General features: G+C 41.4%; 3 protein-coding genes across 3 annotated transcripts; 2 read left to right on the top strand and 1 right to left on the bottom strand.

Moving 5' to 3' along the window:
- The first annotated feature begins 32,577 nt into the window (after positions 1-32,577).
- On the top strand, positions 32,578-49,704 carry NME8 (NME/NM23 family member 8). The gene is made up of 15 exons (XM_063323929.1): positions 32,578-32,610; positions 32,703-32,760; positions 34,320-34,426; positions 35,480-35,551; positions 36,582-36,698; positions 37,310-37,376; positions 39,193-39,272; positions 40,481-40,573; positions 43,022-43,179; positions 44,460-44,638; positions 45,619-45,763; positions 46,469-46,576; positions 47,581-47,732; positions 48,743-48,887; positions 49,482-49,704. Exons 1-15 carry the CDS (start codon positions 32,578-32,580, stop codon positions 49,702-49,704), a joined length of 1,737 nt encoding a protein of 578 aa, XP_063179999.1.
- Positions 49,705-56,445: 6,741 nt separating this feature from the next.
- SFRP4 (secreted frizzled related protein 4) lies at positions 56,446-66,842 on the bottom strand. Its single transcript, XM_063325492.1, has 6 exons — positions 66,162-66,842; positions 65,899-65,979; positions 65,742-65,807; positions 62,878-63,076; positions 60,253-60,316; positions 56,446-57,730 (listed from the first exon to the last, which is right to left on the bottom strand). Exons 1-6 carry the CDS (start codon positions 66,601-66,603, stop codon positions 57,542-57,544), a joined length of 1,041 nt encoding a protein of 346 aa, XP_063181562.1. The 5' UTR covers positions 66,604-66,842; the 3' UTR covers positions 56,446-57,541.
- A 1,527-nt stretch (positions 66,843-68,369) lies between these two features.
- On the top strand, positions 68,370-101,605 carry EPDR1 (ependymin related 1). Its single transcript, XM_063325493.1, has 3 exons — positions 68,370-68,672; positions 96,175-96,383; positions 99,216-101,605. Exons 1-3 carry the CDS (start codon positions 68,404-68,406, stop codon positions 99,404-99,406), a joined length of 669 nt encoding a protein of 222 aa, XP_063181563.1. The 5' UTR covers positions 68,370-68,403; the 3' UTR covers positions 99,407-101,605.
- Positions 101,606-102,057: the final 452 nt, after the last annotated feature.

Genomic DNA, 102,057 nt, shown 5'->3' with positions numbered 1-102,057 from the left:
GTGGGGAAAAAGAAAGGACAATCAAGTAATGCTATTTGCCTCAGACGGCTCAAGCTGCCCAACCCGTCCATAGCAGGAAGCTCATTCCAATTTACAATCCCCATTCTCCTGTCTGCAATACCTGAAGGTCATTTCCTTTGCAGTTACAGAAGTATGAACTTAAGAAAGCGATCTGTAAGAGGTGATGGGGAGAATGGTGTGGGGATGGCACGCTTGCAGAGTGTGTGTGGCACACAGACAGACCAACTTTGTCTCCATGAATAATGAAATTGTTCACTTCACTTTGTCCAGAATTCAGGGTTAAAGTTGTAAAGCGTCCCGTATTTTCACTGTTCGAGCCTGAATCCGTTGTCCTGGCTACCCACACACCCTGAGTTTCAGGCTGGCTCTTTGCTATGACGCGGTCAGTCCCCAAGCCTAAGATTCATGTGTGTCAGGGTGTCCTTGTTCTGAACAGAGGTTTTCACAACTGTCTCTTTATTTTTTTCCATTGCAATCCTAACCATAAAAACACACTACAGTTCCTGCCTTTTATCATACACACTCCAGTTTGGGGTTTTGAGTGCCACCATGAGCCACTCAGCAGCTATCTGGCACACAGAGCAGAACCACATGCGGGAAAAATTATGAAAGGAGTTTTGCGTTGAAAATTACTTTATCTGTGAGCACATGGATGAAAACACTGCAGAAAAGCTGCAGGAGGGCGGCATTTATAGCAATGATTGTTTGTCGTGGTTTAACCCTAACCAGTAACCAGGACCACGCAGCTGCTCACTCGCTCTCCCCCCTGGTGGGATGAGGGAGAGAATCAGAAGAGTAAAAGTGAGAAAACTCATGGTCTGAGATAAAGACAGTTTAATAAGTAAATCAAGGGCCACGCACACAAGCAAAGCAAAACAAGGAATTCATTCCCTACTCCCCGTCGGCAGGCAGGTGTTCGTCCACCTCCAAGAAAGCAGGGCTCCAATATGCGTAATGGTTACTTGGGAAGACAAAGGCCATCACTCCAAACATCACAGGCACACACACCTTCCTTCTTCTTCCCCCAGCTTTATATGATGAGCATGACATCATACGGTACGGAATATTCCTTTGGTCAGTTGGGGACAGCTGTCCTGGCTGTGTCTGCTCACAACCTTTTGTGCACCCCCGACCTGCTCACTGGTGGGGCAGTGCGAGGAGCAGAAAACACCTTGACTGCTTAACAACAACCAAAAACATTAGTGAGCTATCAGCACCATTCTCATCCCAAATTCCAAACATAGCACTACACCAGCTGCTAGTAAGAAAGTCAACTCTATCCCAGCTGAAACCATGACATTGCTAAACAAACAATAAATATTAGACACAACTAAACCCACAGAAAAGTGAAAAAAGAATTAAAAAAAAAAAAATCAAAGCTACAAATGTCCAGCAAAACCCACAATTTATTCATTCCTTCTTTATTACGCTGTTTTCAGCTGTTGGTGATGAGCCACACACTAAATCCATGGTAAATCATGACCATCTTTTGTCATGCAAAGGGTGTGACATAAACATAAATTGTACAGAGATATTTTGTTCATCAGCTGACAATTTTGTCAAGGAAAGTTTGTTTGGTGGCTCTCAGTGCTCTGCCTGAGTGCTAACAAAAAAGTAGTTGCCTGCTTTCAGGTCCTGGCAAGAAAGGAGGGAGACGGTGAATGTTTCAGAGGAAAGAAGGCTGCAGGAGACAGACTAGAAGACTTCTATGCCAATTCCTTCATTCATGATTTTTCTTGAATACTTGGGAAAGATGATTTGTGTTACCCAAGACATGCTATAGTTGCATGAAATACAGTGTAAATTCTTATATTCTATGGCAATAAACACTATGATAAGTTAGAGCCTTTATATGATATTAAACAATAGAATAAAAATATATACTGCTTTCACTTCATACTCTGCTTGGCAAAAGTATCGTACGCTAAGTAAATCCAGTGACACATTTTCTGTCAGTATGCCACTAAAGTTTACTGAAAGATGTGATAAACAATCCTTCAGCCATATTTTTTAATAAAAACTCTTATGATAGCAATTCTTCCTCTTTCATCTTCATATCCTCCCTCTGTGGAAACCCCCTCTAAAATTTTGCAATATGAAAACCAGCAGATTCATGTGAAAAGGCTACTCACTGGAAAAAAACAACGTCCTCTCCCCAAAATCATAAAAACAATGGGAAATAAAGGCAATCTTCACAAGCTCCACGCTTTATTTTCTCCCTGGCTTTGTTATATCAGATTCCTTTCCCTAAGCTTAACCTAACCAAGTGACTGCTGGTGTCTCGTGGATGGAGTAAATGAAGAAACAAATTCAGGAAGAGGCTTTTCTGCAATGAGGAACACCAAGATGACTCATCTGCTGCTCTTGGTGTCTGTCTCACTGTCCTCTGGCTCTGCTGTGAAAGCACAAATTGTCAGTGCACAGACTGGTGGAGCCTGTCACCTAAACAGGCTGTGCAACATAAGTCAACAGGCATTCTCCTGCTTTAGCTCTACTGCTACCCTCTACAGTTACCCTAAAAATGTTTCTATCTGTAAAAAGGCACTTTTCCTCTTTACTAATAATCTTTCCTCAATGCTTCAAAGGAGAAATATATTTTCAGACAAATAGCTCTTGAAAACTGCCAGTCTTTTTTATCTCAACCTTCCCCTTTCCCTTGAGATTTTACCTTCTAACTCTCCCTGAGAACAGTAACATCAGCAGAAGCTACTACTGGATTAGTTATAACTTTCTAAAATTTTAGGTAACGCATAAGCTGATGAACAAAATATCTCTGTACAATTTATGCTACACCTTTTGCGTGATAACAGATGATCACAATCTACGACTTACCATGGATTTAGTGCATTGCTCCTGAGCAATAGCTGAATATCTGAAGAACTCTTCATAAGTAGCTCTAACTTCCCTTTAAGGAAGGAGCAGTTTGATATCATATGGCATGTGTTTCATCTCCTCATTGTCTTCAGGGATCTGCTTGGTAGAGTACCATCGGATAAAGCCCTGGAGGGAAGAGGGGGCCAAGAAAGCTGGCTAATATTCAAGGATCACCTCCTCCAAGCTCAGGAGCAATGCATCCCAACAAAGAGGAAATTGGGCAAAAACACCAGGAGGCCTCCATGGATGAACAAGGAGCTCCTGGGGAAACTCAGACTCAAAAAGGAAGCCTACAGAGGGTGGAAGCAAGGACAGATAGCCTGGGAGGAATACAGAGAAATTGCACGAGCAGCTAGGGATCAGGTTAGGAAAGCTAAAGCCCAGATAGAGTTAAATCTGGCCAGAGATGTCAAAGGCCACAAGAAAAGCTTCTACTGGTACATCAATGATAAAAGGAAAACTAGGGAAAATGTGAGCCCCCTCTGGAAGGAAGCAGGAGATCTAGTTACCCAGGATATGGAAAAGCTTGAGGTACTAAATAACTTTTTTGCCTCAGTCTTCAGCAGCAAGGGCTCTAGCCACACCACCCAAGTAGCAGAAGGCAAAGGCAGAGACTGGGAGAATGAAGAACCGCCCGTTGTAAGAGAAGACTAGGTTCAAGTTTGTCTGAAGGTGCACAAGTCTATGGGACCGGATGAGATTCATCTGCCGGTCCTGAGGGAAATGGCTGATGAAGGTGCTAAGTCATTATCCATCATATTTGAGAAGTTGTGGCAGTCTGGTGAAGCTCACACTGACTGGAAAAGGGAAAACATAATACCCATTTTTAAAAAGGGGAAAAAGGAAGATCCAGGGAACTACAACCAGTCAGTCTCACCTCTAATTGAGTTACATTTTTGTGGCCATAATGAATACAATAGCCAAGCAGTTGGAGCATGATTTGGCTGCTGTAAGAGTGTGTTTTGGTTCAGGGTGGTGAGGCACTGGAACAGGTTGCCCAGAGATGTTGTGGATGCCCCATCCCTGGAGGTGTTTATGGCCAGGCTGGATGGGGCTTTGAGTAACCTGGTCTAGTGGAAGGTGTCCCTGCCAATGGCAGGGGTTTAGAACTAGATGATCTTGAAGGTCCCTTCCAACCCAAATCATTCTATGATTCTATGATTCTATGATTCTAGTCTGTTATTGATGACTGTGAGCTGACGCAGGCAGGATGCAGGAACAACCACAAACCACATATGGAAAGCAAAGAACAAATTTATTCTCGATACCTCACAGACCGGGGAATCTCTGGAGCAATACCCGGGCAGAGGCACGCAAGCAGGGACTGCAGGCACTGCGGTGCGAGAGAGAGTTCTTGTTAGCAAGAGTCCTTGGCAGCGAGAGAGTCCTTGTTAGCAAGAGCATATGCGGACTCCCTGTGCTTGATGGTATTTAAAGGGTTCAAACAGGCATAGTTTTCCCACTGTGCTTTGATCTTCAACAACAGGCCAGGATTCTCAAGCAGCTAGATAAGGTGTCTCTGAGTCCATCACAGACTTATGTTATCTAAGTACAAGTGTTTTTCTTGCAAGCACCTGAGACTGAATAACAATTAGTGCGATACACGTGTTTTCCAGTACCCCAGGTGCAAGTCACTTGAGCGTATTTACAATCCTCCTTGCGATCTTCCATTGCTTTCCCACAATGACCCTAATGCTTGACTTATTCGGCTTGTTGCCAGCCAAGTTCTGGCACAAGGAGGCTAGAGAGTATAAGGTTTGAGAACCACTGACTTAAACCAAAGTTATGCTGTGATTACAGTCACTTTCCAGTAGCTTTAAATAGCTTTAAAGATCATTTAGGTAACAAAAACTCTTACAAAGCCTGGCATCTGCCCACAGATGGGGTGTCTGCAATTTAAGATGGTTCCCACCATGCAACCACCACACCTTGATAGCCTTGTTCTAAGACCCATATCATATATATAGAATGGACGCAGCCCTCTGATTCATGGGGCAATCTTCGTGCCAAAGCAGGGGCTTTTTGTTGAGATATCTGAGCAGTGTTGATGGTAGCTTCCTCTGACAGCACACTCTGTATAAATATAAGAATAATTTACAAAATAATCTCACAACAGCAGTATCTGCCTGTGAAGCATTAGAGCAAGATTAGAACCACATAAAGGAAATGAAGGAACTCTTAAGAAGTCTGCAAAACTGACACAACAGCAAAATCTTAGGTTTTATAAAATTGAGAGAGCTCAATTGCTAAACTCAGGCCATTTTAAGTCAAGACAGAACAATGCAAGGGAGAAGAAGGAAATGTGTAACTCATAATGATTTGATTATTTATTATTTAAAATGCTCAACAGAGAAACAGATAAAAAGACAAGTGGTGACAAGTGATAGGACGAGGGGAAACGGGTTCAAGTTATGTCAGGGGAGGTTTAGATTTGATATTAGGAAACATTTTTTCACTGAAAGGGTTATTAAACATTGGAATAGGCTGCCCAGGGAGGTGGTGGATTCACCATCCCTGGAGGTGTTTAAAAAAAGGGTAGATGGGGCACTTAGGGACATGGTTTAGAAGTGGCTCTTGTCAGGGTAGGCTAAAGGTTGGACTCGATGATCTTAAAGGTCCCTTCCAACCTCAACAATTCTATGATTCTATTCTATGATTCTACAAAGAAGCAAAAGAGGCAGCTCAATAAGATGTCTCTAAAGCAAGCGAACAAAATTTGATGGGTCAAAGAAAAACAACCGTTGCTGGTTGATAAACAGAGGTGGATGAAATAAGCAGAAAGACAGAGCAATGGTGAAGATTAAATGCTAGGGAAAAATTAAAGGCATTTTTAGGAGAGTCTTAGTACGCCAAAACCACGGATTGCACTTGCAGAAGTTGAATTGCTCTCTGAAGTCACCCCAAATCAGAGTATCTCTATTATTAAGTATAACAATATCGAATTCCATTAATTTTCTTCTAGAATCCTTTTATTACTGCTCACAGAGCTTGAAAAGTAATTCAGTTAAAAAGAAATGCTCTTCTGTTATTATCAGATGGAATAAAGTCTGTTTAATCAGATCAATCAGATCCTGTCTGATCAGACAGAATAATAATCTAAGAAGAAAGCAATACATCCTCTACCCCTATTTCTGCAGTGGCTAGCTCCTCAAGAAATAGCTCCTGGTAAAAAGCTCTCAGCTCACCTCTATTCCTGCACGGCCACACTGCATGAGCCAGTGGGAGTCTGATCAAAGCATCCCGCCTTTTCTGCCAGCAGGTAATAGGCTGTCAGCCACCGGACTGTCTCCTCATGCTGACGTTTCCCTGAGCTTGCTGCCATCAGAGAAGGCTACAGCTGAAGTGTCATGGAGGCTTTTCCACCTCAGCAGTGTCACTTTGTTATCCAGCCACAGAGCGCAGTGCCTGGGATACCTCTGCCTGGGGGATCACGGTACAGAAACAACGCGAGGAGGCAGGGAGAGGTAAGGGCCTTGGATGTCATCTGACCAAAGCAAAAGTCATCTAATACATGCAGGTTCTGTCAGTCACCAGGTTGTAAAGCCACAATCCCTGGACTTTAGAAACACTCTTCTAGCACATAGCCAAGTAAGCTAGAATTTGGTGTTTTCTGGTGAGTTTATAAGTTAGAAGAGAGACTACTGGGCTTCTCACCTCTAAAATCTACAAAAAACTGCAACCCAGCAATTTTGGATCATCAACTCTTCCTTCTCCTTCAAAACCCATTCCTTGCTGCTAAGGGTAAACCCCAGCCTTTGTTTTCTGGTGAGTAAGGTCCTTGCAGTAGGAGCATTTCATGAGGTGCTGCCAGCTGGCCAGTGGAACACAGCTGGACACTTTTTCCTGGGAAGAAGAGCAATGGGAATATAAGTTTATAAGCAGCTAGCAGAACCAAGAAAATACACTTTGAGAGAGTTAAATGAGATGGATGCTAGCCAATCAAAAAAAATAATTATGTGAATGCATATTAAAAAAATATGGTAAGACTTCAAGCAGTCAAATTATGTCATTAATCCATCTGGTAACCTGAGAAACACTTTCTACACAGATTTAGAAGAGGCACTGGTGGAATATCTCAAATAGACCTTGACAATGATGCAAGGACCCAGTTTTGCAGTCATTAAACAACTGTGTTAGCTGCTCTGAGATACGCCCCTTCAAACCTGTGTGAGCTTTCAGAAGGAAGAACTCATTAACCTCTGAAATGATGTGTAATTGTGCCACACCACAATACCATGAGAACGTTCTGTCACTTTGTGATTCACTACTCTTAAATGGAGCACGCTACTACATGTCCTCGGATAAACCAGTGGGCATCATGGAAACACACATAAAAAACAATCTTCAGGACACTCAGTGGAATTTACGGTGCTGACTTCTTTACAGGATTAACATCACTTGTCCCCATCCATCAGACCTGTAGAGAACTTCCCCTCTTCTCTTGCAAAACTCTTTTGCGTTGTGTATCAGCATTATGGTAGTAGTTTGATTCTAAATGATATTAAGGAAAACTAATATTATTAGGTATGGATATTACTGACATAGGTGCAGTACCAGTATCACACTGTTCTGCCTTGCATAGCTCGGCACTGCCTCAGTATGAACCAAAGCCTGAGCAGTTCTATCTGCATGATCGTTCTGTTCCAGCAATGGGAAGAAGGGAGCAGTAATGATCCATGTCCTATTCTAATGATCTTAATTTTTCCCCTCTAAGAGGGCAGCTTAGAGCTCCTCTTACTGTCCATCAAAATGCCAGGACCCAGCAGAGATCCTCTACATGTGAAATTGGTGGGTCTCAGAAAGGATACGTATGTCATGAAAGAAGTAAGGCAGAATATGCCAGTAAGTTACTTTGCTAGTACCAGTTCTGAGGTGGAGAAGTTTACTCTTGGTGATTCAATGCATGTACTGCTCCCCACTGATTGTTCAGAGAAGGTAGACATATTGTAAGACTGTTTCACTATGTCTAAAACACAGGTGCAAGCTGGGTGGTCTGGATCTCATGCCCTCTGCATCATGAAGGAAGTGCTCAGCAGGTCTACCTGGTAGGTGTGCTGGTGTCAGCAATGGCACAAAGTATTAAGAGTGCTTATCTCACTGACTGCCAAGACACTGCTATACTTTATTGGCAAGAACAAAATCCCAGTTTTCGTTGTGGAGAAAGAATGATTTCAGAACTTTCTGAGAGTTACAGAGAAATCAGGTACCTACGGCAAGTTCTCACTGGGAATCGAAACCTTGGAGTTTCACACAGCAACGCTATCCGTCTTTGGCTTTAGTTTCTTGTCATGTTTTCACATATAGTGGCCAGCAGACTGTGGACCTACCCATGGCAGTGACTGTTGATTACCTACTTGCTACAGGGAAAGAAGTGATGCTGTTCAGGATGTGTAGAACTGCTGCGCATCCCACACAGCATTCTTGAACACCCTGAACTGGTATAGATCACATGAGCAGACCACATCAACAACCACCTCCAAAAGCACATACAAGGTGTTTGTTTTAGAAGGGTTTTGGGGCCATCTGTAGGTGAACCTCTTGCTTTCGACTGATAGTGTTTCATATTGTGATGTCTTCATGTGCCAATCAAAACAGGACTTACATCAGCCACGGGTGACTGGGTATTGCACCAAAAGGCAGTGGCAACTGCAAGGCATGTTGAGACTATCAAGGCTGTTGGTTAATATTGACCCACTAACACTGGAAAAAGCAAGATGTCCTCACAGTTCTGTCAGACATGGCTGGTGGCAGTAGCAGACAGAACATCGTGAGGCCTTCTGTGCTGTGGGATCTGTGCTGTGGAAGATACTGACTGTACTACGAGCTTCTCAGATGTGTGCTCACATTGTACAATAAATTAAACTCACTGTTGCAAGGGTCAAACTCAATCAGAAACAGAAGGCTGCACTAGGTCTCTAACAGCAACACAGCTTGTCAATTGGCAGCTCTAAAACTGATGGTACATCAGAATCTGACTTTGAATCTCCTTTGAAGCAAGTTCAGACAACTAAAGAAAAAGCCCAGCCAACCAACTTTTGCTGAAGATTGGCTGAATCAACCAGCTACTGAAACTATGATGTTGGAATGTTTCAGGTTGGAAGGGACCTTAAAAGATCATCTAGTTCCACCCCCCCTGCCATGGGCAGGGACACCTCCCACTAGACCAGGTTGCTCAAAGCCTCATCCAGCCTGGTCTTGAACACTTCCAGGATGGGGCATCCACAACTTCCCTGGGCAACCCGTTCCAGTGTCTCACCACCCTCACAGTAAAGAACTTCTTCCTAATACCTAATCTAAACCTATCCTCTCCCAGTTTGAAGCCGTTACCCCTTGTCCTATCACAACACTTCCCGATAAAGGGTCCCTCCCCACCCTTTCTGTAGGCCCCCTTTAGGTACTAGAAGGCTGCTATAAGGTGTCCCCAGAGCCTTCTCTTCTCCAGGCTGAACAACTCCAACTCTCTCAGCCTGTCCTCATAGAATAGGTGCTCCAGCCCTCTGATCATCTTCGTGGCCCTCCTCTGGACCCGTTCCAGCAGGTCCATGTCCTTCTTGTGTTGAGGACTCCAGAGCTGGATGCAGTACTCTGGGTGGGGTCTCACGAGAGCAGAGTAGAGGGGCAGAATCACCTCCCTTGACCTGCTGGCCATGCTTCTTTGGATGCAGCCCAGGATGTGGTTGACTTTCTGGGCTGTGAGCTCATTGCCTACTCATATTGAGCTTCTTGTCCACCAGCACCCCCGAGTCCTTCTCCTCAGGGCTGCTCTCTACCCATTCTCCGCCCAATCTGTATTTGTGCTTGGGATTGCCATGACCCAGGTGCAGGACTTTGCACTTGGCCTGGTTGAACATCATGAAGCTTGCATAGACCCACCTCTCAAGCCTATCCAGGTCCCTCTGGATAGCATCCCTTCCCTCCAGCATGTTGACCATGCCACACAGCTTGGTGTCGTTGACAAAATTCCTGAGCGTGCACTGAATCTCACTGTCCATGTTGCCAACAAAGATGTTAAACAGCACTGGTCCCAGTACTGACCCCTGAGGAATGCCACTCGTCACTGTTTTCGATGTGGACATTGAGCTGTTGACTGCAACCCTTTGAGTGTGGCCACCTAGCCAGTTCCTTATCCTAAGTTTGTCTAAGGAAAATATGGGCAGTTTGGTAATATTCTGGGAAATTAGAAGCTCACAGATATGTTTTAAAACATTTAATATCTGTCAATATGAACTCAGCTGGAAGTGATGCAGAAGTGGTGCAAGCATGACTTCATTCACTGATGAGGAGGAAAACTAGCAACAAATTCTCCCCCACCACAAAGATTTCAGTGGTGAAGAACTATCTGCTGCCCTGCAGCAAATCTCCAGCAGTTAGTGTGTAACATTTCTGGATTTATCTGTAGTCCAGCACGCAGCTGTCTTTCTCGCAAGCACGTGATGACACCTGTTCTGTCGTTAAAAAGGTGGCTAGGTTGAGCACAACCACTGTAGCAACTGGAAACCCAGCCACATAAGCACCTCTATTTTTTGACTTGACTTCTGTTTTATCAAGTAGCTTTTCCTGTAATGTCATGAGAAAAAAAATCTTCATCTTTATCACTCTAAGTGTCACACTAGTTTTATTGTGCAGAATGTTGTATGTGCATAGGCAATAGCTGTGACAGCATGAGGAGCACCACATTATGAAGCTTTCATAACAATGCAATTATTAACTCAAGTCATTCAGACACATTTTCCAATAACCGCTTTGTATGTTTGATACCATAATCATTCATGTTAGATGACTCAAAATGTACCACCATTAGAAGCCTTTTTGACATAATTCTTTTCAAATCTGTTTAACAGAACTGTGGTACTTGGTGGTATCGTGACATTTTTTGTTGGTATTGGTGCCATGAAAAACTCAAGTGGGATTACTCATCGGTACTGCCTTCCCTTCCTTCTTCACCATGCTCAGATGTGTCTGCTCACTTGTCACCTTCTCAGAAAACCTCTTAAATGCTTTCATATGTGTTTCCTGCTCGGCAGTAGCCTAGGCACCAAGTGACATTCTTCAGCTTGTCTGGATGGTTTCTACGCTTCCTACATTTTAGTCCCTCTTAAGGAGCACCCGGGTCTGTCAGGCTCCTCACCATGAGCTGAACCGGCCTTTGAACAGATTGCCTCTCACTACCCCTCACAGACACCTGTGCGTTCCCTCAGACAAACACACCACTAAAAACCATCTGGAACTGAGAATAACTCTTACCAGTGGAGTTACTGTAAACCAATTGTGTCAGGTAATCTACTATTTGAAAAGCACACACTGAAAAAGAGTAGCAGTGCGTAACATTAAACAGAGTGCTTCTTAAAAAGATTAGGGAAGGTTACAAAATTTTTTTCCATTTGACTGTAATGAATCACTCTGCGGTTGGTGTTTTCTCTCCTTGTCTTTCCACTGTTTAAACTTCCCGTTCATCACAAAGTCACTCACTGCTGCTGTGGCCACCCAAAAGATATCTGTATAGTTTAAGCCATTCATCTTGAAGAGATGGGTACTTTCATCAGGCAGCCCATTCCTTTCAAAAATAAGTGTTTAAGATAAATAGGAAAATTAACATCTGAACTCAACAATTTATCTTCATGACTACCCAGAGTCCCGATATCTACCTTATTCTGTCTAACTTCTGGAACACAGTATGAGGAAAATACATGTAGCGCCGGCAATACAAAGAAAATATTTTGCTCACCTGATCTCCATCCATACTTGGCTCTAATAACCAGACTCATAGGTCACCCCCCCAACACTCCCAGATCAAACACCCCAGCTTTCTGCACTTCCCATTATACATGTTATTGTAGAGTGCCTAACTGATCTAATTTCCAGTGCTTTGCAATTTAGTTTTCATGGCCTCATTAGACCTTTTTATATTCTTCAGGAAATATTTACAGTAAGTGAACCACATTGGGCAGTACAATGATGATAAATTTGCGGGGAATGATCTGAATCACTCAAGCTCTTTGAAAAGAGCAATGCAGAATTCATAACTGGTATTAATCATGTAACAGTGAAGCTGGTGGAGAGATGTAATTCAGTTTCAGGTTCTCCAATATTAATCGGCAATCACAACACACAGCAAGTTGCATAGCAGGTAGAGGCGGGGTGTGCTTGAAACTGGTCTGCTACTGACATCACTATACTTAAAAATAAAAGCAAACACCAAACCCAAGGAGATGAGAATCTGAGGTGAGTTGTAATTGCGCTGCTTCATGTTTCAGAGGTGAGTTGTAATTGAGCTGCTTCAAGAACTTATTTCTTCCCTGCTCCATCTCCCCTTCAAAATGATAAGTTAATCAGCTAGAAAAGTACACAGCGAATTCTCATGTCTGCATCAGTCTTTCTGTCCTTCCTTACAGACAGGTAGTCTTCTATTCATAATTTTAGATTAGTAAGTGATGTGTTTAGAGCAGTAATCTCCACTTTGTGTAATCCTCTCCTTTATATACTTTTGCTTTAGATTGGGAGCAAATGCTGAGCTGATCATGCATAAGGTACATACATAAATGTCAAATAACTCAGCTGGGTTTTTTTCCTCCACTTTTCAGTATTGCTGCAATAGATGATGTTTAAGTGCATCAGTGCTGACACTTATCCTATTAAAGCTCTGAGAATGCACATCAGTGCTACTGCAATGTTATCATTCTTTACATTTTTCCCTTCTGGCTGAACAGACAATATGATTGATGACAGAAAGTAGTTACTAGTAAAAGAAGCATTGCAGTGAGTCATGAGTAAAGATTTAAATGAAAACCAGAACTTATAGTTAAAAACAGGCTATAGATCAATTTATTTTTTTAAAAAAGCAAAGCCTGATTTCAGTTATAACTTATTCTTTGACTTGAAAGAAACCTTCAGAAGACAAAAAGTATGCATACAGGAACTACAACTACCCAGCTTGAAATACAGTGAGACGGCATGGTTTCTAGAACCTGAAGTATATGAAAGAATCATAAAAATACGAACAAACTCAAAAGAGAAAGAGAATCAAGAAGCGAGCAGAGCAAAATTTAACATGCATACACACACTGAAAAAAAAAAGAAAAGGCAGAAAGGGAGAAGAAATGTTTCCCCTACAAAAACAAATGACTCTGCCACTCTGCGGCATCTTTTTAAACAATATTTAAAAATAGGTTTCTTCTGTGACAGAAAAAGGATGTGTGAGAATGTAGGGGTTTAGACGGTAGCCACACTTCTTTATTTTATTTTGGTTTTATAGTTATCCTTGAAATTACTGTGTTACCATCTGAAAGATACAGATTCCTCCAGCATACAGGAAAAAAAAAATTATTATGAATTTCCCCAAGTCTTACTATTAAGACTATTACTTTTTGACCTCAGGTGTCTTTTGTTTAAAGGGCGACGGCAGCCTTGCTGTAGGAGGCAGTGACATCTACGAAGTATGTATGAAGCCGCGGTTGCATTACCTATCCCCCACGACCTGTGGGTTTCGGAGAGCCACCCATCGCCCATTCCTGGCGCCTGCCGGGACAGCCTCTCCCAATGCAGCTAATGCCATCTGCTGGCTTTCTGCTGCCGGTACAGGTTTCCATACCCCGCTCAGCTCCGGGGAACCGGCTCGGCTCTCAGGACGTCCCACCCGCTTCAATAAATTCGGGAGTTAAGACCAGGGTGAAACCGAAGCTTCAAAGAAACATTACTTTAATATTACATTTACCCATTCTGGCAACAGACAGTCTGGCGGTAAAGATCGACACCACGGTGTAGCGGCAACTTGCAGGCAGGCTGGTTTTGCATTAAACCACTCTAACCAGTTGAACGAGTGTCGTCTTAAATGTGCTAGTAGAGAATTCCTATTCTTGTAGGAAAATATGATCATGACAGAAGGAAGCACCACAGAACACAAAAATACAAGAGAAAGTCCCATTAAGGAGCTTATTCCAAAGCTGATGTTAATTATATACCATTTTTTTAACAAAATGCCTGAGGTGGAAACTGGAAAACCAAACCGGTTTATTCCTTCCTTTTTCCAGTTGGTTCTTATTTTAAGGTCAAAACATCTCTAAAGAAAGAACCTGAGTGACTGCAGGAAGGGAGGAGAGTGATAACTGCACTGCTGCTCGGCTGTTTATATGGTATCACATGTCTATCACTTCAGAACAGTAGGAGAAAGTAAGTGTGAAGTTTTAGTACAAACTCGTTACTGTTCTGTCAGCTGTCACCGTTTCCTTACTCCACTCCTCCACCATTCATCTTTCTCTTCAGGATCCAATTCTGCTGAGGTACCAACACAATTTACAAGCAGCTCGGGATAGACTACATCAATTTTTTAAGACTTCTGAAATGATTCATAACCACAAGACTTTGGTATTAACCACATCACGTAACTCCCTGGTCTTACTGTTTCCTAGTTTAAAAACAATAACAACAAGAAGAGCACAAACACTGAGCAGAGCAGGATAAAATTAGGCAGCAATAGGCAAAACATTTTGTTTTATCTTATGATTTTTAAAAAATGTATTATAGTTTTGTTTAGAATTTTTCAACATTCTGGATGATGTACAGAGAAGAAATCTATTCACCTTCCTCTGCATGGAAGGAGAACCCACAAAGCCAGGGTGCCTGTTGCTGGAGAAGAACTCACCAGCCTGTAAATCACCATTTTAATGAGAGGGTGGTGGAAAGTTCACAGGTGACTTGCTGTCCCTGTCAAGGATTTGCGTTGAGATGTTCATGGGAGCTCTACATTAATTCATTTTCACAAGTCAATTTTTTCCAAACCAAAAATCAAATCAAGTGAGAAGCTTCATTCAATGAACATCACACAAGTAGGTTTGAATAGCAGGGAGAGAAGCAAGCAAGAGGAACAGCAACTGGTTTATTTCTCCTTTGCCAGACCCAGGCTTGTGTCTCCACTACCATGTAATTTTGTGGTGCACCATCCACATTCCACTCATGGGTACTGGTTTAAAGGACCAGGAACTCCCTCAAGACCACTGCTTTAGCATGCAAAATCATCTCAGGATCTGACAGAACTCGTCTGACTGCGCTCCCATGAGTGGCAAAAATCAGCAATTACCTCAGTTTTGGCACAAGAGGGGCTTTTTAACATAATATAGTATTTAAAACCACACCACATCGTGTCTTATCAGGTAAACTTTCCTGCTTGTATAGTGGGACCTTTTGAGTCTACAACTTATTATTAAATCTTGGAGTTTAAAGCATGAGAACATGTATGCACAGTATGAGTGTAAAGATGAAGCCTCCCAGCATGATACAGGGATGATCACACAGAACTAAGAGAAGCAATTAGTAGTTGAAAACTCAAAGATACTGAAACGTCTGAAGTCAGCCAAGTGTCAGTCCATGTAAAACAGACTTGGTAAAGCACTCTCATTCTTGCTTTGCAGCAAGTGAAGGAACTGATGGAAGGATTTTTTAACCAGTAAATCAACAGAAGTTAATTTGCCTTCCTGCCCTTCTATAATTTTATGCTTTATTTCTTTCTGAAAATATATTCTTGTCTTCCTATTTGTTCTCCATGGTGGAAAACTCTTACCTTCCATGCCAATGCCACAAGGAGGCCAACACTGGACACACAGGAAGATCATGGAAGCTGATCATCCTTTGCAGGATCTTCAAGAGATCCCTAACTCAAAGGTCATCACTGTCTTACCCCACATTCTGGATGACAAATCAGTCTTACTGCTGTTGAACTCGTACAGCGCCCTTACAAAAATCACGGTGAGAAGCAGGGTTTGGCACAGTGATGGAGTCTGCTTCAGCGCTGTACTCCGTACAGCTGAGAACTAATTCCCAGAGCTGCAAGAGCACCTTGAAACAGCACTCACATAGTGAATAAAATCTCAGATAGGCTTAAAACTATTTTGAGGTGCTCAGGCAGGTCTAAATATATACCAGAGACAGAAATTTACCATTTAGTGGATAAGAACATCAAGCAACGTATCTAAATCTTTTTACCTCTTCCCATCTCTAACGTAACTCTTTCCTTAGCCCATCAACTGCTTAATGAATCTGACGCTTGTGTAACACTTCTAGGATTTCTAGATGACATTTCTGCACCGAGGAAAAGAGATGTTTTCAAAGCTTGCCTTTATGGGGTTTTAATGATGATGCAGCTGAACTTTGTGATGAACTTGGGGTGCTAATAAAGCACCATCCCCATAAAGCTGCCCTCAAAAGACGCCTTTACACCTTGGAAATGGACCTACGATTCACACATCGCCCAGCTGAATTGCTGCATGGTGCTCCACGCGTCTGCAGCAATTCTGGCAGCTGTTGTGGCAGCAGATAATCAAAACATATCTACCTTCATGCTAAGATATAACAGGCTCGTTTAATCTGTTTAATTACTTTATCTGTTGAAAATGACATTGATGAAAATCACAATTATCAAAAAATGATTGATAGATTCAATACAGAGAAAGCTTGCAAGTGGCACTGAACATAATGAGCCTAATGGATTGCAAATGATTCTATTTCACTTATATAATAGGTTCTTCAAGGTAATTATTTTTGACATAGGATATGCATATAGTTTGAAATGTGAACACATGTTTTCCAGAATGTTTGTTCTTAAAAGTATATGCATATTGGCCCTATATTATGAAATTACAAATTATTTCTTTTCAGGATTTGTTAGCATTTATTGGCAAGTTTACCCTTTTTGTTTGCAAGACACAATGATGTAGCAGCTATTTTAAGTCTCTAAATCATTTCAAAGAACACAGTTGTGAAATCTGCAGGATAAATGATTTAACTACAGCAATACTTTGTACTTCAACTCTAGCAAAGGACAAGGTGGGGGGAATGAAAGCTAGCAATCAGCAACAGAAAGGAAGTTCAGGAATGTGACAAAACTGAAAAAATGTAGAAAATTCAAGGCTGATTTTCTGAATTAATTTCAACTGTTGAAAAATAATTTGGCTTCCTTCCCATAGGTTTACATCCGACCCTACACCTATACGCAAATTTAATTTACAACCTTCCTCTATTAATATTGGGAACACTACATTTCTATTATGATGCACCTATCACAATATATCTTCACTCATTTTTAATCACAGATACGCTGCTTGACAGTGAAATAAATTAATCTGCCTTTTTTTTAATGTGTAATACAGGGTTAACTTCATTACTACACCATATGAGAGTCAAGTGTTGGGTGTTTCCAGATCCCCCTAAATTCAGCTGTGGTAGTACCTGTTGTCAATGTTAATCAAAAGCAGGTCAAAAAAGCTGATAGTATAGCTGTCTATGCCACAAAAATTTATATTCCCTGTGTATGCCGAGTAAGATAAAAAAGAAGGGACGTGAAAAAGTGGTGAATAACCACTCCTCTAGTAAATCTTTAAATGTCATACACAAAACAGTTTAGTAAAAGTATGAAACTTTCGATGAAAAAAAAACAGAATTTTCCTCTTTTGTATGAAATCAAAGTGCCCAGCATTCACTGGGCACTAGTGAGCATTTAGTCACCTTTCTTAACTCTTCTTAATTTCATCTGTTGAGGTTCTTGGATTTGTCCAGCTTTTAACACAAATGTTCATAGAAAAAGAAGGACAGATTTGTGAATAGGCCCAGTGCTGAGTGTTATTCATGTTAAAGAGGATTATGTGTATAGCTTTCATTTGTGCAAGAATAAGATCCACATTAGACAGGCAGTACCCCATATTCTCATGAATTTTGGTCATAGTTAAATTGGCCTTCTTGTTTTGCAGTGAGAACTTTATGTCAAATAAATCAGTAAGTACTTTTCAAGGTCTCATTTGAGATTCACTTCCTTTCCCCAGCAGCTATGTACGGATTGAAAATATGTATTGTTATATATTGCCATATTTTTTGTATAGCAATTCTAGAGTCCAAAAAAACTCACCAAGAAGAAAGCACAGGAAAATAGTTACTACAGATCATAGAATCATAGGGTTAGAAGGGACCTCTGGTCTGGAGATCATCTAGTCCAACCCCCTGCCAGAGCAGGGTCACCTACAGCAGGTTACACAGGAACGCGTCCAGGCGGGTTTTGAATGTCTCCGGAGACAGAGACTCCACCACCTCTCTGGGCAGCCTGTTCCAGTGCTCTGCCACCCTCAAAGGAAAGAAGTTCCTCCTCATGTTTAGGTGGAACTTCCTATGCTCAAGTTTGTGTCCATTACCTCTTGTCCTGTCCCCGGGCACCACTGAAAAGAGCCTGGCCTCATCCTCCCGACACCCACCCTTTAAGTATTTATAAGTGTTGATAAGATCCCCCCTCAGCCGTCTTTTTTCCAGACTGAAAAGACCCAAATCCCTCAGCCTTTCTTCATAAGAGAGGTGTTCCAGTCCCCTAATCATCATGGTAGCCCTTTGCTGTACCCTCTCCAGCAGTTCCCTGTCCTTCTTGAACCGGGGAGCCCAGAACTGGACTCCAGATGCGGCCTCACCAGGGCAGAGTAGAGGGGGAGGATGACCTCCCTCGACCTGCTGGCCACACTCTTCTTGATGCACCCCAGGATGCCATTGGCCTTCTTGGCCACGAGGGCACATTGCTGGCTCATGGTCATCCTGTTGTCCACCAGGACTCCCAGATCCTTCCTCCCAAAATAAATAGAGTAAAGATAACTTTCTTAATTCACCAAACTGGGGTTTTCAATATTTGAAATATTCAATTCTACATATTTTTAGAAGAGAACCCATTATTCATAAGGAACTTTAAAACCAAAAGCACACAGCAAGTTTACCTCTGCAATGTCTCAAAAGACCGTTTAACAATTGCAACAATTAGCGATACATCCTTTTTTCCACAGCTTGCTCTCAGCTTTTACCTTAATTTCTATATTTGCAAACTCAACAAAAACGTCTCCATTTGGAAAGAAAGAAAATCCACAATGTTTTTTTTTTTTAAGAAGTAAGAAAATTAATGAAACAGAAGCATACTTTAACGTGATTTTGAAAAACAAATACCTAAGCCAAGACATGCAGTAAATCACAAACTAAAAATATAATGTAACCTTGAGTTACTTGAGTTTATAAACCATGTACATTTTTAAAATTCATCAAAACAAGCAAACAAACCATTTATAACAAATTGTCCTAATCCATTTAAGATGACGGAAAGCAGACCTCAAGAAAAGAAATGAGTACTTCCGTTGTAATCTGTCCTCTGTCTACTCATTCTTTTGTGGTCAAGAAGAGGAACAAATGACGTCCTTTGGATTGTTTTGAACAGCCAGATGAATCATCAGATTCTTTTTCAAGACATTTAGTTGATGCAGTAAGTAAGCCTCCACTCGGCATGAAGAAAGTTAGTGCCTAAAGCAACCTGAAACCCATCAGTGACTTCTACAGATGGTGGCCCCGAATTGTGACTGTCAAGATTTTTATACAATACTGAAAAAAACTGCTCGAAGCCCTTATTTTTTGTTAGGAAAATTACACAATTAGCTAATTAATAATAAATTGCTAATTAACCACTGAGAATTGCAAAACCAATCAACAACGGGTTAGAAGGAATTAATATTTTCATGATGTGCAAAGGAAGTCAGATTTCCTAGATGCTGTTTCAAATTTCTACAGAAATGGTGGGGGGTTTTTTGTGCCTGCTGATTAGATAAGCTGCTCTGCTGCAGTTGCTTAGGTCTCTATGGAATGACAGCACTGTTAAGATACGCTTCTTGCATACTGGTGAATCAGACAGTGAGTGACTGATTTGGAGTTACCTCCTGCTTCTGGTCACGGATGGAAGCAAAAGACTGACATTACCCCAAGCTCTACGTTTACTTTGTGCATTCAGCCTTACCTACCTTTCAGAAGCCAACCTTTTGGGATTCAGGGGAAACATAAAACTTTCTGATATCATGTCAAAATCCAACTGACTGGCAGAAAAAAAGATGAAATTGTTGGTTACCAGATGAATAAGAGACCCAGAAAAGTGAGGGGAGAGGAGGTAAGAGGCAAAAACTTTTAGGCAAGCAATAGCGTTCCAGGAATGGTTTTCCTTTCAGTAACGAAAATTATTTCATGCCTAAATCTAGGTGCTTAACAGACTTCCTGGCCTTTTGAAACCGAATGCAGGTGAGGATGACTTGTGCGGTGAGATCTCTGACTGTTCCAGCAGCTAGGAGGGGAGAAAACGATCTCGCTTGATCCATGGTAGGTGACTCATTTTTCTCATGGCAGATGCAGTTTCCAGTATCTTGCAGATCATTCTGTTATGTGCTTTTCTGCCATGTGGTAATGTATTTGTTGAGTAAATTTTCAATTTAATGGCTTTGGGTTTTTTTAACTACTAAAATAAATCATTTTGGTTTTGGATTGACAAAAGTGATCTCTACCTAAAATGCAAACTTAGCTGCTCCTGCCAGTAATTCCATATTGACCTCCACAAGTGGGGTCAGCTTTGGTGCCCTGCGCAAATATTTGGCACCAGTAACTGCATGCCAAAGCACCACCTTCTGGGAGCCCTTCCTGGTGGAAAACAGCATTGTGATAACTTGATGGGCTTTTGCCACCCCTGGCTCTTTTTGGTCAGTGTGCAACCTGTTAGTGGACAATTCCCCCAGACCACAGCACAGCGGAGGGTAGCACACAAGACCACGCTGTCAAGGCTGACCAGTCTTTTGCTCATTGTAGCCTCTCCAACTGTGCAGGGTAATTCCTGTTTCCTTTTGGTGCTCTCTGCAAGGAGTCTGTCAAATGTTAACTGCAAGCCTCAGGGGCCATCAGGGAAGATTCATGGATACCCTCAGCAGCTATACTGCTGCTGCCAGAGTAAAACACTCTCCAAAGGCTGAAATAGCATCCTCCTCTCACCCACAGACATCTGTTTGCGAGACGTCTAAGAGCCACTTTATAGCAGATGCTGCTTACCCACTACAATTCTGTGCCACATGGTCATTTGGCAGAAAGCACAGACCATGTGCTACTTCGGATCACAGTAAGCAGACATCCAGGGTCTCAGAGGAATACACACTTGGGCAAATAACTCGTATGACTGAATATATCATTTAGGGAATCGGAGAATTCTGTAGTACGAATGCTTAGGAGATTGATAAATGGGACCTGTTTTAGACTTTGCTCTTATTCCAAGCTCAGACTGCATGTCATAACATAGGACATTTGGTACCTTATTCTGGTTCACACAGCAAATTTTCATAACGCTTTGACAAAAAATCTAACAGACCAGGACTGGAGCCTTGTGCAGTTAGCATAAGGCACGCTCACCTGCTTATAGTGATTGCAGTAGGCTTTTTTTACTGGCCCACTGGGTACAGAAATGCTTATATATTATTACCAATTATGTTATACTACTTTGCCTATATTTGAGTTCAAAACAATCTATTGTTAATTAAATCCTGCTTCATGTGATTCTGCATTTATGGGTGCAGCAGGCCACTGCTTTGGCTACACAACAGTGAAGTGAAAGCTCTGAGGCACAGGTTGGACAACACATTGTGTACTATTACCACCCTTCGAGCAAAATGACAGTGGAGAACCTGTGACCTCCAACACCTGGATATCCATCCCAGCCCCGTTGGCCTCTAAAGACCAAATGACAGCAAAGTAAATGAGGCTATCATCTTGTGCATTTGGTTCAGGGCTAGGGCTAGTTCAACACAGCACCCGAATAAATCCCTGCACTAAACCATCAAAGACTAGCAGCCATGCTGCTCACACTTTTGAAAATGTTTAGATTTGTCTTTCACCCTTGGCAGACCTTGTACATACAGCCTTTCTCAATGTGTAGACCTTTACCTGCACCTCGTCTACCTGTGAACCATTCTTAAGCGCCTCACATGGCAGATGGGCATTCCCTAGGCAACCAGGCTTGTCTCTACGAGTGAAGCCAGGCGGTATTCCTTACTTAGTTATGTCTTGGTCTGTTTATGCCTCTTTCTCTGTGTCACCAAGGATGTGGTCTCTGGTGGGTGCCAGAGTGTGTCAGAGCCCTGGAAGCCCCACGTGCAAAAGAAGAAGGGACAGAAAGTTACTGCCTCTGGGGTAGCATGTACCCACGCACAGTCTATGTGCCTGCCAAAGTCAATCTCAGCTGGCAGCTATAACCACTTAATCGTGTCTGCCACCCTGGTGCCGAGCATGATAGGAAGTGGAGGTCCCAGTGGGGACCCTGTCTGGTTGCCAGCAGGCAAGCTCTGGCTGATGTTATTTTATCGACCGCCGTTGCCATAGGAGACTCTCAGTTGAGGAGGAGCTGCTGACTTTCCCCGCTTCCACCCTCCCGTCTGCTACAGCACATTCCCTGCCTCTGCATGTATTGGCTTACGTCTACAGGCATCTGTCTCTAAACCTCCACAGTATTCAGCCTCTCTCTCTCCCATGAGAAAAATTAAGGCATAAACCTCATTTTTCCTACTTCAGAGGAAACCTCAGGCCAGGTCCTATTGCTGAGTGTAATGGTCTGAGCGGGATATCAGCATGTGAGAGAAGATCTCCTCACCTGGGTTGCTCTTGGAGGTTGGCATGATGCTTCTGGAAAACGGCACACAACCAAAAAGGGAGCTGGAGACTGCATACCTGGGATCCCCTCCTCCTAACCCAGGCCTTTGACTTGAAGACCGACTGCAGACCAACACTGTGACTTTACATATGCCAAGCTGCAGTTGACAGGTATCAGCCCTGGGCTCTCCTGAACATCCACATTGTCTTCTTCACTGTCTTGAGAAAACAGGACATGGTACTCAGAATATCCACTCTTGTGGTCGTCGAGGCATCCTAACTGCAGCTGCAGTCCTCCCACTCTTGTCTCAGACCCGCTTTGGCTAGAAGAAAGGCAGCCATCCTCCCAGCCCCACGTCCTTCTTCAGCTTGAGGTCAAAAAAGAAAGGAATGGGTGCTTTATAGCATGTCATTATTATGTTCAGTACAACCTAGAGCGTGGACTGAGGTTTGCTGAGACATGTCAAAGCAAGCACGGCCACGTCCATAGTAGTAAAGAGAAGTGGTTCCTAGCACCCCCCGACTTTCACACCACGTGCAGGAGATGTTTAGGGAAAGTGCTGGCTGTCAGGGATAAATACTTTCCTGAGACGAGTCATCAAATTTACAGATGATTCTAAGAGTTTACAGGTTTACTAAGAAAGCCCAATGCCAGCGAATAATCATGCATGTGGTTCAATTTAGTAGTAAAAATGCAACCAAAGTGTGATGATATAGAACTACTGCTGGACAGACATTACAAGGAAAACAAGAAAACCTGAGATCTTTCCCTTGGCTTCAGCTGACATCTCTGTGTGTTTTCATTCAGTATGACTGTAACTTGCTGCTATGGCTGTGTTTTACTGCCAGGTTTCCTATACACACACAGACAAAACGTTTTAAAACTTGTATGGAACATTTCAGTTTAGCTACATGGCCGAGTCACTGGGAAGCCTTCAACAAAGAAAAATTTCTATAATTCAGATTCTTCTTCAGGCAGCTGTTTTTAATATCAAATATTCTCTTTTGAGCAACCTTCCAACATTAAGCTGTGTTGAACTCATCAGGTCACTGACATCACTCCTGTCTGGTGTGGATCATATAAGTGCAGCCAACCAAGTGAAGCTGAGTGATGTGATAGAGCACTAGGTCTGAAGATGAAGTTAGATATCGTACTGTTTTGGAATACAGCATTTGTATTTTAGCCTGGAAATTATAAATGAGTTTGAGACACAGAGGAAAAAAATGTTCTGGCTCCAGAAAGTGTGTTACTTAAAATTCTAGGTATGTTGATGACTCTATTGTGCTGTATACCCCACCTGACTTGCATTAAACAGAAAAAGCTATCAGAATTTTTATACAAGAGACAAATATACTTCTGCCATCTGTAACTAAAGTACCTCTCTGCTTCTTTGTGTGCTCCCGATACTGAAACTTTGGGCAAAGTGGTGAAAGTGAAATTAGCAGTAGACTCATATGGAAAAGTTTTGAAGTTTTGAGCTTGAGTTAATGAAAACTTATAAAGTAGTTATGAGATACATTAGCTGGGTAGTTGGACAGAATTTAGAACACTGAAAAAATTTAGGTGAAAAATGTGTGCAATCAGATTTTAAAACTAGTTTTATCTTTGTATGTGCTCAAAGTTGAATGTAAAACTGTATTTATAGCTACTCGTATAAAACAAATAAACCTGGTCTGTTTAACATGTAGTTATAAAATACTGAATTTAGGCATACATGTACAGTATAACACTACCATACTGTTTTACAGAGCAAAAAGCTGAAACTAATATGTCATCTTGGGAAAAACTGGAAGATCATTTACTTATTCTTAACAGGCTTGCCATTTTTATAGCCTGTTTCATCATTTAAATAAATCTAGAACCTCTCTCATTTAAGGATCAAACAGCTGCCTGCAGCGTGACAGAGATTTTGTACCCATAGAAGAGGAGACGGAATAATTTAAAAGAAATTAACAGCAAAACTCTCCCAGTTAGGTATGATGACCATATCACTGCCTTTAGATCAGCATATCAGTATATATTTATATACTGTGTTATCAGTAACACAGAGCTCGATAACTAAAACATGCATTGAAAGAGGGAAGTTTATAAACTTTCATTGGGCTTCATATTGAAATTCTTCAGCTCTGGTCTTGAAGTCCATCAAATTTGATCAGTGAGGATAACTCACCAGGATCAACAGCTGACTTTGTTTAAAAAAAGGAAAAGAGTACTAGTGAACAGAAACTACAACGTTAAAAAAACCCCAGGAAGTAGTTTAAATAAGCGTTCCTCAGTACATCTGAAATACAAATCCCTGATTCCCTAATGGATCTCCAGTTACTTTATTTCACTGTTGGACCATCTTCCACCAGGAAATTTTATTTCAGGAAAAAACCGTTAGGACATGGCACCATCTGTACTAGGAACAGCATACGGGATAGCATTGCTGTTAGCGATCTGTGAACAAGGAATTACTGTGGACATTTTCACATGCTGAGTTTGCAGCATATATATATGAATGCATATATACACGCTTCCTACCTGCCTTTGCGTTCAAGACCAGTGCTGGGGAAACAAGTTTGTTACCCCTCCAACCTCTGCATTGAGCCCATGGGACTGGCAGGGTGTCTGGCCCTCGAGCTGTGCGCAATAGCCATCCTTACTACTGGGAGCACCGCCTATGGATGTGAAGGGTACGCATGCACTGTGTGCAGCTGGAGCACAGGAAGGAAGCCACTGCAGCAGAGGCAAACCTGGTTTTGAGATGACTCAGAGGTGATTTTTGATCCTCTAGCACAGGTTTGTGCTGGTTGAGGCTACACTGTAAACCCTGGGGGAAACCCTGGGAGAAACTCAAGCTGCAGCTCACAGATAGGATGAGTCACCCAGCCGCAGGCTCGCTCCATACCATCCTTTTCCAAGAAGGAAAATCCTTCCCAAGGTCCATTTGTCCCAAGAAGCAGGACCCTTCATCTATAGATAAAAGTATATCACCAGCCACATAAAAACTTTCTGCTGGCAAGTGACTATGACTCTCCCTTCCAATGACCACCCTGTTTGATGTATGATCAGTCGCTACATGATCAAAATGCAGATTTCCTTTTCCCATCCAGAGGAATATATGACAGAAATGATCAGTTGTAGCTTATCTCATGCTTCTGCCATATACTGGAGAGGCACATAGAATACATCCCTCAAAGTCCTTAGTAAAAAAAGCGTGGCCTATGCCAGGTGAAAGCTTGGCTACTGGCCTGTGCAGTATTTCTATATGCAGATACGTGCTGCGTACAAGCCAGGACTTGGCATCCATGAAACAAGTTGAACCAGCATAAAGCCTTGAATGTTAAAGTGACAAGTGAAACAGGATCTAACATTTAAAAGGTTTCTGAATGTGACACCGGCATTTACCATTTCTAACCAGCAATCTTCTAAGGACAGGGGTATATTTTTGAAAGCTGCAGTTGGCTAAATGTTGTGATGACTGCAGACATTGTATCAAGACCTCTTCTCTGTTCCTAATGTTTTTATTATCTTAGAGCAGATATACAACAAATTGTGTAGAAATATATAGTCTTTTTTACTTGCATGAATTGGATCAGAGTCTGAAAGGGTCAAGAAAGCGAATAACTGAGCGTAACTTTTTCCAACATAGGCTTAAATGAGCACAGCTTGAAAAAGTTTCAACTCCTTTGGCACATTCTTTAGACTCAGAACAAGTTAACAAAGTTTTGTTTAGACTTAGCCTTCTCCATGTGATCTGTTCAACTGTCTCTGCCTTGTGTGTTCTTCCTGTTTATAAACTAACCACTATCTTACTTTTTCTTTTCAATGACCACATAGTGCCAATTAGTAGGGAATTTAAATACAAAACCAAAACAAACTCCTACAGCAGCCAAATCGTGCTCCAACTGCTTGACTATTTTATTCGTTATGGCCACAAAAACATAACTCAATTAGTCTCTGGCAAAGTTTTTAGTGGCTATTTTACTGTGCTGTTTAATTTCCGCTCCTACCTTAGCAAGGAACAGTACTTCATATACTATAAAATTTTCTACCCAATACAGCTGTGCAGATACTAGCCTGTCCCACGACTGGAATGCAACAGCATATTCTACTTGGACTACAATACAATTCAAGTATTCATGTAATTTTCCATCACATTTTCAGGTCTGGTATTCTCTAAAAACCTAAATCTTTCCTTAAGCCTATTTTGGTGCTCACCTTAATGTATCAAGATGATACAATTGTCTGATCCTGTATTTTTTCATAAGACTCACAGAATGATTAGAGTTGGAAGGGACCTTAAAGATCATCCAGTTCCAAGACCCCTGCCATGGGCAGGGACACCTCCCACTAGACCAGGTTGCTCAAAGCCCCATCCAGCCTGGCCTTGAACACTTCCAGGGATGGGGCATACACAACTTCCCTCGTCAACCTGTTCCAGTGTCTCACCACCCTCAGACTGAAAAATTTCATCCTGATATCTAGTCTAAATCTCCCCTCTTTCAGTTTAAAACCGTTACCCCTCATCCTATCACTACACTCCCTCATAAAGAGTCCCTCCCCATCTTTCCAGTAGGCCCCCTTTATGTACTGGAAGGCTGCTATAAGGTGTCCCCCGAGCCTTCTCTTCTCCAGGCTGAGCAACCCCAACTCTCTCTGCCTGTCTTCGTAGGAGAGGTGCTCCAGCCCTCTGGTCATTTTCGTGACCCTCCTCTGGACTTGCCCTGCTGGGATTTACTGCCATCAATATGCTAAAGCTTTTCACATATACCTATTCAGATTGTCTCTGCAGATAAAGATCTCCCAGTCAAAACAGTAAGACTTTAACAAAGGCAGAAATTAAAGAAATATATTGTCATGTGTACTACATCCACAGCTATTAACCATGCTGTCATTCACATCATTTTGAGATTCCAGAGTAAGGTAGACTACAAGATTTCTAATTTTTCTTGCTCTAGGGCACCAAGTTCCAGAAGTGATAGCTACATTACTTGGAAGGATTAATGCCCATATTTATCAAGACTTCTAAAACACTAAATTCTCTCAGTTCCTTTTCATCTACACATTTTCTATATATGTAGCTTCCATGCTAGCATTCATGAACCTCTCTTTTGTGGTACAATGTATGCAAAAGTTCATGTATTAGTAACATCCTTTACGGTTATCATTCGTGTCTTCAGGGCAAATTAGGGGGATGTGCCTACCACTGACAGTGCCAAGTCATTCTCTGAAAGCAAGCTGTCAATCCCATTATGTTAGTTACAATTTATGGGCAGAACTAATATTAATTACTCCTCAAAGCTCCACAACTGTAACTTGTATCAGTCTTGGACTGCCACCTAGAAGTTAACTGCTTGGTTTTGGAGTCATCTGGTCTCTCACCTTGAAAGCACACATGTTGGTGTGTCACAGTAAGTCCTTATGGAAAATTTCTTAGATTGCTAATTTATTTTATGCTGTTTCTTTGTTTATCAATATAGTTCTACCACACTATAGCAGCAACAGTCTGTGCAATGGAGATATGCACTTGCAGCAGCAAGCATCACGTTCTTCAGTTTTACAACTATCTGAACCATAACAGCTATTTTTGTTTTCAAGAAACGAAAATGCCCATCATTTCACATACTTTCTTTCTGTTTTCTACAACAATACAAGAAATCAGAAAGCTCTTCCACTGCTGTCAGACCCATTGTCTACTTATGGATGATGCAGAAAAAGCCAGTGCCCACATAAAAAGAGCTTTCAGGTTACAGACTGGTACGCTGCCAGGCTAAGAACAGTTCTGCAGAAGAGCTGGGAAGGTTGGCCGTTCTCTCATCATAAGCAATTCCAGAATGAATCCAGGCAGAGAGGCAGGAGGAACACCGGGACACATTCGGGAAATCTAGCAAGCAAAAGGCACAAATTGAATAAACTACAGCACCAGCATGCATGTGGACTATACAGCTACAGAAGAGATCACAAGAGATTATAAATTAAGGTGGTTAAGGTCTCCAGTGTGTTTACTGCAGGCAGTCATCATACCTACATAGAGAGAGCACTGGCATCTGAGCATGTATTAGGGCACACAAAAAGACTGACTTGCAGAGAAAACCCATCTCTAGTTTTTTTTTTCCGAGGGTTACAAGTCTCAGCAATGCCTGCAACTGGTTTTCATTACTTTGTAAAAGAATGTTGGTCATTTGAAACTAAGTCACTCTGGGCATTAACCACTCATGACAAAGGGCAGACCTGATATCAAGTGGTATGCACAAAATGGAGTGAAATAGTTTTAAAGTTACTCAGAAAAAATATGTAGTCATTCATCATGAATTCACTTTGGTTTATCCATAGCGTATTTTCAGTAGTCACCACTATTTGGCTTTCAAGACCTTCCTTTGGTCACAGTGACTTCCACAAAAAAAATTCCTCTTTTATTCCACATTTTCTCACAATTTGCAAGTGACACAGAGTGAAGGCGGAATGCTAATTCGTCCCCAAGGCTAATTTTCTCCCATTTTAAAGGCTAAGGTTGGATTCTGCCTAGGAGGGAGAGAAACAGAGAAGAAATGGTGCAGGAAATGTTGCCACTGCCTCCGACCCCTGCTCCCCCCAGCTCCCCCCCAGCTCCACGCAGCTCAGCTCCCCATGGAAAAAGAGGGTGATGGGGCGTTATGGTTTGAAGAACCCACAACTATTTATTGTCCTTTAGACAATTATTCTATCACCTGATGATCCCTCCCCACCCAGGAAGGGGAACTGGAAAAAAATAAGGAAACCCAAGGGTTGAAAGATAAACAAATTCAATAGAATAAGACTAAATAATTAGCATTAATAGCACTAAGGAACCAATGTTGATCCCGACATCAGTATAAAATATAGCAGGATTATACTCAGCCCATTCTATCAGCAGGAGCTGTGCACTCCCAGCCGTGGACAGCAAATGTCGGACACTGCGAGCGTTATGGCTTCAGGATGAAGGGACGGGCTCAGGGGTCCGGCACCGGGGCAAGAAGTTCTCAGGATCACAGCCATCAAGGCAGAGAGAGAACTCCTCAGCACACTTTTTAATTTATATTGAATGTGACGTTCATGGTATGAAATAATCCTGTTGGCCAGCTTGGGTTGAGTGGCCAGGTCTCGCTCCTCCTCATCCCTGCACCTGGTTAGGCTCAAAAACACTGAGACCTTGAAACCTGCATACCATAGCTGGCTATGAAGTAAATATTTTCACAAATTCAGACACTAGAGTCTTCTGAAAATGCAGTTTTCCCAAGTATTACAAGAGACTTTACTGAAAATTAAAATTGCTGAAATTAGTCCTGTGTCGCTCAAACCAGGACACGGGGGGGAAAACGACCTTCGGAGACTGAGCAGCGAGAGGGGGCTGAGGGGGGGATAACGGCCTGGGGAGGCAGTTAGAGCCGTTGGGGGGTGGCAGTTGGGCGGCCGCAGGGCATCCCCAGGCAAGCGGCTGGTCGGGGCAGCGGGGGGCAAGGTGTGCATGCTGGCGTGGGGCTGGGGGTGCTGGGGGGGGTCTCCATCTCAGGGGTGAGCAGGCTGTTATGAGGTGGCATGCTTGTGGTGGAGGGGCTGTGCCGAAGCACTGGGCACACGAGCACCTGAGTCTCCTTGTTATGGGGACCTGCTGCCCCTGAGCCGGTGCGTGTCCACACATTTCTTCACTTATCCGTGTTTGTGTATTCAGAAAGGGGACTTTATGCACAGGAGTGCGTGCGCGCACACCCAGGCGTGCTCGTGCAGGGGGCCTGTGCCGAGGAGTGCCCGCCTCTATAAAGGAGGTGGGTGCTTGCATGCATGGGGGCCGGCAGAAGGATGTGAATCTTGGCACGTGCTTGTGGAAGCATGCAGGTGTGCATGGGCGTGCAAGCTGACGTGTAGTGTACCTCAGTGAGTGTTTTCCATCCATGATTTTTCGTATTTTATCCAGTTTCATAGAATATGAATATCCCAAGGGTAGGGAGGAGCTGGCCCATCGGAGTGCTGCCTAGGAGCATGTCCTACCCTAGCATTTATGCACTGGGAACTATGTATGTGTCTGTACGTATCTATTTATACACAGGGGCATGCCAAAATCTCACAAGCACTTGAATATTTTCATGTCTATACGTATACGAAGGTTTGTGTGAAGATATTGAACATCCGTCTGCAAAGAATGTGAATATATGACTGTCAGTTTGACGGTGTATCTAAGTGTGCACCCAGGTCTATTTTTACACTTGAATAGTCTGCGGAAGTAATTTTGGCTGTAAAGCATGTGATAAGTGGTGTAGTGTTTGCACATCCTTGATGAAGTGTGGATAGCAAAATGCCTTGTATCAAGGTTAGAGAAGCACCTTGCCTGTATCGTAGATAACAGAGAAAATGTGCTTGTCTGCTTGTGTTTTATCAGTCTAATACTGGCTGCGTTACTGAGAGAATGTGTTATGCAAAAATTTTATTAAAAAGTATAGATGTCACATGTATCTTCACACGTCTGTCTCATATATCTGCTATGCCAAATTAACGTGTATATTTGTATTTCTGCATACAGCAGCATGTGTCTGTTCTGCAGTGCTTTTGTTTGCCATCTGAGAATATATGACTGCGCATTTTTAATTGGGGAGCATGTGTAGGCTCTTTGGGAAGTATAGCGCATTGTCATGCACGTGGTATATTTTTTGTAGTTCTACTCTTGCAATGCATTGATTGTTAGTGCGCAGTGACAGTAGGTAACAATGACAGACATGCTGTTTTGCTGAAGATTTCCTACTCATATGGCATATTTTCATCTGTCAGTTTCCTGTAGTTTCAATAGTTACCATCATCTCCTCAGAGTCTTTAAAGGACTGAAATTAATGCCATGCTAATGACTCTGTCTTTCTATCTGCTTTAAATGATTTGGAGAAAGCCTACATTTTTTTTTTTAATAATATTTGTAGACAAAATGTGAAACAAGCATCAGGGCAAGAGTTCTCACATTGGCCACTTTGCCTCAATCTGTGATCTGAAGGGAGCAGCTCCAGTGGGAAGCCAGGATAGTTCAAACTCTGGATGTATTTGCTGGTTGACTTGTCAGATATCAGTACCAGTGGAGGTCACATTCATGGTGGCACTTTAATTTTCCCCAAGACAGACTACCCATCTTAATCGACAACTTTAGAAACCTCCGTTCAATCTGCTGATGCAGTGATAACATTTATTGTTCAGTCAAGTTCCATTTGGTAGCTGAAGTCAAACTTCATCCACATTATGTGACTTATACAGTTTTCCTGCCTGGTTCATAGTTGATTATCTATTAAAAAAAAAGAAAAAAAAAAAGAAGAAATGAAGAAGGAAAGGGAAGGAGGAAGGGAAGGGAAGGGAAGGAAGGGAAGGGAAGGGAAGGGAAGGGAAGGGAAGGGAAGGGAAGGAAGGAAGGGAAGGGAAGGGAAGGGAAGGGAAGGGAAGGGAAGGGAAGGGAAGGGAAGGGAAAGGAAAGGAAAGGAAAGGAAGGAAAGGAAAAGGAAAGGAAAGGAAAGGAAAGGAAAGGAAAGGAAAGGAAAGGAAAGGAAAGGAAAGGAAAGGAAAGGAAAGGAAAGGAAAGGAAAGGAAAGGAAAGGAAAGGAAAGGAAAGGAAAGGAAAGGAAAGGAAAGGAAAGGAAAGGAAAGGAAAGGAAAGGAAAGGAAAGGAAAGGAAAGGAAAGGAAAGGAAAGGAAAAGGAAAGGAAAGGAAAGGAAAGGAAAGGGAAAAAGAAAAATATGAAAGACGTTTTTTTATTAATGACAGAATGATCAATGCATCAGTATTCAGTTTGGGAGTTTAGTTATGGGACACAGGTTATTCATTGCTTTTCATGCATCCCAGGAGGTAGGAAGCCTGATTTGATGTCATTAGAGTTGAAGCTCTCTAATCAGTATTTTTTTTAAAATAGTCCACTGGCTGTTGTCCCACACAAGGTCCCTGTGGCCATTCTGAACTGAGTAATTATAAGCTTGAAAAATTGCTGAGGCCAAAAAATTTTGAAGACCCTAACAGAATAAGCAACTAAATTTGATTCTGTTTCCTGTGCTATGTGGTTTTTCAAGTAAGTTGTATATTGCTCTGCAGAATTCTGACGTGGGGTGTTAACTGCCATTGTTGTAGGGGCTTCAGTAGTTAAATTTTAAGGGAATCAGAAGGCAGTGCTATGTTGAAAACCATATAAATCAGTTCTGCCTGTCACACGTTCTTTTAAAAAACTGTTAAACGTACTTCATATTTCGATGTTTCCTATAATCACAGGGAAATGGCAGGCAAGAAGAAAGAAACCCAGCTCCAGGTATAAATACTGATTACTTGAACAATTCTAGAGATGACTAGATCTTTTTCTGCCTTTTTAAGATGTTAAAATGTCGTTTCATTTTATTTCAGGCCATAATAAACAATCAAAACCAGTGGGATGAAATGTTGCTGACAAAAGGTGTAGTAGGTACTAGCTGTTTCTATTTTCTGTTTAATGTCTCATGAAGACATTTACAGTTTTTCATACGTATGTCACATCATCTTTAATAGATACCTGTCGTAAATCTAGAAGACTAGTGCCATATTATCTTTTAAAGAAAGGTTATATTAATGTATTTATAAATGTATATAGTGATTATGAATATATACTGTCTTCTCTGATAAATAAATACCTGTCACAAATCATATTATCCATTATTTTATGCACTGCCATAGACCGATGTTTAGAAAATATACCTTTCCAATATGGTATTCTGTATGGTAGGAGGTAGGACACTTCTGTAGAAGTTTTTTCCCTAAAATCTTGTACAGACTAAATTAATACTGTACAGTTGTACTTAGCAGTTAATCCCTCAGCATTCTTGAGAGTGTGTGTTCTACGAGATGTATTATCCCCAGTTTTGAATTCGCTCAGTCAAATAACAGTATCTCCTAGGTCTCCTAGTGTCCTGGTTTGGGGTGGAGCAGAGCCAACTTTCTGTTCAGTGAGAGGCTCTTGCTCACCCTTGTTGCTGTGGCAGCCAGGGTCCCTGACTGGGCTGTTTACCCCATGGAGGGGCTGCACCTGTGGGGAGGAGTGGGCAGGTCAGGGGACCCCAACTGACCGATCGGGGGTTCCATCCCAACCGCCATGCTCAGTGTAACAGCTGAGGGAGCAAAGGGGCAGGCTGGCCCTTTGTCTTTGCCTGTTCTCTGTTGGATCTTCTTCTTTGGCTCCTCTCCGGTGGCACTTCTTCAATGGCTTGCTTTCTTCAGTGACTGGTATCTGAGGAGGACCCCGTCAGCTCATCTGCCTTTTGATCCTGGTCAGTGTGTTCCAGTTCCCATTTGTCACCGAGTCCAGTCTGGAACTTTCCCAGTACCTGCCAGTGACATCTTCCTGGGAACTTGATCTGTTTTTTATATATTTGTATACTGTATCTTTTCCATTATTATTTTTAAAATTATTTTATTATTAATATTTCATTAGTTTAGTTTTTTCTAAACTCATAACTCTCTTTATCTCTCTTCTTCCTCTCCTTGGAGCGAGAGGTGGGGGAGAGCATCTGTCGTCTTCTTATCGGCCAACCCAGCCCAAACCATGACACCTAGGAGTTATATTTGGGTAGAAGGAACAAATCTGTAATGAGATCATATCTATGTAGGAGTAGTAATGTGAAAAATTATCAGCATGGGCCCATGGAGGTAAAAATTCTGTAGTTTCAGATAAGAATGAAAACCAACAGTGTGAAAAGAAAAAGAACAATTAAAACGAAAAGGAGTATAACAGAAATGTAGCTGTTTGGATTATCACCTCAAATAGTATCGTGAAGTAGCTTGTTGACGTCAAAAGGAGTTAAAATAAGAGGTAACTGCATTGTATCCACAGAATACATTGATGTATTCATAATGCGTTCATTGACTAGGAGAGGACTGAAAAATGTATATGAATGCCTTCCCAGTACTGTTCCAATACACACATAAATATGTCTCACTTTATAAGTACCACAAGTCAGCTGTTTGTAATTCCAAACTATTACATTTTAGTAATAGATGTGTATCAAGCTTGGTGTGGTCCTTGCAAAGCTGTGTTGAGTTTATTCAGAAAACTGAAGAATGATTTTGGTGAAGATGATGTGTTGCATTTTGCTGTGGTAAGTATGTAAATTCTATATGGAATTTTACTTACACTTTACATTTTATTTTAAATATATCTTTTTATATATCTGCGTATACAGAGCTTTCATTTTACTGTCCTTATACCGAGTGGCCCTAATTTTGGCCTGATTGCTTCTTCTTACGCATATCTCCTCATAAGTCTTTGTTTAGAGGTAGATTAGAAATGGTAGGAAATATGGAAGGAGCTATAACAGAAAGGGAGCTGATATCCCAAACCTTTTGTTTTCCTTGATGAGATTGCAGAGCCATTCAAAACCTGGACTACATGATTTTTAGTTTCAAGCCTTTCCACTATTGATTATTACATTTAAAATCCTTACATCCCTGAAAAATGTTGTTACACCTTTTTCCCAAATATTCCCTTGTATTTCACTTTTAACAGAACAAAAAGGGGTAACTGAAAAATAAATTATCACAAAACTATAATAATAAAAATATTTTCCTATACTAGGAGTATAAAATAGGTGGTATATATCACATTTAAAGTAGATAAATTTGTTTCACAGATTCACTTCCTCCCAGATGCTGACGAAACTCATCCATTTTCACGTTACTGAAAACTTTTAATTACCTGAGCAAAGCATTTTTGCAGAAAATACATGTATTGTTTATCCATAAAAAAGTAGGCAGTTATGTTCAGAGATTATCTCAAGTGCTTTCAAAGAGTTGACCAGATGTCACAAAGAACTTAATACAATGGACAATATTTTCCATCAAGACTTCATGGACTACTTCCTCATTTATGTATGTTGTTATAACCTACATGGGAGAACAGCATTAGGATAAGTATTTTTCCGTAATTAGCTGTTGTAATATGAAGGGAGGCCAATCCCATGTTACCAAACTAGTTCTTTCTTCATCACCAGCAAGTGCCATAAGGACTGCTCTTGTATTTAAGGCTGCAGTTTGTGTAACACCAAAGTATATAAGACTGTAGTTTTCTTGCAGGCAAAAAGAGTTTTATATATATATATATATATATGCATACGTATACACGTGAGTAAATAATATTTTTAATCTGACTTCAGGCAGAGGCTGACAGCATTCCGACTCTGAAACCATTTAGGAATAAATGTGAACCCGTGTTTCTTTTTTGTGTTGTAAGTACATCGCATCTGTTTCTTTTAACGTGATGACTACTTTTGCCTTAGTTTTTCTGTAAAAAGAAATGTGAAGCTGTATAACTCATATCTTTACATTTTTCAGTATGTAAGATCATATAATCAGATATTGTTTACTTGAGGCTGTTTTCCATGCCTAAATCTGTGGTTCTCGAGCACATTTTGGTTGTGGCTGCTGCACATACAGCCACAGAAGATTTGTGGTAGCCACGGTTTTGGTAGTTAGTGAGAAATCCATGTAAATTCTCCAGGGTTGCCTCACATAAAATGCCTGCTTGTGGCTACACTGAAATGATTATTTTATGCACACTTTCCCTCAAGGAAAAAGACTTTATATTTCCTGCCACTTCAAGGTTTTTCAGATAAACAAATAAAATTGCATTTTTCAGACCTGAGCAATTGTAACAATCAATCACACATTTATTATCTCTCACTGATGGATACAGAAAGACTGTTCTCCTGGGGCTCCACTGTGGAACACTGCTCACTTATGAGGCAGGGAGTTTTTTGACTTGAGGGTGCTAGGATTTGAATTCACGCAACTAGGGGAAAAACAATGATACTTTTAGGGCACTTTCAGATTTAAATCTGCTGCCAAGTGAAGTTAGCAGTATCTTTGATCGACAGTAATTAGCTTCACTGTGGTGCTCCTGAATGTGGTAGAGCATGCACTGAAACATAACACAAATAAAAAAGATAGAAAACTCCATGTTATCGAAATTAAGAGCTAGTAAATTCCATATTTACATTTACTTCTGACTGTAGTATTAATGGTGAGCCTAGAAATAAACATGGAAAATTAGGTAGAGAAGGAAGGGAGGAAGTAAAAGCAAGAAAGGCTCATTCTGAACTAGTAGAGGCAGTAGTAGATTTGTTACTCGCTCCAGTGGGCATGGGAAGTTGTCCTGTTGCTGGAAAAAATAGCAAGATACAGCATGTTCCAAAACTCTAGTTGATATGTAAACTGAGTGACAAAAACTCACTGAGAGTGTTATTTTCTCTTTTACAGAATGGCAAAATTACTGCAATAGTGAGAGGTGTAAATGCTCCTCTTATAAGTAAGAAAATAACAGAGCTAGTGCAAGAAGAGAGGGATATTGCAGCTGGGCAGAAGAAACGCGCTGAGGTACTCACAAAACAGATACTTAAATATAAATTAGGGTTTTTGTTACACTTACGTGGCTTCTCTCAATGCCTGTGATAATGTTTTCTGTAATATAATGTTTAGGTTTTTGTATTTTTTTCTTGACAATATAGTGCCATATGTGAGGGTTGGTTTTTTTCCAAAATTGCCATTAAACGGTACTTTATAAAAACTTAAGAAATTTACAGATTAGGCTATTAATGCAAGAAATGGAGAGATGGATGAAATGTCACTAGCACATAAAGGGTTTAGTCATCTTTTTTCTTTCAGGACTGAGTATTTGTCATATATAAGAGTAAGAATGCATTGTAAGAATGCATAATACAATACCAATACAGACTTGGGAAATAGTGCTGTCTCATTGCTTGTTTGGAGTGAAAATGGAGATCAAAGAACTCCGCTTACAGTAAAAGGAAACTTTTAACAAACTATAGCTCAGATAGGGGAAAATCAGGGCAGCCCAGAGCCTAGAACTGCTCACTTTCCTGGGTAGCAAATATGTTATTTACATTAAGATAAAAGTGTTGTAAAGTTCTGACAGCTATGTTTGGTGACTTTAGCTTCACACTGGTGATGTACTGGATTTATCTTAGGTAGATGAACTTGTTTTCCTAGAAGAGAAATCATCAGAAGAGACCGTTGAGGAGAATGCACCTGAGGGTAAATATATATGATTTATTTTAGAAATATTAACATAAAGAAAAAGAACCAGTGTATTTTTAGTATTTTGATTTAAGAATTGTATATGTCCACCACCAGTAGACCTTCCTTTGAGTCAATAACATGAGAGGTTATACTTGAGGATGTGAAACTGAGGGGAAGCTTTATTCTGTAAGGAATTAAGATATTGAACTGTCATCATTAGTGTTTTCACCCCGCTTTGGAAAGCTTTAAAATTCAGGTCCCTGGCACATAGCAGAAGCTCTGCACGCCAGGAACTTTCCTGTGTAAAACTAGTGCCTGAATGTCATGTCTACACAGTCCCTGTGTTAGCTATGTACTTTTGTTGAGATGGTGCTTGTTAACCCTTGGGTGTTCTACAGAAACACCAAGATGGGGGCAGCCTGTGAAGACTGGAAGAGTTAAGGAGTGGCATGACTTGTATTTCGGATTATTTTTAATTAAATCTTTCACCAGATTAGATTTAAGCACTGAAGAACAGACTTACATAAGAGCGTAAATCCACAATAGTAGGATAAGGTTCCAAAAAGATTGAAAAATACGGACCATCCTGCTTGTGAGTCTCATGTCTATGATTTATTTTAGGCTTGTCATGAGCTGGGACCTACATCTTTCCTATTCTTATTGTTATCTGTGACTATTGAAGCTTCCTACTGCTTCATATATGCACAGAATGTCATTTGGCAATGTTCAGGTGGAATAAACTCCTCCATCCTCTCCCTTTTTCATTATCTTGGCTTTTTTTCCTGTGATAAGGCATTCAGTCACTGTCACATATTAAGCTATGTCCATTCTCCTTCCTCTTCATGTCTTCTTTATTGTATGGTTCAAGTGACATGCTCTTGACCTCAGTTTTAAACCCTCTGAGACCTAGTAGTACAGTATTGTAAATCCTTTAGCAATTATATAAAGACTTTGCTCTAATCCACAGAACCTAGATGTGCGACAAAATCAGGGAGCAGAGTTTGCAGCTTCAGGTTAGGGGATCCCTCAGAGGCAATAACTGACTAACACTTTGATGTATTTCCCTTACCGTGTGCAGGTGCCTATGAGTGTTTGCTAGTACTGGAAACAAGTAGTAGTCTGGTGTTTCCATTAGAGCTATCAAGTTCTTCTACAGTGTGCTAACACTTAACTGTAAACCTCAGATTCTGCAAAGAAAGATGTAGTTTATATTCTCTTGTGACCTCTTTCTGTCATTTCGCAAGGATCTGTATGCTATGGATGTTGTGACTGTATGTCTACACCCAGGAGCACCTCTTGTTTTAAACATTAGGTTGTGTTAGCAGGCATGTGTTACTTCAACAATTATTGTAAATGACTACGGCTTCCACAATGCTAAGGAAACAAACATCTACTATGACAATAAATGTATATTTTTACTGGAAAACTCCAATATTCATACATATTTTCACTTAGTGAATTTTCTCTACTAATACTCATTCCTTTCACATTTCTAGCCTTGTGCACACAGAGCTCCCTAAATAAACTGTAATCCTGAATTGCAGTTTATCCACCACACCTAGCTCCACGTGAACCATTTTTCCACCATATTACCCATAGCACCAGTGGTTCATCAGGAATGTGGATTCCAGGGATGGCCAAGGATGGTCCCACACTCCAAGACGTAATTTATGTGCTGGAGTCACTTATTTTTTGGAACCACTGTTTGGCCATCTCAATATTAAAATGGAGAAGTATTTAGATAAACCCACCTGTAAGTAATGGAAAATTTAGTTGAGTATTTATTTTGACAAATGTATTCATTGACACCTGTTTTTTTTCCCTTTCTCAGAAGAAGTAGTCAGATATTCTGTTGGAATTATAAAACCTGATGATGTCTTAGAGGGACGCGTAGAAGAAATTAAACAAAAGGTAGACCAAATTTGAAGATTCATTCATCCTATTTAGCTGAGGCATAGTACCAAGATGTAAGACTGAGTAGATCCTAATTTATGCTCAGGCTTTAGAGCAAGACCTGTTAATGCTTCTCTGATAAGGATGATAAATGCAAGGTAATTTTGACCTGAAATAATATTGTATTCAGGGTGACAATATTGCTTTAATATTTTATGTCACTAGGTGAGGTATGACATTGATTCATACTGTGATGATCAGCGATATGTGACATCTACAAACAGAAAAGTGCCTTTTTTTACCTCATATTGCAATAGAAACAAGAGCTAGAAACCGTGGTGGGGAAGTTAATCCTTCAACACAGCATATTTAAGAACTGTAGGCACACATAAATCAACTAAAAATTCTTTGTGGAAGAGTGTGTGTGTGTGCAGATGCATATGACACTATATGTGTGTAGATGGTGAGGTTAATTCATGTGCTCTAGTAATCAGAGATTGTACACTAATATGTCTCAGTAGTGAAATACTTGTTCCTGCAGTGTGATTCCAGCAAGTACGCAACGGTGTGTCCAAGGGTTCGGTGTTTAAGCCATCAAATAGTGAAAGAAAAATTATTTTGCCTTTCAGAATATGATACTGTAGGAGTGCTCCTTTCGATTAACAGGAATTTCTTACTGTTTCTGTTACAAAAAAAAGAAAAAAATTGTCTCATATATTAACATAAAATTATGCTAATTTTAAAAAGTGTTATGACAGGGCCGGTGACCTTGGCAGGAAAGAAAATCAGAGTGTTGTACAGGTTATTTCTGCAATTACTCTACCTTGGCCAGAAAGGAAGGAGGTTCAATAAATGCAAAAAAAATAACAACATTTACAACAACATTTTCAGAAATGGTCACATGTTAATCACTCACAATGGTTAAAATGAGTTTATTCAATGTTAAATAAAAGGGATTACTAACTACTGAATGAATACATACATTGAACTGCACTGTATTTTTCACAAACAAAAACTTAATGCGCATTGTAATCCTGAATTTAGTGAAATGCTTTGAAAAGCTGGAACTGTAGTTCAGGCAAAAGTGTAAGTAATATTTGGAATGTTTCAGAGAATTTTAAACTTGAGATATCTTCCAACATCAATCAATCTTTAGATTTATATTAACTATGATTTTGTGTATATTCATTTTCAAATACCACTGAGTAATAACTGAATAATTGCAGATTAGAAAGGCAGGATTTGGCATTGAAGTAGCAGAGGAGAAAATGCTAACTGAAGAGCAAATCAGAGCATTCTATGCCCGGAATAAAGACCAGGTAAAAACAGACTAAAAACCTAAACAAAAGGAAGAGGTAAAACATATAATTGTAGCTGTATTCGTTTGCAAATCTCTGGCTTGTAAATTTTTAATATGTTGAAGAACTGAAGCAATGCAGATTTAGTACGTAGGAAAAAGGAAATGTGATCTCTTTTTTTCTTGTCAGCTCATACAAATATGGTTTGGTGGCACTCTAACGTTCCAACTAAATTAAACTGAACTCCAATTAAACACGAAAAGATTTTGTAGCTCTTTGTTATCAGAGTATGTATGACCCTTAGTGCTGGCCTAAGTTAGGGGCTGAAATGTAGCACAAAACCAAAATCCGGTGTCATCTATATGGCAGTATGTACCTATTTGACACATATTCTTCCAACAAGAAAATAAGTGATAGTGTATATTACATCTTTTCTTCTTTACAGCTTTTATCCCAGGGTAGTACTGGGAATAAGCAAGGTAGAAAGAGAAAGCATCTTTCTGGTCCTATCCTATTTTAGGAGACAATACGTAGCTAAGGAGAGACAGGAAGTTGGTCTTGATGCACGATTATGTTGGTCACCATTAAATGGTGGTGGTCTAGCAAACTAGCACCAGGATATCGTCAAGTGCTTTGCCAGTGTGATAGCTAAAATTAACTCTACAGAAGGCTCTGAATCACAAAAAGTGAAGGTGCTTAGCAAATAATTATACCTTTTCCTGTTTAAGATCTGCATAAGATAGACAGAGGCTGGCATTACATGCAGACAACTAGTGTGTTTGGTATTATTAGAGGGGCCAGTGGAAGGGATCAATTAAAAGGTTGGCCTAATCAAAAGTAGAAGCTGGGAAAATGTTCCTGTGGCATTCCAAATGAATGAGAGTGAGACAAGATGGTTCCTACTGAAGCCAAAGGGGAAAAAAGAAATCCGATAGTAATCACCAGATAGTTGCACTATGGTTTAGAAAGGAAGTCACAGGAGAGCTTGCAAGGAACTGTGAAAAACTTGGTTTTGGCCAAGCTGGGATTCTAGTTTAGACAGTGATGGTTTTGAAATAGAGGTAAAAATAAGTTATCTTCATTGGAACAGCAGCCAAATTTGAGATTAGTTAGGTATAGAGGGAGACGTGGCAAGAACAAAGACAGGGATAAAGCATGCAGTGTGATACATGGCAGCACTACTACGCCGCAGCAGACCTAGCCAACATTAGGACAGGGAGAACAATAAAACTACTGTGAACTATCAGAAGGGGTTCAGAGAGCCCTATGCATATTGAGAAGCCAATTATTTGCCATTCTTTCAGTAATGTAATTCTAAGCTGAAAAATAATTGTTGAAGTGACAATATGGAATATAGATTCTTTGTGCTCAGTGGGCAAAATTATTCCTGATTTAACACTCTGCAACCATGCTGAAGGTCCAGAGGCTGCCTAATATAACAGAATGCAGACGCAAGGTACTAGACCTTCAGATGTAGCTGAATGCAGGAATTGTTTCTTCTTAATGATGAACCTGCATGAGCCAGGAGAGCCAGATCTAAGAGCCGCATCTATTTCTCTTAATGTGAGCAAGTGTACTTTTGAAGCCACAACAGTATAGATATTCCCTTTATGCATTGTACTAAATGTTTTTGTGTTTGCATTCATTCTGTCTCTCTTGAGCTTGTTCATTTTGTGAAATGGGTTTAAGTTTATGCATAGATATGAAGATAATTGAAAGAGAGATGTAACGAATTGATGAAAGCACACATGTGAATATTTCATCCTTGTATTATTAAAGGAAAAATGTATCATACGCAATCAGATGAGGGTGACTGGTAAAGAAAAGATGTAGTCAAATATTTAAAAGGAGAGAAGATATCTGATGCAATTCACAATACTGAAGAAAAAGGTGACATACAAGGAAGAAAGATTAAAAAAGTCACAACAGGTTCAAAAGTTATTTTCTGATTAAAATGTACATTTGTAGGATTGAAAAGAAGTGAAGGAGTTAAAAGAGCATAGCAAAGAAAATAAAGGAAAAGCCTACAAATGTCTTGCAAATATCTCAGTGTTCTATATTTTCAGCCAGCTGTATGATTTTTAGTTTCAAAAATTATGCCTGGAATTGTATTGCAGATTTTTATGTCACACTGTATGTGCGACTGCAAGCATAGCATTTGGTCACATTGAGCTTCTAGATCATTTTCTTCACTTGCATTTTAACCTGGAAGAACATGTGGTACTTGCTTAATGTAATTTTATGGCTTCGTTTACCTCAATTAAGGTAATGTTTTTTAGACATTTTATAGTGGTGATGTCTCAAATGACTGATCAAAAAACTTCCCAAACAATTTGACAGATTGAGTAATGTATGTGAATGCCATTTTAGAACAGGAATTATGAGTTACTTTGGAAAGGACGGTTATCTCATTTCTGATGATAAGCTCAGAGTTCCTGCAATTCATAGGGGAAAAATTATGTTTTTTAGCCCGATTTTGAAGATTTCGTTCAATTCATGATGAGTGGACCATGTCACGTTTTGGTAATCACTAAAAGAGAAGCAACTGATCCTATTCCTCACTGGAAAGAACTACGTAAATTGAGTGAGAGTGGGCCTGATGAACTTAAGGCTGAGAATCCAGACGGGTAATTAACAGTGAAAATGTGTATATGTGATTCAGTTACAGTATTTGGAACACACCGTAAATCAAGGTCCATTCTTGCTATGCCTGTATGCCCAGGGTGCAGAGAACAGGCAGAGTTCTTCACCTGGTCTTTCACAAGGCCATCATTAGAGATGCAATCACAGTTCCTGTGGGAACACAGAACACTTGCTTCCTAGGTAAAAACAACAAGCAAAGGGCACTGATCTCTTGCCATTTCTGAACTAGCCTTGAATGGATTATCAGACCGATGGGAACAGTGCCACTCTTCAAAGCCGATGTACTCCATGCAATTCTACTTCATACTAGTTCACCCAAAGTGACTGCTGGCATTGCCCATTGAAGGTTGCACTTTTGCCCGTATTTACTCGTATGTATGCTGGGAAATTGTAGATGTGGCCCAAGGGAGACTAGGGGACACCTGAAGCATGCCGTGCTCCCTGGGACCACTCTGTAAAAGTCAGCAAACAAGTGGGAGGGTTTTGTTCCCCTGCACCCAAGATGCATAAAAACATTGTAAGGATTATCTGTTCACAACATGGTATCTCGAAATGTCTGTTTTCCCCCTATCCCAAAACTTTGTAGAGAATTTTGAAGAGGATGATAGCTGTATACACAGCATCAGACAATAAAGAGCAGAGAGCATTCACAAAAATTCAACTGTTAGATCAAGTTTTATATTTAGACATGAGATTTACTTCAAGCAACATGAATTTAAATACTTTGTTTCAAAGAAGAACTTGTCATAATAATTGATATTTTTGTTGATGCCCGCTGTAACCCTTTCTGCATTAATTTAGTGCAACTGGGGAATATCGCATTTTCTGTAAGTGGCCAAGAGTGACTGTATTTACATAGCTAAATAAAACTTAGAAATACAGGCTAGTAACAATGAAAAGTATCTCTGTTAAAGACAATTCAGTAGTGCTATCATCTTTATGATCATGCTGTACATGAATGTACACTTGTCTGGTCCTTCTGTCTAGTGAAAGAAAGACTATTTTGAATAAGCTGGAGGGGAATTATAAAAGCTGCATGGCTGACATTTCTCCTTCACAGCACATGACAAGGCACTTTCTGAGAAGATTAATAATTCTCATCTCAGAAATGTTACTTCAGCCATGAATTTGAATTTAATAAAAACTTAGTTTGCCATTCTATTCTTAATTTAACTAAACTTTAAGAATGAACATTTTTAAGAAGTCAACTGTTAACACAATGCATGCAGTGACTTAAATATTGTATTACTTTGTGTCTCGTTAGGTTGGAAGGAAATGCAGAAACTGTGAATATATTAAATATATGTGATGTACAAGACAGTGTAGAAGATGCCAGCAGGCAACTCGCTTTCTTTTTCCCAAATTTTGTTAAAAACAAGACAGACCAAAAAGCTGAAAAGACCTTGGCCTTAATTAGACCTTGTCTCTTAAAGGAAAGACGGAGTAAGTTTTAATAACTACATTTTCCACCTAGGGTATATAAAAAGTCTCTTTTTTTGAGCTTTAAAAAGTCTAAGTCTACTAATGAAATGTTCTTAGGTTATATTGTCTCCCCAGCATTAAACTAACAGTAATCTTTGTGGGGAAAAACATTACATGGTTAATGTTTTTGATATATTGTGAATGTAAACGTCAATGCTATTTTGTTCTTTTGCCCAATTTTTCAAGAATGTCTTTAGATTGTATATTTGTATGGAATTTTTTTAGAAGACCTCTCAGAGAAGCTAGCAATTTCAAAGTATAGTGTAGGGGATCCTACTTCCTGCCATAATGAAGCAGCTGATATTACCCTTGAATGGCAGGTCAAAGGTAGATCAATGGCAAGGTGAAAAAGATCTGACCCAGGATGTTCTATGCTGCCTATTTTCATTTTTTTCCTAGATTCTAGATAGCACCTTTATTTCTAACTTGAGAATCTCTGCATTGGAAATAACCTATACACAGAGATCTGAAAGACTACAATTTTGACCTCTCCTTGTGTATTTATTTTCTTGATTGATGTCTAGCATGTTGCTTAGAGCAGAAGTTTTGCAGTCCATTTATAGGCAATTATAGAGTCATTTTTACTTGTACCAAACACTGCTTACTTATGCATGTGATCTTGTAAGGCTTAGTCAAATCAATATTTACCTATTCAAAATCCTTAGACCTTCTTTTGGTGATAGTAACACATACCGTGTTTCTCAGTCAGGAATTCCTACTGAGGTTTCTGAAGTGAGAGAAAGCCTTAAGGTGAGCATCAGCTTTCTGAGTGTCCGGGCAACACTCACAGTTGCTTTGAATTGTTTTTCTGTTCTTCAGTTACGAAATTAATTCCCCTGTAAAAAATTAACACTATGATTAGAAAGCCCATGTCATTTCTTCGAAAGTGTGCTAATTAAAGAACCCATGGCAACTTAGCATTATTTCAATATTTTAAATAGATTCTATCATGCAAAGAATAAAGGATGATGGCTTTGAAATAGCAATGCAGAAAGAAATAATCCTATCTGAAGAACAAATACGTGAATTTTACAAAGAGCATGAAAATCAAGACTACTTCCCAGTCCTTCTAGAGCAAATGACCAGGTACATTGAATGAAAAACGAGCATGTGGATATATAAATGAGACTGAACTTTTCACAATGAATAATTATCCTGAATAATACCTGGCTACAAGATACACATGTATCTGAGCATTTAGTAAAACTCAAAACCAGGAACAGAAAACTGCAGATAATGAGATAATTCCCAAGTATAGTAGACAAATAAATCAAGCTTTTAAAAGTTACTAGCTACTCCATATCTCTCTACGTAGGATGTTGAAGTCAGTTGTGAATTCCATTGACTTGGGTGAAAACAGCTGAGTTCTGCTATGGAAGGCTGTCTTTAGGTTGTCTGCAGGAGAGTTCTGAAATCTTCATCCAGGCTGTGTGCTGGATTCCTTAGGGAGGAAAAAATAAATCATTGCTTTCATATGAAGCTGGGACATGGCTGGGACAAAGGGAAAAACTTAGAAGCTGATCAGCATTTTTATGTCTAACAATAAATACGTAGCCCAGTTCTGCAACATTCCTGCTGTCTTGTTAACATTCAATAACTTTGAAATTTAAATTTAAATTCAAGCCCCTTAAAGTTCTATTAGACTGTATCTGTTTAAATGCAGATGGGTTTTTAAATCCTCCGATATCAGGGCTCATTTTCCTGGCCTGGACATATATATAATCAAATTCCTTTTACAAATTACAGAGTTTAATATTTTGTGGTTTTAATGCTAGTTTTCTCATTTTACAGTGGTCCAACTCTTGTACTTGCTCTAACACGAGAAAATGCAATAGCGCACTGGAGAGATTTATTAGGTCCAAAGACTGTTGAAGAAGCCAAGAAGGAAAATCCGAACAGGTAATACTTAAACTAGTAAACTATCATTCACAACTTCCAATTTACTTTCACTTTCCTCATCACAATGAGTAAAACATTCCAGCTGGTGTAACCGTAGTGCCATCATGTGGAAACTGACATATATTTCTGCACTTTGTCAAGCTTTTCTTGGAAGAAGTGTTGTGTTACACATAGTGACTATAGCATTTTTTGAGAAATAATGGCTACTAAACATAATGAAAAGTTGAGTTTGAAGAAGAGTATTGAAGCGAAAGAAGATCTCTTGAGTCAGAGAAAAATCCTTGTCTGCTAGAAGCACGCATCACAGGAAGAATCCACCCATAATAATCTTATAATCTTGCTCTGACGGTTGCAAGAACAGGTTACTTGGCTATTAAGTTGAATCTTTGTGAGCTTGGATGGCAATTTTTAGGCTTTGGGATCTACAGAAGTATTGCTTTTAATTTTCTACGTGCAAAAAATATTGGTAATATGTCATGTTTATTGATTTTTTGCTTGGAATAGCACCATTATTTTTTAGAACATAAGCTTATTTTCTTAGCTTAATGAAAACTTCCTATCAGTAGTGTATTTTATTTGTGACTGAGTTTCTTCTACACATTTTATAAATTAACATCTTAGTTTTACCTGCTTATTTTATTGTTCTAAGAAGCTGCTGTGGTATCATCTTACCTGTTACTTCATTAAACAAGAACTATTATTATCTTGGAAATACAACAAGGTGAGGGATGGTGTTCAATATATATTGTTATATATATTTTTATATACATTGTTATTGTTATATACTGTTATAACAAGAAGAGGGAAAGTGTCCGTATTTCAGGTGGTTAATTAAAAAGTTGATTGTTCTTCCTCTAGACAATGAAGGTTTCTCACTCCTACAGAGAGATCATCAAGCACTTAAGTTGCCGGATCAACATTAATTTATATTCACAAGGTTAAGTCATAGTTGAAGTTCAAAACGGCTATTCCTTTAAGTAACTTACTCTTTTAATGACTCTTAGTTTACGTGCAAAGTATGCAGTTGAAAACGTACCTATTGGTCAGCTGCATGGTAGTTCTACACCTGATGATGCTCAGAAGGAACTAGAGTTCTTCTTCCCTCAGGAGCACACACTGGCATTAATCAAACCTGATGCTGCCAAGAATCATAAAGGTAAGTGTCCTAGAAAGTTTGGGTTACATCTACAGTTGTAGTTTCTACAAAATATTAGCAACATACACTGCAGTAAATCATGTCAGATGCATTCTTTTTACTCTCTGAAATGCTTTTTCCGTGCAGAGAAATGCTTTTCAGGGCTTGCATAATTCATATTGAGGTCTTAAATGTCACATTTTCTTTGTTTAAAGCTGCCTATAGCTCTTTCTTCACAAGAATGGTGGTGAATTGAAGTAAGAGAGTTCTTAGCTAAATTTAAAAGCCAGGAACTTGTGCAAACTAGCCATCCAGCATCCTTCTAAGTCGAAGAAGAGGCAGGCTTTCCAAATTCACGTTACTTATTTCAGACAGGTATCTCTACTGACTCAGAAGGTGTTGCTGCTCAGTTAGATGCATTTCCATCCTTGGTTTAACTTGCTATTAGACAAAGGGAATGAGGAGGAAAGGTCAAAGTAAAAATTACACTACGTACAATTTGGCATCTTGCCTTTAAGATTTTTACTTTTTTTAAAACCTCTATCCGGAGCCTCTTCTTGGCATTCTTCTTTTCTGTCCTAACAAATTTCAGTAGTCTTTTCAATGTTAATTCATCAGTGGCTTTTGCGAGTCTTTCTTCCCCTCTTGTAACAATCCAAATTGATTTTAGCAGGCCAGATGGTGTGTGATGTAGCGTTACGACTACAGTTCGCTTTCTGTCCAGTGTGAGAAACAGCAGTGAATGCTGCTGGTATAGTTTGGTTTGTCACCTGCATATAGAGATGGATTCATGCAATGACAATGGTTTCTATATGTTTTAGGGGACCGTTGAAGTGTTTGTCATATTGTCCATGATTGCTTGATACTGAAAGTAGAATTTTAATAGGTATTGGTGATTTCTTTTTTTTAAAAAAGCATCTAGTATTTTCTGAAACTTTTAAAGTTTGGGTGGTATTTTGCATCTAAACTTTTAAATTTTTTTGCGTCTAAACTATTTCAATCAAGAATGAGTTTGCTTGTTATTCTCCTAGATGACATTATGCAAAAAGTTAAAGATGCTGGATTTACCATCTCAAAGATTAAAGAAGAAGCTTTAACTCGTGAAATGGCTACACAATTTTATAAGGATCACACAGGAAAACCCTTTTTTGAAGAGTTAGTGACTTGTATGACTGAGTAAGTGTCTCGTTATGCAATACTGAGATATGTAAGTATACATCAAACTTTGAATTTACAGTGCAAACAAAATATGCTACACCCAAAGTGAGCTAAGGATTTTACGCTCTGTCACTTTTTCTGGCAAGTTCAGTGGCTTCTAGCATGGAGTGCTCTTCTTTTAAAAGGAAGATTTAAAATTATTTCCAAATTTATGGATAGTGACTATTATTTTGGATTTTTTTTCTCAAAAAAAAGAACTAATTTCTGATGCAATCCTTGTTCTTCCACTGTAGGACAAATACCTTCCTCATAATATTGTTAGTATAGCTGTTGATTAAACAGTATGTATTGTCTTACTTCAGAAATGATTGGCTGAGAATCTTTTTAGGACAATAAGTCCAAATCCAGATAGCTGATCATCATAATCTTTTTGGCTTTCGAATACAGGGTATTGTCTTAAACAAAAAGCGCAGAAACAAGTTTTAAAATTGAACCAGTTTAACAAGATTCAGATACTGTAATACTTACCACAACCCTTCATGTTACCTCTGAAGTCAAAACTGGGTCTGCATCTCAGAATAGTGTAAGAGCTTTCTTATATTGATTTCACAGGGGCCCATCAGTGGTGATGATCTTAACAAAGGAAAATGCTGTGGAAGAGTGGAGGCAACTAATGGGTCCAACTGATCCCGAAGTGGCAAAAGAGACCTCTCCTGAATCAATTCGAGCTCAGTTTGCACAAGATATTTTGTGTAATGCTGTTCATGGATCATCTAATAGAGAACATGCACTGAAAAGCATTGAGTGCGTATTTGGAGAGATTGATATAGATTGAACAATTAAGATGCAGTCTCTGAAAATTGATCTTCCTATCATTAGATGCATTTGTCTGCCTAACCACCTATATTTAACACTGTATACACACATTTTTTCCTTCATACTCTTATTTTTTTATCAGCCAGTTTTTTTATCTTTGCCATCTTGCAAAGCATATCAATGTAACAAGTAATACCTGCTAGAAGTTTGATGTTGGTAATTATTTCTTTATGTATGCTTAGTAGATAGTTTTTCTTTTATCAGTTTAACAGATTTATGCTTTTCCAATAGTTCCAGGAGTCTAAGGTGTTTGTATGTAACTACCTTAAAAAAACAGGGTCAAGGAATGTTGGTAAAACACTGTTAATGATACGTCCACTGTGATGTGGGTTGAGTCCTCCAGTTCAGGCAGCCTATAAAGAAGAAATGCTGAAAGGTAGCAGAGGCACTGCTACAACACTGGTAGCAGCGGAAGCAGCAGCAGTTTTGGGAATGCTCCACACGGGAGAAGGAGCCAGGGGCCAGGCATGACCCAGCACCCTTACCAGTGGGGCGCAGTCCCACAGCATCCAAGCAGAACTGGGTAGTCACATCGATCAGCAATCCCAGACAAAGTAAGTAATGAACCAGGTCCATTTAAGGGTCCAGTCAGGAACAATAGGAAAGAGAGCCAGAGAGATGTACTCCTGCAACACAGCTCAGGCAAGGATTAAGCCCAAGCGCAATCTTAAATGGGGCTTCTGTGCCCTTTGGGCAATGGTACGGGTGTGCATCCCAGATGAGACTGCTCAGGGCTGTTAAGGCCTATAGGTTCCCTCAGGGCCCTGGAAAACATTTGCATTGTTTATTTATCCTTTCCCTAAACATCTTCTAGGGATTACTGTCACAGGTAGGATAATAAACTAGAAAGTTCTTTCCAGTCCATTTGCACAATTCAAATATATCATATGAAATAAAATATAAAGTCAGCTCTTTCATAACAGCTATTCTTGACACATGCCTCCTTGCCAAACTAGTGAATTTGTATCCTGTCTCAGTCTAACTTGGCTAGTCTTCATGAAGAACACAAATATTCTTCTGATGCTGATATATTCTCACTTTTGCTGTCCATGTCTGTTGAAGGTTGAGATACTAAAGAGTAGCATTCAATTAAAGCAATTTACTTATGGCATTGATTATAATTGCAAAGTCCAGAAAGACTGAAGTCTTTCTCACACTTTCTTTACTGTTCCTATTGTATTTAATACAACTAGCTGTTTTAAAGAGCTTCCTGACAAATATTTCTGTTGTGATGTGACTTTTGTTATTATAGACATTCCTCCAGCAGAAATTGGACTGAATGTTCTCCTGATGGCCCATTTTCACTTACAGCTGCTGTACTGCCATAAACTCGACTTGAGGCTAGCTAGCCTGTAGGAAGTTGTGATTAGTGCAGAATTTATGTGTCACCTCGGTGAGGTGAGTTCTGAGAAACATACTTCAGAATTGCTGTATGTTCTTTGGCTAGTTTTTTACTTCAAAAAGCCATTAAAACGGTTCTTCCTGGCATTATTTCAGCACTCTGGGTCTTTTGGGTGCTGGCATGTTGTACTTCAAACCAAGAAGTAGTTTCAGAAAAGGCATGAGTAGGGCGATTTCAGAGTCAACAACTCCTTTGCTAGAGTTAATGGCTTCTCTACCAATGGGGCAAATACGATGTTGAAAGTTTAGATGGGATTGGTTTTTGACAGGAGTAGAAATGCTGAAAACAGCAAAATATGTTTATGTCGTATTAAGAGTTCATGAGACTTCTGATGGAAGTTCACAATCAAACAGCTTAACAGGTATCATACACAGGTTTTTATTATTGTGGATAATTTATTTCCCTGGTCTTAGAAATTTCAGTTAGTAGTGGGGGTACCCTAGATCTGCCTGTTTAAATGTGATATAATTTTATATACTCAATAATTGGTTGTTTAAGCATAATTCCTCATCTTCCACTACATTGCTCTTCAGCAATATAGCATTTTTTTCTGTTTGGTTTAAGTATTAGATGTTGAAGGATTCCATTTATTTCAGTTCAAATATTTACGTGTGTCAATTATGATCCCTCTGTTGTGCTTGGTTAAAATGATCCAGTAGATTACATTCAAATATTATGCATAGACCTATGACAGTTTTTCTTCACATGGCAGAAGTATCCAAACCCAAATTGATACGTGGGAACATTCAATTTATTAATGCTTATTTGCTTCTCCTGTTCTTGATCTTAATGTCTTTTAGCAGCTTTGGAAAGGAGGAATTTAAAAGATAGATTTCAAAACAATGAAAATAACTTTTGGTCAGCTGATGAAGAGATGCAGATTCACAAAGGTTTTATATCTTTGAGATACAGACTTCTGTAGAGTTATCAAAATATCATGCATTCGAAAGCATGGTAATTGAAGTATTGTCAATATTTTAAGAGATTACTTTGACTCTTTAAAAGTTTAACTCAGCACTTAAGTATTGTACACATAATTTAGGCAGCCATCCACTCTTTCTAGAATTTTATATTACTGTGACATAGACGCGGATGTAATTTTTAAGAATTTGAGAACTTGTGATAGTATCAGCAAGCATTTGCATTTATAGAGTCAGGGGGAATGTGTTCCAACATAAATTCCATTGAATCTCACAGATGAAAATCTTCTTTGCAATTAAATTTACAGAACTCCTCTGCATACAAATCTTACAGAAAGTCTGACTCTGTCCTTTTATCTCATATCTAAATGCCAGACCAAAAGAGAATGTGACCTTCATGACTGTTTATTTAGAAAATATCTCGTGGTTCAGCATAGAATTAGCTGGTGCAGAGATGTGATGAAAATTCTTCCAATACTAACAAAAGATAACATAATTATTCTTCTGATTTTTGTCCCAGCAGCAGAGAAATGGAACCACAGGGCATGTTTATTTTTACAACAGACCACATATTTCCTTGTTTAGGAACTTTAATGAAATCATAATCTAATACTAAGACTATATTAAAGTTCTGTTTCAGTTTAGAATGATAAACAAGCTGGTTCTAAATCTCAAAATACTGTTTAAGAAGAATTAGTATGTCTGATTGTAGTGAGTATTTGTACTGAATTACTGCATAGTAAAACAGGAGAAGTGGGGGAAAAAGCTTTTTTCCCCGCCAAGAAGATGGAGTCAATCAGCTTGTGGTTGTGTATTCCGGCACTGTTTTTCCTTTGCTCTGCCTGCTGAATGAGCTGCACTGGCAAGTCAGACCTTGCAAGTATCTGTTCACTTTATCCACAGTTTTTTGTGAGCAAATGATTAGCTTTCTGATTACCTTGCTCAGAAGATAAATACCGACATGCTCTGAGTATCTACAAAATGAAGTTTTTATCATACTGTAACCTGAAGGAATCAAAATACTTAGGGTGTTGGTCTCTTTGGGGCATCTCTTGGTGATTCTGATGCATCCTTTAACCTTCGGTCTGTAACATAGACCATCTGACATATTTAAGGTATTTCTGGGTTTTGATCTTAGTATTCTCATCTAGAGAAAAGGAGTGTGTCCTCCCTTCCAGATGCTTTCCTTTCTGCTTATTGCCGTACTGGTTTATCCACAAGCCACAACAGGCACAGGCAGCAACAACAGGAGCCAGTCTGATATTAATAGGTTACCTGGAACCCTCTGAATTTAGTGCATCTCTAAGAAGCAAATTTGAAATCCTGTTTCACCTTCCAATAAGGCTGGTGTTCAATTTTGGAGATGTTACAAGAAATATAGCGTCAGCAGTTGAAATTAAATGTAGAGTCTTGAGTAGGTCTAATCTGAAGTAATGTACGTCTGTAGAAATTAAATACTTATTTGTAGGTCCTTGCAATTTATTATTTTTTACCATAAATGGAAACATAGTTTGAAGTTTTTGTTGACCCATATTGATGGATTTATATTTATTTACAAAATTAGTTGGAGCTGATGTGGTTTACCAGAAAAATCTGGTTGAGGAAACGTTTTCAGATGTCCATTGACATTCAACTATGAAGCGCAACCAAAAAAGTGTATGTCGGTTTTGCATAATTGGAGTAAATATTTTTTCAGGTTTCATTCATTTGGAATCTAGGTTACAATGCTGGATAAAATAATTTTAAGAGCTGTTTGAATATTTTGGACTGGAAAATCTTTTTATTTGTACAGGAAGTATTTCTCAGTTGCATGCAACGACTGGACAAAAGTAACAAAGCTGCAACACCGAGTTGAATTAAAGTGACCGGGTCATTCAGGACCGGTTGGAGGGGGGGTTATGAGGTTTTTTTAAATGTGCTTCATAAAAGAGTTCTGATTTACATTTACAGTGAACTTCTAAAACTGTGCCAATTATTCACAATTAGAGTAAATATTTTTTCAGGTTTCATTCTTTTGGAACGGAGGTTAGAACATTCAGTGAAAATATTCAATGGCACTTCTTACTAAACTGGGTACATGTGTGTGGGAGGTAGCAAGAAAAGCACTAGAAACATCTGTTTGGTGTTCCAGGCAATTTTTATTTTATATGAAAAAAAAGTGCCAAGCCCCTCAGTAGGAAGGCAGCTGTAACACTGAGAAAAAACATTTCACACTTCAAGTTTTGGCCTGTTAATTTTTTCAGCTGTAAATAGGTACAGTAATTACTTCCGTCCATCAGCAGACTATTTGCCCACTCTGCTGAATCGAGGTGTCATGACTCCTGTGCTGGGGTGCGCCAGGATGGCAATGACTACACCTGGCCATGGATGTGCACGAGGAGAGGTGGTTCTGACTTTTTGTCACATTGCGGGGAGCAGAAGCGGTGAGTGGGCCATGCGGGGACACGGGAGGATGCGTTTGTCTGCTCCAACAGCCCTCACTGCTCCAACAGCCCTCGCTGCTCCGACACGTTTCATGCCTTCGCAAGGGAAGGGCAGCGGACTGGAGGGCAGGGATGTTCTGGGTCTTGATTCAGCCCGTGTTTGATGTCGTAGTGAGTTAATAATTGTAAGGGATTTTCAAAATGGAGTGACTTCTATTAGCGCTGATCTGGGTAGACCCATGGCTTCTTAAAAAGTAGAAAAAAATCGATTTGGAAAAACACACTGCCTTACTAATTCATCCCCTCTGTCTACACATCTGTTCTTTGTATTATGATATCCCCTGCTTTTTCTTGTATTGACTTTACTTATTCCACATTTTTACCATATCAGAATGAAAGATAGTCAGCATAAAGCATACATAAAAATGTCAAGGAATTTGGAAGCATGGAGCTCTGTGCATCAAAGTTTATTCCAACACAGTGGAATGGTCAGTCTAATGATGGTAACTTACAGGAGGAATGGTGACAATTCTCTGAAGAAAATAGTTTTTACATTTTTTTTTCCTCCAATATAAAAAAGTGAAAAAAGTTTGATTTTTAACAGTTGTAAAATAATATGTAATATTGCTAAGAAGTCTAAAGTTCCAAAAGTTTCATTCAACAAACACCACACTTGACTATGTTCACAATAAAACATGTTAAAGCGAAATATCACAACTTTGGTTTTTGTTATTTCAAGTACAACATTGATCGGACTGTCATTCAATTTAATAGCTAATCTTATACATATTTATTGGGGTACTTTAAATTGGGATCAATAGGTAGTCAAAGCTTAAGAACTCCTGCTGCACAGTAGATAAAACTATTTCAGAAGCTTTACAATCATACTGATGTTTCAGATCATGCTTACTTAAGTCAGCATTTTCAAGCTCAAGCTCAATTTAGTCACCTGCGGTGAAATTGTCTCCCTTGATTTTGATTTCAGTTTTTCCATTTCATTATACAGGATTAAGATTTCACCTATAGTCTGTATTCAGGCACCTAAATTTGTGGTCTATTTTTTCAGACATGTCAAACACACCTAATTCCCACTAAAGTCAATAGGTGCAATATATGTTCAGCATTCCTGGAACCTGGATTGAATTTTGAATCTAATTCTGCAGATGTTCCATGGAGATAAATTTCTGCATCTGCCCAGAATTTGCAGGAAGGGCTACATTCAAATGCTGACCTTTGCATATTGTAACCCACTGCTCACAGCTCAACCAATGATCATGTAGGGTTGGTTTCTTTCCCCCCTGAACTACCCTATATGCTATTATTCCATTTTTCTGCAGCACCTCTGTGCCTTTATTTTAAGCATTCTAACTTGGCGTCTACATCTTCAGCTTCTGTTAGCCTATTACCAAGTATATTACTGCTGCTACCAAAATCACTCCAGCATATTATGCCTTAAATTTCATCCATACAAATATCATTGGAATTCTTGTAATAACATAGATATATGTTATTAAATAGTATATATGTACACATTATATACATATACTGATGTGACCAGTTGTAACTCTCCATGTTAACCTACACAGAACTCTTTTTATTTTTTTCTGACATAGACTATTTTAGAAATGCTCATTTTGTTTTATAGATACCAGAATTGCCAAGTCTAGTCATTAGTTTGGCTGCAGGAATTCTTGAAGGTCTTTAAGATGTCTGTCACGAGATCTTACAATGTTAATGCACGTGATCTTCTTATATGTTAACAGAAATCAGACTGTGCTACCCATACTGCCTTATCCGGCTAGAGCTTGGGCAGGAATAGCAGAAATGCCACCTGGGAGTTACACCAGTTAGATTTATATCACCTTTGCTATTTTAATACCTCACACGGCAAACTTTGTCAGTAAAACTTAGTACATAAATCAAAGCATCTGCTTTGTCTGTGACCCTTTGCAGGGTAAACTGCAGATAGACAGTTGGTTTGAGAGGTTCAGGAATAGGGACAAGCCATATTTATTTATTAATTTATTTATTTATTTGCTATCAGAGTAAGACTTAGAAATATGGTGTCAAATGATAAAAAATTATCCGAATGAACACTGAGACACATGAAGCCCTATCTTCTCTTTAATACTGTACAGTAGCTGTCAGTTATGTTTAGAATAATGCTTCTATTCCAGTTTTCATAACAAAGCTATATTACAGCAAACGTGTTACTTTTAAGAATTCTACAGATCTGCTTCACTTTAATCTGTCCTTTTAAAAAATACTGATTTTTCAATTAGATGCTTAAATATATTTGAAATTATAACAACAGAAGCCAGCCTGAAGTATGATAAAAAAATTAAATGTCTGCTTTCAATGCATTTTTGCTGCACAAACCCACAAGATCAAATACTAACACTGTAAGCATATTTCTGGCATACGCATAAAAATAATCACATAACGCATACCCAGATGCTTATTGGTAAACTATGCTTCTGAATGCTCTGAACAAGGGCTGTGATTCCGAAGAGCAGATAGATTCAGCTCCAGCAGCTGCAGTGGTTGCTGCCCCAGATGTCTGCCAGAGGCTACCGTCCCTCTGCTGCTCCTCAGCTGCCGTGGTTCTCACCCCACCAGGCTAACTCACAAACTAGCTCACCAACAACTACACCGGTACACTGTCTGAGGAGAGAAGAGATGCCCCGTGCAGCTCTCCAACCTCTGGCAGGTTGGAGACAACCAGCATAAGGAGTTAAAACCTCTGGCAGCCAAGGCTAGATCTATCAAGAATTGCAAATCAGAGCCCTTAGACAAAGTTCAGCCAGCTAGAATATGCCTACCACATATTAGCGCAAACCTACGCTCTATGGCTTGCGGTGGCCTGAAAGGAAAAGCAAACCTTTCAAAAGTAAAGTGCAGCAAAAACGTCTATGTAGAACCCTATGTAGAACCCTATGTAGAAACTGCGGTGAGTTTTTAAGTCAATGAGTTCTGGATTAATAAAACATGCCGACCAAGCCAGATTGTGACCCTCATCATGCAGGAAAAGTCCCTTTGGAGCTTTCACACTCATACTTTTTTAGGGTTGATTTCTTTCTGGCCATTTCTTATTTTAGTGGCCTTTTTGGGGCCGTTGGCCAACGGGTTGGTGTTCTTGGTTGATGGTTTTGGGGCTCCACTCCGACCACTGCGTCCTGCATTCTGGTTCTTACTGCGGGCCGTTCGCAGCTTTTGTTCCTGCAGTCTCTGTTCCCACCTCTGTGGAAATGCAGAAAACAAAGAGGCCAAGTTACAGAAAGGCATTGCCATAAATAATTACCTCTTAATCAAAGCTATCCCGAATCTTTGACATTAGTGCTGCTCTTAATGGTTTTGTGCTCGGTCCTGCAGGGACAGTGATCTCGGCCTGTCATGGCTGTCTGCAGGGAAAACCTTGTCTTGGGTGGGGGAATTTCCACAATACCGGTTGATGAAAACGCCAACTGCACATCTCGTGTGCACGCTGCACGCGAGAGCACGTCTCACGCCTCTTCAGAAATCCAGGGGAGCTGGCGCCTATGCCATCAAAAAGACAGGGTCTGCACACTGGGACTCCTTTGCAAACCCATTCTTTGTGGTCTTACTGAACATGCTACTGGACTTTTCCTTGCAAAAGTCTGCAGAAAGCAGGCAATCCTTTCACGATATGTATTTAAACACACAGCTACAAGGGAAGGTGATATTTACTTTCTGGTTCTGCTTTTCCCTGGGGTGGAGGGAACTGGGCATAAAAGAGCTTATGGACAGAGAACGGAGGCGACCGCTGAAATCACAGAGTGTTTGGAGTTGCAATGGGACAGTTGTGAATAATGCACCTGCAGCTGTATTCAGCAGCATCCCTGAGAAATTTTGAAATGCAATTAGATCAAGGAGTCCACCAAAGAGGATAGCTGTCAGATTTCCAAACCCAAAAGTTCAGTGGTTAGAAAACAGGTTTTTACAGTGAGGTTAAGTGGTTAGGTGGTCCAAAGCATGGAGAGATCCACAACACTGCAGTAGAGACTGCTGTCTTTCACCTCTAGGAACAGAAATACTTATTTTAAGGAAAGCAAGGTAGATAACAGAACCCGGAAGGTGTCCCAGCTTTCCCGTCTATTAATGAACTTTCTCTTCTGGAACTCCCAAAGGCAGGGACTTTGCCCAGCGACCAGAGCAAGAGAAGTGCTCTCCAGCTTTACTCTTACTAGTACCTCTGCACTGACCCTGTTGCTACTCAGACTCTTGTCCTGGCTAGAGGAGAGACAAGCCATGTTGTGGTTATGTTAACAGAAGTCTTCTGTCGTCCACAGACAGCTCAAAACATTCATTTTAAGTGGCAACTCAAGATAAAAGTTGGATGCAAGTCTTCAGAGGTGAATGATGGGCATTAAAATGAAGCCACTATGAAACCTAGCTCCACACTCACCATATTTGTGTAGTCAGGGTCGTAATACGCATCTTTATAAAACAAAAACTATCAGCAGGCATTTAGGTGTGGCCCTCTCAAACACGTTTAAATGAGGATTTAATTTATGCAACTATTTGTATCAGAGGGAATGACACATGCTTTGAGAAGTATTTGGTTTGGCAGGCGTGCATCTATTTAACAGTCTGGAAATGAACGTCCAAACAGGTTTCACAGCACAATTAAAAATGACAAAACAGTGCGAGGAGGCCACTAAAACACGCCGTGTGCCAGTAACAGCCCATTAAGTTGACAGCTAAGGGACTTCAGGAGTCCGAGTCATATGTCAGTACTCTCCTAAAACTCACATGGTATCATCTGCAACTGTAATATATTTATTTTTTAAAGACTAAAAGGATATTTTCTTTTTCAGACATAGGTTTTACATGAGTAAGTGAGGAGAAAAGGGAATCATGAAAGCATTAAATAATACAATTTCCTGCAAGAAGCTGGACGGTAATCTAAAAGCTTCTACTGATGGAAGCATGCATCTTTTTTCCTCCTCTATATCAGTTGCCAATCAGCCCATAATTAGAATAAATATATATGCATGTCCTTAATGCTCTGAAACCTTTCCTGAATTGCAGAAATAATTTTCTTCCATTTCTAAAAGTGTGAGGAAGAGTCAGACCGTGTCTTGAGCCACCCTTTCCTTCCATTATAAAGAGCAGTTTACAAGCAGGGGCATCTACTGCTCCGGCCTCCCAGGTCTCCGTAGACTTTTCCTTCCAATGTTCCCTGAAATCAGTGAGGGGATGCCAAATACTTTCAGTGCATCTTTAGTGGAAAGTCGCTGGTGAGAATCTGTGTCTCAGGCCTGCAAACTTTAATGCAGCAAAGCCCATTTATCCAGTGCAGTGGATGCTAACTTCCTTTCTTACCCAATGCGGACTGTATACTCATCCGCATATCACCTATCCGACAGTTACTTGCCTTAGCAGTGATGGGAAAGGAATTCCCAGAGTCATTATTATAATAAGCCAGAGTTCACACAAAGATCAACTAACTGTCCTATTTGGGGACCTTTTGCAGACAAAATAGAAATAAAATTTTAGAGACTCTAAAATGCAAGACTAAAGTTTTCAAATTCGCACTTACACTTATATGTAGTTATGGGGTATGAAAATGTTGAAGTGATAAAGTAATAATACACTGTAATAATACAGTGATGAAGTAATTATACCCAGAGATGTTATAGATATCTGAAAGTCAAGCAAGTTATTCAATGCTGAAGCGGAACAAAGGAGTTTAACTTTTTATCAAGAGTATCAGCACTCTTTTATTTGGTTGTATTTACCTTAAATCTTTTGTTGAGCTGATCCTTCCATTTTTCAACTAGACATCCATCAAGAAGCATCAACCTGAAAATGAAGAAATAAATACAAGTTACAGGTATTTCTGGGTTTGATTCCTGAGATATCATTCCAGATGATTTAACACTGACTGAGGCTGAAACGCACCGGCAGGTACTGACAGTTTCTGTGTATGGGACAACAGGCACAAAAATCTATTTCTCCATCCCTGAATGCTTTCTAATGGATTTCTAAATGCTTATACTGCTCCTTCTTAAATTCTATTTTGAACTCTGTAAAAACAGAAAATAGTTTCCAAAAGAAATCAGATTTTACAGCCAAAACTGTAGCACATGGCTACATTTAGCATTTAGAGCCCTTTGTCCTAACCTGCAGCTATTCCGCAGGAGAAAATTGTCCTGCCTGGATCACTGTTAGCAAAAAGTGATGGGTTGGGTAACATTCCGTGAAACTGTTTAAATGTATATGTACATAAGTTTTTACTTATGCCCACTATATGTTTGTGTGTGTGCGCAGAAGAGTGGTTTAAATTAATGTATTTTACTTCTGAATTCTAAAACCCCCTGTGTTTCACATGTACCAGCTAAAGCAGCTCAGCTGACGAATGGTAGCACATTATCTGATCACAGCACTTTGCTGGTGGGTGAGGTTTACGCAGCGTAGCAGGACCAGTCTCTCCAGTTTCCATGAGCAATGTTGCCGCTCATATCAGTTCAAAGAGAGCATAAAACGCTGCCACTCTTAGCCATTAGCCACCATGCATCCACTGTGGCCAAACATAAAAAGACTACAGTGCGTGCAAGCCCTCGAGAATCAAGATCCATAGGACATGCAGCTCTTCTTTCTGAGGAGAGATTAGAGAATTAACACATAGGATCGAAGCTAGACCCACATCGTGATGAATAAAACCACAACACAGTATACGTCTGATGCAGCTTCTGTTCAGGTCAGACTATTGATGGAGACCCTCACCCTGCTGATGGGCAATGGATGTTTTGCTGTTGACTTAGTGGAGCTACAGCTTCTGCTCATTTTGCCTCTGACATTTTAAAAAGCTACTGTAACTCAAAACCTGCTGTTTGCATGCCGCTGGCCTCAACAGGAAACACATGTAATAGTTTATGTTTCTTTTTCAAATCCGTTTTAGTACACTATATGAAAATAAAAACCTCAGCGACCTTTAAAAACCTGCACAAAATCTTTAGTGAATGGTGTGTTTTTCCACAGTAATGGAGAAGCAGATTGCAGTCTTTCACTTTTGAAATCTCCACACTCTGACAGCCTCCTGAGAGTCCTTTCCACCAAAGCTCTGCAGCTCAGAGCTTCTGAATCGCAATCTCGGTCATGGTCCTTCTGCGTGACTCAGAGTATGTATCCCTAAAATGGCTAACACAAATACCGAGCTCTAAATTAATCTTTGTGAAATGCTTCCAGATCTGAATGGGCAGAGTACTGTGTAATAATAAAATACTGTGCCTGTTAGTTCACAAAAAAAAGATTAAGGTAACAAGGTATCAGATGGCAACATTTAGAAACACCTATAAAATGCTTTTAAAATATCAACATAAAACTCATTGAAAATATGGATATGGCCCATCAAGTTCTGTGCGTAGACGTGCTATGGTCCTTACAAATTAACAGTCCTGTCACTGTATGCAAAACCAGCCGGCACATTTTACAAACGGCCTTATCTCTGACCCACAGCACAGAGCCACACATACCTACCACCCCACAACCTGTCCTGCGGGCACCTGTGGCTACCGGTACACCTGGGGCGCTAACGGGGATGGGATGTCCCCTTCTGCCTCAAGAACCCAGAGAGAAAAGGGAGCTGTGATTCATCGCTCCCTCCCCTCCAGACCAACATGCTGGATTTCCTTCCATGCCTGGGGCTGGGCTGACTGCCAGATGAAAGGTCTGGTAAAGTGAGTTTTGTTTTGTCTTTTAATCATACAGCAGGACTGGCAAGCTGCGCTGAGAGTATTTACTTTCCATCTACCATCCAGGAGCCAGAGCTCCAATGGCTGCAGCTTTGGCTGGTCCCAGTACAGCTGTGGGATCAGAAACATCTCGCTGATGGCACCGGTCCAAAGTATGGATAAGCCGTCAGAGAAGGCCTTGCTCTGTCTCCAGCAACTCTGTGGACAGATGTGTGTCATCTCCTGTCCCCTCACTTGGGGTCGCTGAGGCAGAACTATGCCTTCCTTGTAGTCCCACCAACACGGACCATCACCTACAGCCACCATCGGGCTTGTAGCACACAAAGCAGCTCATACCTATGGAAAGCGGTCCTGGAAAAGCACTCCCAAACAGCTGGAGGTGCCTGAACAGCTACACAATGCATTAAGCAACATACTGTCAGCACCTAATGCCACCAGAGTTAATGCTCCGTGTATGTGCCAAGTTTTGTAAACATCACATTGTGGCACAGGAGCCGAGGCTGATTAAGTGGAAAAAGTTAATTGCAAAGGTAACTGAAACATGTAGGTGTACGTGTGAGTTATCCTAAGAAAAACTACCAGCAAAATGTGCTCTTGATGAGGAAGGGAGCTTTGGTGGTCCTCCTTCCCATCTATAACACTTTTCTGCACCGTGTCGCCGGGGCTCACCTTGAGCGCCATTCATAGCACATGATGAGGACATCCTGCTTCGGTTGAAGAGGTGGACACTGGCAGGAGGAATTTGTAAGAAGAGGCACTTGAGACAGAGGAATTGGTGTCGAAGACTTGAGTGTGTCTTTGACTTCAACCACCGTCGTTATCTCATTGCAGTTCCCTCTTTCTACGCTTTTTACTTTCGCATGAATAACTGCAATCAGAAAAACAGAGGCATGAGAACAACAAGCGGTCTTGGAAATTTAAGCACATCTCAAAATTAAATAAAATGTATTAAACTGAAAGCTGTTGTTTTGGTTGTGAAACTAGAACCACTTCTTCATGTGTGGGCATGTACAGTGGCTTAGAATAACAGAGGCCTGATCCCGATTTGGTTTTTCAGCAGGACTGTTGACAACTGTGAAATTAAACATGTGCTTAAAGCTTTGCCAGATCAGGCCAAGCCATCTCGCCTGGCATCGCACACACAAACAGCTCCTTTGACTCAGATGTGAACAACGCCTCGCATAAATCAGACCCACTCTATAGCCACAGCCGGCTATTTCCAATTAAGTAATGAATAATTTACCTCACAGACAGTTAGCACGAATCCAGCTTTTTCAATAATAAAATCATCTCCCTGTAGGTTGCATCCAGGAACTAAAGACTTTTCTTAAATATAAGAAAGAAGGGGAGATTTGAAACAAGTAGTCGAAAACTAAGAGGTTTAGGATTGTTGTGATTTACTTGGTTTATGCTTTTTTCATCTTTTGCCCTGGGATTATCATAAAAGATAGGCTCTGAAATGGGTTCTTCTGACTATGAAAAAACAAACATTCATAATTTTTACCTTTTATTGAGGAAAACTGAATGTCTGCGAGAAGGTGAAGCTATGTAGACTGCTCTGAGGACGATCCCTGGCTAATTGTGCACCTACAAACCCTGGCAGCGCCGACCACTGCAGCGTTTCACCCACTCTCTCTGGTGACAAGTACCAAATCAGAGAAAAGAAGCACAATTTTTACGCGAAGGACTTTGTCTCCAGCAAATGTGGAAATAGGAAGGGTCCAATTATCAAACTGTAACAATTTTTTTCAGTGAAAGAAGCACAAGCAGCGTGTGTCGGGGCCACAGGGCGTTCAGCCTGCAGCAACGCTGCCCCCAGCAGCCCCAGGTCCAAAGCCTTCCAACGGACCCACAAATGTCTGGAATAATCTTCACATGTAGAAAACAGGAGACCAGCAATTTTAACGCAGTCCGAGGTTTATGTGCTAACTTTATCAGGACATGTGTAACAGCCACGAAACACACGAGGGACTTCAGTTTCAGAGACTCTGAAATTCAGAGATTCTCAAGTCTGATTGAAACCAAGTTTTGACCAGCAAGAAATACAATTTGGCTGTAAATATTGTTTTAAAGGATTTCAGAAAAAAATTGGGTTTATTTGCAACTTGTTCTGCCTTGTCTTGTCTCTCAATTCATTCTCCATATGAACATGTCTATTTATTTCAGAGAGGACCGAATAAAAATCTACCTCTCAAAACCAAAAATCTTGATTTCACAAATCCAATGGAATTAAATTTTTTACCTCAGCCTACAGTTTTTAGTTAAGCCACACTCCCACTGAAGTCACTGGAATCAGAATTTGTAGGGCTAACACCATATTTGATTTTGGAATAGTCATTTGGTATCACTGCTTTTTCATACACTTCAGACAACTGTGGAAGTTCATTGTCCTACCTGAACATATCACTGTGTTGTACTGAGATGGATTAAGGAACTAATATATGACATAAATGCACCAAAATGCCATGATAAAAAAAGCATACAATTACCGAAGTTAGTAAATGCCATAACAAAAAAAAGTATACAATTACCTAAGTTAGATGTCCAGCTTAATCACTCCCACCAAACTGGGGTTTGGATTTTTTTTCCCCCTATACTAACAAAGCAGGAAAGAACTACAAACTTACTTTCTTTTGATATTGGTCAAATATGAATTGACTGGATATAATAACCCTATTGTATAAGAACTGAATACATCCCTTTAAGAAACAACTTTTATCTGAGAAAAAGCCCATAAAGTACAAAAGACCATGAGACTGCATATTAAATTCATAGTTAATAGAGGGTTTCTAATGACATTACAGATATTTAATCTGGTATTTAATTAGACTTCTCCCTGACTCCCAGCATCAGAAAACTGGAGGGGGTGGGGTGGGGGAGCCAGGAGGGAAGAGGGACGAATAGTTACTTATATTGCCAATACATCACGCAACATATCATAAAACTATCTGCCAACTCCTCGGCTGGCTGGTGCAAATTGTCACTGAATTCAATTAATCTCTGACAGTTCCGCACCAGATGAAACTCCAGCTAGTAAGTAAAAGAATATACACATTTGTAAGTAAAAACTTTTTACCTTGCTTCAGCTTCCTTCACATTTACAAGTTTTATTTAGGTGATAAACCTCTGTTTATTCCACCTGCTGGATGAAAACAGGCTGGCCAAGCAGCACATGGCCATGCTCCACATTAGTTGCAACTGCGCTTACTCGAGCGACCTTTACAGAGCAAATTTCTGCAGAGCGACCTGTTGATCCCAGTGCATGTTCCCGACATTTCACTGCTTTTATCAGAAGCACACCACCATCTGTGCAACGACTACTGCTGCCTGCACAAGGTGCGCACCAGTGGTGGGGTTTGGAAGAGGACGGCGAGGTGTCCTCCAGTAAAAACCCACTTGGAAGGGCCTCGGTGGAGAATTGTCCTCACCCCACACTTGCTGGACGGGGCCTGGTGCGGGTGCAGCACCCACACAGAGCTGCCAAACTCGCGGGGACGGGCACAGCAAAGCGTTTTCCCCCCCAATGCACTTACTGTAGCTGTAGTTCTTGGCCAGGTAAGTCGACAGCGTTGGCTTTGTCTTTTTGCACCTGCACCGCTCTTCAAAGGAAGAGAAGGGAAACGGTTGAGGGGTGTTGGAGGGGGCCTGGCTCTGGGGAGGGGGGAGGTGGGGGGGCCCCCCGAGGCTCACCCTGGCCGCGGCTCTTGCAGTCGGGCTCCGGGTGTCTCTCCGGCACCATCACGCCCTGCGTGAAGTCCGTCCACTTCACATCTGCAAATAGAGGGGTGGCGGGGAAGGAAAGCTGTCGGGGAGAGGCTCCCGGGACAAGGGCCAATGGTGGTGGTGGTGGCGTGGAGGGGGGGGGAGGGTGCCCCGCCGCCCTCCGTGCCCCGCGGGGGTAGCGGGGGTCCTCCCCACCGCCGCCCCCGGCCCGCCGCCCTCGGGGCGCTCACCCTCCGGCAGGTCGGTGACGATGGCCTCGGGGGAGATGCAGACGCCGCGGTCGTAGACGGGGAGGTCGTCGCAGGCCAGGCTCTCGGGCCAGCTGTGGTTGTAGCGGCGCATGATGGGCTCGCAGCCGTCGCGGGCGCGCTGGCAGACGGAGCGGCAGGGCTTGATGGGGTCGTAGAGGAACTCCAGGGTGCAGATGGGGGCGTACATGGCGCAGAGGAAGAAGGGGAGGACCGGGCTGCAGCCGGTGCCCACCAGCTCCTCGTACTGCTCGATGGCGAGGACGGCGTTTTCCTGGGTGCTGTGGTGGAGGTGGTTGGGCATGCGGGTGATGTTCCAGGGCATGGAGCGGCACATGGGGATGCGCACCGCCTCGCACGGCGCGCCCTGCGCCCGCGGGCTCACCCGCAGCCACAGGGACACCGCCACCAAGGCTCGCAGCATCCTCTTCCTCCTCCCTCCTCCTCCTCCTCCTCCTCCTTCTCCGCCGCCGCCCGCCGCCGCCCCGCGGGTCGCGGCGGCCGAAGGGCGCGGAGCGGCGCTGGCTCCCTCCGCCCGGCTGCAGTCGAGTCGCGGGAGCCGCCGAGCCGACAGCCATGGACATCGCGGGACCGCATTTATACCGGTGGCACGAGTGACGTGGGGGCCGATCGCGCTCCCTTGGCAGCACCCGCTCCTCCGGGGAAGGGGGGTGTGTGTGGGGGGGGTGGTGTGTTGGGGGTGTGTGTGTGCGTGTGCGTGTGTTTTGCTGTGCAGGCACGGTGACATCACCTCCACCCCGTTTAATCCCCCCGGCGACATCACTGCGTCGCTCGTCCGCGGCTCCGTCCCCGTTTCAGTTTTCGTCTGTGTCATAAATTCCTTCAGGTGGAAGGGGCGGGCGGGGGGGTGGAGGGGAGAAAAGCAAACCCAAACCGCACGCATCTGCCCCGGGGAGAGGGGAGGAGGAGGCGGGAGGGACGCGGAGCCGCGGTTGGGCCCCCCCCCCGTCTTGCGGGGCTGAACTTCACGCTGCCTTTTCCCGAGGGACGCGGAGCCGAAACTTTTTGCGGGCTCGGGGGAAGCTCCGGCGGCTGTTCCCATCACCTCCCGGGGGTTGCGGAGTTACCCCCGCCGGCTCGGAACGGAGGGGGAAAGGCGGACGGGCAGGCAAGCGGGGAGGTTGCTTTTTTGCCCGGTTCGCTCGAGACGGGGGATGCGGTGGGGGCCGAGCCGAGCCGGGAGCGGGCGGCGGGGCCGGTGCGGGGCTGCTCGGCGGGCAGGCAGACCCCTGGTTCCACCCCACAGCCGCATCTGCAAATAGGTGGGAGAAGGGATTTCAGGCTTTTCCCAAGCTGTTCTTTACTTCTCTTTCCTGGGTGCTCCGCGGCCGCACGCCCCTGATGCAGCGGGGCGGCGAGCCCACGCGGGGAGCGAGGGGCTCCCTCCCACCCCAGTGCCTGTCCCGGGAAAGGGAACAGACCGATGGGCCCTTCTTCTGCCGGGGGCAAGTGCTGCACCCCAGCCTTTGAGGGACCCGCGGAGAAAACAAGATTAACGCGATGCCAGGTTGTTGCAGTGACCAGGGAAAGCCTCAGCGTGGCTCAGACAGCGGCTGCTGGGCTTGCCCTGGCCGGGTGCCGTGGTGCCACCCGTGTTTCCCCTCATGGACCCGCAGAGCTGAGGGCTGGGTGCCGCAGAGGGTCCATGGGGCAGAGGCTTCCCCTCTCCCTTGGTGTGCGAGGGAAGTTCATCCGGAGCGGGCAGCAAACAAGGGCTGAGAAACCCGAGAGAGCAGTGGGCGATGAAGGGGCGTGTGTGCTTGGTGACATTGTATGGCAAGGGAAAAGTAAATTCCCCCCGGGACAGCAACATTAAAGCATCATCACCCAGCAGGTCCCTCCCAAAGCTCGCCTAGAGTGCCCAGAAGCTCCCCAAGGCTCCGGCCTTCCAGGTGCCCCTCTGGCATCGCCCTTCCCGGGCAAACCCTCCCGGCTCCCCGGGGTGCAAAGGAGGGGGGTATGGTGGGGGGTGTGTGGAAGGCGAGGGTCCCCATCTCCCCACTGCCCCCTGCTCCCCCATCCCACCAGCTCCAGCAGAAACCGCCTCTCCCCGCCGAGGTGATGCGGGTTTGGAGGCGGGCCGCCCCCGCCTTCCCCCCCCGCCCCCCCTCCGCGGCGGCGCAGCGCTGCCCGCCCGCCTGCGCGCCGTGCGGGGGCGGGGGGGGGGGCGGTGTGCGGCCGTGCGCGGAGCGGGGCGCGGAGCATGGCGCGGCGTGCGGGCGGGCCGGGGCCGGGGCCGGGGCCGGGGCCGCTGGTGGTGCTGCTGGGCGGCCTCCTCCTCCTGCGGGGCGGCGTGGCCGTGCGGGGGGCGGCGGGGGCCGAGCCGTGCCAGGCGCCGCGGCAGTGGGAAGGGCGCACCGTGTCCTACGATCACGCCACGGGCCGCAACACGCGTGCCGCCGTCTCCTACGACGGCCCCAACCAGCGGCTCCGCATCCTGGAGGAGAGGAAGGCCCTCATCCCCTGCAAGAAGTAGGTGGGGAGGGGCGGGGGGGGCGCCGGTGGTCGGCACTGAGCCCGGAGGCGCCTCCCGGGGGGCGGGGGGGGGGGTGTGTGTGGGGGTGCCCATCGGCCCCCCGCGATGTGGGGCGGCACCTCCCCTGCGTGAGGCGGGGGAGCGGCTTGGGGGGGGGATGGGGGGGGGGGGCGCGGTGGGCACGGCTGCGGGGGGGCTGCCGGACACGCCGCGATGGAAAAGCTGTCGCCGACATGGCTTGTATCCGTGCTCCCTATATGTGTGTATATGTGTGTGTATATACACGTATATATGTGCATATATATATATACACATGTATATGTGTAGATATAGGTATAAAATCATAGAATCATAGAATGGTTTGAGTCGGAAGGGACCTTAAAGATCATCCAGTTCCAACCCCCCTGCCATGGGCAGGGACACCTCCCACTAGCCCAGGCTGCTCAAAGCCCCATCCAGCCTGGCCTTGAACACTTCCAAGGATAGGGCATCCATAACTTCCCTGGGCAACCTGTTCCAGTGCCTCACCGCCCTCACAGTTCCTAATATCTAACCTAAATCTGCCCTCTTTCAGTTTGAAACACCTCTCGTGCTATCATTACACTCCCTGATAAACAGTCTCTCCCCATCTTTCTTGTAGGACCCCTTTAGGTATTGGAAGGCTGCTATAAGGTCTCCCTGGAGTCTTCTGTATATACATATATATGTGTGTATATGTGCACATATATATGTATGTATACATACATACTGACGCTGTTGACCAGAAATCTCTTTATATATGTATGTGTGTATATATATGTGTGTGTATATACATATATACATATATACATACGCATATACACGTGTGTAAATATATGTGTATATATACATACACATATACATAAAGAGATTTCTGGTCAACAGCATCCGTTATTTACCTTCGGAGATACTCCTCTCTCCTAACTGTTTTGTTTTTTAAAAGCAAGTCCAAAAATACAGACCACAATGTGAGGTCTAACAGGTATAAGGCTGTATAACATGAAGAGATTACACTCGAATGCAGGAATAATGTTGTCGGAGGGTGGTTCTAGCCCAGTAATTTGTTAACAAGTTTCAGTCATGTTTTACAAGTTCTCTGCTTGTTCTTGGTTCCCACAAGTGCTAAGTCAGTGCAGGGTGTCAGGATGCATCTGTTACCTGTGGTACAGCGTCTCCATTTGCATTGCACAGGCTGCCCAGCCCCGGAGGACCTCCCTGTTTATTTATACCGTACGTGTCTGTTAAGCTCGTAACTAACCCCGAAAATCCCTGTGTCATTGTGCATTTCTTCATTTGCTGAAAAATAAGTGTAGAAAAAAGCTGACTGAAGAAGGGCCTCTTTTTTTCTCCTCAACCTGCCAAGCTCGGGCCCCGACAGGCTGGGTGGAAGAGATGATGAGCCCAGAGAGGCCTTCCTGAGTGAGATGTTTCTGGGTACCGAGCATCAGTAACTCTCAGACACTGTGTCAAGACATACCTGCCCATGTGAGGGTAGCTGGTCTGCCTGGACCTCCACCTCTCCCACCCCAAAAATTGTTCAAATAATGATGCATCGGTCCCGGGGATGTATAAGCCAAGGTGAAGACCAGCCTACAAATGCTGTGTCATCCAAACTAAATGGTCTCTGCGATTGAAAGATCAATATTCCTTTTTGCTCCTGGCTTTTTTTCCTGACAATGATCAATTTCTTACCAACATCACATAGTCATTGTTTTAGTCTTTCCAAAGTATGTGCTCTTCCTCAGTCCTTTCTTTAAGAATGTCACAAAACACTCTTAAAACTGTTTTATGAGTTTCATTTTCAAGCTTAGCTTTCCCTCATCGTGAGCTTTTTTCTTTATTACTGTTTTCACACAGGAGCCGTATGAGGAATGTTAAAGGCAACATATAGTTGTTCATTGGCAGCCTGCTAACATACAGCACAGAGTCTGACACTGTCTGTGCTCATACTCTCCTTCCTTTTAGAAGTCCTAGGTTGACCTTCACGTTGGACAAGCACAAAACTGTGCCACAAACTCCCATGCAAGCCTTTTCTATCTTCTGAGTTGAACTGAGCTCATTTCTTGAAGCTTATGTTTATTTTATTTGAAAATGTGGTGTTAAGATTGAATAATTATTTTACATTTTCCACTCTGGGCCAGGTTTTAGCTTTTGCCGGGGTCTGCTCTTTTCAAATTTTTGATAAATATTTGCTCTGGACGCAGTTTGGTCTGGGCTGATAGTGCTAGAAACAGTCAGAGCTCCGACAGGTGCACTTGAAGCATCTCTCTGTTGGTTTTTCCTGTATTATTTTTTTTGTTGTAGACAATCTCTGACTTCAGGGGTCCCTGCTGTTTCCAGGCTGACCATATTTTCTGCCATCGAAAACTGGAGGGTTGTTTTGTTGTGTGCGTAGCTAGTGTCTGCTAAGGGCGTGACCCAGCTTCCATTGAAGTCAACGGAAAGAGACTCCCATTGATTTCAATGCGTGTTGGATCAGCTCTGGAGTTGTGATCACAACTGCATTTCGCTGGGGACACAGTGAGTCATAAACTGAAGCCTTCAGAAGTTAGAGGCGAGGGGATTTATCCTGCCTTTTGAAAAATAACCTCTCCCCCACTCCGCTTTGACGTTGGCAAGAAAAGGGTAATTACGCCGAGGCAGTGGCTACAAAAGCAACATGAAAAATAGTGCGGTCCTGGTGTCTAAGGAAATTTCAGTCTAAATTCTCACGAACGGACACATTTTGCTCCTATCAGACGTAACTTACATGCAGCAATCAGGGTTGGCCAACAACCAAATTTTTACACAAAGCGTTTTCTGAAGCTTGCAAATGTGGACCTTAATCAGACACAGCCCTGTTTAAGTTAGTTGACTGAGGTTAATCAGGGACACAAAGATCTGCCTGTGTGGAGTGGCTTGCAGGCTTGTAACCGCAGGAAAACCTGAAACTTTCAGTTTTTATTGTAGATGTATGTTTCGAATTCATGTAATTCATGTAATTTGCTACATCAACCCAGTGTTTTAAGTAAACTCCCAAAAAGTAAACCATAAGGTAAATATCCCATCGCTGCTTTGTTAGCATCACTTCTCTGCTCGCCAGTCATCGCGAGAGCACCCGAGATGCCGTGATTGGGTCGGTAAAGGCCACCTGCCCCCCATCGTCCAGCTGCAGCATCATCACCTGCCACCTGGGCACACACCTCGCTTGATGTACAACCGAGTGGAACCCGGTTCGTTAAAGCCATCATTGATGATTGTTTCAGCCAGCTTGTTGGGTGTGAGTTTCTCTGGGTCGTACTGTTGACTGCCCACGCTCTGGCTTAGAGTGCAAAAACTACCAATGGTGATTCCAGGCTGAGCTTCTTAGAGGAGAACCTGTTCCAGTTGGATTCCTTACTAAACTTTCTTTTTCGCTTCTTTTACAGACCCAGCCTTAGCTACACTCTGCATCTTATGTTTTCTCCATTTTGCATTGTCCCGCAGGGATCAAAATTTTGGGGATAGACAAGGAGGGCAGGGACAGACTTCTCTTTTGGTTTCGTGTAGCGCTCAGCCATTATCAGGAGAAGAGAAGAGAAAACAAACAGAGGTTTTTATTGAGCAGATTGTGCCATTTCCTGTTTGGAAGAGGTTATGCCAGTAGAGTTATTATATGATGTGAAAGGAGAGTACTTGAAACGGTTCCCTAGAGCTCTTGAGGCAGAGCTGTGTCACGTTAACTGTTAAACATAGGACGTGGTTTTTTAATCCTTTATTGCCTACTACATGGCGTAACTTCCTTTTGTGGTCTCTGTATATTAATCCTTCCTCGCTCTTGTTCAGCACTCTGTTGACACTTCACAAAATAGATAGCAGTCATCAGCACGGTTTTGCTGTTGGGGCCAAAGTGTTTCATTTTAAGGTAACATCTGCCAGTTCAGATTTGAACATGACATGCCTGCAAACTGCTGAGAAATCCTGGCACTACAAAGGTCTAAACCAAAAATCCTACTGACTGCATTGTGGCCAGAACTTCGCATGTCCTACCTGATCATTCATTTTCTTGGAGAAAAAGAGCAAGAAGTGTTCTGCCTGGCACTGCTGAAGCCACTCAACAGGTATTAGTGCTCGGTTATGAAGAAAGAAAAGCATGAAGTGGGGAGCAGAGCAGAAATGATGCAGGTGGTGTTTGAGGGCTGGGTGTGTTGTGGTTTGGGACAGACTGGCCACTGAGATGAATGACAGATGCTCCCTCCCACCTCTCTCTCCAAGGAGAGGAGGGAGAGAAAGAGATATATGAGTTTAGAAAAAACTAAACTACTTTAATGAAAATATTAACAAATTACTAAAATAATAATTATAAAAAAATAAAAGAATGAAATATATACAATATATACAAAACCCTATCAAGCTCTCAGGATGACTGGCAGGCACGGGGAAGGTCCCAGACTGGACTCAGCAATGGATGGGAACTGTATTCTGGATCTGGGTTCAGGAACGCACAGATGGGGATCAAAGGCAGACAAACAGACAGAGCCCTTCTTGGACATCGGCCATTGAAGGAGGAGACACTGACCCTTTGATCCCTCAGCTTTTATACTGAACATGATGCAGATGGGATGGAATACCCCTGTTGGTCAATTTTGGGTCACCTCTCCTGTCCGCTGCTCCCCACAGGTGTGACCCTTCTACGCTTTTCTGCTTCTGACCCTCCAACAGGGCAAATAACAAAGTTAGCAACCTTGGTTGTTATAGCAATAAGTACAAGCAAGAGCCTCTCTGCATACCATTCCTTGGCATGAACATAGGTGTTACCACTCGGAGAACAAACAGCTTCTGCACAACATGCTGTTAATTTCCGTAGTTAGAAGAGGCTTAGCTAAAAAGTAAAATTACTGAACAGAAAATTGTTTCTTTTTTACCTCAAAGTAGGACAGGGTGTTACTTACCACATGCCATTTTCATGGAGTTTCACCCTTATCTTCCATACTGTTTTTCATAGAGTGATTTTCAGGGGAGGCCCTGTAACGGTTTGTCCTATGAGAAATGCGACGGTGGGGAGAAAAAAAATTCCATGTGGTGAGGAATGTCAGTAGAAGGAAGAAAATTCATTTCTCTCTTCTATGAGTGTATTTTAACCGTAACCTCCATGGGCCATTGTACAGTGTCCAGCACATTGGCATGCGTATGTGTTTCAGACTGCTGGGGTTATTGTCTTATCAATCATAACTGCAGAGCAGAAAAACAACCTGGAGATACCACATCGGTATTTATTTAAAAACAGAACTGGATGTTGTTAATTTCTTTAGTTCCAGTTGTATTTGCAAAAGACAGGCACAGTTATGGGCCGGATTAACTCCTTCACTTGGCAACAAAAACTGCTGGTATAGCAGAGGAACAACAAAGCTGCATTTCGAGAAATACATCTGTTATTCTGGCAGGCTGTTTGCACGCATGTGTCAATCCCTGTCCTTGACTGAAGAGAAGCGGTGTATGGTCAGGTGCAAATATAACAGCATTCATCTGGAGAGGAGGTGATGACTTTTCAAAATAAATAGAGTGTGCGCACACGTGTCTGACTTATCTCAACTACTTCTTAGTTGTTTTAGGATGTGTGATTGTAAAGGAAAAAACAGCGGTGTCTGACCTATTAAAATCGTATAATCCATCCGTTCTGTGGTCATTATGGTGACTCAACCGGCAAAGCATTGAGCTACCCTGAGTGACTGCAAATTTGTTTCCCAGACTTGGTTTTGGGAGTGGTTTCTGCAGCTTAATGTTTAGGGGAATGAACGATGGTCACGGGTAAAATTTTCAGAATTGGCCAAGTTACTTGGGAACCCAAGCCCCATTTTTTAAGATTATGTAGAGTGTGCAGACTTCTGAGACCCTTAATTTGCAGTGAAAAATAGATTTGAATTTTCAGCAGTTTCTCTAAATCTAATTTGAGTTCTTGGGATCTAAAATGCTTTATAAGCTGCTCTGCATGCAAGTCATTTTGGAGAATAAGAATGAAGGGAAGGTACTCAAACCTCCTGCATTTACTTTCCTCCCATAGGTGCTAAGTTCTTTCAGGCGTCTGCTGCTGGTAACGGCTGTGAGTTTGGAAAGGTGGCGCTGGAAAGCTGCTGTGATGGATGCGGGCTGGCAGTCAGATGGTAGGCAATAGCCTGAAGCGTGCAGAAGTTATTCTAGTGAGAGCTGTGTGCCACTGGGGTACAGAGCGTGGGCTGTACAAGCCTCAACTCTTGCATTTCCATCATAAGCTGATTTACGAGTCGGTTTACCGAGTCCCCGAGTGACGCTCCCTGCCAAGGCGGCCGTTTCCTTGGAGAAGAGCGCTGTACAAGGAGGGAGCCCTGGTCCACAAGGGCTGTGTGGAGGAGCATCTCGTCTCGCCCCGCGCTGTTCATCCCTTTGTTTCTGCCTATGAGACCCAACAGCCATTTCCCTCTCCAAGTTTTTGATGTTGTTGGATGTCGGCCAGGCCATGCAGTTCAGGGAGGCAGTGGATCTAATTGCCATCGTTGTTATGTGCGGGAAGAGATGAAAACACCGCTCAGGGGGAGGCGGTTGAAAACCTTCAGCCATTGAGCTGCAGCACTAACGAGCAAGGGGACTCTGTCCGAGGAAGCTGGGAACTGTTGGCTTAGCAATGCTTTTGCTGTCTTGTGTTTTATGCTTTCGATAACTTCCTTGGAGAGCAGCATCTTTGTCAGAGTTGCGGGGGAGGGAGGGAGAAAAAAAAAGATAACTGAGCACGAATAAAGCAGCCCCATTGCTTTGAGATGCTGTATTCTGTTCAGCGTAGTGTTCTCAGAACCTTTGTTTATGCTAATTAGTCTGGAGTTGTTTCATACGCTACCGAAACACAGCAACCAGCCAAACTGCAAAAAAATAAACTAGCTCTTAAGTTTGAAAGAGGAGGATCCACAAAACCCTTTAAAGCTGGAGGGAAAATGTAGATAAGCAGTGTCCAGTGACCCAAATTGATAACATGCTGGAGTGCTGGTTGGTGTGCTTAGAAACCACTGTCAGACACTCAGTGGGGTCATTGTTATCCCATCAGTTGTAGATCTTGTTGACTGGATGTTCTTAAAAAAAATAGAGGTTCTCATCACAAAATTTTGTTTTTCTAAAAAACATTGTTAAATGATAGCCACTGGCACCGTATTGCTGTTGATACTAGTGGATATTGATTTAAGTCTTTTATCCGTCTGAAGCCTTTAAAGTTAGGGGAATACTTTCTCTTATCATCTCTTCCTTGTCTGTTTGAACTCTTTGGAATAATGTGTGTTTGCATTGAAACTTATGGCTCATTTTGTACTATTGGACATTACAGTAAAAACTTAAAGCAAAACCAGGACTGCACTGAAGATATAATATGCCTAAATTTCTGTAACTCAGACCAGACGACCAGTTTTTTCACAAGATTAAATCACTGTCATTTTTATTCAGGATTTTTTTACTCTTTTCTTTTTTCAGAAGAGACTTAGAGTGGAGAGGAATAGAGAGAGAGAGATTCAAGTTCATAGTTTGTTCTGTGCTCGCAGACAGCATGCAGACAGTTGATGGTGACGTGACTGCACAGCTAAACAAACACGATGAAAGAAATCTTTATATTCATGATCTTAATTTGAGCTCCATTCAGCTTGAGGCCTGATGTAATTCAGATGTCACAACTGGCAACATCACACCTATTCTCACAAGACCGGATGCCGTTTGTCTGAAAAAGTATCTCCTCTGAAGGGTAAACCATAATCTAATTTAGGGCTGATCTTGCACTGCTGTGAGCTGAGAAAAGAACTGACCGTACATTGCTTTCAGAGAAATCTGAGGGATGAAAGCATCCAAGGGACACTTTACCTGTTGATGCATCAGCCCTTCAACTGTAATCTGTTTAAGTAAGTTAAGCATCCAGGTCTCCTTAATGTAAATGGGCCAATAATTTAAAACGGTTCTAGGTATTCAAGAGAGCATTTACTGAAATGCCTCCAGAAATTTGTCTGTTCGCTTGGTTAGTATACGCGCTATAACTCTCTAGCTTCTTTCCTCTCTGTAGGGTCTCCGTATCTTCCCGTCCCAGTTTGGTTCACGGCAATTACAGTGCATGACACAACCAGGTGGTTTAGGGCACAGTCTCGCCCCAATGATGTGAATCCATCTGTGTCCTCTTGTGGCGGTAGCTGTCCCTGGGGGGTGCGTGATGGGGGTCCCTTCATCACAGGGTGAGGGGACATGCTCCGGTATTGTCGCAGCAGCCGTGGCGTGTTCCCAGGAGCAGGATTTAGGAAGTACTACTGCATCCTGGAATTTGGAGAGAGTTAAGAGCAGGGGACATACTGAATTGTTCAGTCCCACTGTTTATCTTCCATGTGCAGTTGAACGGTATTTTCCTTGATATGCCAGAAGGAGAAGGGGTTTGGATATGGCAGCTGCGTATGTTACAGTTGAGAGCATACTGAAAAGCTGAAGAGTTTGGGTTAACAAGCACAAGAGGTTTTTTCATTACTTTTTGCTTACTTTTGTAATTTCAGGGCTGCAAGCTTAGTGAAGTCAATGAGAATTTTGCCCTTGGCACAAGGATCGCATCCCAGGACTTTATGTTAGATGCACATTTGTAACATATGTGGGAGGTATATACAAGAAATACATTTCTCCATTTCCAATTCAAACTCAGCCTCAGTTCCTGAGGTTGGTCCACACTGCCAAAACTGAAACCATCATTCAGCCTTTAGCCTTATTGATGACAGCAATGGTATAACTGTGGTGGACAGCTTTCAACGTTGTGTCATCTGAGTGGAATTGGAAGATGTGGTGATAAAACCTGTGCCTCTGAATCCGGCCCACACCCTGCCTCTGCCAGCACTTCCAAGGATGAATTTTGGTAGGCGATTGCCAGTTAGAGGAGAGGAAGCGTTTGGGGAAGGAGGCAGGATGTTTTAATTATAAGAACAGAAAACTATTTTTTTGTTTTTAGCCTTCTCTACGTTTCATTTCACAGTCCATTTGTTCACTAGTGTACTTAATTTTCGTGCTATTGCTGTTCAGTGGTTAGTACCGCTATTGAGTTTTTCACGTGACAAGAGAATTTATGTATGTTATAAGTTCAGTATTTTGTAGTTCAGAGGATGCTCTTTTTTGCTTTTTCCTGTCAGAAGTCATCCTGCTCTGAAAATTTTCTTCTCCAGCTAGAGAACTGATTTGTTTTACAGATCAACGAGGCTTGTCCATTTATTAACTGCATGGGACTGGTTTTCAACTGGATGACATTTTCACAGACAAGTGAAGTCAGTGAAACAATAGTAATTTATGCCCTTATTTGTATTCTGGGTCATTAGCTGATGCAAAATTGAAATGTAGGGTTCAAATATCCTTGCACCCTCTTTATTTTGCTGTGACCTGATGGCTAACTTTCACATGATCAGGTGCTTCAATTCGGGGAAGGACATTGGCATAGCTGAATTAATAAATAATAATAAATAAATAATGCTGAATTATTCAGAAGCATAAATGCACTAATCTGTCACATAATATGGGAGAAGATTAGATTTAAAGAAGCTTTGGGAATTAAGAATGCTTGCAACAGTGGCTAGGTGTTGTAAAGAGGTCAGACTAGGAAAAAGAGGAATGTAAATAAATGTGTAAGATTAGAATGGATGCAGTCTTAGAAATGGACTGTTGACAATTCAGGGATGAACATAGTAGGAAATAGGACAAAGTTTTCTTCACAAGCCAGGACTTAGGCATCAAATCTGTGCAAAGACTGGAGGAAAGAGTCTTTTCCCATGCCTGTCACGCTAGGGCTGCTTTCTGGAGAAATGGACTTGTGGCCATCCTACCAGTGACTTTTGGGCTGTGGGTCTGTGTAGCTGAAGCAGCAGCAGTCCAACTCCAGACCCTCATGCTGACCAACTTTATCCCTGTCTTCAGACGACCTTCAGCTTGGCCTTCCCCATAGATCTGCAAGGAATTGCATGTTTAGCAACTTGCCGAGTTCTCTCTCTCAAAGTATTTTTACCCGTTAGTCGTCTTAACTCAAAGGGTAAATTATTTTCTCCTCCAAAGTGTTTTTAAGGCATGGTATAGTGTCTGGCGTGCTGGGGAGGGGGTGATGTCTGGGTGGAACAGGGCCACCTTGTCCAATATTTTGGCTCCTCTAGAATGAAGAGCATTATGCCCGGCATGGCATTGCGTAACCTGAAGGTACCACTGGCCAGTGAAACTTCTCCTCTGCCAAGCAGACCTGTTTCTTTCGGCTGTTGTTGTTTACTGCCTCACTTTTATGGTCCTGGGGGAGATGCACGTATGTTAACAAGAGATCTGATATTCCACACGGAAACTCTGTGTCCCTCCTGAGGCTCCGGCAGATGGCTTTTTGCCTGTATCATGGTCACTCTCTGATACCTGGGAGTCACAGGTCAAGGACAGGATTTTCTGCCAAGAGTTTGTTGCCATGCGTGAAAGTACAGAAGGCTCAAGATGTGAGACGCTCCTTGTTTTCAGTAGTGTATTAATTTCCGGAACTGGTACCTTTTATACTTTCATACCCAGGAGTAAACTAGGGGTTTCCAACAGCAGCATAACTGTCCTTGTCCAAAACCTAATTTATGACAGGTGGTAGTAAGAAAGAAAGAATCACTTGTTTTCATCTGAGCTTGTACTTTTTTTTCATCTTTTTAAAATATAGATCCTTGACAAGCATTTATTTCAGAATCCGTTTAATCATTCTTTTGAAGCTTATGTGCACGTTTGGCTTTATGTCCCACTTGATTATTAAAAGATACTTCCCTTGTACCACAAAGACTGAATAAGGTAAGAGTAATTTTTGCAATTCTTGCTTTTGCTCTGAGAATTTTATTAGCAACATTCCTACAGTTGGTACGGCTGTTCTTCTAACTTAGCAATGTCCATATTTTTGCTCTTTCAGATTTTGTCTTCAGATTTTCATGATTTCCAGAATTTCTGGCATCAGAATGTGAATTTGGCAGGCGCTTTCTTCTTGTACAGTGCTCACACTGTAGTAGTTACAATTTTTCAGTCTTTGGCTACTAAGATTTCATATGTCTTGGGACCTACTTAGCTATTCATTCCATGAAAGCCTATTTTATCCCTTTCACTACTTATGAAATTTACCCTTTCATGCTGGCATCATCCAGGCTATATTTTGTGGGCCAAGTCCAGCCCCGAGGCAACTTCCATCCAGCCTTCTGCCTTTCCCTGCTGAATAGCTCCTTGTTGCTTTAGTAATTGTCTGGCACTTGGATTCTCCCTGTGTTGCTCCTCTTGTGTCCATGTTGAAGGAGCAGAAGGGACTGGATGCATAGGTTGGAAATTACCCCAGTCAGTCACCCCTGGGGATGAGGGTATGCGATTCCAATATGCATGGATGAGGGTATTCCAACATAGTAGGCACTGCCATATTGGAAGAGTAATGGAAAAGGCACCGGTAATACGTGCAGATGCTGCGCTGCATGTCTTTAACTTATTTCTTTTGCATATAAAACAACTCAGGGTTGAGTGGTCTTAGGACATTATTAACTTTTCGTCTGACAAAAAAAAGCCCTATAAGATTTTGGCAGTTAAGAAGATATGGATTATCAAGATACCTTTGATAGATACCAAATTATTCTAAACCTGGAGCTCGGTCTGCATTTTTTTGTAAATGAAAAAAGAACATGTTTCAAAACTTAATACAAATAAGCGTAGAACTGTGTAACTGTCTGATTCAACCGAATGTCCCCAAAGAGCCATCTAAAAGCTACACGTGTAAAAGCATGTAAGGTTTCTAGAATTCTCGAAGAGTAGTAAAAATCTCAGTTGCTGCCTTCTTTTGGATCTTAGAAAGCTGCAACTGTTTTGCTTTAGCTCCTCCCTAAATTACAAACAAAAGCAATCCCTTCATTGCAGTTGAAATTGTCTTTTAATATGAAATATCCAAGAAATGGCTTATCCTTAAGTTAACTAAACTCACTTGCCCTTCTCAAATGGAAGGTAATATTGCATACTTAACTCGTTATCTTATTTTCTACATGTATTATTTGTCCTGAGGACAGTTCATAATGTAATGTGATATTGTGACTGATAGCAAAACAACGCAGAAGACCAAAATTACCATATGTATTGCAACACCCCATCTTAAGGTTACTTATGATGAGCCTTGGTTTTTTACTCTATTTAAAAAATATCATTGTGATAACGCCCTGCATATTTACCTCTTGGTCAGTTGAATAGTTCACAAGTAATTCATTCCAAAAATGGCTTCACTGATTGCTTGCTGATTGACTTCTTGTGCAGTAATGTGCTCTTCAGAATCTGCTCCTTTATAGCTATTGCCAAATATTATTTCACATTTTTGAGTGTATGTTCAAAACACACTGTCAGCTGCTTCACTGGAGTTAGCAGTAAAGCAAGAAGTTTTATGACATCTGTGACTAATATCCCAGGTTGTCTATTGGGAACAAACTTTTTTCTAATGGATTTTTTTTTTTTTTAAGAACTAACTTACTTTTTCTTAAGGCTTTAATGGGATGAGAAAAAAAGCCCCCCCCAAACCACCTCCACCACTTACCAGCAGGATAAGGAACGAAAACCTGCCTTTTTTCTGCTCTGTTCTTATTCTGAGCTTGGGACCAGTTGCAGAAAAAAAAAAAAAGAGGTGTAAGATAGCGATGAAGACAACAACTTACAAGACTTTGCACCAAGGTTTCAGTCTCTGACGTTGCACATCTGTTTCTCTGTCTGTTCTGGTACTTTCACACTTAGTAAGCCCTATCTGCTGTCCCGCTGTCAGCTCTTTGTGGGAATTCATGGTGAGGTTGCTGCTTCATCTGAAAATCAGATGGCTCGGTAGATAACAGGGTTCCTAAAAATGTGGTGTGTGTGGCATTTGCCATTTATTTTGGAAAGACCTGTATAGTGTTTGGCTGCTGAACAGCTGGGAACTTCTCCTTAAGTAGTCGGTCTGCATGGAAACCTGCTGTTTGTATGGATACCTGTTCTTTCAGAAATTAATGTTTCTGAGGGGGAATGGAGAGATTTTCCCCAAAGTTTTCCAAGGGCGGTTTTGTGCATGGCTGTGCTAAAGGCTTTTAAACACTCATATGGGGCACAGAGTCGATGCAGTGAACGCAGCAAAGAAAGATCTCATTTTTCATTCTTTCAGTATCTCCTAATACCATTTGCAACTGTGGTTTTATCATATTCAGATACTTTTCTTGCCAGGAAACTTATGATTCTGCCATACTTTTAGGCAGCCAGCACTGGAAAGTTTACTCATGCAATGCAGTTATGGTAATTCTCAGAGGATGTTTATTATTTGGAAAGCAGAGTTTCATACAGGATGAGGAATTCTTACTACAATTAGTTCTCAAATTAATGTATCACTACTTAATTAGATCCAGATTTGTTGGCCTCCATCTTCTGTATGAGAAATAAATTTCTTTTTTCTTATCTGTGGTGGCATCTGGGGACTTGGACACCCCCTTATATCACTTTAATATCTGTGCACAAAACCACACGTGGATTTGCAAAGTCAGATTAATTTTTTACCTTCCCTGGCCCAGAAGAGAAAGAACGACAAATTTGGATAATGTTCTTGAGAAAGTGTGAAGGTCTGGCATCTCCTGTACTTTTTTATAGAGGGGAAAAAGAATTAGGGAGAGTAAAAGGAGGTAAGGATGAGAGAGTAGAGACCAGCCTTGCATTTTGTTTATTCCCCTTGTTGTTGAAGAGTGAAAATATAAGGGACTGTCTACCTGACTCAACATAGCATAACATGAAAGACTTGCTATTTTTTTAACTGATGTTCTGTGCTGCTGGTCTCCAAAACTAAATGTAAGCATGTAGATATTGATTCTCAATACATTTATGTGTATTCTTTGTTTATTGACATATTTATCTTCATTTTTGGTTAGTTACATTGCCTTTAAGACGAGGTGATCTCACAACGTACATACCTCGTAGACAGGTTATTTTAAGTTCCTAAATCCTTAATGTAAGTAATCTAGTCTTCTGGAGTAGAACACAGTTGGCCATCAGAGATGGAGGCAGAATTGGGTGTAATTCAGATCTGTCACATCGGTTGTGCTAATACAGTCAAGCCAGGTCAAAGTGACATACAGGCTGGCCTGGAGGCGTGAGCTGCTGATGGAGGCACAGCCAAATGTGGGTACCACAGCGTCTTAGTTGGAACCTGGTAAAAGGATCCATGGTTGGTCAAGTGGAATCTCCTCTCTTACTGTGTTTTGGAAGTCTAGCACGCGTCTGAAACACAGTTTGGTTCTCTGGATTTTCTTCCTCTGAAAGAATGGAAAAATTCACTTACAAAGCTTGTGTTCTGTCTCTGCAGGATACGTATTGTAACCAAGATGCTTATATACTGTAGCAATAGTAACTATAAACATTGTTCAATGTGTTCAGTCTCCTTTGGATTATTTTCTTTTTAACCATGGAAGTGTTATTTAAATATCCAGTATTATCTTCCTTGTTGGCCTAATGAATTACCTGCTGTTTGCAATCACTAATTTATAATCAGTCTGGTGGTCTTAATTCACAGACACACACACACACACCCCAAAATATTTGAATGCAGTTTCAGGCTGTGAAAATCCACAGATCATTTTTGTATTTTTGAAAATGTCACTTAAAATATTATGAAAGGAGGGAGAACATCTCATCATTACAATATGCATAGGATATTTGCTAGGAAATTAGCGTAGTGTATGAACAAGCATCAAGTATAAAGACAAAAATCTGCTTAAGTCCTTAGCCCAGTTGGCTTATAGTGAAGCAGCATACGTAGAAGTTAAGCTTTGTGAGAGCTGCTCGTAGCAGCCTCTGGCTACTATGCCTTTGAGATACACTTGCTGTGTGGAGGGCTGGGGCAGGCAGTGACAGCGTGGGGCTTCTTTGTTGGCGCAGAAAGCCTTTTCCATCTTCTCTTCCTCTGGTTGCTTCAGCAGCCAGCCCACTCATCCTGGTGGAGGGTGGCTGGCTCTGGTGGGAAGGGCTGACCCGTGGCATTGGGGACATTGTCAGGAAGGGAACCTGCAGAGCGTGGTGGCACATGGCTGGCCAGAGAGCCTGCTGCCCAAAGGCTGGCAGCACTGATAAGCAATTTGCTGGAGGTGGTGGACCATATTGTCACAACCAGTGTGTTATAAAAGAGCCTTTGCTTGCTGCCCTGTAAAGCTTTGAGGACAGGGAGGATTTCCACGGTGAGAAAAGCAATGTCTCCTCTTAGGACTTGCTCAAGGCTTTGGGCATACCTCCACCTGAATACTTTTTTGTAAGAAGAGGTGAGCAGCAACCGAATCACTGTCTTGGCCAGAGAGAGTTTCCTCTGCGATTTTTGCTCCTGACCGGCTCCCTCCCTCAGAAATCACTTTCCTGTTCCCTGAATGAGTCCAACCACAGGGTTAACGCAGTGCAGAGAACCTGGGAGAGCAAGTAACCCAAGAGATACAGCAGACCAGAAAACAAAGGGATAAATGAAAATGCTGCAAAGATTTCTCATGAGCAAATTCGTTTTTCTGAGTTTCCATACTCTCAGAGCCGTGGGATTTTTGTCAAGTTAGCTGTAGAAAATGACTACGTTAAAAAGGCCCCAAAGAGGGGGGTTTATGACAAAAAGATGTTTCAAATAATTTCAGTGCTTATAGTTAAGGACAGAAGGATATTAATTACTTTGCCTAAAAACAAAGTCCAGAACAGTATAAAGAAGAGAACAAGAAATACCACAAAAGCCAGAATATTCAAAGTCAGCTTAAACCTGTGGAAGTACATTTTGGGGAGTTGAGAGCACATAAAACATTTTATGTTTGCCTTCCAGCATCTCCTCAGATTGCCCATGTGAGATACGTTGATAGCTGTGTTGTTAGGTTTTAAACGTTTTTCAGGTTCTTTTTTCTTCTAAATGGAATGGCTAATAAATACCTGATCTAACATCTGTAAAAATCAGTGAAACTTTTCTGGCAGCTTTCACAGGGCTTTGGGTCAGGTTAATGTATAATTTTGAAAAAGGAGCTATATGAGCCACATTTCTCTCTAATTACATAGCTGGTCAATGGAAATTGTAAACAGTGGCAGTTACATGAGGATCTGCTGTTACTTTGTGGAAAGAACAATTGTCTCTTGACAGCCAGGGGAAACATGGGAGGGAAAATTTGATGGGCAGAAAAGTGATTTCTGCTGATGCACTTCTCTGGGGAGAGAATTCAGGAGTTTCTTAGGCAGTCTTTGAATAGAAAATAGCTGTCTGGTAATCTTGGGCACCTCACTTTTGCAATGGTTACACTTACACACTGCATTTTGGAAAATACTGAATGCTGTTCCTCAGAAAATTTGCCCTTTCCAAGTGTCTTCATGTGGAACATCCAAAGTAGGAAGTTATTCAAAATCACTGGTCAGTTTTTAAAATCTTGCCCATTAAATATATACAATAATGCAGTTAGAAACAGCAAAAAACCTGCAATGCAAATGTGAGACACTGTGTAAATTTTAAGTAATTATGAAGTCATCTGTACTTTAAAAACAAGAGTTATTTTCATATTTGTTATGATTACAGAAATGGTAAAGGAAAATAATTTTTGGCATGTGCAAAACCTCTGAATTCATATTAATTAAGAAAAGCTCACAGAAGACTGTGACTCACTGGCAGTCAATGCATGACGTTGGGCTCTGTGTCAGGAAAACACCCCAAAATTAGGTAGGCATACCTGTTTGCTAAATACTTCAGTTTGTATTTGTGTCAGATACTAAATGGTAAAGCTATTTTTGTCATGTTTTAAGCAGCTTGGGTAGTCTAAACATGTTCAATAGGTCTAGTGACCTTTTCCTGAGTAATGGAAAACTTTCAGCTGTGCCAGTGCAGTATATTTATACCAATATTATTTACAGGTCTTGCCCTCCTTGCTACTCCTTCTTAGAACTGTCCCTGAATGAAAAATAAATGTGTCGGGTTTTTAATACAATTAAAATGGCTATAAATGTTCTTAAAAATAGAAAAGTATTCTTAGCCATGCTTACTTTAGCTGATTGCTATGTCTTCAGCAACTGTTGTTTCTGTGATGGACTAACAGATAATCTGTGAAATGGTTCTGCATTAGATACACCAATCTGTACCCTAAAGCATGTACTCAATAATTTGAAGAGAAAGGTTTTGAAATTCGTGTTCATCTATTAGTTATTTATGTATTTGCAGTCCAGCTGGTTTTTAAGAACATACTGAGGTCTGACAGTTTCTTGTGATGCATCATGGATGTTGCTTACAGAGGATTCCTACAAGCGGTACATGTGGTGACTGCTGAAAGTCCCCCACAAAAGGCAGATAAGTTGTGGGTTACTGGACAGTTGTAATAACAAAATGCACAATAACTCAACAGAGTACCAAAATAAACCGTTTTTGCGAAGAGCAAGTTTAACAGATAGTTTGACCTTTTAATTATTCCCTTTGAATGCTGAGCATGTATCACTTGAATCCTGTCTCCCCAGTCCTGATTTTAGACAGTATTTGTCTTTAACTCATTCAGACACTGAAAACAATGTGATTATTGTTTATTGTGATTATTGTGATTATTGTAACCCTAAAACAATGTGATTGCTTTTGAGACATCTCAGAAAACGATCCCCGAAGGTTGTTCAGCACCTTTGGGCAGGTAGCAGTGTCAAGGATCCAAGTCATAGAATTGAAAATGTCAGGACTAATTGATTAAGCTTGTCTGTTACCAGAAGACATGAGCAGCCATCAATATTCTCTGTTCACCAATGTGTAAGGCTGGGAAGGTCTCTGTGTTGCCATATAACCTGTTCCTGCATCCCGGAGAGACAGACCTATATTTGGGATGTCTCTGACCCTTGGGTTTTCTTACCAGTTCTTGTAAAAGTTGGGGCTTAAGAAGATTCCATGGAAACTTGCAGCACTTACACATAAAGACATTTTCAGAGGATCTCACTTAAACCCTTCTTGCTGAAGTGATGCTGTTTTCTTCCAATGCTACCTTCAGGTAACATGGAGAACAACTGGTGTTCACAGAATCATAGAATGGCTTGGATTGGAAGGGACCTTCAAGATCATGTAGTTCCAAACCCCCCTGCCTTAAGCAGGGACACCTTCCACTAGACCAGGTTGCTCAAAGCCCCATCCAACCCGTCCTTGAACACTTTGAGACATGGAGCATCCACAACTTCTCTGGGCAGCCTGTTCCAGTGTCTCACCACCCTCACAGTAAAGAATTTCTTCCTAATATCTAATCTACATCTACCCTCTTTCCATTTAAAACCAGTGACCCTCATCCTATCACTACACTCCCTCATAAAGAGTCCCTCCCCATCTTTCCTATAGGCCACCTTTAAGTACTGGAAGGCCACTATAAGGTCTCCCTGGAGCCTTCTCTCCTCCAGGCTGAACAGCCCCAACTCTGTCAGACTGTCTTCACAGGAGAGGTGCTCTAGCCCTCTGATCATCTTCATGGCCCTCCTCTGGACTCGCTCCAACAGGTCCACGTCCATCTTATGTTGGGGCCCCAGAGCTGGACGCAGTACTCCAGGTGGGGTCTCACAAGAGCAGAGTAGAGGGGCAGAATCACCTCCCTTGACCTGCTGCCCACACTTCTTTTGCTGCAGCCCAGGATGCAGTTGCAAGCACACATTGCCAGCTCATGTTGAGCCTCTCAACAAACAACACCCCCAAGTCCTCCTCAGGGCTGCTTTCTTTTTTTTAGCTTTTTATATACTGTGTCCTACCTTTGTCTTCCTCTTGTAGACTAAACACCCCCAGTTTCTTCATAGGTCCTGTTTCTTAAACATCACACCATTCTCGCTTTTCTCCAGACTTTTATCCAGTCTGTTTTTCGGTTCCCTTAAGGGCGGATTCCAAAATCAGGAACAGCATTACCACCCTGACCTCATCAGGGCTAAGCAGAACAGAATAAATGACCTCTCTAATTGACCCAGAATTGTAAACTTGCCTTTCTAAATCATTACTGTGTACTGTACCACATCTTAATGGCGATGTGTTCAAAATGCTGTTTGCTTTATAGTCATGGAACAATTAACATTTGCCCCTAATGATGTTGTCTCTCACACAGACATTCCCTTCTTTCCCGTAATTCTTTCACGTTGCATGCTTTCAGTCAGATCCACCTGGACTTTTCACTCACCAACTTTTTGCATTTGAATCCAGTCACTAATTTATGCACTCAGCAAACAATATTACTTTTGATCGATAACTGCAGAAGGACGAATAAAAGACCTGCACAAAGACTTCTGGATGAAATGAAAAAGCTATTTTTACATTGGAGGTGGGGAGGGAGAATGAAGTGCAGTGCCAGGACTTCAGGTTGCATTTATTCCCAGTGAAGTGAATCTCCATCTTTCACAAAGTTTATTTAAAAATAAGCTATACTCAGATCTTTGGATAAAGATGTTAGAAAGTTAAAGTGTACTTAGCTTTCAAACTGTGCTGTCTGATTATCCTAGCTGGCCTGACTTCCAAACTCCCTTGAAAATAGACCTAGTGTTTTTTATTTTTTTACATTGGACAAATATCTGAAAGACCTGAATCATCCCTCTTAAGGAAATCATTGCAGATGGAAGGTGGAAATCATTACATCTTGGGGAAGTAATCTGGTACAAGCGCATATCCTCACAATTTTTTCCAGGGAATATTCCATCATGACAGAAAAGTTTGCTCTATCAGAACAGGGACCTACTCCCCATCTGTTCCAAAGGGTAATCTGTTCCTCAGACTTCTTCACGATTACTTTTTATGCAAGAATGCATACTGAAGAGCAACCAACTGGCCAAGTATATGCATGATGAGATTTACGGTCTCAATGAAGAGCACGATGCATGATGAGATTTACGGTCTCCTGAATTTTGTGTAGTCCCTATTCATGGTATCTGAAGATATTTCTCTGTTTATATACAGAAGTTAAGACGCATGTGAAGGTGCAGTGCCCAATCCTAGCTGAAAAAGTGATGATTATTTTTTATTATTCTTTTATTCCAAATTAAGTGTCTGGAAAAGGAAGATTGTTAAAGCCCAGTTATTTGTGATTAGGGACCTCATTCTGCTATGCCTTTCTCATGTATAAAAGAGATATTATCATACTGGGGCAGAGCTAAGATCCAATTTAATATCTTGTCTATGAGCCTGATTCAAAGAAAACTCCAGATAAATCTAACAATTAGAAGTAAATTTAAAAATAGGAACACATGTATGTCTTTTGTGTTGGTGGGGTTTTTTTCTTTTTGGAGATACTCTCAATCATTGCAACCATGATTTTTCTGGCTCTCTCTACATATTAAATTTCTGCTTCCTTTTTCTTACATACTTCCGAGCTCATGGAGTGCCTTGATATAATTGCACGCTCAAAAGAGCGTCTCAGTTTTGAGCATCCACTCTTGTAATTGAGTTATTTACTTCCCTTCTGTACATAGCACAAAGAGGATGAGAAATATAATAAATAAATGGTAAGTTACCCCTGTCATTTCCCTCCTTATTATTCTGCCCCTCCTAAGGTCTTTACTATACGTTGAGAGGAGAGTCCTGGCCTTCCTCATTCTTTTTGGTCTTCTCTAAGCCCTGCTGTGATTTTCCAGTAACGTTTATTATGATTAACCTACTCAGGGCAGCAAGACCTCACTGTACTGGACTTTTTTACAAACCCAGAACAGGAAAATAATCTCTGACCTCAAGTACATTTTGATATCATGTGGCTCTACTAGTATATACCATATTCCCTAGGAGATGATTCCATTGATTCGTTGGAAAGCATTATGGTATTCTGGCCACATCTTCCCTTCCTTTCCTTTTGAGCTGTGCCGTTGTCCGCCGAGGGCTCCAATTCACGAATACACCATTACTTAGGGAAACACACAGATGCTCTCTATTAAGGACAGCACATCTTTTAGCCCCTTGCATAACACAACTCCCTTAAACACAATGCTTTATTGTTTTCCTGAACTTAAACTTCCATTAGAATGCGTTCTTCTCAGGCGTGCAACTTGGTGGATCAGAGTGATTATTATGGAGTGTCAAATCGCCAAAAAGGGACAGCATGGGAAACAGAATTCTGCTGAAGAACTTAATTTCCCTTAGTATTTGCCAAAGTAGCTAATCTAATTTATGGGAAAATAATTAAAAGAGTAAAACATTGCGTATTTTTTTTATTGAGTTTTGTAATTAAAATCACAAAAATATGTCATCCTTTAGCTGGTGTAGCTTTGATTTTCTAGCTTTTGATTCCTATATTTAAGGTTTTCTTTTTACACAAACTTCATAATTAACAGGACTTAAACTCCCTAATTCTCTCTGCTTCAGAAACTGGTAGTGCTATCAAAGTTCCTCATACACCTTGCTAATTAGATACCTGATACAGGGGGCTTGGTTGCCTTGAAAATAAAAAAAGGCCTTTACAATCTGTGAGTGATTTAAGTCAGACTAAAAAATACTGCTTTTACACAATATCAGGTTACATTTGCTGTCACATGTATTTGCACAAAACTGTATTTGTACAATATACCATAGTCCAGCACCGCTGCCAAACATTTGAGATCAAATATGGTAAATTACTGTTGTTGTTGAGGTCTGATACACCAGAAGAAAAACACAAGTCTTAAATTACCGAAAGCTTCATGGGAAAGAGGAAAGGAGTTCCCAGAAATATACTGAAAAACGAATGCTTCTCAGTTTTGAAATGAGCTCGCCAGAGCTTTCCAAAAGCAGATGAATGTTCTTGACCTGATGAGTGTTTATCAACTGTCTGCGTGTCTGCGCAGCGGATTTGCTCCCTTGAAAATGTTCTTAATCTGAAGAGTTGAGAAGATGAGGTTTTGTAGTCATCCTTCTAGTAAAGGTTCCCATTCTCCCAGTACATCTTTGTTCAATAAAAATGTGTAAAAGATAGTGGTATTGTTAGGAAAATTTTGGGGGGTATGTTACCAAGAGGGTACAAGGGAACTCAAGAATTACATGTTTAGATGTACCTGTCTGTGCACACTAGAACACAGAATTTTGGGTGGATATTTTTAGTGAAATTTCTTCTGCTTAAAAGTGTTTCTAACTTCTTTCACAGTGCTTAAAAATGCCTTTTTACAAACAGAACCGGCAAAGAATTAAATAGTACCTCAAAGGCAGACAGAAGCTTCAAGCTTTCAATTAATCTCAAAAGAGAAGGCAAAGTTAGTTTTGGAATAATTGCAGTGACCTCAACTTGATATCTTAAATACCGTTCCCTGCTGAGTAATACAACATCTCTGATACAAATCATACCTAAAATTTTGATTTTGTTTTTCAACTGCTTTATAATAATGACTAGGTAATATAAGTCCTGGCTAACATGAGGGGGAGTTTTAAGGATACAATAGTTGCAGCTGGGAAAACTGAATCAACAGGTCAAAGCCCTGGATGTATGAAACCCCATATGTCTTTGCAGGAAAGGAAAGTCTGTTTTACAAGAGCCATTGTTCCATTGTTTTTTGAGGCAGGAATTGTGGTTTTGTTCTTTGTTAATACAATGCCTGGCACAGCTGGTTCTTGATCCCTGATTAGTGTCTCTTCAGCGCTACAGCAATCAAAAAATCAATAACAAAAATGGCATTTTAGGGCTCCAGTACTGTAAGTTACTTGTCTAAAGCCACAGAGTGAAATGATGCAGAGCCAGATTTAGCACACCGGGAATTTCTTTTACCCAGCCTCAGCCTCAGACCATTATTTTGCATCTCTCAGCAAAGGACTTTGCTTGATGTGCTTCGATACATCACGCGGGGCTTGGCGTGCTACTGCCAGCACCTCTGCTCCTCTGAGTCACTAGGAAGGCAACTGGGCAGCAAGCAGCTCCTTCCTTCTGGGTTTGACGCTTGCGAGGAAGCTTTCGGAAGTGCAGAAGTAAACCCTGGGAGCCACACGGATGTGTTAAGTGACGAGCAGGCTACCACGCTTCACGACTGACAGCTGGGAAGGGCCTCAGCATAGGGCACTTTTCGGCAGGACTCGGTGCAGACTGAGTACCTGAAACAGAGCTGGTTGCATGGTCTCGTGTCTAGGGACTTTTTTTCAGACGAATATTGAAAAATAATCCATTGTTTTGAATTGCATTCATAACATGCAGAACAATAATCTATTCAGAAGACAAGTCATTAGAGTTTATTGGTTTCAGTCATTTATGAGAGTCCAAGAGTGTGTCTCTGTGGTATCTGGGCTGTCTCCTGGGAGGCACCTCTGACCATCTCCCCAGATTTCAGGAGGGATCTCAGAAGTAGGACGGTATTTAGGTGCACATCCGCTCCTCACAGCACGTCCTCAGTGCAAGTGCTTTGCCTTGTCATTGTGTGGGCACGGTGTTCTGCCCTTGCATTGACTTCAGATGGTGTCTCTTATTTGGAAAAATACTTTCCTTAGGTGGGGAAAAGAGTACTGAACGTAGCGTGTATCCCACCTGTTGGACATGATTACTTACAGCAAAGTCAATTGAATTATTTGCGCAGGATACGGTCCAGTGTTAAGAAATTCTTTAAAGCAGAGGAGCAAAAACCATGTGTGTGTCTTTATGTGCTGGAATTTACCCATTTTCAGGCACAGACAAAGGGAGCATTAAGGACCATGAGAGAGTCCCATTAAGGCCGTAGTGTACAAAGGGTGTGAGGCATAGCACAGGGTAGGGTGGAATAGGATAGGAAAGGAAGGGAAATAATCTCAGTCGGGCAAATAGGGTAATTTGTCCAAGTAACTTCTCCAAATCTGTTTGACGGTGCCCAGTGAACAGGTTGGGGCTTTCTTGAAGTTATGGTTTAAGGAATGATATTATTATAAAAATAATATTAGAGGTGGGCACAGGCTGCAAATATGTTACTTTTTCTGAAAAAACAAACTAATTAAAAATCATTTCCTCTTCTGTTTCTTTGCCAAGACCTATTTTCAGGAGTCTGTGCTTCCCCTTAAGCAGCCAATGAAATCTCAGGCACCTAAAACAAATAGAGGCAGTATACTTGTGACTTGTCCAGTTAAAAAAAAAAAAAAAAAAAAAAAAGAGGAAATGATTTTTAAATATTTTGCTTTAAAATATGCTAGATGATTGTCATTTTTATATTCATGCACATTTTGTTATTAATGTTGGCTGGTAAATAGTTTAAATAGTTCTCTTCATAAAACAACAACTTAACCATTCACCTTTCATATGCAGTTAAACTCAGATCCTGTGTAATCTTAACGTTTCTATGCTTGCTATTTCCAGGACACACACAGGGGCAAATCTCTTTAAAACTTGGATGTGAGTTACATCCGGGTTGAATAATGACAGTGCAAATCACGTTCACTGCTTACCCGGTGCTGCCATGCACAGGGAGTAGAGCCACCCTCTCCACAGTTCTCGCCTTGTGTGCCCGACACCGTAGCTGCTGAGTTCATCCCAGCAGCGCATCAAATCCTACAACTGGTGCCTGTTCCTCATATGTTCGCTTTGCCTCTCCCAGAAACAAAAATGTAGATGGTGGAGCCTCTGGCTCTGCAGAGTGGGTGCTAGAGAGATGCTTGGTGATGAGTTTGATTTGTTTGAATTTTTCTAATTGTTCTTTTCATTGTTGTTTCGTCATGCACATCTTGCTGTCTGCATGGAAGGCGGCAAGTCAAGAAAGTAGGCTTTGTTGCGTTGTGGCCCTCCTTCTGCAAGTATTCAGGCGATCTATTGAAGTCACAGTGGCTTCCATGTGCTGGAAGTTAAATACATGCAGTTGTCAGATTGAAGTTTGAACTGCTGTTTCACTTGAGTAAAGGTGGCACATGTCCCTCATGCAATGATACCAATTCACAGGTTACAAACTGTAGAACAAAAGGTATTTATTCCATGAAATAATTTATAAAGGAAAGGATAAGGAGAAATAAAACATGAAAAAATTATTGTCAAAAATGCAAATAAAACTTCTGTGTGAAATAAGTTTTAAGTAAAGATATAAAATAAAAAGGAAATGTAATTGTTTAAGTTTTATTCCCAGTAGTTTGTAACGCTTCGCTCATATATTGCTTTTTTGTTCTTTCACGAAATGACTTTATTATCACTCAGATATCTCAAAGACATTTATAGGCTCATCTGTAAGGCATTCCCCGTCCCACTTTTATGGGAGCTGCTGGGCAGCCAGCTGAACAGTAGTTGAGTCATTAGAGTCTGGTTGCAAACACACAAGTAAGTGTATTTTTTTAGTGTTCTTGTGAGTAGGTTCTCTGGACTGAGTGTGATATAAAAATTATGTATATCCTTAAGTATGTCCAGGCTTGGGTGTACGTAAGGAACCGGTTTGTATACTTAATTCTTCGGTTGTGTATCACAACTGCGGGGACACTGCCTTTGACTAAGAAAATGGCAGGCGAACTGAGGTTGGTACGAGTCATTGCAGGAGCAGGAATATCTTTAGCTATGGGCAGGAGAATGATTTAGCACGGGGAAGCCAGCGTATAGTCTTGCAGCTCGTCAGCCTCTCTGCGCGAGTCTTGTTAATATGTGGGAAGTTCCCGGTGACTGACTCCCTCACGGAAAGCGGGACAAGCTACCTCCCGTGCTGTGCAAGGTCGTGCATGAGAGGTATCCCCCGGCTTGCCTCGTGTCAGCCTCCTTGTCGCTGTTTACATTCTTCGTCACCGTTCAGTTTGGCCAATGTCGTTTAGCCTGCCTGTGTTTCCACGCATGCTGGATAAATGATCCTCTCAAGAAGTGATGGGAATGTTGCTTAGATGCTTTTAACCATGCTTAGACACTTCACATAGTGCAACCTTTAAATGCCTCTGTGTCAGTGGTGGGTGAAATGATTCCTGTCTGATGCAATTGTATAGTGCGACAATTAAAACTGTAAATTGTTTTGTTGTCAGCCCTATTTTATGTAAACTTTACATCTGTCCCAAAAGAAGGTGAAGAGTGCAAAGAGAAACATGCAGGAGCAGGGGAATACCACGGAGGAGGTCCCCTCTTGCTTTTGTGCATCATATCTTCAATTACATGGATTATGCACTGTTTTCCACCAGCTTCCCGTCTTGCTGACGGCACAGGATGAATACTGTGAGGGGGCAGCATCAGGTTTGTGAAGTGGAAGACGCCACTGTCCAAAGAACACCCAAGCCTTTTTTTTTTTTTTCAGGAAATGAAGGCAGCATCATGAGCAGAGCAAGGAATTAGAGATGGAAAGAGACGCTATTACAGACAGGCAAGATGAAGCTGTCCGAGGGGATTAATACCATCCCTTCCTTTTCTCTAGAGTCACTGCGTAACAGTAGACTGTAGCCAGATCCTTGAGCTGAGATACTCACAAGAAGCCTCTAATAATGAGTGGACAGTTTGGGGGAGGGGGGGTTAGAGAGTGACTCCTGGCTTTCCTTTGCAAAAGGTGCAGAGCACGCCTGAGGATGCTTTGGGTTGTGCTTTGAACAGCTCGTCATCTGATTGATAATGCTAAGTACCCGGGAGAAGTTAGGCCTCTGGTATTTCTGGTTGCATATTCAAAATCAGCTGATAGGTCTGATAGTTTTTAGTTTAGTTTCTCTCTGTTTCTGTCCCCAGTTATAAGGTAAGGATCATACCACCTCCTTTTTATAGGTATGAGAGTAAGGTCACAGTGTTTGTGGTAAACCGAACTACTATAACTAGTAACTAGATGAAAATGTCCATGAAGGTGTTGATCATCTCTCCTCAGAGCAGGGCTTGGTCACTTCATACTCTGTAGAAGATTGTTTCTAAATCCTTATTAACTATCTATTTTGCTGACCTCATCTTCTGGCCTCTCAAGCTCATTGATCTCAAGCTCATTGATCTCCAGACCTCTCCTTATCTCTGCCTTACTGCTCCTCTGCTTTCTCCTTTCACTAGTTCCCTGAGCCTGGTGGTTTCCAGAGACAAACTTTGCCACTAGGAGGGAGAGCCTCTCAGTTCTGCACTTGGGACTATGTACTTCCCCCTTCACCGGCATGTCCCTCTAAGCTACATGGGTTGCCATGGAAGAGCATCTGTGAGGATGGCAGATACCGCATCCAACCAGCACAGGGAAAGGCTCTACCACTTTCACTGAATCTATGCAGCCTATGCAAGCAGGTTTTTTCAAAGGCTTATAACTTCGCCAAATCTGGACAACTTTTAATAAAAACTTTTCCCCTGCCAAATTTCAAGTCCTTTCTCCGAAACATGGAGGCACTAGAGCTTTTTAATGAAACAGTTATTAAAAACTAAAACAAAACTAGGAGTAATAACATGTTTTTCTCTCAGTTGTTCTCAGAAAAGTTGTTCTGTTGTTCTCAGAAATGGCTGAACCGGTTCAGGCTGATTTATTTATTTTGGAAAGAGTCAGCTGAGACAAACTTTCAGCATGGGAAATTTCGGCCCAACTGGTCAGCCTTTCTCAAAGTTTGGCAAAGTTAAATGCAAGTGAAAATGGTCTTACGCTGACAAGTCAAAGGCAAGCTTACTTATCAGCAATGCTCCTTGCTTAGTATAGAAAAAGACTATATATATTAACTGGTGGTTTTTTTTAATGTTTCAGGTTCTTTGAGTATATATTGCTCTACAAAGATGCAGTGATGTTTCAGATCGAACAAGTTACAAAGCTTTGCTCGAAGATTGCTCTGACGGAGCCATGGGATCCATACGATATTCCTGCCAATTCAACTTATGAAGATCAGTACTACATCGGGGGACCTGGAGACGAAATTATGGTACAGGAATGGTCTGACAGAAAACCAGCCAGGAAATGTATGTGCATGCTTTTGTTCCATCTTCATAATAATCATTGTCTTTGCTGCCCAGGGAAAAATAAAATTGTTCATGTTTCACCCCAGCCTTCCATATTTCTATAAAGTTTGCTGGAAGAAATAATAAGTATAACCCATGCACAGCATACCATTTTATTATCAATGCATCTTATTAAGAAAATGTTTCATATCTCAGCAGGATCAAATATGTCCAAGGGACTTGATTGCATTTTGCTATGTATCATACAGATTTTGGCATGGAACAGCATCATTTTCCATCAGAATCCAGCAGCCTGTATCCGAAATTAATCTAGAGAAGAACTGGCAATATAATTTAGGGCATATTCAAACTAGCGTGTATCATATTTCTGCTAAAAGGCATAAAAGAAACAACGCAGGTGTCAGCGTGTGTGTACACACTGCTATCGAATGTTATTGTAAAATACATCCACGACCTGGTTCTGCAGCAATGGGCATCCTTAATACGCACCTAAGTTTTGTTATCCAGTACCTTAGTAAGAAGCGTCTGCTCATGAGGCTTAGTTCTGCACTTGGCAGCTGAACACCTGCATCATAAAAGAAAGTAGGCTGAATTTTCCAAGGTACAGTATGTTAGGTTTTGGATGCATAGCGATTTATTAGCACATTGGCTTCAATTTCGTCTATGGTTTACTGATGACCCAGACAACTATAAAAATAATTTTAAACCCCCTGTGAAATTTATGGCTTTATTCAGCTAATGCAGTACTTATGGTTATGGACACCTAATATACAGGCTGGTTATGAACCTGAGCATTTAGCCAGGGGAAAATATTTCTTTCTTGAAAAAAAAGGAGAAAGAATGAAGTAGAAAAGGAAGGATAAGATCGTTAGACCTCTGTAACTAGGTCGATATATCCTCTGGTATTCTACAAGAAGCAAATTATCACTCACTCCAAGAATTTTGTTTTTAAGATCCAGTGTTTTTGGAACTTCTACGGAACTTAATATCCAGATACCTTCAGTTAACGATGTGTGATTTTTATCCTGTAGTATTTTGTATCTCCAGTGTTTTTCTGTATGATCATTCAGAAGAATGTCTTAAAATTGTCTGCCCATCCACCTTTCAGATAATTTTGGTTTGTATTCTAGAAATTATAATTCAGTTAAAATTATGAAGCTTTCAGTGGATACAGACTACCTTGGTAGCATTATATTTTACCTTATTTTTTTTATTCAAAATTCTGAGAAAAGATTTGTTCACGAAAAGAGTCCTCCACTTGTGGATACTCACACCCAAACTCATTGAGGTCAGAACGGTTGTGGTACACTAAGATGCCTTGGAAAGCTATGTTCAAATGTTGCTCAGCTCGCCACCCTTTTTTTAGATACTGTATGTGCATTTCATGTCACAGCTTACCTATTTCCAGTAATGTGATTGTGGTGCAGCATATCACACAATACTGAAAGGACAGATAGAATGTTTGATAGCTGCTGAGTGGGAGAAAATAAGCCTCCTTGGGACTGGAAAAAATCCATAATAGTCATCACTCAGAGGAACTGATTTATGATCACATTAGGTAGTTTTGTATTTTAACCTCATAAGTTTGCATTATCGAGAGATCTGAAATACATGAACCAACTGGATGAAGTGGTGTATGATGGAAGGGATAAAGAAAGATCACAGAAGAGGTGCGTGGGATAAATAAAAGAGATTTAAAAGTGAGATTTTCAAAGTGAAGGGTGTTCAGAGGAAACTACCTCGATGACTGCAGCAGAGATAGATTAGTGGTGAAAGTAGCAGAGATGGCAGAGGATGAGGGGGGAAAAGGGTGAGACAACACCTCTGAGATAAGCACATTGTGGAATTAAACTGAAGTCTAAAAAAAGATTTGCTACATCACATACATGGAGGTGATCAGCATTGAGTGTAGTCTTGAAATAATTAATGAACTGGTAGAAATGTTTGAGAGGAACATGAATTAAAAAAATTAACATGATAATGATTATATGGATTTTCTGTTACCTTCTGTGGTAAACAGAAGGAATGACTTAAAAGAAGAGACCAAGGGCACTGGCATTGTATCTGGGAGTGTTCCTCTTTCTGAGACAAACCCTCTGTGCTTGAGACAGTAAGATGGAAAAAGATGAAGCAAGGTCATGTTTATTTGGATTAAAGATGTGGTCGGTATCATCAGTTTAAGAATGGCAGTTAAGATTTTAGAAGTCCAAAAGATGTGGAAGCAAGATGCTGTGGCTATCACTTCTGGTGCACAGGAGTCCGCACCGCAGCAGAAGACAAATGCTTCTTAGGGTAGGTGACTGCAGAACTTTCTGTGCACAGGAAGGAATCGGATGTCCCAGGGACTAAGTGTTTTAGAGTGTCAAAGGCCACGTTGAGGACCAACATTGTGAAATGGACCACAGGTTTTCAGTAATCACATCTTTCAAGTTGTCAGGAACAGAGTGTAAGGTGAAATGTTCCCGTGCTACCCAAGCTGATGGCGCCAAAATTTGCCTGCTGGGAGAACAGGGCATTTCATTGCTTTACTGGTGAAGTGAGTAAGTGCTGACATGAAATGAGTGATGAGGGAAGTCAGACGGTCCTTTAGTAGAGGTATACGTGAAAGGTGACATACCGATGCCATGACAGTATCATTGTTTTACATGTGCCTGACACCAACATGTTCAGGTTTAAGAATCATTGCAGTGTCCAAATTATACCAGTTGTATGGCCTTTCGTGGTGTTGCCATGCATATGGACAGAACTACGGGCAGTTTTTGGACTGACATCATCGTGACACATTCGCTCATTCTTGCCATCTAAAATAACTGCATTTCTGCTTGGTTACAGTGGAATCCTGGGTCGGTGTTTACACAGTCAAAGACTGTTACCCAGTACAGGAAACCTATACGAAGAACTACAGCGTGACAACCTCCACTCGCTTTTTTGATCTGCAGATGGGCATTGCCGACCCCTCGGTGTTTACCCCACCCAGCACCTGCCAGACAGCCCAGCTGAGGAAGATGAAAGATGAATGCTGATTATGGACACTGGCTGCCCCGGGCAAACAAATATTAGCCAAAAGGATGGTTATTAATAGCCAGCTGCTGACGTCTAACCTGATTTTTCAAGCTTATTGTTGCTCTTTTGGGAATTGTAAGTTTTCACTTGAAAGAGAACATAAACATTTAACTGAGTAAAATATGTAACACAAAAGATCTCTTTCATCACATTAATCTGTTCAGTGATGCACTTGCAGTATTATATAGTTACCACAGATAATATTTATAGGTACTATTTATTTAAGCTGTGGCTGATTTTCCTTTTGCAAAGGTTTCATTATTTATTTTTTTCAAGAAGACAAAGCATAAGCAGACTGCAATAATGGCAACATCAAGAAGGAAAAGCTAGATTTTGCTGTTGTTACTTCTGGGGACTTGAGGGAAGGGGAGATATGTCCTGGGTAAGACCTCATCCCTAACCAAAAAATACCCCATTTTAAACAACGTACATCAAAAGTATGGAAACTCATTCTCTTGGTTTTGTTTTTCTTTGTGGGTTTTTTTTTGTTTTCCTTTCTGCCCTTCAGGAAGCTGATGTTTGAACTGATTTTCTCCTTCTGAAAGCCAAGTGGAGTAGCTCGAACTGATTTTTTTTTCCCTTCTGAAAGGAAAGTGGAGTAGCTCTATTCATGTAGTGCTAACTGACGTGCAAAAAATCCTTTTCTGTTTCTTGAGAGGATGATGTGAAAGGAAGGGAAGGAGGGAGAGGGACATCCCCCCAAAAAGCAAGCCAAAGTTTTCTTGCATTTGCTACACTTTGAAGTATTCCAGTAGGGTGCAATGAGATATTTTTCAGTCATATTTTACTATAGCACCCACTTTTTAAGGCAATACTAGTTTTAACCTATGCAAAGAGATTAAGAGGTACTGCGCTCTAAATAGCTTTAATATTTCCCAACTCTTTTCGAAAGTCTTCCCTTACTCAAAGAGTATGAAAACACCTTTATAATTCCAGGTAGAAGTGAAAAAAAGCTGTTCTTAATAAATAATTAGTAAAAGCTAAAATCAGCGTTTACGCAGTGCCTGGCTATCTGGACAGAGTGACAGACAGAGCTGCGTGAGCCGGGTGGGAAGGTGGGAGGAGGAATGGGAGAGGATTTAGCTGTGTTCTGTCTGGCGTGACTGCAAGGCGCTGCGATCTAAGCAGAAATGACGATCTTGCTTTCTTTTGCACCCGCCCCATTGATGCCTGCCGTATCTGCTGTTCAGCCGGCATTTCAAACCTTAGCATCTCCACATCCTTTTCTGGTGGGCAGGGTGAAAGTTTCCTCAAGGGAAAGAAATAACTAACCAAAACAAGCACAGGAAGCGCACATATTTTGCTTTAGAAAATTCAAACCAAATCTTCATGCACCTTCAGGCCCTCAGAAGCGTGGAATGGTGATGGGTTTTGCACTTTTGCCAAATGAAATTAATTGGTTTGTTCTGTAAGTCTAGGCATGCATTTTATTTATTATTTGCAAATTCGTTTAAAACCAGATTCTTGTCCTCTTACACATGTTGGGTAGCAGTTCGCTCCAGACATTGTCTGGCTGAAAACAGTGCAACGCAGGGCAGTTTGGTGTGGTTTTGGGTGGAGTTATCAAGTTCTATTGCTTCTTCAGTGGCTGCTGGACTCTGTCCCCACAAACAGATTTATTTTTCAGGACAACTTTTAGTGAAGAGAAATTATCCAATTTGACAGTGATAGGAAGCCCCGCGTAAATAGGGTACGTAATTTACTGGCGAATAGTACCATGTCTGACAGAAAGCTGAAAGCTTGCACCATTTCTGGAGGAGAGATGCTGGGCAGGCTTCTAGTGCTTTGTATGCTCATAGCTTTTTGTACATAAGCAAGTGGTACAGTGGTTATTTTGCTTTCACAGTTGTGGTCAGAATGGCATTTTACTTTGCCTCGTACCTAATGAAAGCATATACACATGCCTGCTAAAATGTAGGTAGTTCATTAAGAATTTTCTCTCGGACATGACCATTTCACTGAAACATCCTAGTGGAAAGAAGGATTGGGTTTCCTTGATTTTAGAGTGCATTTAGCCTGTACTCGCCTTCTGTATTTTTTGTGACAACCTAAATGTTAACTGCATATTGTTCTCATTAGGGCAATGATTAACATGCATTTCTTAATATGTGTCTTGTTAGAATCTGGAAAATATAATAAATCTGGCTAGCAAACATGCAGCTGTGGTACTGTATCGTTTGGGATGACTTTGTTGTGGTACAGCAGATAGATGAGTAATCAGGGTGTTTGGATTATGTTTCGCTGACAGTGATATCATTTCTAGCAATAACATTAAATGTTCCTTTAAATATTAATTTGCAAAAGTCTGGTACACAGAAGTGCTTTAAAAATGTTGCCCTGACATACAGGGCAATTTTACATGGCTAACTACGTACCTCTAAAACAATGCTGTTGTCTTCATATTTATGCTCTGCAAATTCAATAAAGAGAGTTGTCAAAGAGATGTCAATCAAAAAATTTTTGGATTATGTGTTTTAAATTAGCCACAAACCAAGTATGAAGCAGAAAATGCATGTGCCTGGTTTGTTATCTTTGTTATCGTTTGCTGTGGTTTGTTATCATGTACCACAAGGGACGTTTGGTCTTTATACGACTATGCCAATGACTCAAT

This window comes from Chroicocephalus ridibundus, chromosome 2, assembly GCF_963924245.1.
Source record: "Chroicocephalus ridibundus chromosome 2, bChrRid1.1, whole genome shotgun sequence".
In the NCBI taxonomy this organism is placed as follows: Eukaryota; Metazoa; Chordata; class Aves; order Charadriiformes; family Laridae; genus Chroicocephalus; species Chroicocephalus ridibundus.
The sequence above is the reverse complement of the archived record's forward strand: the minus strand, read 5'-3'. Positions and strand labels throughout refer to the sequence as shown.

Coding starts and splice junctions, on each gene's coding strand:
- NME8 (XM_063323929.1), top strand. CDS start 32,578: ATGGCAGGCAAGAAGAAAGAAACCCAGCTCCAG. Junction 46,577..47,580: donor AAGAAGGAAAATCCGAACAG/GTAATACTTAAA, acceptor AATGACTCTTAG/TTTACGTGCAAAGTATGCAG. Junction 48,888..49,481: donor TTAGTGACTTGTATGACTGA/GTAAGTGTCTCG, acceptor TTGATTTCACAG/GGGCCCATCAGTGGTGATGA.
- EPDR1 (XM_063325493.1), top strand. CDS start 68,404: ATGGCGCGGCGTGCGGGCGGGCCGGGGCCGGGGCCGGGGCCGGGGCCG. Junction 68,673..96,174: donor GCCCTCATCCCCTGCAAGAA/GTAGGTGGGGAG, acceptor TTAATGTTTCAG/GTTCTTTGAGTATATATTGC. Junction 96,384..99,215: donor CAGAAAACCAGCCAGGAAAT/GTATGTGCATGC, acceptor GCTTGGTTACAG/TGGAATCCTGGGTCGGTGTT.
- SFRP4 (XM_063325492.1), bottom strand. CDS start 66,603: ATGCTGCGAGCCTTGGTGGCGGTGTCCCTGTGGCTGCGGGTGAGCCCG. Junction 65,980..66,161: donor CGTCACCGACCTGCCGGAGG/GTGAGCGCCCCG, acceptor CTCTATTTGCAG/ATGTGAAGTGGACGGACTTC. Junction 63,077..65,741: donor GGCCAAGAACTACAGCTACA/GTAAGTGCATTG, acceptor TTCTGATTGCAG/TTATTCATGCGAAAGTAAAA.